The sequence below is a fragment of the Dendropsophus ebraccatus genome, chromosome 3, assembly GCF_027789765.1.
Source record: "Dendropsophus ebraccatus isolate aDenEbr1 chromosome 3, aDenEbr1.pat, whole genome shotgun sequence".
NCBI classification, from domain to species: Eukaryota; Metazoa; Chordata; class Amphibia; order Anura; family Hylidae; genus Dendropsophus; species Dendropsophus ebraccatus.
In genome coordinates, this window is record NC_091456.1 from 39,124,420 (window position 1) to 39,268,598 (window position 144,179).

Here is a 144,179-nt window from a genome sequence, read left to right on the forward strand (position 1 = left end):
AATACATACCTGATCCGTGCCGACACGCATCCACCATCTTGTGCCAAATGTCATCTTCGGCCGGCCGGCCCGAACACCTTCGATCTTCCCGAGTGCCGGCCGCGTCATCAGCTGCTCAGCCGCGATTGGCTGAGCATAACTGTGCTCGGCCAATCGCGGCTCAGCGGCTGATGACAACGGCAACAAGTACAGTATATTCCTAAACCATATGCACTGATTGGTCGTCTGGTACTGCCTATACAGTATAGTGCAGTACTACATGTCCTGTACTGCTTTTTACCTGTGCCAGGGCAGCTGCTCCTTTGGAAACAAGGTGGGGGCTGCTCCATTTTATTTTTCTGGATACTTGTGTGACCTGTACAGAACCCTGAAAAAGCTCTCCTCCACCAGAAAGTAATTTACAGCTTCCAGTAGCCGAGGGACCACTGTATATAATAACTGTACAGTGGTGCCTTGGATTACGAGCATAATTCGTTCCGGGACTGTGCTTGTAATCCAAATCCATTCTTAAACCAAAGCAAATTTTCCCATAAGAAATCATAGAAATGCAGACAATTGGTTCCACACATGTAAACATGTAACATGTAAAACAAATAAAAAAAAAACATTCAGAAACAGCAGAATATGTGATATTATAAGTTACTGTACAGTAATGGAGAGGATGGAAAACACAAGGGCGGACAGAGACTGCAGGGAGCTCTTAAACCAAAGGAATATTCTTAAACCAAGTCACAATTTTGAAAAACTGTGAGCTCTTAAACCAAAACGCTGTTAAACCAAGTTACTCTGTCCGTACTAGGGCCTGTCCTTTTTTTTTTTGCGGAACGGATTGCAGCCCAGTACACAACACGGATGTGTGTATGGGTCCATTGAAATACATTGGTCCTATTTTTCTGCGGATCCGCAATTGCGGACAGGAACAGGATGTGTGAATAGGGCCTATGTTACAATCCGTAAGCAATTGATTTCAATGAGAGGATTCGTAAAAAAAAAATCAGGGTCCGCACTGAGTCCGTACTAGGACATGTCCTTTTTATTTCAGGATTGATTTTCATCCATTTCTGCTACTGATAGTGTGAATAGCCCAATAGACATCAATGTGCACTAATTCGGATCCGTAAATACGGATCCGTAAATTACGGAACGTGTGCATAAGGCCATAATCCAAGGTATCACTGTATAATAAATCCTTTTAGGCTGTGTTCACATATTGCATCTAGAGGTTTCCACTATACTGGTACCCTCAGGGACTTCAAAAAGCTCACTACAGACCTAGATGAATTCCTTGACGACAATAATAATTTTATTTATATGGCACCAACATTTTTTGCAACACAATGCTGGGGGTACATACATTGTCAAAACAAGACATTATATTATTATTATTATTATTATTATTATTATTATTATTATTATATATGGGGGACAATGCAGGGGAACATTATTACTATATGGGGGACAGTGCAGGGCGACATTATTACTATATGGGGGACAGTGCAGGGGGACATTATTACTATATGGGGGACCATGCAGGGGGACATTATAACTATATGGGGGACATTATTACTATATGGGGACCACACAGGGGACATTATAACTAGATAGGGGACAGTGCAGGCGGACATTATTAGTTTATAGGGCACAATGCAGGGGGACATTATAACTATATGGGGGACAATGCAGGGGGAAATTATTATTATATGGGGGACATTATTAATATATGGGGGACAATGCAGGGGGACATTATAACTATATGGAGGACATTATAACTATATGGAGGGACAATGCAGGGAGACATTATTAATATATGGGGGACAATGCAGAGGGACATTATTATTATATGTGGGGCAGTGCAGGGGGACATTATTAGTATATGGGGACAATGCAGGGGGACATTATTAGTATATGGAGGTCATTGCAGGGGGACATTATTAGTATATGGGGACAATGCAGGGGGACATTATTAGTATATGGAGGTCAATGCAGGGGGACATTAAAACTACATGGGGACAATGCAGGAGTACATTATTAGTATATGGGGGACGATGCAGGAGGACATTATTAGTATATGGGGGATATTAGTAGTATATGGAGGACAATGCAGGGGGACATTATTACTATATGTGGGGCAATGCAGGGGGACATTATTACTATATGGGGGCACAGCAGGGGGACATTATTACTATATCAGGGTACAATAGGAAACCTTATTACTATATGGGGACACAGCAGGGGATCCTACATACAGGGGGCAACCCAGATACCTATTGACTTTAGTGCACCAAACAGCAACTTTGCTACAATTTGGGACCCTATGGGTGGGAAAAGGGAGGCAAGTTGCTAGAAATGTGCGGAGCCTGAGATGTTTGTCTGGCAGGTTCTGAAGGAACAAATTGTAGCTGCAAGAAGGTCTGGGCCAGATGGAGAGGAAAAGGAAAGTGTCTCCTCAGATCAAAGGAGATGTCACTGAATGATGTTTTTGTATTCAGTAGAACATTATTTGGTAGGGGTGCAACACCACTCTATGCAGTAATACACACACTGCTTCTTCCTACTAACCCGAATCCTGATAAAAGCCCCCCCTTACTTCCCCCCTTTCTTCCCCAAGGCTGAACTGACTGAGGTGTTGGAGACAAAAGACAGTGGGGCTAAAGTGCATTATTTCTACAATATGTAGTTTCTCAAATGGTAGTCACTTCTAGGGGTTTCCACTATACTTGTACCTCTGTTTGCCTATTTTTCCTGCTTCTAGAACATCATCTTCTAGAGCTTCCTGCCCAATATATTCCAAACATTGAGAGGTACCATTGTAAAAAGATAATACATGTTAATTCACATCACAATGAATTTATTGCTATGGCTCTTTTTTCCCATACGCTCTGTTTCTACATCAGCTACCCAATTCTTTTGTGTTTCTAAAAATAATTCACTGAAATGCAAAAGATGCATTGCAATTTATAGATTAGACTGGAATGTTGGAAGAGACGGTTCCACATTTATACAAAGTGTTTGCTGGGCTGATAAAAAGATAGCTTGCAACATTTCAACTGGCGATTGGGTGATGAGAAAAGTGGGCCCGATCTTTTTGGTTTCCTTGCCATTACTTTGGCATAACATCCTAAGCAACACTCATCAAGGCATTTGTGCTGTTTTGAGCAGTTTACGTCAGCTGCGCATTATTTTAATTTTTTTTCCGATCGGAGGGGGGGGGGGGGCGTGTTTTCATGTTAGATACATTATTAGCCAGATTTATAATGTGCGATTTTTTTAGTTTGTGTGCAAACTAAATACCCTAAATAAATACCCTAGCATAGTTTTTTTTGTCAAGTTTTGTTAGCTAAAAGATTGCTTTAAAAAAATTGCACAAGCAATGAGTAGGATTCATCAAGGCCTGTGCCCCTAATGGTAATCTTTGAGCAAGGTCTGAGTTTTTTTGCAGCACTGAAAAAATGGGGAAAAAATTGCACTGATAATAAATTTGCCCTCCTGTTTTTTTTTTTTCAGGTACCCTTTAAACATGATGCCTATCCTAATGTCATTGATTTCAGTTTGACAGAGACAGCATCTAAATTCTGTTCTTAACAGGACAGAAAAAAAAAGTTTTAATAGTAAATTCACCCAAAAAAACCCCAAAACAAGACAAAAAAAAAAACCCTGGATGTTCCAACAGGATGCAAAAGTGTGATGTGAGCAGGCCCTAAATAGGTCAATCTATGGCCCAAATGTGTTTCGCTGACAGTGAGCATCAATTTACATTTCTCCACCATCAGACAGGTAGAAATAAAACAAATTTATTGCGGCCTCCATTTACCCTATATCTTTCTCTGACCACGCCCTGATCTCCCTCTCCCTCTCTCTATCTCCCCCCCAACCCCGTTCCTGGCGCTGGCGCCTAAATGACACACTGTTGAGAGACCCTGGTGTGGCGGCAGAGATCCAGAAGGATCTGACAGCCTACTTCGCCACCGTCACCCCTGAATCCCCGCCCCTGGTGGTCTGGGAGGCCCATAAGTGCTACATACGTGGAACTTTCATCAAACTGGCCACACGCCACAAAAGAGAGTGCGCGGCCAAAATCAGCTCCTTAGTTTCTCAGATAGCGGCTCTGGATAGGCAGCACAAGAGAACCCTTGCCGTTGTTACGGGGGCAGAGCTCTCAGTTCTGAGGGGTAAGCTACGGGATCTCACCTTCTCGGATGCTAAGGCCTCGCTGGCCAGAAGCCGCCGCCATTACTATGAGTTTGGTAACAAGCCAGGCAAGACTTTAGCCTGAGCCTTGCGACAACAGAGGGCTCGCTCCTTCATACCCCACCTCTCCTCTGGGCAGGGCTCCCGACTATCTTTTTCCTCTGAAATTGCAGACGCTTTCCGCTGCTACTATGTCAACCTATACGGCCTACCCTCCACCACAACCCCGGGATTCCCTCCACTCCTCCATCTCCTCATACCTCCTGGACTCTGGTCTCCCCTCCTTGCCGGAAGAGAGCGCTTCCTTACTGGAGTCTCCCCTCACCGCCCAGGAGTGGGACTGGGCGATTAAATCGTCCCCATCGGGCAAAGCACTCGGCCCGGATGGCCTCACTTTACCATACTACAAAGCCTTCAGCTCCCTTCTCCGCGACCATTTTCTGTCTGCCTATAATTCCATTTCCACAGGTTACCCTTTCCCTGCGGACGCTTTACATGCCCACATCTCGGTTATCCCCAAGAAGGGCAAGGACCCAACGCAATGCCAAAACTACCGCCCCATCTCTCTCCTGAACCTGGATGAAAAATTATTTTCTAAAATATTAGCCGCCTGCTTGACTCCCCTTCTTCTACCCATCATACACCCCGATCAGGTGGGCTTTATGCCCACGCGGGAAGCACGGGATAATACGACTAGAGCCCTCAACATCCTATACCATACTTGTTCTGCGGCCCTCCCAGCTTTGTTACTTTCCACGGACGCGGAGAAGCCCTTTGATCGGGTCAGCTGGCCCTTCCTTTTTGCTACACTCAGACATCTTGGTCTGGGACCTCACATGTTGGGGTTGATTGGCTCCCTGTATTCCTGTCCGTCGGCCCAGGTCTCGGTCAACGGCCTTCTCTCCTCGTCCTTCTCCATATCCAATGGCACGCGACAGGGCTGCCCCCTCTCCCCCCTCATTTTTATTTTGACCCTGGAACCCTTCCTAAGGCGTGTGAGGAACAATGGCGACGTGTTGGGGGTGCGAGTGGGACCTGTGGAGCACAAGGTAGCGGCCTACGCAGACGATCTGCTGTTCTTTCTTACCAAGCCCTCTGTCTCCCTCCCTAATCTCCTCTCTGAGCTCTCGCAATACCAGTCCCTATCTAACTACAAAATTAATTTCCAAAAATCCGAGGCGCTCAATCTTTCTCTCCCCTCCTCAGTAGTTACCACATTGGAAGCCTCTTTTCCCTTCCGCTGGTCGCGTACCTCCTTGTCGTACTTAGGGGTCCTGCTCACACCCTCGCCCTCCGACGTTTTCAAGACAAACTTCCCACCTATGCTCAAACGCATCAAAGCCGATCTGCTTCGCTGGCATAGGGGCACCTTCACCTGGTTTGGGCGTTGTTCTATCTTCAAGATGAACATTCTACCACGCATACTGTACCTTGTTCAAGCCCTCCCAATGGCGGTGCCCCTATCCTACTTCCGGCAACTTTCCACGATCCTCACCAAATTTATATGGGCACACAAGCAGCCTCGGGTAGCTAAATTAGTGCTGCACCGCCCTAAAATGCGCTGAAGGCCTCGGACCTTCTAATCTATACCACTACTACGTGGCTGCCCACCTATCTAGGGTGATAGATTGGCATCGCCACGCTCACACTAAGCAATGGGTGAGCCTGGAGATGTCACTCTCCCCCATATCATTGCTGGCAGCCCCATGGTTGCCCGCATCCTCGCGCCTTGTTGGCTCCCACCCTACCTTGGCCCCGACGTTGAAGGTGTGCCAGAAACATCTCTCCTCCGGTTTCCTAGCCCCGCATCCCTCCCCACTGTTCCCAGTCATAGGAAACCCAGCTTTCTCCGCCGACACGGAGGGCCCGGTCTTCCGCGCTTGGTTCCGGACCGGTAACTTCAGAGCTACCCTCTTTCTCAAAGGGACGTCATAGTTATCCCTCTCGGAACTTGGGTGCCTCTCTGACCCTGCCCCTCTTGGGTTCTGGAGGGCACTGCAACTCACTCACTATCTCCGCTCTCTTCCTAACCCGGATTGCTTTGCACGCTCTCACACAATTCGAGTTTCTCTGTCTGGGGACTGGCCCCCTTCGTCACTCTCTCTCTCTCCTGTACACATTGTTGGGTTCTCCACCAGAACAACCACCCCCTCCGTTTCTCTCTGCTTGGGAGGTAGACCTAGCGCTTACTTTCACGGCGGCCCAGGTAGACCGCATATTCTCTTGCACCCACTTCTCATCCATCTCCTCGCGCATCCAGGAAGCAGGCTACAAGCTCCTTTCCCGGTGGTATAGGGTTCCTACCAGACTCCACCAGATCTTTCCGGACGTCTCGTCACTCTGCTGGAGGAATTGTGGCGGAGAAGGCTCCCTGATTCACACTTTCTGGAGTTGCCCGAAAGTGGTTCCCTTTTGGAAGGAAGTCTGGCGCATTTCGTCCACTTTCACAGACCACCAGCTCCCCTTCTCTCCCTCATTATTCCTCTTGCATATCTTGCATATTATTCCTCTTGATATCTCCCTTAAGAGCTACCGCCATTCTGTCCTCCGACACCTGATCAACGATGCGTGTGCCTGTATCCCGGCATTGTGGCAGAGACCGGACCCCCCCCCCCCCCACTATCTCCATGTGGATTCGCAGAATCGAAGACATTAAGCGCTTGGAAGATCTCTCTGCTCAGTTGCATGACCGCAACGCTCGGTTCTTTCGGACGTGGTACTACTGGGAGCAGTTCACCGAGACAGACGAATACAAGTCCATGTTGGCTCAGTAAGCCCCTTCCTCTCAGCCCCCCCCCCCTCCCTCGTCCTCTTCTCCATCCCCTCTTCGTCCTTCTTTACCCCGCTTCTTCTCTCTTGGCTTCGAAATGAGCGTGAGCTCACTCCCCTACTTGCACACTTCCCGATTATACCAGCCCACCTGGGAGCCCTGTAGTGCCTTAAGGTTTTGGCATTGCCATTGTGTTAGATTTTTCATTGCTGTCTTTTTTTTTGTTTTTTTTAGATATGTGCCTTTGATGATGTTTGAGTTGATGTTTCTTTCTTTTGTATGAAAAATTTGAAAATTGAATAAAAATGGAGAATTAAAAAAAAAATAAAAATAAAACAAATTTATCAAGAAACTTGCACCCTTTTATAAATTAGAGTGTGAATCACTCTATTGCCTCCTATACTAAGAAATCAATCCAGTCCAGTAGATCTGGGCCATTGTGATTCTTTTTAATGTTATTAGGATTTTAAAGGGAACAAATCGGTACATTTATGCTGATCTGGCTCCCAGAACAGCTGCACCTACCTCGCAGCCGGGTCTCCTATGGTGTTGGGGGTTCCATACTCCATTGACTTCATGTCCGGTAAAATACTATTGTGTGCGAGGCAGGGGGAAAGCCATGAACTAGTTATCTGTGCTGTGACTATTCATGTCTCTCTGTCCTGTCAGCGCGCTCTGCGGGGTGACTGACAGGCAAGAAGGCCCATTAGCAGCCGTTAACAGGTTCCTTGCCTGTCGATGTAGGCAAGGAGGCTAATGGGCCTCCTTGCCTGTCAGTCCTCCGCAGAGCGCGCTGACAGGACAGACAGCCGTGACTAGTCACAGCCCAGATGGTTCTCCGCTTGCCTCACGCACAGGATTAAAAAATATTTTACCGGACATGAAAATTACAGAGCCTGGAACCCCCGACACCACTGGAGACCCAGTTGCCAGGTCTGTGCAGCCGTTCTAGGAGCTCAATCAGCAAATATAAAAGGGTGTTAAAAGCAGCCGTCTTAAACTTAAATTTGAAATAATGTACTAACGGCCATCATTGTAATGACGTCCGCCAAAGTATGTTAAACAACGGCTGTGGTTTTGAGTATCAAATAGCTGTTAAAAATCGGAGTGTGAATATGACCTAAAAGTGCACACTGGAGTACTGCATAGTGGTTTGTTCAAGCCTGGAGAACAAAAATGGCTGCACATCGCACCCAAGGTTGGTATGAAAGCTTGTTCAGCTACATTAAAAACCAACATCAGAAGTCAGTATATAATTTGATTAAACCATATTGCCTCATGTACCACGTGCAGGTCTCTGATACACATGAGTCCCTACGCTAGGTTAAAAGCGCTATAAGCCTGGGAATGGAGCAATTTTAAGGAACATATATTTGTTAACAATGGTTTGAATTTTTTACAGGACATCAGATAAAAGAAAAGTTACACATGTTATATATCGTTTTAATTGTAACGACTTGAGGAACATTTATAATCAGTTTTACCCCAGGGCGAATGGCATAAAAACAAATGCCCCCCAAATAAACAAAATGCATTTTGGTTTTTTTTTTCAATTTCACCACAGTTTTATTTTATGGCCTTTTAAGCACAAGGAGGAAAGAACGAAAACGCAAAAATCAAAATTGGCTCTGTCCTTAAAGGGTTAATGTAGCTGAACAAGCTTTCGTATCAACCATGGGTGCGATGTGCAGCCATTTTTGTTCTCCAGAGTGGTTTGTTAGTGTCAGTAAATATATCCCAATCAGCACTGTGTACATAGCAATGGGGACAGTAGCCACTACTGACACATGTCCAGTTTTATATTCAAGCACCTTTCGTGACCAAAACCATGTTTCTGATAGAACAGCTGCATTTCCTTTTCTATATTATGGCAGCAAGCTCTGCACCCCCAAATTCCTGTTTAATCTTATTATAGTGATCTAAGGTATATTAGAAAAACCCAAAGGTGGTCCGATTCTTATGGTTGTAACACAGACCCTAAAATGTGCAAAGATTACAGTTTTCTGAAACCAACCATATATAAAAAGTAGCAGAACTTAGGAACAATAGTTGGATTTACTCTTACCTGCATTATTACAGTAGCAGAAAAAAGCAGAAAATACGCAATATTTGGCCATTTATACTAGCTATAGTTTGTGGGTTTTTTTCTCAAGATATATTGAGAACTATTGAACTACAATATATATATATATATATATATATATATATAGCGCATATTTATATTTAGCTTTCTTTCCCTAATAATAATAATAATAATGATTAAGGGGAAAATTTATCAAGGGCTTTGCGCCTATTTTTACGCGAACATTTGGATTTTTCACCCATTTTTGGTCTCAGTTCTATTTATGAACCAGTTTTTTTTTGTTTTTTTTTTAGATGCAACAGTTTCTTTTTTGATCTGCCTGTTTTGAGTATTCACCCCAAACCTTGCATAATCCAAGATTTGCATCCAATTTATCATTTGCGACTTTTTACTTAGACACATTTACTATGACAGTGCAACTTTTCAATAAATCACACACAATATATTGGAACTAAATAAACGCCAACCCACATTAGAATAGTCGCACACATAAGACTCCTTAGTATATGTCCCCCTAATTGTTAGGATTATATAAATAATGTTACATCCAGCCAAATCCTGCAACTCTCTGTAATGCAATGGGACGCAACATTTCCACATTCCATGCAGTTCCATTATAATAAAAATCCAGCTGTATAAAAGAGACAAATACTTTTCCTTATAGGTTGGGCAGGCAGCTCTAAACAAACAGCAAGTGATTAACACTTTGTTGCTTAACTACTCCCCCCCCCCAAAAAAAATAAAAAAAATAAATGGGTTTCACATAACACACTGAATAATAAGTCAATAATTTAGGAATCAGTCTGCTGGGGCTAAGAAGGCACAAATTACCCAGTCAGGCTTGTGCCTATTGGAAAGCTGTACGCTATTAACATAGTTAAAATGTGTGACATTGATAACAAAATTCTTTTCATCTGCATCACTTGTATGAAAGCTCAGTCTATTCCCATGTTCCTCTGCCACCACACATTGCAGTTGTTCTGTTCACTTGGTGTACGGGTTACCATAGTTACTGTTTTTTGGCACCTATTTTTTGGCCTTTGCCAAGTCATTAAATATTCATTTGATATCTATGTATGGGTATCTTAACAGCGTTCCATTTATAGAATCGGTACAAATTATCAGACGTATGCATGCACGTGTTCTGCTTGATTAGTCATCCGCAAACTATGATTGACTAGTGCAGCATATTCGCACAATAGATCTATGTGCGGGCCAAGAGCAACACTTGACATGAAGTCTGAATATTAGAATATGCGCAACATTAGCATCTTCTGATGTGTTTCTGAGATCAGATGTTACTATGTGGGGCCAATTATCAGGCTAGGTTCATACACCCACCATCTTTTTTTGGCTGTTTGGCCCCAAAATGACGGACGTCCCCAAAAAATGGCCGTCAAATAACGTCCGTTATTTTGAAATCATGGGCGTCATTTTACAATAACAGAGGTTATTTGGCCAAAAAAGACAGTGTGTGAGAGGTCCTTTTCTCACTACGGAATCCACGCGGCTGAAAATGTGGCCATCCCATAGGTTTCATTGTATGGTAAGGCGTATTCCACCATCCACCCATGTCAATTCTTCTTTGAGCGGACGGTGGAATCTGCCTGAATAGAATGGAGCCTATGGGACCGGCAGATCTTCAATAGAGATGATCAAACATTGGAAAATCTTAGGTTCTATAGAACTCGAACCTTGTAGAACATTCCGCGTTTGATTCCAGATGCCTTCCCAGTCCGAGTACCGCCTGGAATTCCGGGATTTAGCCTAGGTAATAGGCTGAATCCCAGAATTACAGGCGGTACTTGGGCTGTCTCCTCCTTCCCCACGGACCAGGAAGGCATCGGGAATCAAATGCGGAAGGTTAGACAAGGTTCGAGTTCTATACAACCTAAGATTTTCTGAGGTTCGATCATCTTCAAGCGGGAGCGCATGCGGGTTGGTCCAGCTCAAGGAGTCCACCGGAGCTTATCCTTGCGGATTTTATAGTGGAAACAGGCCCAGAGAAGCGATTGACCCTGATTTAGCCTCTTCATCCTATTACAATCTCACATATTGCTTTGCCATTAGAAAAGCTACACGTTAAACCTGGGATATGTAACATGTGTGGTCAGTGGACCCCACCAATCACTAGAACAAAGAAGATCTGAGATACAGTGTTAGATGTCAGAATCCATTGATTTCACTTTGATAGTTCTAGAGTGAGGTTAATGGGATTTTACAGTAATAGTCTCCATAATCCATGCCAGGAGAAGTGTATTTGTTCTTGAAGGCATTACTCACAGTGGTGTCACCTACAGTAATAGACAACTGCACAACGTAATATGCAGATTCATCATGGAGTGGTCCTTGCCTTAGGGCTTTTCACAGATATATTGCAACCGTATTTAATTGCCTATATTAAACTGACAAGGCACAGGGCATGAAATATGCTGGAGGACCCTACATATTGCTGACCGAACAATGATATAGTATGTAGTCAGCCATACATCATCCTGGGGTTCCAAAATGCAGGACCCTATATACACTCATACCTCTTGTTTGGTATTTGATTAACTTGGCAATAAAAGACAGAGATCATGTAAGGAATCTGAAATATTAAAGTGTTTCTGGCTCAATGTGATGTGAAGCAGACATCTTGCAATAACACAGGGACTACAGAGTATCAAAAAATGTGGGGGGAAAAAAACCTTCACACCGGAGAGGCACATTTAGATTACAGGAGCTTGATATAATAAACACAATGTGATGATGATCACACATATTGAGAGCTGGTGCTGAGCCAACCAACAGCTGTTTATATATAAAGCCAGCAGAAAACATGCCCATAAATCTATTTTAACACTATATGTAGTCATTCCTGGCCTAAAATAGCTTAGAGCGCTCATCTAGGTGCACACAGAAATATCTGAGGTTACTCCATAGAAAGATTCAAATTCAGTAATAGAATACATAGATGGATGAATCTACAGATATGTTTACCTCAAAAGATGGAATATTAAAGGTTTGATGACAAAACCAGGATAGGCCTCCTAATGCCTAGCAGAGAGAAGACTGAAGTGGTGTGTACATATTGTGGAGGAGTAACCACCCTACACAATGACAGCCTGTAGCCACGACCACATAACATCTTTTTTAGGCTGCTTCATGTACGTCATTTCGCACCAAAATAGCGGCTGTTATTTCAAAACAACGTCCGGCATTTCACAAATAATGGCTTTGTTTGAAATGACGTCCGTCCAAAAAACAGCCAAAAAAAGATGTTGTGTGATCATGGCCTGTAGCTGCGTATATATTATATAATTATTGGCTGAATTGGCTCATTATGATCGTACCTCCTTAAAGGAGCTGGCAGTGTTGTCGTTTTTGGCTGGTCTCCCTGAGATCAGTGATCTGTTTCTCTCCTTAAAGGAGAAGTCTGGCCTGTTGTGGTTGAGAATGGCAGGGCACTGCAGAAAACAATAAAAAGCACTAACTTACCTGTGCCGACGATCTGCCATCTGACCAGCCCCGGGACCCTCCGCTGGGCTCCAGAATCTCCTCTGCTGCCAACATCATGACCTGGCGCTCCAGTCGCCGACTGGCTGAGCGGGCTGTCCATCAGCTGCGTTGGGCATTTCGAGTCGTGACGTGATTACAATGCAAGAGAAAATGTCTTCCGACAGGATCCAGGACCATCTGGCACAGCAAATCGTGGGCACAGGGAGAGGTAAGTAACTGTTCCCTTTCATGTTACCCTTCTGCCCCTGCCGGATTGTACAAAAAAAACGAAAACTTCCAACTTCTCCTTTAATATTTTTGCCACATAAATTGATGATAACTCCTGACAGCTAGCTCTTTAATCCGCTGTGTTAAAGTGTTTTGGCCGTTTTTTTTATTATTATGTTAAACCAGACAATGTTAATCTGTTCTTTGTCAGAAACTTCCATGGGCAGCTTACTTTGTGCATGATATCCATCTTCATGAAAAATACTTTTAGCTATTTTAATATTAGGAAACTCCCTACCGTAAGGGGACATGATGCAATTGTACCAGTTTTCTGAAAGCTTGGGTTGAATTAAAGGAAAATCTGAAAAATTGTTTGGATGCCCCCCCCACACACACACACTAAAGTGCATTCACACTCAAATAAGTAATACAAAAGCATTGATCCATCATGTTCTGGGTCTAATTATCATCTGTTTCATGGATTCTGGTAAAGCTCAGTAATGTTAGGGGACTCCTGAATCGGAGTAACACAGCCTGTGTATATTATTAATGGCTGGATCCACACAGTCCCACGATCTTTGCACAATCATGCCAAAACACTGCTGTGTTTACTGTGATAACGTCTGCATCCTGTGATAGAGCCCTAGTACATGCCTAAACACACGACCCACTCAGGTCTCTATAAAAAGTAAGTTACAATTTCAGTAGAAGAGTTAGATGAAAATATTACTAGTTGTCACTCATTTTCCAAACAGACAGGTATAGACAAAGGTTCCCAAACACGAGTACAGTCATCTGAACCTGATAATTTTACACGGACAGGATGACCATGTGTATGGGAGTGATGTCGGGGAAAAGAAGGATTGGGCTTGCTGAATTTTACCATATCTGATCCTTTGTTCTATTATTATTATTTATTTTTAAAATTGCCCTTGATTCCAGAGCACTATACAAGCGATAGGGGTTAATAAACAGGAACATTACAAGATCAAAAACACATAAATAGGATATATGGCAGACTGGTACATGAGGAGAGAGGACCCTGCCCACGAGGGCTTACAATCTATAAGGTACGGGGAGAGAGACAGGGGGAAAGGGGCAGCCAGGTAAAGTGGGAGGCAGAATTATTGTAGGTTGTAGCCTAGTTTGAAGAGATGGGTTTTCATGTTACTTTTGAAGAACTTGATGGTGGATGAGAGCCAAATGTGTCGGGGTAGTGAGTTCCAGAGTATGGGGGAGGCTCGGGCAAAGTCTTGGAGGTGGTTGTGTGAGGTACGAACAAAGGGGAGCGCAAAAGAAGATCATTGGAGGATGGAAGGTTGAATGAGGGACGGTAGCGGGATATCAGGTTAGATATATATGGAAGGGACAGGTTGTGGATGCTTGTAGGTCATGGTCAATGGTTTGAAAAGAATATGTTGGGCAGTGGGGAGCCAGTGAAGGGATGGATAAGGCCCCATTTGGTTTGGCAGTGGTTTTTTCCTTCTCCCCATGCGGAAGACAACCTAAGCCTGCATGTCTATGAGGGAGTTGGGAGGAATAAGTGAACAAATGGCCGATAGCTTTTGAAGGTGACATTAGCTACTGGGCCCCTTGACAGCAGAAGATAACTCAGCTCTTTTCTGTTATTTTCTTTTTCAGATAGGCCTTTTATTCTGAAAATGAAGGCATAGATGTCTTTCCACTGTTAGGCTATGTTCACACACTGTAAGAGACCGGCCGTTCCGTGACCTGGCCGGTCTTTGAAAAGATCTTTAGGGCTGCAGAGTTCTGAAGCGGGCACATCCGTGCGTGCCTGCATCAGAACTTCCCACTGCACACTATGGAGCGTATGGCTGGAGCCACTCGCTCCATAGTGCACACTGACATGGTTTTCTACGGCCGCTATTAACTGAATTGCAGCCACAAAAAACTGACAAGTCAGTTTTCTACGGCTCCTCGAGAGATCCCGGCCGGAGTGTATACTATGTGCATACGCTCCAGCCAGGATTCCATAGAGGCCAGGTAACGTATATTTTTGTATTAATCATGGCCGTTGTTGCAATCGGCAACAACAGACGCACTTTTACGAAAATATACGTTGTGTGAACATGGCCTAACTCCTGAAATGCAGGCATCTTGGGTATAGCATTAAGGACAAGGCAGACATGCATATACTGTATTTAGAAATGGTTCCCAGAGATATTTAAGCGCTACATTGTATATGGTGCTAATAATTCAGAGTAATTATGGTAACCACAAACAGCTAATATATTCTTAGGGCCAGTTTACACACAATAAAATCGATGGAATCCCGCCTGCTGTCTGTTTAGATGGAACAGCTCGCGCACCTCCGCTTCTGCATGAATTGCGAAAATTTATACTCAGAAATCATATGAAACTAAATGTATTTAATTCTTCTTGTTTTGTGATACAACAAACTATTTGTCATTCCTCCTTGTCATTAAAAGGGTTTTCCAGCAAGGGAAACGTTTTTATATACTCTTAAAAATATATAGAAGACAAGGAGCTATGCTTACCTCTCTGAGCACCCCTGATGTCCTCCTTCAGGTCTCAAGATCTCCTGCTGAATGATGCCGCCTCCTTTTCAGACACAGACTTGTTTTGGCAGTGATACTGCAAAGACGAGTTCATATTGAAAGTGGAGGCAGGATCATTCAGAGGGAGATCCGGAGACCCGTAGGAGGACACCAGGGGAACGCTGAGAGGTAAGCATAGCTTCTTTATTGTTTTCTATATACTTGCAACAGTATATAAAAACTTTTCCAATGCCAGCTAACCCCTTTAAGTTACAATTAATTTGCTCAGGATGTGGTTGTAATATTGGTCACTAATAATGCCCAATAGTAAGCGAATTGCAGACATTCATTCAGAATTTTCTGGAAGTTCATGGGAATGTTAAGATGTTACATAAACAAGGCCCAAAACAAATGTCAATGAAAAAAAGATCAAACATTAACATTAAATACAAAATGAGACCCAACCTCAAAATATGAAGCAGAATATTCACTGACAGACACTCATGTTTAATAATAAAAAAAGAAATGTGCCAAAGACAAACCACAAACAATACACAGGGTAGAAAATGAATGAGTTACACAATGTTAACATTGGCATACACTTGAGAATAATACTTTAGGCCCATATAAATCAATGCCTTTCTATTCTCTGGCACAGTTGGAAATAAATGCACGATATCATGAACAAGGCCAGATTAAATTGCATTGTCATTATTTGCAAAAATAAATTGAAATTATTTGTACCTGTTTATATAAAAGAAAAACCATGCTATGAGTGATTGTACTTTTTTTTATAGTAAAGGCAGAGGGACAATCGCTACTACTCCCACCCAGACAAACAAATGGCAGAGACTGCGCCAATCTGATGCAAACAGGCTGTACCATTTTAAAGCATTGTCCGGCAGGGATTGCACCATCATGTAAGAAAAAAAAAACAGAGCATGGTTAGGAATGTACCATAATAGCAAAAATTCAAAAACAAAAAATCAAGGACAATAACTAGTTCCATATAGGTGTACCATGTCAGGCATAACCCAGCAGAGATGAATACATTCCAAGCCCCCCTGAAGTACTGCAGTAAAACCAAAGAGCAAAGATTCTCTCCTTCCTTTTCTCCAAATCTCATTGTTTCCTGTAGAGAGGATACAATCAATACATCTCTTTATAAACGCTTCTGCTGCAGGCTGCCAGGCAGAGTTTATTGATCTCTACATATCAGGTTAGACCCTTTCTATTGAGCTCAGAAAGAAAATGTAGGAGGGTGGACAAAAGGCAGCGTGGATCTAAAGAGACATATACGCATACTACATAAAATACATAGGCATAGGTTCCTCTCTACATCACATATGTGCATGCATATTTGCTATTGCATGAATAAGAATATTGATATTGTTTAGAAAAAAAAAAAGTGCAAGCTCTAAGAGGAAGAACATTGATTTCTACCAAAGGCACAATAAGGGAGATAAGAAAAGTGCCATTTTTATTAATCACCTTCCATAGAAGCTGAGATAAATCATACAGCTCAGGTCTCTAAACCTGTTCACCATAAAATGTTGACCCATACGGTATTGATTTCCTGGCTCTAATAACTGTACTCCAGTCTGAGACCATTCAGGCCGTTACTAGGTGCCATTGTCCAGTTTCCTCTATTAATCCAGTTATACATTTGTATAGCAGTCTATTGGAGGCGAGTATATATAGCTTTTGATTCATTAGGTCATCCCTTTTATTCTCCTTGGCTTTAAAAGGCTGGCATATTTAAAACTGGAAACACGACTTGATATGTCTCTATGGCTTTTTCTAGCAAGTACCGTTCAGATATAAATCCTGTTAATGAAATATATTCTATTGCTGTATTTATACCGCCAAAAATACTCATCTTAAGTATTCCGAGCAGGGAGCAGCTACAGATAAGAGATATGTATTAATAGCCATGTAGTAAAGCCACCATACCAGGCTATATATAGAGGACGCACACAGTTGTCATGCTATATTAGGTTCATTAGTAATAATTGCAGTAACCGTTGGTATTATGGGTGTAAAAATACATCCATGTCTGATAATAAAATAATACTGACATTTATAAATGAAATACAGCTACATATTTTGTTAATTATTAAGGTAAAAAAAAATTGTAATGATCTGGTTAAACATTTTAAGCGTAGGTTCACACACAACAGATCTGCAGCGGATTTTATGCTCTGAATTTGCAGTGAAATCCACTGCAGATCCTTAAAGTGGTACTCCGGGTTGGGGTTATTTTTAGGGTACGGCCGGGGTAGGGGTGGAAATAGAGGCAGCCGGTCACTTACCTCCCCAGTTCCTGCGTAGGGTCCCGGATCGCGCCGCCCCTTTCTCCCGTCCGGGGAGGTAAGTGACCGGTGGCCTCTATTTCCAGCCCTTCTCCGGCCGTAGCCTAGAAATAACCCCTGCCTGGAGTACCCCTTTAACTGTCATTTTCAATCAGATTCCATACTCACAGCGTCCTGCTCAGCCATTCAGTGCGCTGCTGCGGGACAGCACACTGATTGCCTGAGTGCTGGGAGCCCCCGAAACAAGCCAGAGCTTGGACCTGGTAATGTATGTATCGAGTTAAGGGGGCTGACTTTTATATACGTGCAGCGGGATTACAATCCCACTGCGAATATGTAATCTCATTGAAAAAGACAGTTTAAATTTGCAGCGGATTTCGCAGCGAATTTGCAGCGTGAAATATGCTGCGGGCCCGTTGTGTGTGAACTCACCCTAAATGGGATACGGGGAACAAAAGACATCTGAAGCCTTCTGCTCCTCACCGGCCTTCACTTCTTGATTTTCCAAGTCTTGGAATTAAGCCTTCCGAGACGTGGAGGGGCAGAGATAAGTAGAGATGTTCACGTGCAACGTCACTGTTCAGCTATTGGTCATTGTATGCAGGTGCTTTTTGCCTGCGCATAGTGAGCGTGACTTAGCCCCGTCCCCATGTCTCGGAAGGGGGGGGTGTTTGAACGTTTGAGCCATCTTCTGCTCTGGACAAACCCTTTAATACTGGGCGCATACTTGTGGTCCTGTTCATTACACTTCTTTACTGCTGCTATAAGACCAGAACTAATTTTCAGTGCTTCTTCTCCTTCAGGCAAAAAGGATGAAAAGGCTACCGTCTTACAAAGTCCAGGTTTGAGTAAAATCCTATCTGGGATAATGTTCTAACCAGCTTTTTGGTTTCTTGTGGAAACAAATGATTTCTTAAAGCACCGTTTTCTGCTGAGGTCGTAGAAATGCTGAACGTGTTCTCCAGCGTTTATGGCACTGGAAAGGTAATGTATAGTTTTATCTGCTTATAAAGGGAAGGTGCCATTACACAGAAGTGGATGGAAACACTACTTCAATGGTCATATCCTGAAAAGAAGGTAAATGGAGAACAGTAAATGACAGATACTGACTATAGATTGAAAAAAAAAAACACAACATATCTATTATATCGAATTTTACCTTTGGCTTCTCTCTTTCTGTAATAGGTGAGATTGATTTTAGGCACACCGGACCACCTAAATGAAACAGGAGAGTATCTCAACAAAACGCTACATTCGGCTTCTAACTATTTAGAAGGTCCAATAAATCTATTTTGAAATCCATTAGTCCTGATATTGTGTTTGCCAAGACTATACAATATATGTAAATCTGGCTTGTTACTATGTAATTTCCAGTTAAAGTGTAGGAGAATTTGACAAGCACAATGACTGGAAAGCGCTTCAACAGTTTGAATTTAATTTAATGTTACTCTTCCGAAAGTGTCAGGACTATACCTTCCAATATAAAGTATTGCATCTAACTCATGATAAGAGATGAGCAAACTTACAGTAAGTTCGGGTTCACGCCTATAGCTGTATGCATATTTCCCAGGCAGCTCTAGGGCTACATCCATCTTCTCCAGCCACTTGCATTCAAATACCAAGCATTTGGGTTTGCACAAACCCAAACTTACTATATGTACAAGCCTGGAGGACAGAAATGGCTGCACATCGCACCCATGGTCCATACGAAAGCTTGTTCAGCTACATTAAGAACCAACATGAGAAGTTAGTATATAATTTGATCAAACCATATTGCCTCATATACCACGAGTAAGTCTCTGATACACGAGTCCCTACGCTAAACGACACCCCGCTGGTCAACGAACACCAACCCCGTCAAGCAAAGACAAGCAGGGAAAGGGGTTGGTGCTTAATGTAGCTGAACAAGCTTTCGTATACACCATGGGTGCGATGTGCAGCCATTTTTATTCTCCAGGCTTGTGCATTTTATGTATTCTGTCCCCTTTCTTTGTGGTTACCACTCCTCCCTTGTAAGACCCATGTGATCCAAATTAGCAGGAAGCACCTGTGTACATATTAGGAGGGGAGGGGTAGATCAGTCCCGTACGCTTCATCGTGCACAGGACCAGGCGGCGGGTTGAGACTGGCTCAGATAAAGCAAGCTGCTTGCCAGAAGGTGCAGCTGCTTAGGAGAAGATGAACGAGCGCTCACCCCGCTGGGACCGGGCAGCGGGTAAGAGCTTGTGCACGGGACGGAGCGGCCGGCTTACATCACGGGCTGCAAGTCAAAAGATGCATGAGCGCTCACCCCACCGGGACGGGGCGCAGGTGAGCACTCGTGCACAGAACCAGGCGGCCGGCTTACATTAGGGGCGGCAAGTTGGGGAGCGGTGCAGGAGCACTCACCCCGCTGGGACTTGGCTGAGGGTGAGCGCTCCTGCACAGGACCGGGTAAGGGGTAGACAGGCAGCTAGTTGGGGTGAGCGTCAGATAAGGAGCGCTCACCCTGCTGGTGGATAAACTTGGGACGTGACGTCACGTTTTTTTTTGAGGAAATAAGTCTGTCTGATCTACTGAATTGAGGGAAATAGCAGTATATGTGCATTTCCCATAATTAGTGTATATTAGAGATTTGTTTAACTTTCTATATGTAATAACATATTTAAAAATACATTTTGCCCAGAGTACCCCCTCACATGCTAATAACCCAAAAATGGTGCTGAGGGTGAAGGAAAGAAAATTATCCACATCATCCACTATAGGGCCATATCAGCAGGTTAGCGTCTTCTATCCTGGTGATAATTTCCCTCTAAGCTTCAGGTTTCAAAACTCAGAAAGGAAACTGCAGACTGAGGATTGCTAATTTTCCAGTTGTGGATAATAAATGATAAAATATGGTCTATATAAACAACTAAATGGGCATAAAAAAGTAACAGATTTTTTTTTTTTTTTTTACCTGTGAATGCTTCACCTATCTCTTCGCTGATTTTTTCTGGAAGAGAAACCCCTCCAGGTGATCTCAGCCTCCGAGGGCTTGGTCCTGATGTGAGTGCAAGGCCGAGGGATGCAGGAGGGGGAGAACTATGCTCACAAGAAGAGAAAGGCACCGAAGCACGAGTACGAGAACCTAAAAAAGGTAAACGGTTTAATGTCTTTGCATTTTTCATCCCTCCTTTTTATTTACCTTTTCCTACACCCACCTCTTGCTGTCAGAAGAGCACTCACGGTCCTTTCACTTATTGCACTGAATCCAGCCTTTATGTCCAGGAAAGAACGATGGCTCGAGCCAATTGTGGATGTGTCCTGGACTCGATGCTCTAGATGAAAAAAAAAATAAAAATCAGTATATTTTTTTTTTACACAAAAAACTGACAATACCCATAGTCAACAAACCTTAAAGGCTTATACCCATCTGAGAGACTTATGGCATATCCAGAACATCAATTTTAATTTAAAGTTTATTAGGGAGATTTATCAAACATGGTGTAAAGTGAAACTGTCTCAGTTGCCCCTAGCAACCAATCAGATTCCACCTTTCATTTTCCAAAGAGTCTGTGAGGAATGAAAGGTGGAATCTGATTGGTTGCTAGGGGCAACTGAGACAGTTTCACTTTACACCATGTTTGATAAATCTCCCCCTATGTTCCTTCACCAGGTAATACATTCTGGTAAAAATGGGACATCCTTATCTGGGGTTGCTCTCCATTTTGGCAACAAAATAAAAGCACCATTCATGCCACCCATATTCTGTTAATGGTGAGGGGCAATAATCGTAGTGGCTGTAATTCCCCATCCCTGCAATGTTCACATTTGGGTAAATAAATACACTATCCACCAGTAGAGGGCAGTGTAACAGCATGTTCTAACAGCATGAAGAAAGAGTAAAGAAATTAGCTATGAGCTGCCATTACAGATGTTAGTCACTGATTTTATGGCTATTCACAGCAATATGTCATACATTACCATTCACCATAAATCAGGTACTCATAGCCTGAAGATATATAACCAGCCAAGTACAAGTAAAACAGCTGATGACTACACTTAAAAGGCTTTTTGAAAAACCATTACATTAGATCACAATAAGCACAGCTGCATATATACACAACTTTTGATCACAAATAGATCTGTATACTTGGATTTGCAAAGCAATGGTAATTCTCCATTGTATGTAATAAAAAGATGTCAGGTAAGAGAAGTGTTTGTTGGAGCTTTAACAAGCAGTTTTGTCAAACCTCTTACTATCCCTATCTGAGGCCATAGAATAGAGGGAGAGACTATGGACTATACATATACATATACAAATACATATTTTTTTACACTGCAGACTTTGGGAGAGTCTCAATGTGGGTGTGAAGGGGACAGGACAATGTGGGTGTGAAGGGGACAGGACAATGTGGGTGTGAAGGGCTTAGGGCCCTATTACATGGGATGATTATTGTGCGAAAAGTCATTATATTGTTTAAATTTAAACGATAATTGTCCTCGGTAACGATCGAAAAATCGTGTGTGTTGATTTAGATCTGACCCTAAAATCATCGCTAATCGTTCACTGTAGTTCCACACTTTTCACTAATCGTTCAGTGTAATCGCACATCGTTCCTTCTTTTGCTGGGATCAGATGGAGTAAACGATCATAACTAACAACTATTGTTCTGTGTTATATGGTGAACGATTTCAGGTTAACGATAAACAATCTCGTTTGCGATCGTTTACTGTTAATCATTAAAAATCGCTTTCTGCTGCTGGGTTCACACTGCGTTTTTGTAGTCCGGTTAATATATCCGTTTTTAAATGGTTACTTTAAACCTACACAAAAAAAACGGTCAACCATGTTTTTGTGTGCGCCAAAAAAAAGGAAAAAGAAAAACATCAGTTTTGATCCTTTTTTTTTTTAAATGAAAGGTAATGGAAAAACAGATCCAAGCGGAATTGCACATGATTGCATCTGTTTTTCAGCTGTTTTTTTTTTCTTCATAAAATTTATACGTTAAATGGACTGCAAAAGTGCAGTGTGAACCCAGCCTTATAGGAGTACTGTCGGGATCAAAAGTTTTTACATATAAATATTGAAGGCAGATGAATACAGGTTTTTTTCCACTTGCCACTCTGAGCACATCAAAGCAGGATATTAAATCTCTGGACAAACCCTTTAAATACGCATTAGATAAATAGTGGCCAATCCTGTTCAATCCAGTGAGATCCACAAACAATCTAATATGTATGGTGGCAGCTTTTCCACAAGCCTGATCCCTTCTTCTTTTAGAAGATGAGAGGTGAATGGTAGCAGCTTTTTCTCACTCTCCCTATTGAAACAAACGTGCAAGTTTATAGGGAACAATTAATAAAATTACAGTTTAATCTGAAAACCTTTAGATCCCCAAAAAATAAAGGAAGGAACAATTAGCAGCGGAGCGGTGCGCTTTGTCCAATTTGTCGTCAATACATGAAGGAATGCAGCCAAATATTGGGAGGGCGAGAGGTTACCTCGTATATGAGGACGCCGCTTAATTGATGTTATTTTGATAATGTATTCTGCTGATTGTAGGGTTCCTGAAACGCTCATTGGGGTGATTCTGGGAGTGCTGGTCCATAGACTTCTGTATGCAAGTATCCAGATTATACAGTACAGACCAAAAGTTTGGACACACCTTCTCATTCAAAGAGTTTTCTGTATTTTGATGACTATGAAAATTGTAGATTGTGGCCTCATGCTATTCCATCTGGTTCGCTTTTAGTTGGACCATCATTTATTTTTTAACAGGACAATGACCCCAAACACACCTCCAGGCTATGTAAGGGCCATCGGACCAAGAAGGAGAGTGATGGGGTGCTACGCCAGATGACCTGGCCTCCATAGTCACCAGACCTAAACCCAATCGAGACGGTTTGGTGTGAGCTGGACCGCAGAGTGAAGGCAAAAGGGCCAACAAGTGCTAAGCATCTCTGGGAACTCCTTCAAGACTATTGGAAGACCATTTCAGGTGACTACTTCTTGAAGCTCATCAAGAGAATGCCAAGAGTGTGCAAAGCAGGAATTAAAGCAAAAGGTGGTTACTTTGAAGAACCTAGAAAATTGTTTCGCACTTTTTGTTAAGTATACTGTATAATTCCACATGTGTTAATTCATAGTTTTGATGCCTTCGGTGTGAATCTACAATTTTCATAGCCAGTAAAATACTGAAAACTCTTTGAATGAGAAGGTGTGTCCAAACTTTTGGTCTGTACTGTATGCATTCAGCTGTGGCAATTTGTTATACTTGTCATGACATTTACTATCTTAAAAGGATAAGTCGGGCAAAAATTTTTATTAAAAGTATTGTATTGCCCCCTAAAAGTTATACAAATCACCAATATACACTTATTACAGGAAATGCTTAAAAGGGGCTTTTTTCCCTGCACTTAGTACTGAATCAAGGCTTTACTTCCTGGATAACATGGTGATGTCACGACCCGACTCCAAGAGCTGTGTGGGCTGTGGCTGCTGGAGAGGATGATGGCACAGGGATGCTCAGTGTCCCCCTGTCATCATCCTCTCCAGAAGCCACAGCTCGCACAGCTCTGGGAGTCGGGTCGTGACATCACCATGTTATCCAGGAAGTGACATCACCATGTTATCCAGGAAGTGAAGCCTTGATGCAGCAGTAAGTGCAGGGAAAAAAAGCACTTTATAAGCATTTCCCATAATAAGTGTATATTGGTGATTTGTAAAACTTTTGGGGGGCAATACAAAATTTTCACTGGACTTCTCCTTTAAGGTTATTTTGGGGATACTTCACATTGCCTGTGACCTCAGTGTAATGTTATGCACGGTGCACATTTACTTTTGTTCACATTGGGTCTGTGTGCAATATTTATCTAAATCTGTTCTGTCAATTGACTTTCATGGTACCCGACTCTGCTGATCATTATTCCTTCCTCCATTTTTTGATGATCAAAAGGTTGTTTTCAGAATATACTGTCTGTAATGTTATGGGAAATGATTAATAAAAAGTTTGATCATACGTATTTTGCTATACGAATTTGGCTTCATTATATTATAATATAATATTATTTACATGTGCACCTATGGTTTAATGCATTCAAAATATATAAATATATAGGGAAGTAAAGGGGGACATCTGAGATTATGTTCACATCATGTGAGTTTTCCATTAGAGGCCCGGTATGAACTGTCCACTCTCCTCCCACACTAAATCTTTCCACACCCTTCTAATATAACTACCTATCAGTTCCCACTTTGCAGAGCAGCAGAAAGTACTATGACCAAGCAGCTACCACATGAGTGCATATTTAGGCTATGTTCACACTACGTATCTTTCCGGTCGTAGTGCGAACCGCGAATATACACAGGTAGTTTTGAGGTTGATGCGTTCGCTTGAAAGTATACGATATACGGCCGCACAATGCACACTACGTATGAACTTACCACCGGATTGTATACGGCGCTGTGAAAAATGAACACGACCATTGTTTGAGGACGGAAATGTTCGAACTCACGGCTGTGGATTTCCATGCGGTCCTGTACGAAGTACTTATTTCAGCCAAATTGAACTTGATTTTTCGATCCAAAAGGTTCTGTGAGTTTTATTGGGCTGGGCGAAGCTTTCCAAGTAAATGACCTGTTTCAGATGCCTTCGAAAAAAGCTAGGGAAGCATAACTGTACTACGGGTGTATGTTCGCGGTTCGTACGCATCCGGCCGCATGTCTATTTTTCCGACGCCCGTAGTTTCAGCCGTACATGTACGGCGGCGTACGAACTGCGACCGGAATCGTACGCAGTGTGAACATAGCCTTATATTGCATATCCACAAATCTCTGGGCTTCTAGTTCTGTTCCTCTGCTTTCTGTATCTCCCCTCTTTGCTCGGTAGAGAACTTAGCTAAAACTTGTGCGTAATACCCACATACTGTAAGATTGGGCAGCGCTGTTTAAGATACCAGGTACACAATCTTACCTGTGTAAAGCATAGTGGTATGCTGACCTACAGAACTGTGATAACTGTGCCATGTGTTGAGCTGCATGATATATATCAACCGCAGTTTATAGAAGGAGTTAACAATTATTTATGGTCTTCTCTCCTTCCTTAGAAATGCGCTGGGTGGACATATGCAGATATACAAAGAACATATCATTGTAATAAAATTTATTGAGAAGTTTAGGGTCTTCCCCCTACACCTAGCAGCGTATTATTCTATAGAGGCGCCAGTGCACAATCCTTTCTGGTGGCTTTGCATCCAGTCTGTTACAGGGTCGGCACAAACTGCAGAGGACATATTATATATATATATATAATATTAAATGGAGGGAGTTGTTTGAAATGACTGTATTGCCTAGATTTGTTTTTACTGATTAGAGACAGATACAGGAACATGTTCTTTTTTTATCTAATCTATTTCTTTTTTTCTCATTGTAATTTTTTAGATTTAATTTGTAGTACAATATTATGGGGGCTAAGCTGTTTTAAAGGACCTCTAGAACCCATTCATTGTATGGGACACATTTGAGAGCATGCTCTGTGGGCTCGTTTCACAGTAGATGGGGGCAGAGTTGTGAACAACAGCTATTGTATGTACCTCTGTTATCTATATACTAGTGTCACCTGTCACTGTACTCCTGTTTGTGATGATAAGGAGGGCACTGCTGGGAAATCACCTGTAGAGAACTGGAAGTCTCAGCTTACATTAAAGCCTAGTGGACAAAATGAAAACTGCAAGATTTAAAAATTATTTTATAATATGGATGGCAAAATGGACAACATAAAAAAAAATCACCCCCAAAAAATCTTTGGTTATTATGGTTAATGTAAAAACTTGATTTTAACTATAGTATATTTTCTAATAAAATATTCTCATTAAGCCTGTAAGTTATAAGGTAGTGCCTCTATGGAGTAGACCTTTTTTCACCCTAAAGATTGTATTGAGATTTGGGAAATTTGGAGGCTATGTCAACAACTAAAGACCCTATTACAAGGGGTGATACTGAGCAGCAAACGAGACCATCAGCTCTCTTTTGCTCCACGTTCCCTGCTATTTCAAGTCTCGGCAGCAAGCAGGTGAGGTGAGGTGCGCTGCCCGGGTGATCGCTAGATCGTCCGGGCAGCCCATAGAGGATAGCAGCCGTCTGCCGCCACCGCTCCTATTCCGCGGAGCGACGCCAGGAGATCGCTGCTATTCTAGTCGTTTGTCTTTCAACATGTTGAAAGACAAACGACAGCAACGATCAGCTGACATCGTTCATGTCGTCTGATCGTTGCCTTCTATTACACAAGACGATAATTTGCCGTAGTGACCAATATCGGCCCAATACGTCCCATAATCGTTTTGTGTAATAAGGCCCTAACTCTTTGACATGTTTTCTTATCCATTTCTGAAGATTTTTTGCAGACTGGTAGGGCACTCTATCCTGCTGAAATAGGCCACTGCCATTAGGGAACAGAGTTTCAATGAAGAGGTGTACATGGTCTGCACCAATATGTAGGAAGGTGGTATCTGTATTAGTACCAGAACCTAAGACATTGCTACAGAACCCCAAAACTCCTGCGTGCTCCTCTCCAGCGTAAATCCAGCGTAGGGCATGAGGGCAAGGATTTAGCTAAGACAAGTGTTCATGTATGCAGTTCTTGATAAATTGATAAACCAGATTGTCATTTCTACCAATTAAAGCCAGTTTTTGTGTCAGATAGTGTAAATGAATGTGGTTCAACACTTAATCTAAAGTTACCTTTGCTTAGTCCTCCTTGATCCCATAACAGTTTTGTGATCTCATTCGTCCAGGTCTCTTTCACATTCGAAGTCTCTGCTTGTAGAAGTAATGTCTCACGGGACTTTTGGCGCCGGAACCAAAGCTCAATTCGGGTGTTTTCTTCTGCAGCATTCTCTGTGAGGCCCATGTCAGCTGTCTAAATGAGAAGACGCATATACAGTTTACAGCCGTTTATTTATATATATATATATATATATATATATATATATATATATATATATATATATATATATTTATATATATATATTTTTTTTAATTAATATTTATTATTAAATTAAAATTTAATACCTGAAATTGTGTAGTCTATATAATTTCTTATTCTTAGTATCATTTAAAGGGAAACAATCAGCCCAATTGGGCTGATATGGTTCCCAGGAGCCCTGTATAAAGCTCCTGTAGCAGCCGCGGCACATACCGGCCGCGGCTGCAGCAGAAGCTTTATACCGGAGAAAAAAAGTTTTATTTTCCAGGCGCGTGACAGACACGGACGGGGAAGTAGTCATCTGGGCGGCTCCCCGTCCGTGTCTAGTCACAGCGCTCTGCCTGTCAGCGCACTCCACAGAATGATTGACAGGCAGATAGGCTAGTATGGGACCTCTTTGTCTGTCAATCATTCTGCTGAGCGCGCTGACAGGCAGAGCGCTGTGACTAAATACGGTCGGAGAGCCGCCCAGATGACTACTTCCCCGCCCGTGTCTGTCACGCGCCTGGAGAATAAAACTCTTTTTTCCTCCGGAATAAAGCTCCTGCTGCAGCCGTGGCCGGTATGTGCCGCAGCTGCTACAGGAGCTTGGTACAGCGCTCCTGGGAACCATATCAGCCCAATTGGGCTGATTGGTTCCCTTTAAACCAATTTTAAGCTCAGAGGTTTCCATAGTGCCTTGCAATCTTTTGTTGTGTACTTAAACTGGTCTTTGATATGGGCGCCCAGATTATATTAATAAGATGCCAGCACATCGAACCAGTTAAGCTCTATGGAAGCATCTGTAGGACATCCCACCCTGGCAGATTAATACAAAGGGAAAATATGAACATCTCCTCCTCTACTCTCCCTTCAACACATTGGTGCCCCCCTTAGCCCCTTGGCATTATTAAAGATGGCAATCTTTGCTTCATGCGCAGATGCTCAACCATAGAAACCTATGTTATGAACCTACTAATGCCCTGTTCTTGTGCTAATGCCACTTTCAAAGGTATTGATAGATGGAGCAAAGGAAGCTTATTTGTGGTGTCTTTATTGGTGTCTTTGTGCTCTCTTTGCAGTTTGTCTCCTCCTCCTAGTGAATTTTAAATAATCTTTGGAATAAAAAATAAAGAAAAGTATTTCCTAATATATGGTGTTCATACATTTTTCCTGGGCATCTTTTCCCTTCTTGGGAGAGGATTTCAGTAATATATAGGTGTGTCCTCCCTAAAAATCTTTTTATGTCCACATTTTGAGATGTGGGCTACTAATATTTGTCTGTGGAGACTGCAGAGGTGTTTTCTGCATCTGTTTGCAATGGGTGTGGCTGAAAGTTTGGAATAACTTGGAATTTATCTATTTTTGGTCATATAACATGTATATAAATATATACAGTATATAAAATACTCTGTGTATATTTAGTGCAACATTTGGTTGGGATCCACATCCTGTTATAAATCTTCAAAATGTCCTTGTTTACTGATCAATAAGGGTTCTGTAATGGACCAGAGTCTTTTCTGTGTTGTAATGGTTTTACTGCAGCAATACCTAATATACTGTGCAAAAAATTTTTCAACCCTTTCCATGCACAGTGGGTTATCAAAGCCTGCAGAGATGACAATGCCAGTGCCATCACAATCCTGTATTGGGCAGAGGACATGTGACAGGTCATAAATTACATTATTAATGTAAACACAGAATAACACTATTTAGTCATTTACTTTATTTCCCCTGATTTCAGATTTCTTACCTTAAAAGCTTGCTTGAATCCATACGTCTCCAGACCTCCCTCTGCAGTCTTTAGTTTACTGAGAAGCAGTAGTTTCTGGAATAAGAACACATGTCGCAAGGACTTCTTCCTTCCAGATAACACAGTAAATACATCCTTCAGCAGAAGACGACCATGTTCCTTTTCATCCACCTTGGTATGAAGACAACAAGAAAAAAAATTATATCAGTAATCAAGGTTTCTTGTATAATCTAGAACACACAAAACTGTACTGTATATACGTGTGTGTGTGTGTGTGTCAACATAAAAAGCGGGAATAAGTTTCCACAAGATTAGCCAAAATGAATAATACTATACCTTTGGAAAGGGGAGTCTACATTAGGGGAAAAAGTTTGAAAATATATGGGGGAGGTGGATAGATACCCTGGGATTTCCCAGTGAGATACTTACAGATTTAGGCTAGGTTCACACTATGTAAAAACAACGGCCGTATTTCCATTGTGAAATACGGCCGTGGTTTTTACATAGTGTGAACCTAACCTTATGCTGGAAACCTCTGCAGGTTTGGTTGAATACTCTAAGGGCTTATTCCCATGTCCCGTATTTTACAGACGCTACAGACGTGGAATCCCTGTAGTGGAGTGTTCCCCACCTGGCATGATGTATCCATATTATGCCGGGAGCAGGGAAACAGTTTGAATCTCTGCAGCATTGTAATAACATTGATATAGCATTCTGGGTGGGGAAGCACTCCACTACACGGCTTCCCCGTCCGTAGTGTATATAAAATATGGGATGTGGGAATAAGCCCTTAGGTAGTCAATTATGGTGATATATGGATGTTTAATTGAGTGACTAAGATAGGGAACATGGAGGATAAGGTGCCAGGATAATATAAGACAGTGTTAGGGCCCTATTACACGGAACGATAATCGCCGAATTGGCCTGATTCGGCCGATTATCGCTCCGTGTAATAAATGCAACGATCAGCCGATGACAACGATCATCGGCTGATCGTTGATATAGGTTAGAACCTATATTTGTCGGGCGCCGTTTACAGGTATTATCGGACCCTGCTCGGCCCGTGTAATACCACCCTTAGGGTAATTAATATACATTATATCAAATGGATTTGTCAACTGTTAGCTTAATATAATCTGTGATGTCATGTAATGTGAGGAAAGCAATAATACACAATATTTGTTTGTCTAAATGGTACTAATTTATGTGAATTTGTTTCTGTACTGTCAGTGATGTAACGGTCATGAAAACTGTGTAAAAACTTTTTTTTAAGATAAAAAAAATACTTTAATTAAAATGATCTGTTTTAAAAAAATGAGTTCCAACAAGGAATCATAAAGGAAGCCACTTGGCACCTAAGATGGGGAAGGAAGTATTTTTAGAACTGATGGGTTCTATATGGGCAGGGCGGCATGGACAACCTGTCAAATGAAAAAGATCAAATATATCCATATTAAAATGACAATGATAGAACCTCAGAAATGTTATAATTAACCACAGAGGGATTGGTAAATTTTGTCTGTTAGCATGTCCTATTCCTGTGGGAAGTTAAAATATCTGACTATAAGCTGAAGTCCCCAGCTGCTATCCTGGTATAGGGAAATGTCATGTTATGAGCCCTGTCTATACCCTGTATGAACCCTGTATAGGTTTAGTTGTGTATCTTTGTATATTTCCAAACTTAACAGCATATTCTAGATGAGGCCACACCAAAGATTTATAATGCAGTATTATTATGTTCCTGTCCTATGAGTCCATGCCTTGCTGACTGAATGTCCTAGGTTCTTACATCAAATCCACGAATGGCTTCAGCTGCTAGCAAATTTTTTCCATGAAGTACCAAGGAACCAACAAGTTCTCGCGCAGAATTTAGAGACTGTCTTTCTTGTTCAGCATCATGATCGCACTCTTGCATCATGTCCCCAAGAAAGCGCTGATACTGGTCCAATTGCTCCAATGGTCTCTGCAGAATTCCCCGTGACTCCTCCTCTTCCTTCTGGTCCCTTTTCTTGCCCTGATTAAAAAAAATGTTGTGAGATATATTTATTCTTTCATAGAATCCAAAAGTGACATAAGAATTCAGTGGGAAACAAATTGTTCACATTTAATGCACTTATATCCACAAACAAAACACCCATGATTGATTTTAATGTGAAATCTGTATAGATCTCATTTTTTTCTGTATGGATTTAAATTATGCAGTGCAAAAAAATTACATGACACTTATTGATGTGCAGAGTTAGGGCACTTTTGAAGTCTTTCTCCAGCACAAAAAGAGCTTGCTTTTTGGCGCCACCTATTGGGAAGTAGCATACCCAATTTCCAACTCCTTTAACTCCTTAAAGGGAATGTATCACCTGGATTTTTCTTTTACTGATTACAGTCAGATAATAAAAGTCATTCTTTTCTTTTAATCTGTTTATATTTTCTGACTACATTTTTTTGTTCCACTTTTTGTGGGCTGCCATCTTGCCTAAGCAGGTTTTAACAGCATTTAGTATTTTGGTGTGGGAAAAAACGGAGTAGCCAGAGGAAACCCAGGGCCGGCCTTTGGGGTGTGCGAGCTGTGCGTTTGCACAGGGCGCATCAATACTGGCCAGCTAGGGGGCGCTCTGGCAGATAGTCAGCTGCACACCTAACTGGTCTGGCAGACAGACGTTCTGTCTATCTGCCAGAGCGCCTCCCTAGCTGGCCGCCTGCCCTCCTTGCATAGGGGTTGGTTTGGGCGCTCCAGAAGACAGACGGCTAGGGACCTGGCAAATTAATCTTCCGGGTAGGTCCCGGTAAGCTCCGCCCCCTGCCGACAAGCCCCGCCCCCGGCACACACCGCGGGATGCTGACTCTTTCCTTGCCCCAATGCAGCCTGCTGTGTGCCCAGATCCCATCAGTGTGGTGGCCTGTGACCTCTGCCCAGCCACGTGCCTCCTCCTCAGCAATTTGTGCAGCCTCCAGGATCCTGTCCCCCTGCTGTAAGTCTGGTGATTCTTCTCCCTCCAATCTACCTCTTTATCCTCCTTCCCATCTACCTCTTTCCCTCCTATCTATCTATCTACTATCTATCTCCTATCTATCTATCTATCTATCTATCTCCTATCTATCTATCTATCTATCTATCTATCTATCTTCTTTCTTTCTTTCTCTCTCTCTCTCTCTCTGCAGAGTCTGTATACACTGTGGCAATCTACTTCATGTACACAGTTCTGACCCTGGTGCTTAGTATACATGTAGTGCCACAGTATATACAGACACTGGCATCTCTCCTCACCTTGCTTTCTAGGAGTTTTTTTTTTTAAATAAAAATGTAAAAAGAATTGTCCATAATGTTGTTTAAAATTTTCACCATCATACCCCAACAGCGGAAACAGTACATAACTACTACCCCCAGCATACGTCAATCGCTAAACAGTGCATAACTATTGCCCCAGCATACGTCAATAGCTTAAGAGTGAACTACTGCCCCAGCATACCCCAACATCTAAACAGTGCATAACTACTGCCCCCAGCATACATTAACAGCTAAACAGTGCATAACTACTACCCCCAGCATACCCCAACAGCTAAACAGTGCATAACTACTACCCCCAGCATACCCCAACAGCTAAACAGTGCATAACTACTGCCCCCAGCATACATTAACAGCTAAACAGTGCATAACTACTACCCCCAGCATACCCCAACAGCTAAACAGTGCATAACTACTACCCCCAGCATACCCCAACATCTAAACAGTGCATAACTACTGCCCCCAGCATACATTAACAGCTAAACAGTGCATAACTACTACCCCCAGCATACCCCAACAGCTAAACAGTGCATAACTACTACCCCCAGCATACCCCAACAGCTAAACAGTGCATAACTACTACCCCCAGCATACCCCAACAGCTAAACAGTGTATAACTACTACCCCCAGCATACCCCCAACAGCTACACAGTGCATGACTACTGCCCCCAGCATACCTCAACAGCTAAACAGTGTATAACTACTACCCCCAGCATACCCCCAACAGCTACACAGTGCATAACTACTGCACCCTGCACGGTAAGCAGTGTAATTGCCAAATAGGTCAAGTCCAAATTTGCTGTTTTTTAGTGAAGTCACATCCCAGAAAAAATTTCAAAAAGTGATGAAAAGGTCACATATATAACAGTTGGGGGAGGGTTGATGATAGATAGATAATAGATAGATAGATCGTACTTCCATTGGGGGTCGGGTGGTTTGGGGGGGCTGGGGTTTAGGGGTGGAGCTTGTTGTAGTAGGATTTAGTATATCGTATCTAAATACTACAGCCTCCCGTCTTGTTTGTGGTTTTATTGTGGGGGGTTGTCTGGAGGGGTGGGAGGCTGTAAGATTTAGTCTGTCACCATGAGGGGGTATCAACAGGGGTGGGGGGCGCCAAAAGAAAGTTTCGCACGGGGCGCCATCTACCCTAAGGCCGGCCCTGAGGAAACCCACGGCAGTATGGTGGCTCAGTGGTTAGCACTGTAGCCTTGCAGCACTGGGGTTGTATGTTCTCTTTGTGTTTACATGGGTTTCCTCCGGGTACTCTGGTTCCCTCCCACACCAAAAACATACAGATAGGTGAATTTGGATTGTGAGCCCTAATGGGGACAGGGAGCAAAAATTGGCCAAACTATGTGAACTGCTGCGGAATCTGTGTGCGCTATACAAATAAAAGCATTATTATTATTATTATTATTATTATTAATAATTCTATTTTACAGCAAAACCCATGGACATAGACAAACAACAATGGACAGGACTTGTCCCCTTAAGAAGAATGTGAAATATTACTGATGAAATATTACTGAGTGTACTCTGATCTTTGAAGAGGTTATTCCACGGGAAGCTGCTATTGTCTTATACTGATAGAAAATAGAATATTAGAAAAAAACATCACCAAAAATTCTTAAAAAATATGTTTAACATAAAAATATTTTTTAAACAATAGGTAATTTTCTGATTACACATTCCCTTTAAATGGATTGTCCAGACTTAGAAGAACATGGCCATTTTGTTCTAGCAGAGGCTTTGGGCTCCACTGACAACTGGACCACTGCATCACCAAAGATGCGCAGCAGTCCCATTTAAATGCTGCTGTATCTAAATGGTTAAATAGACTACCTGGGTGGTTGTTCAGTGGTAGCAGCCAGGATTCTCTGTGTATAGAGCGGGCTTGAGTCCCGAGCACACTCCATACCCCCTCACTTTCAAAACAGCCCTGCAGTGTTACATAGGTTATTTTCAGAATCAGTGCTGGGGGCTTTATAGCACTGTATGTAACGATGCAGGACTGTTTTGGTGGTGATTTGTTCCCTTTAATAGCATCTTCACGAACATATATGTGATTATATGTTAAGGGGTTAATAATAATATTAATGTTTATTTATATAGCACTAATAAATTGTGCAGCACTTTACAATTCTGGGAGTACATAACCAGACAATTAAGAGAGAATGAGACACTAATTACAGAAACAAGAGGCAAGAGGACGCTGCTAGCTAAAGGTTACAATCTCCTTTGAGAGCCCTGATACAGGAGGCTGTCTCTGGATTTGCCAGCTATTGATGTGCAGGCACACTCCTTCCACTAGGTGGCACCAGAGGGCAAGTTCTCTTCCTTCTAGAGAAGGGCTACTTTCCATAATCTTTTTGACAGACACAATAGGCAGATAGAAGACATAGTTTAATGAAGGAAGAATATAACTATCTTTGTTTTAGTTCTTTATGGTAGATATCGTAAAAATGTTTTATTTGAACTACTGAAGGCTCAAGATTCCTGTGGCTGCGGCTGAATATACAGACTATTTTCTGCTCCACTCTGGCATTATCTAAGACAGGCCCTTTCTCCTTGAGAGTATCCCAGACACATGACCTTTGCTGCTTGCAGTCTTTAAAAGACAACCCCAGAGCAGCATAATACGCACAAAGCCCATGAGGCTAAAAGGTAAGAGGCCATCCCTTAGGCCAGAGGCCACAATTATTGTTGCTATAGCACACAAGGCGCCATTCTTTTTGTTCTCTCCTTCCGCATTAGAAGAATAGCATGAACTACCTGTGGGGGACAGGAGAAAAAAGAAACAGGAAGGATTGTGGGTCTACTGGAACCTGCGAAGGACACAATTGTTGAAGTATGTGGTTGATTTCCTGCCAGTATCTATGATTGACATAACAGGACCAGATACTGGGATACTGTGCAATGTCATGGCCACCATGACCAGACTGACTTCCGAGGCCTACAACCTACGTCATCATCCATACAAATAGGATACTGTGCAGTGCTCCCTCTTTGTTTCTGCATTAAAAAGGTTATCTGGGATTAGAAAAACATGGTCACTTTCTTCCAGAAGACTTCAATGGAACAGAGTTGCAAACCGCTCCCAAACTGGAGTGTCCTGCTGTTTCTGCAAGAAATCAGCCATGTTTTTCTAAGCTTGGAAAATCCCTTTAAGAAACCCTCCAACAATAACATGAATTTCCAAGTTGAATTGATGGACTGTGCTGTCATTTGTTGTTATGGGCATATGCAGATGTCATAAATCTCCCACCTAATCCTGACTGTAAGGGCCCTATTACACGGGATGATTATTGTGCGAAAAAACGTTAGATCGTTCGAATTTAAACAATAATTGTTTTGTGTAATTGCAGGCAACGATTGAAAAATCGTTCATATGTCGTTGATTTAGAGCTGAACCTAAAATTATCGTTAATCGTTTGCTGTAATTCCGCATTCGTTCGCTCAAGTTCCGCATTTTTTCACTAATCGTTCAGTGTAATTGCACATTGTTCATTGTTTTGCTGGGATCAGAAGGAATAAAGGATCATATTAACGATCGCAATAATGATCGTAGTAATGATCGTAACTAACAGCCATCTTTCTGTGTAATATGGTGAACTATTTCAGGTTAAAGATAAACAATCTCATTTGTGATCGTTTATCGTAAGCCGTTAAAAAACGCTCCGTGTACTAGGACCCTAAGTCTCCTGATCACTCACCTTTAAACTCCCACTGGGGGATGGAAGGAACAGCTCAACCTTCTGTCGGTTTTTCACATACAGAGAATATAAACGTAACTGATCTGCCTAAAAAGTAAATGAACAAACACAGCATGAGTGATATGATCGCTACTGATGAATGGATTCATGTGTTACAATGTCGCACTGATCAGATGTAAGAATGCATCAAATAAAGATGGATTGTGTGACTCAGAACAGCTGCCAGCAGGAAAACAGACAAGGGTCAACAGGGTTTGGACTCACATGCTGCAGGAAGCAGTAAGAGACAGTCAGGGGATGAGATACACAATTTTGGAGATCCCTCAGGAAATGAGTGTGGAAATTAAGAAGCTGCTCCAAGCTCCCTCTCAATGCAAGGCCAGCCGGACACGACCCTCGAACTTCCAGAGAGCGGCGCAAAGACTGCACGTAACTTCGCTCAGAACACAGGAGATCTAACAGCAAGCGCTGAGGAGACCTATAAAATATAATAAAACATGATGTAAAATGATGCAGAGGGTTAATGGTCAAACCAATAACAGGGCACACCATGGCAATATAGAAGAGAGAATAGGAAGAAATATTATGTAGGTTAGTTACACGGTAACACAATGCTATTGGGGGAAATTGTGCAGACTAATGAATAATACATAATCAAATGATGCAGAAAAAAGCAGAAAACTTTCTATTAATGTGACTGAAAAGCTAGACTTAAACTAGAGTTTATCTCTCATTTTCAATTCACATTCAAAACTGCTGACACTGCTGTTAGGTTATGTTACCATTACGTACTAACAACGGCCATTCTTTAGTTATTGGACGTAGTTTAACGCTAAACCGCGGCCGTGGTTGTAAAATTACAGGCCAGAATTAAAAGGAGAAGTCCGGTAGGTTATAAAATCCGGCAAGCAGCAGGGGGAAAATTGACTACAAGTACTAAGTTACCTCTCCCCGTGCCCGCGATAAGCAGCGGGACCAGCACTGGGAACCCCGCTCAAAGGCATTTTCCACCTTGTTGTGATGAGTGACTCAATGAGTGACAGGAGTACCGCCCCAGTCACTGACTGGCTGAGCAGCCAGTCCATCAGTCAGGTCGTGACGTCTCAGCTCCGGAGATCGCAGGCACATTGAGAGGTAAGTTAGTACTTGCAATCAAATTACCTCCTGCCGCTGCCGGATTTTATAATCCTCCAGACTTCTCCTAATAATCATGAGCATTAATTCCAGCCTTGCTTTAACAATGGCGGTTGTTTGTGCTCATCTGTTCCCAGTGGAAACACAGGCTACAAAATCTGTAGACACATGGAACCTTTCGTATATTCAGCTGCGCCTCCATAATACATGAAAGTGCTTTTATTCTCTCGTGCAGAGTCAGAGGCTTTCCCAAACTCCTAAAGGTCAGCAAGCTGGATTGCCTCTTCTATCTCCATCCCTGCTTGACTGACATCTGGAAGCCGCATGGCAAGCAAAGGCCGATAAGGGAGAGGGGAGTAAGGAAGTGTTACAGAACCCAGAAGATTAGGAACTTGGGAAAGCCTCTTTGACTCTTTGCATTGGAGAATAGAAGCATCGGTTTTCCCGATTGGTGCGGGTCTGAACACTTAGGGGCCTATTCCACGGAGCGATAATCGGCCGACTTGGCCCGATTCGGACGATTTTCGCTCGGTGGAATAGAGAAAGCGATCAGCTGATGATCGTGTCATCGGCTGATCGTTTATTTGGGCCCAAACCTAAAATCATCAGTCACCCACCGAGCATCGCTGCATGAAATAGCGATGCGCGACGGGCGACCGACGATTCAAGCAGCATACATTACCTAGCAGGGCTTCTCCTCCGCTCCTTCTTCATCCCGGTCCCAAGCGCAGCAGCAGCTTCGGTTCCACCTGACTGAGCTGTCAGACCACTGAGCCAATCACAGGCCGGGATAGCTGCGGCAGTGATTGAGCTGTCAGACTGCTCAGCCAGTCAGGCCGCTCCGGAGTTGATGCTGCGAGCGTGACCGGGATGAAGATGGAGCGGAGGAGAAGCCCTGCTAGGTAATGATGTCCTTGCAGCCCTCGCTAAACGATCATCGGGCCGTGAAATAGGCCCAGTAAACCAGCGCCAATTTAGCAAATCGGCGCTCGTTTACATTATTGATCGACCCATGGAATAGGGCCCTTAAAGAGACATGGCAAAAGTTTTGATCGATCTAGGTCTATGTCACCTGCTGTGATGGGTGAACCCAGTATTAAAATCTACAGTTATAGCCACCTATATTGTTTGTATCTGAACATAGCTACAGTTCATACTTCTATAAACCGACATTTATAAATATAGCAGCTTATTTCCACAGTGGAAACACAATGTCTGAATTTTTCATTATGGAACAAAAACATGCACATCTTCCAGCCATGGCTGACTGCCAAAGTACAGCTTACAGTGCAGGCTAGAATTTTCTGTGTATTTTCTCAATGTATGATAAAAGGAAATGGCTGCTAGGATGACATTATCTGGCGTCCCACTTCAAGAACTACACTATAAAGAGAAACACTGCAAAAAGGGGTTCCAATTCGAAACTCAGGCTGGGATCACACCGAGTTTTGCAGTCCGTACTTTAAACGTACACAAAAATGTTGTCAACAACGTTTTTGTGCATGCTAAAAAAGTAAAAAAAAAAACGCATTCGTTTTGATGCATTTGTTTTTGTATAATGGAAGACAATGAGAAAAACGGACCCAAACAGATTCCTCATAATTCTGTATATAGTTTTCGGAATGCACCCCAATATGTCACATTTCTAGTATCCCCTTCTACAACACACTATATTTGGACATAGCGCTTACTTTGCCTATAAGGTAACATACTGCCATTGACCTCCATAAAAAACCATGATATATACGTTCTCTGCACACTCGTTTTGCAAAGGCTTCCTGACAACATTTTTCGTGCAGATGAGGTAAACCTACACCAACCAAAATGCTTAAAGTGGTACATTTGGTTATAAAAGTCTATAGGCATATCAGCGCATACACCGTGCATAGAGCCCATCCATGTGTAATGATGGTTTGCAGATTCTAGGTGGTTACTAAGGGTCAGTTTACAAAGTTTTGGAATCCAGTATACAAGTTCGACTACAAAAAGAAAAACATGTACTGCTTACTGTACCTACAAACTATAGCTGGTAAAATGTACTGGAAAAGTGCATAATTTTGACAACATTTTGCCTCTTTTACATCTGTATATGTTGGTTTTGAAGAATGAAATAGCACAGCATACCATGTTTTTTCCCCCCCTTTATGCATACATAAAAAATTAAAGTTTCACCGTTTCCTCTGACTCTACCTACAAAATGTTGTTTTGAATTACAAAACTTTAAAGAGAACCTGTCAGATCCTTGGTGCCCCACAAACTGACTCCAGGACCTCACAGGTGAGGAGAACAAGCGTACATCTGTATACAACGCAAGCACTGCTCAGTTGTTTTTCGGGTCTTTGTGGCATCACATACAGCATTGAAGAATGACATCTGAATGCTGTTCTCTCCACCTGTCAGGTCTTGGGGCCAGTGTGTGGGACACCAGGGACCTGACAGGTTCTTATTAATTACAAGGAAAAAGCTTATATTAAACCTAATACCTAACATCTAATGTACTGATTCAATCCATTCATACGATGCACAGCTGTGTGTGAATATCCGTCTGCCAAGGCCATCCATTATATAACACCCTGTTATCTCTTTTGCTGTTCAGACTACGTGCATTAGATTGTAATATTCCTTGGCATTATCTAATTCATCGTGTTGTAAGAACTGCCGTCACATCCACTACCACTGTTTAACTAATATACAAGGTAAAAGGCTGTTTATTACTAAACTGCATGAATGAAAAGCACATTATACAATCTGAAATGTGCAACAGTGTAATAAACCTGTGCTGTCTTTTATCCAATGCTGCCTTCACAGTTTTCTAGAAGGATATCAAGTTTTTGTTGTTTTTTTTATACCAAAACCAGGCGTACATCCTAAATAGATTAAACTTTCATTATGTGGGCTAAATGCAGAAAATTATAAGTGACCAGAAACCAGGAAGCAGCTAAGCTCTACATGAATTCCTAGGGCCTTATTACATGGGTAAATTATCCACCCAGTCAGGAAGAATTGGAGAGATTTCACCCTGTGTAATAAAGACAATGATCAGCCCAGGAGACGATCATTGTCTGATCATTGTCTTTCAAATCATTGTCAGTTGACGTGCATTGCTTTATGTAATAGTAATCCTGGACGATGGCTGATGAAAGGGTAAAGGAAATAATAAACTTGTTGCTGCTCCCTGTAGTGAGAGGCCGCTTAGCCAATCATTGGCCGCGCTGTCCGTTCTTGGTCATTGATTGGCTGAGTGTCAGAGGTCCCATGGGGTTTGTTCCCAGTGGGGTTGCAGGGCCGTTCTGTTTCCCCCCCTCCCCTGTTGGCGTTTGCTTGGCGGTCGCTGATCGGTACAGTGTTGTTTTTAGTGCAGAATACCTGCATGTGGTACATAAGGCAATATGGTTTGATTAAATTATATACCAACATTCTGGAGTTGGTGTTTAAATGTAGCCGAGAGGCATTAGAGTCAGCCATAGGTGTGAGGTGCAGCCACTTCTCTTTCTCACTCTAGGTTTGCATTTCCTTTATATTTAACTTTGCACCAAATTAATGGATAATGCCGGCAGAAATACTCTGAGTACATTAGACTAGTGTTTGCTAAACTGGCAACCTGGTCTCCAGTGTTTATTTTCACTAATATGCAGGGCCGTTTAAATACATTGGTGGGCCCGGGGCACAGCCCTCAAGAGTGCCCCCCCCCCCTCTCTTCCCTTTCGGCGCACCCCCTCCACCCCAGCATTATCAGAATTGGAGCTCCACACACAGTATAATGTACTGAAAGTGCCCCCACACTGTATTAAGAGCCCCAATACATACAGCAGTTACATTAGAACACTATTTCCACCATACAGTAATTACATATTACATGAAAACTGCACTGAACAAAACAGAAAGATATCCCCAATGATACCATTACATAATACCGCTACATCATGACTCCTATCACTACAAGCCTATTACAGAGTGCAGTTACATCCAGTGACTCACAGGGGGCGTCTTCTCAGAATCAGGCTCCAACACATACAGTATTTAGATCCCTTGTACCCCTATATAGTAGTTACACCCCTGTATGCCCCTATATAGTAGTTACACCCCTCTGTACCCCTATATAGTAATTACACCCCTCTATGCCCCTATATAGTAGTTACACCCCTCTGTACCCCTATATAGTAATTACACCCCTCTGTACCCCTATATAGTAGTTACACCCCTCTGTGCCCCTATATAGTAGTTACACCCCTCTGTGCACCCATAGTTTTAAGGTGTCCCTGTGGTATAAAGACCCCCATGTGCTCCCCCAGTTATATACAGCCCTCCTGTGCGCTCCCCCAGTAGTATATAGAATCCCTGTGCACTCTCCCCAGTAGTATATAGCCCATCTGTACTCTCTCCCCCTGTAGTGTATAGTACCCCCTGTGCTCTCCCCCAATAGTATATAGCCCCCTGTGCGCTCCCTCAATAGTATATAGCCGACACCAGAGGGAGAGTGCGGCCTCTTGTGACCGCAGGAAGTGCGGCAACAAGAGTGACTGACAGGGAGGGAGCCAATGTCTCTCTCTCTGTCAGTGCTGCTGCTGAAGGTAGCTATGAGCGCTTGTTACGAGCGCCCATAGCTACAACGTACAGCGCAGCAGCGGGCGGGCGGGGGGCCTGCATGGGGCACCATGGATGGGTAAGTAGGTTACCCATCCATGGCGCTCACCCCTGACAGGCTGGTGGCCGAAGCTCTGTGCGACCGCACTGGTTGCACATAGCAACGGCCAGCCTGCTCGGGGGGGCCCTTTAACCAGTGGGCCCGGTGCACTTGCCCGGTGGGCCCGGTGGTTAAAACGGCCCTGCTAATATGGCTTGCAAAAATGTAATTTTCATAAAGCTTGGTGGATAAGGAATTCTACTGAAATATAAACGCTTATCTCCAGAACCAGACCTCACCTTGCCACTAGTAAGTATCCCGGCATCCAATCTGTCACTGCTAAATAATTTTAGTATCAGATTTCTGTTAAAAGGCAGAAATAGCCATTAAAGTGGAGCTGTAATCAGAGTAAGTGGAATGGGAGGAACAACAGACGGCATTAGAGAGGTCTCCCAGAATGGATATTTATCAATTAACCATGATAGATAATAAACAACTGATTGCTAGGACTTACCACCTATCACTAGAATGGAGGTCCTGAGCTAATTCATTCTCCTCATTGCAGAAGGAGAAGTTTTTATGGGGTTTCTGTACTACTGAGGTACCACACATGAGAAACAGGGGGCTTGGGACTCTATTTCTAGTAATTGGTGGAGGTCCCAGGAGATAGATCCTTTATCATCAATTTGTGGATAAGTGATAAATATCTATTGTGGTGGTGGTGTGTGTGTGTGGGGGGGGGGGGGGGGTAACCCTCTTCCAAGGTTTTTCCTGGGACTTTTCCCTTGTTGGCCTATCTTCAGGATAGGCTATTGATATCTGATTGATGGTAGTCTGACAGGCAGCACCCCAGCTGTTCTGCTGTTTGTATTCCAGAGCCACAGCGCTGGCAAAGTGAAAAGAGCTGCAAGCACACAGCTCTGTATATTTGTGTAGTGGGTTTGCGCAGTTACTGCAGCTCAGATCCTATTTGCTTCAAAGGAATTAATCGCAACAGGGAGAGCATTAAAGCTTTCATGTTGTAAATAGTTTTCTATATTTTTCTTGTTGACTATGAATATGCGAAAGAGCCTGTGGAGCCTCATTTAAGAGTCTAGAAACACAGGACTAGCCAGATATCCCTCGGGGAAGGACCCAGCCAAGGCAAGGCTCCTGTAGGGAAACCGCCATATTAAGTAGCCCTATAAGTCAGTGTAATGACAAGGGAAAAAAAGGCAAGGTTAGGCTAGGTGGGAGCAATGCCTAGTAAAGCCATAAGAGAAACAGATCACTGATCTCAGGAAGACCAGCCAAAACGATAACCAGCCAGAATCCTGCTCCACACTGATGAGGGGCAACACCCCGAAACAGCTGTCTGTGAATGGATGCCTGGCCATGGTTTTTCCTCCTTGTCGTTACATTGACTTATAGGGCCACTTAATATGGTGGTTTTGGTGGTTTCCTTACAGAAGCCACCCCTTGGCCGGGTCCTTCCCGGAGGGATATCTGGCTAGTCCTGTGTTCGAGACTCTTAAGGCTCCACAGGCTCTTCTTTTGCATATTCATGTTTCCCAGGGAGCAATGCACATAGGATTTCACTGCATTGAGCGATTTAACTGGCAGCTGGCGGTGTTATCACTTTGGCTTGTCTCCTGAGATCAGCGATCTGTTTCTCTTGTTGACTATGACAGATAATCTCTCATTTTAGTTTTTAAATGACAGAAATTCTTAATATGAGAAAGTCCTCATGGAAGGGTTCCAGCCTATCCTTTCTACAGATAAGTAAAATGAACTTTTTTGTGTATGTGTGTGTGTGTGTGGTGGGGGGGGGGGTGTTGAAAAGTACAATCCATTTAACAACCATGTAGTAGTTCTAAAAATCTTCATGTCAACATATTTTTCTCTCAGCACTTAGCCAATCGCCTCCCTGCCACCAGATGAGCAAGCTGCAAAGTGTTAATAAAACATGACTCACTAGCCACAGGAAGCGGTTCCAGGTAGCCAGAGGAGTTCCAAACCACAAAGCAGGAAACACAAGAAGTCAGAGAAATGCCAAATGGTTATGTAACCCCTAACCAACCCGAATAAAGGAATCTACTTTTTAACTAATAAGGTAAACAATAGGATCACAGACCTCAGAGGGGTCATGGTTCCATGTAAGCCACTTTAGCTACAGATTTATCATGAGCCAGATTTATCATCTGTGATTTTTTTGTTTTTGTGCAAAAAAGTTGCGCAGCAGTACTCCACTCCTACCCTGGCGTAGTGTTTTAGCCAAGCTGTGTTAGCCAAAAAGGGCACAAAAATTGTGCAAGATTTATCAAGGCCTAAGTGGCAAATGATAAATTTTGTGTATGGTCTGGAGATTTTTGCGTAGCATGTGAAAAGCGCACTAGTGCAAAAAAATTTCACCCATTTTTTTTATATTTATATATATAAAATGGGTGAATTTTTTTTGCACTAGTGCGCTTTGTACATGCTGCGCAAAAATATATATACACACACACACGCACACACACCAGCCAGACCAAAGTGGTGCTGGGTGGCCTATACAACTAGCTGTCAGCAATGGGAGGAAAGGAGAAGTAGTATTTTTATAGCGCCAGAAGATTCCGCAGCACTTTACAATTCTGAAGGTACATACATAGGCAAAAATCAGACATTGCAGAGATATACATATCAAGCCATACATGGGGATTGAGGGCCCTGCTCTACTATGGTCCGGCCATCTTTAAAGGGAACCAATCAGCCCAATTGGGCTGATATGGTTCCCAGAAGCGCTCCAACGACCACTCGTTAACGATAATCGCTTCGTAGAATTGGTGTAAACGAGTGAACGACAAAGGCAAAATTGTTATACTGTCGTTCAAAATTGTTTTTCCGCATGTCAAAAAAAAAGTCGTTGGTCTTTGAAAGATAATTCGCTAATCAGTTCGTAAAATTAGAAATCTTTCAGTCGTTCGTAAAAAGGTTTAAAAAAAGTAGGTGTGTCGTATGGTCATGATCACCCTGGCGAACGTTTTAAACGACCATGTTATGACCGCAAAATAATCATTACACTACATATATCGTTCACGTTATATGTTATCGTTCGCTAAAAAAAAAATCGTTTAGTGATTGTTAACGAGCGGTCGTTGGAGCGAGTTTATAAACGATAATCGTTCCGTGGAATAGGGCCTTAAGGAAGGGACGGATTTTAGAGATGTTTTTTAAATGGAGGTGACAATAGTCTGTGTATGGGTTATGGTTGCACCACAGACAGAAATGGAGATGTCAGGTGGGGGGGCGGTTAGCAGAGGGAGGGAATACAAGAAGCTCAGTCTTAGCAAGATTGAGTTTTAGGAATAGGGAGGACATTACATTAGAGATGGCAGACAGACAGTAACTGGTGTTCTGTAGAAGTGCGGGGGTGATATCACGGGAGGAGGTATACAGCTGGGTAGAGATGGTCTGAGATGGAGATGGTACTGAAAACCAAACTTTCTGATAATTTGTCTAATGGGTAAGGTGTAAAGTGAGAAAAAGAGGGGACCCAGGACTGATCTTTGAAGAACCCCGACTCGTCGTTCGAATCTAAGCGATAATAGTTCGGTTGAATAGCAGTTAACGATTAATGACCGAACGAGAAAACGTTGATCGTTTAATACGACCTGGACCTATTTTTATTGTTGCTCGTTCGCAAATCGTTTCTCATTGAATAAGACGTCGTTCGCAGCGACGAACGCAATAGCGACGACAAGACGACCGCAAGAACGATCATAAGTAACGATTATCGTTCCATGTAAATGGGTGAACAATTTCAGGTCTTTTGCAATAGCGGTCGTTTGGATCGTTTATCGTTAACCAATATGCGAATGATAATCATCCCGTGGAACAGGGCCCTTAGGGGAAGAGAGGATGAGGTGAAGCCAGCAAATGATACACTGAAGGAGCAGTCAGCGAGGTAGAAGGAAAACCAGCAGAAAGCAGAGTCCTTGAGGCCGATCGAGCGGAGCACAGTGAGGAGGAGCTGGTGGTCTACAGTGTGTAAAGTTGCAGAGATCCAGGAGAATTAGGAGAGAGTGGTCACGTTTAGATTTGGTGGTGTGGAGATCATTAGAGACTTTAATTAGGGCAGTTTCTGTAGAATGGAGAGGATGGAAACCAGACAGAAGGGGGTCAAGAAGAGAGTATTCAGTGAGACAGTGGGTTAGGCAGGAACAGACCAGGCGTTCCAAGTGCTGTACAGAATGTAAGTACTGAAAAAATATTTAACTTGACAAGCCCTACAAATCCCCCATGTTCCTGCATTGTTAATAACCCGCTGCCCTTGGTTAGGCATGCTTAGGACAACCACAATCTCTAGGAAGTGCTTGCAGTTGATCTCATAACAATAAAAAGGTCACAGTTCACAGGGGAAACCAGGAAGTGATTAGATCCATTGGTTAGAAAAACAATAAAGGAATGTAAGTTACTTTACTAAAAATAGCACATTTCTTCTTTTTTACATATATATGTATGTGGTACACGTATGATTTTACCACACTTGCTTCATGCTCCAACCCCTTTAATATTTTCCTCTTCTTTTATGCAATTTTTTCTCTTGTTGGGATTTAAACTCAACATAAATATAACATCTTGTTTTAGGAGATTGGGCATGTGTCTTTCATATCTGCTGTCTTCTTACCTCTTTCATATTTGCTAAAGTTCTTCAGACAAATAATTCAACCATTATTTATCACAAATATAAGACAAATGTAACCATATAATCTAATAGAGAGCTTTCTCACCTCTTTCCTTCTGGTCTGGGAACTCCTCCCCAGGGTGCATCTGGACCCCTTCCGTCACCTCTACTTAGAACATGACCACGTGGAGGGCTGCAGGTACGGTCAGCCAGCTCTCGACTACTGACTTCTAGACCCCGGATTCTAACACCGACCTCTAGTCTGCGACTATCTGCGTCTATACCCGATATGTCTAATTTTCGTATCTGCAGAAAACAGTAAAAGGTAGTTATTAGTAGATATTCTCTTATAATTTACCGGTTGTTTAGATATGTTTGGTAGTGCTGTTTCTTTGGCACAAACACATTGAATAGAGCAGATGCAGTTGGCTTCATTCATTGTGGAATGGTGGTACCAGGTTACTGGTTAACCATCAATGTCTGATCAGCTTCCTGACGATCAATAATTAATGGCCTATTCTATGGGTAGGTCTTCATTGTTAAATGCCCCAAGAAAAAAACCTTTCAGGGGGTTATCTGGGGAGAACGGGTCTTACCGGTTCTGCTCCCAGACCTCCACTTTCTTCCTCTGGTGGGGGTTGGTGCATGTCACGAGCACGTGAGAATATCACCAGTGCAGTAACATTGGGCAGCTATTAGACATCGCGTGTGGGTGTGGGTTTGCCCACACAAGATGCTCGTGACATGCACCCACTTCCATTCAATCTCAGAAGGTATAAGCAGTGAAAGGAAGCGAGTGCTGGGGAGCAGAACAGGTAAGATCTTTTTTTCTGCTCCCTGGACAACCACTGTCATTTTTGGCAGAAATCAATAGTACAGGCGATTTTAAGAAACTTTGTAATTGGGTGTATTAGCCGAAAAATTTATTTAAAGCTACATCACAGGGCTCTCTCCTCTGATGTCACCACTGACCTATCTGACCTCTGAATAGCTCCCCCATTGTGTAATCCTTTGTTCTCTGCTGCCAACATTTCTCCTCCGTCTCTCCTCCCCCCTCCCCTCCCCATAGCACAGACAGGATCCATCTGATTGAGATTTCCTGATTCTGAGCAGTGGATGACAGAAAGGAGAGGAAGGGGGAACCTGGGAAAAGTCTTTGTAAATGCAGATAATGGCATATTTGCCTAATAAACCCTATTACAAAGTTTCTTAACATTTTTTTGGCAGAAATCAATAGTCCAGGCGATTTTAACGACAGTGACTGTTTAAGTGATGTAATTTCTTTTTGAAAAGAGGAAATTTTGATTGAATAAATCTTATTTCACAATAGGTGTAACATGTATATTTAAATGCAGAGAAAAGGGTGAATGGCTAAGAAACCGAGTCACTGGAATAACATTCAGAGTGCCAAAAAAGAACACAGAGAGTGTACACCTGTGTGCCTTACAATAATGCTACCTTTCACTAAAACAAATATGCTTCATGCCATTTATTCTGTAGCTAACTTACATCTCGGGTCTCCCCACGGATGTCTATTCCATGTCCTTGTGCTTCAGCTAGGCTCTGAGAATCCTAAAAGCATATGAAATGTTTACAGGACCCAAAAACAACAGAAAAAGATTAATCAAGTTAAGCACTATTAAAGTCAGTGGTTTATACTGGGATTAATCATTAGGTTAAACACATAAAGGCTATGCTCACACACTGTCAAAATGGCGTCCGTTTTTATTGGAAGGACACTATTTTCCATCAAATAACAATCGTTTGTTTACAGTACTGTCTGTTATTTGTCGTTAAATGATGGCCGTTCAATAAAAGCGTCCATCTAGTTCAGGGGTGGGGAACCTCCGGCCCGCGGGCCGCATCTGGCCCCTGAGACCTCCCGACATCCCGGCCCGCAGCTCCCCTGTGATGCGCGCCGCTCTGGAGGAGGAAGAAGCCGGCATACACAGCATCCTCCGGTGTCTGTGACAGCTGCCGGATAAAGGAGGATGCGGTCTGTGCCGGCTTCTTCCCCAGCAGAGCGGCGCGTGTCTTCAGTCTCCTGCGGGCCGCGCGATGACGTCACTTCAGCGCGCACCGCCTGCAGGAGAAGACCGGTACAGAGGACCTGGGACAGAAGAAGACATGGGCAGCGTGGGAACGGAGGAAAGGTGAGAGGGATGTTTATTTTTTTTTTATTTGGGGGTTAACTAGGCCACCAGGGACAAGACTGATGGGGGTGATAACTAGGCTGCCAGGGACAAGACTGATGGGGGTGATAACTAGGCTACCAGGGAAATGCCTGATGGGGGTGATAACTAGGCTGCCAGGGACAAGACTGATGGGGGTGATAACTAGGCCGCCAGGGACATGCCTGATGGGGGTGATAACTAGGCTACCAGGAACATGCCTGATGGGGGTGATAACTAGGCTACCAGGAACATGCCTGATGGGGGTGATAACTAGGCTACCAGGAACATGCCTGATGGGGGTGATAACTAGGCTACCAGGGACATGCCTGATGGGGGTGATAACTAGGCTACCAGGGACATGCCTGATGGGGGTGATAACTAGGCCACCAGGGACATGACTGATGGGGGTGATAACTAGGCTACCAGGAACATGCCTGATGGGGGTGATAACTAGGCTACCAGAGACATGCCTGATGGGGGGGATAACTAGACTACCAGAGACATGCCTGATGGGGGGGATAACTAGGCTACCAGGGACATGCCTGATGGGAGTTAACTAGGCTACCAGAGGCATCACTGGGGGGGGTTAACTAGGCTACCAGGGACATGACTTGGGGGTTAACTAGACTACAAGGGGCATCACTGGGGGTTAACTAAAATAGCAGGGGCACTGGGGGAACAATACTTTGCCTTGCCCCATGTGCTGCAAACCCCCGCTACTAACTGCCGCGCACAGTATGCGGCCCTCGAATGATTTTATTAATGCCCGACCGGCCCTCGACATGGAAAAGGTTCCCCACCCCTGATCTAGTTGATGGTGTGTGAACATAGCTTAAGGCTGGGTTCTCACAAGGTATTTTGATAGTATTATGTCATTTCAACCCAAACCAGGCATGGAGCAGACACAGAAAAATCATAATGGCACGATTTGTACCCACTCCTGATTTTGGCTAATAACCAAAATATGGACCAAATTCATACCTAAATACTGTGTATCTGTAACACATTCTACATTACTGAACTTAGAAGGCTATTCATTCTGCTGTCTGACTCCACAGCGTCAGTATAGTAACGCAAAGATTTAAACAGTTTTGGAGCTCCCAGCATCATAACGAATGCTGAAGCCAGAAGCTCCAAAATGCAGTCCGCAGAATACGGTCCATGCATAGAAAGCATTTGTCGGACGTGTGAATGGCCCCTTAAAGTTTTAAAAAAAAGCTTTGGTCATTATTAGTAATGAGTAGTGATATGATGATTTTCCTCCTCCTTCAATACTGAAGTAGCCTTCTAAGACTTTTGAACTGTCATTACAAAGCCGGCACTACTGAATGTACTATGCTCTTCTGTAAGTTTTCGAAAGTACTGCCATTTGCCTTATACTGTACCGTATGGATACCTCAAGATTTCTGTGTTGAAACTCAGGTGGTGGAAATTTTTCCTCCAGCTCTTGAAGCTTCTGGTTTGACAGCTTGACCAGACGGTGTAGAGCCTCATCAACCCTCTCATACAAGTCAAAGGTGACAAGGTCATAAAGCCTGCAGATCACAAATAAATAAACACTCCTAAACTTCATGTCTCTCAATATTTCTGGTTAATATTGTAAATGTCTGAATCCTCCTGGTTGACCATGAATACAAGCTCTGGCATTACCTCAAATAAGGTGACTTCTGTAGTCTTGCTACAAGAGTGCCTCCATCTCGTTGCAGTCTTTGAAGTTTCTCATCTGTCAGTGTTTTCTTCATTGCATCTCGATGATGACAAATCAACCACTGAATATCCTACCATACAAATCCCAAACACTCACACGAGGGAAATGTAACATAAATTATTCATAACAAACATAGATTTGCTTGTTCTCCCTACTGCATGCATGGCTTTGCACAGTTATAGCATAAGGCAATGTTCACACTACATTTAACAGTGTCCGTTGCATAGCAATGGACGCTGTTAAACTGCCGGCCCCCAGGCTGCATTCAGCACGCTCCTGCAGCCGATACAGAGCAGGAATGTTCTTTTTTTTTTACAATTGACCTGCGGGCACTGTCGGGAATTGAGAAGCACTGGGTTAAATGAATCTAACCTGCTGATATGTCCCTTTTGTGCATGGGGCACTGAGGATGGAGCCAAGTTTTTTACCTTCATCCTCGGCGCAGTTCAGTGTATTTAGTAGTTATATCCACAGGCTAATCGGACGTTTTGGAGCAATGGTGAGGGGCTGCAGCGGTGCTCTGAGGGCCGTAGTCCCGCTCCCAGTGCTCCAAAGCACCCGATTAGCCTGTGGATATAACTACACAGAAACAGCGCAGAGGATGAAGTTAAGAAAGTTTTTTTCGTTCTCAGCGGCACATAAACAAAAGTGATAAATCAGCAGGTTAGACAAATCTAGTAATACCAGGATGAGGCTAAGTTACCACCCATTTTTAATTGGCTGTTTTGTGAAAAAGTGCCCCCAAAACTGCTACAAAAATGGACCAAATTCCATTTGGTCTGTTCTTCAGGGTTTGCGGTGGTGGGTTGTTTCACTTTTTGAGCTGTAAAATAGATGGCTCAAGAATGCCCCAATATAATGTAAAAAAAGATTAAAAATAATCATTGTGAAAATAATCCACAGTATAGGTTTTTTTTTTATACAGTATAAGGCCGGGTTCACACTATGTATGACTGATGTCAGTAAACTTAATCACGGCTGGTACTACAGTACTGGCCGGGTGAACTTCATTTCTTTTGAATTGAAATGCTGCCACATACGGGTGTGCCCATGTTTAAATTCACCATAGCTGACAATGTAAAGCGCAGTCAGAACCGCACTGTCAGTTTTGTGCGGCTGCTATTCACTGAATAAGTCTTTTTTTGTATACACTCCGGCCGGGATTCTATTGAAATCAATGCAGTGTACTTTTTCATTTAAGAAAGGCAGATGTTGCAATCTGCAACAGCGGTCGTTATTAAATGAAAACATATGTTATGTGAACTAAGGCGTATAAAAGCTTTTAATTATGAAAAAATCCAAGATTTTTTTTTAAGCAGGATTAGGGCCAACTCTTGCATAAAGAATAAACTAAATAAAATAATTAGACTGACTAACCTCCGTACTGTCAGCTTCTACTTCCTGTGTGACCTTCTCCAGTGAGTCAAGCACATCACAGCACAAAGAGTGGAGGCGCCACAAAGACTACAAAAGGTAAAAAAAAAAAAAAAAAAAAAAGATGAAGGATGCGAGCTTATAGAATACTGGTATCATGAGTCATTGACACTGGTCTGTAAACTCTATTTGTCTGACAATCTCTATATTGAGGGGACTTTCCAACTGTGGACATAAGCTGCATATCCACTAGTTATTCTGACTGGTGGATTTGATAACGTAGCAGCAGTCCTACTCATGCCAGGGTGATGTTAGGGATTTTGAACCATGAATAATACCCAAAGCCTCTGCAGTCTACTGAATGTTTCAGTATCTTTCCGGGGAAAAAAAAAACCACAACAACGTTTAAGGGGTTACAAAGTGCTCCAAGAAATCACATGGTCTCCCCTTCCTCCTGTATAAATAGTAGGAGAGGAATGAGATAGAAGTGCTATCTTGTATTAAACTGTTGCTTATCTTTGGGGTCTTATTTTCCAAGAAACACTGTATTCTCCTACACTGTATCCCCATTCTATAAGGTAGTCAGCTGCTATACTGTATGTCCCACTGTTGTCAGGCTTCTATACTGTAAGTTCCCCTATAATTAGCCCTCCATACTGTATACGTCCTTTCCCCTCTGTAATTGTTTCCCCATACTCTATACATTCCCCTTTGCAGTAAGGCCCCCATAATGTATACCTCCCCCTCTGTAGTTCTTCCCCCACACTGTATACAACCCCCCTCTGTAGGTAGTCCCCATACTGTATACCTCCCTTCCCCACTCTGTAATTGTCCCCCCATACTGTTTGCGTTCCCCCTTTGCAGTAACTCCCCCCATACTGTAAACCTCTCTTCCCCCTCTTTAGTTTTGTTCCCATTCTGTATACATCCCCCTTCTGCAGGTTGTCTCTATAGTTTAAACCTCCCAATCTGTAGTTGTTCCCCCATACCGTATACATTCCCCCCTCTGTAGGTAGTCTCCATACGGTATACCTCCCTCCCTTCCCCCTCTGAAGTTCTTCCCCCACACTGTGTGCATCCCCCCTCTGTAGGTAATCCACATACTGTATATCTCCCTACCAGTCTGTAGTTATCCCCCATACGCTATACATTCCCCCTCTGCATTAAGCCACCACCCAATACTGAATACCTCCCTCCTCCATCTGTATTTGTTCCTCCATACTGTATACATTCCCCCTCTGAAGGTAGTCCCCATATTTTATACCTCCCTTCCCCCTCTGCCCCCCCCCCCCATATTTAATGTCCCCTACTGTCTATCTTCTAATAACTCCTGCCTCCCCTGCAGCTTGTTTTGAGCAGGTGGGGGGCGGAGCATAACAAATCTTGCACTGATTGGTTCATGCTCAGCCACCCAGTGTCAGGGATCTGGTCAGCTGACTGTAACTAGGGTTTATTTTTTAAATAGGGCTTACATTTCAAGCCTACTCCAAAAAGCCTGCAAAATTAAGCTTATTTTAGGGTCAGGGCTTATTTTCAGAGAAACGCGATAGAATTCTGCACGGAAATTCAGTTGTGTGAACTGACAGACGAAAATTCCATTTTGCTTTATGAAAAGGAGCAATGTTGCATTTATACAGGCAAACTTCTGCACTTTTTGCAGCGGAAATCCGCGAGAATTGCTCGGTGTGCCCATACCCCTAGATGGCTGTTAGGTCAAGAAGACACATGGTACCTTTCATATATCTGTCTGTGCTTCTATAACATAGAAAAATGCAGGAGGATGAACACACTGTGACTTCTCTATATTTCTTTTACCAACTTCTACTACGCATTGTATTTTCTTACTCCAGAGCTGTACAACTTCATATATATATTATATATATATAATGTTTTCCATGCGGCTCTTTGTGTGCCATGAATGGTGGACATTATAATAACTAGAGCACATCTGGAGCTGAGGTCAGAAAAATGATAATTAGAAATGGAGCCTACAGAGGGGTAAACTGCTGAGAAGCTGAATTATTCAGGTCTTAAAACGGTTACAAACAGTGGCCCATAAACATGACGGCTCAATTACCCTCTCAAGAATAGAGGAGGATGCTATAAAGCATTCAATATTATGTTCAATCACATGGAACATTACATCTCAACCAGCTTTTACGTTTCTCTCATTTCCAGTATTTTTGTATAATTTATATAATTGTTATGGCCCATGTATTCAAGAGTTAGAATGCAATCTTCAATCATTCCATATACTGCACATCCAAAATAAAAAAAAAATAAAAATTTTAAATTTCAAATAAAAACATTTGGAAGAAAGTACTCCTGTTAGTGAAACTATAAGAATAAATCTATGTTCCCTTTTAAAAGACATACACAGCATTTTCATTTAGACATCAGGGAGACAGAAATACGCCATTGTGCCAGATGTGACTGTCTGGTTGGGTTTTGTCTCTGCATCCTCTTACACACATCTGGTTTTCACTAAGACTTTCATAAATCAGGATTTACCCAGGATGGCGTGTGCTTTACCGTCATGTGAAGTATGTTTAATATCTGTGCTGGTAATGACAGTTTCATATACAGCCATTGTAGATTGTTGATGATGCATGGGTCATAATGAGCGTAAAACACACACAAGGCTTTTCATCTCACCCGCTGGCTTCTCACACACTCATTGTGTACATATGGTCTTTCTCCCCCAAGACTCTCTGGCAGCTCTTCTGCTTCAACGTACTTTGTCAGCTCTGACGTTTCTACAACCTAAAGGACACAAAGAGGAGAACTGGGTTAAAACCAACACACAAAAGATAGAGAAACAATTCATTTCTATCCCAAGAGTTTACTATAAAGAGTATTTCATTTTGGAAATACTGCTCTGAATTATTTCTTCTGTCTCTAATGTCTGAGTCAAACCAAATATCAATGTATAAATTGAACTGCAGATTTTCCATTCTAGGGGAACGTTTTCTTATTTACACTTAAGCTAAAACTGCACGATCCAAGAAAATGTTCTGGGCTATGGAAACACTGATGAAGAGTCATAGTTGTGTGTTTGTCAAATAAAGTTTCATCAATGCCAGTCTTTGTGCTGGGATATAAAAGACGACTTTTCATAACTTTGAAGCATATACACACACACCTTTGAACATCAACTGACACTTCATAAAAATAATTCTGTAATCTACATGAAAGATTGAGTGAAGGTCCTTTTATACAGGCAGATCAACAATACAGAATATCAGTCACACTCATTTACTTTTATTTTCATTCCCCAATTATTAGGAGGGGTTTGGGTCAATTTACATAGAAAGATTCTGTATAAATGGACCCTTTGAATCAATGATCATTCTGGAAGTTGTTCAATCAAACTGCTTACTAGACAAACACTGTCTGCAGCAAAGCCCCTATTTTCAAAGTAAGATCTCTGCAGGATAGGGTATAAGTGTTTGATCGCAGGGGGTCTGACCACTGGGACCCCCTGTGATCTTGGGAATGGAGCTTCTCATTGTTCATTCATTACTCATATTGGGAGTTCAGTTCTCAAGATTTCGGAGAGTACCAGCAGTCAGACCCCCTCTGATGAAACACTTATCCTGTTAAAAGCTTCTATGGTGGTAAATTCCCTTTAACAATCTTATTTTACAGGAGTGCAATACTAAAGGCCCTATTAAATGCAGAGATTATTTGCCAAATAAGTCAGCTATCTCCCCGTATAATGGAGCCAGTGATTAACAGCAGATCGAGCTTGTCGGCTGATCGCTGTCTTTCAACAGGTTAAAAAAAAAAAAAAAAAAAAAAAAGGATCTTCTGTCGGTCACATATCTCTCCATTGTTTTTTAAATGTATCATTTTTTTTTACACAGTAAAAAAATGTTATAATTGCATATGATAAAATTAAATTAGAATAAATAAAATACATCATAAATATGAGACCAGCTTGCGAGAGTGTGCAGACTACACACTGGGGGTATCACAAGGCACAAGTGCTTTATTTGCCCCTGGTCCAGCCATTGTACATAGAAGGAGCTGGAAATGCCAGTTTCACGCAAATGTCTTATTACCGGAAAAAAGTATAAAGTGTATAGAACTGTCGAAGAAATAGTAGAAAGTGAGGAGACAACAGAAGGGGAAACAAGTTTAGGGAATGTTATAAGCAAGGCTGAAGAGATGAGTCTTCAGGGCATGCTTATTGAGTATTGGGTATGAGTCTGAGTGTAGAGTGTTCAAAAGAACTGGCGCAGCACGAGAGAAGTCTTGGAGGCGGGAGTGAGAGGTTCTGATTATGGGGGATGTTCTTGTGACATCATTAGCAAATAAGGCTAGCCCCGGACGCACAGTTATTGAATGGTCTAATAGACCATAGACCTTTAATTATTGAACTGTATATGATGAAGTGATGTTCTTACCTGTGCATCGGGAAGACCACTTCTTACTGGATCAGGGCGGTCCGTATCACATACTAGTAAAGTGCACTTTATACATGCATGAATGTCCTATGAAATGAAATACATCATATCTTAATGTGATACAAGACGGCAATGACATGATAAAGAATTACGTGCTCACATTATATTAACTAAAACATTTAGCCCTCATATAAGTTTCTAACTCCCAAATGCCTGTTGACAATTGGTACCTCACACTTATTCTGGTTTTTACGGGCATAGATAGAAACTCATTTTACCTTTGTTTCATGAAGCAGTTGAAGGAAACTCTGAGAATCAGAAGTGCAGTCTCGCAGATCCACAATGAGAGTCATACCTAAATCACGTAGATCAGACCTGAAATGGAATTGGAAGGTCTAGAGACATATCCAACATTGCTTGTAAACCTCTTGTTATTGCCTGTAAAGTCTTAAAGTGACATTAGGGGTCATTCACACATTCCGAGATTGTGGTCCATACGTGAAAGATGTGTCATGGAATCATGGAAGTCCCATCATCATGATTCATTATGATGCCAGAAGCTCTGAATCTATTTAAATCTTTGCACTACATTACTGACAGTACCGAAGATTTAAACTGATTTCCACAAAACTGAGTTTCGTGAGAGGAACGTGTCAATGCCCCTTAGGCTGTGCTCCCACATATTGATGAATTCACAAACAACCTCAACTGGTTAATTCATGGGGACGTGGTTTCGGAGCACATATGCTAATTACTTGGCAGGAACGAATTGTTAGGCTACGTTCACACAACGTCAGCTCCGTTTAAAATTACATCCGACATTTTGAATTTAAAATGATGGAGGTCTTTTTACTGTTAGGCCGCCCCTTAGTGCTGTTGGTACATTATTCTAATTTAGGTGGACTAATTGGCCTTTCGGTGTATCTTTAATTGAAAAGCCACTGAATTTCACCATAAAAACGGTGAAAGGACAGTGAAAAAAGAAAAACCGTGTGAACAACTAAAAAATTGCCGTCCGCTGTTTGCAATAGACGTCCAAAAATAATTGACATTATCATTATTTTGACGTCCGCACAGACAACGTCTGATATTTCATACACTGTGTGCACTGGAAGACTGACATTCCACTGACTTCAATGCATTGAGGCGGACTCCTTTTCTCTTTTTTTGATGTTGTGTGAACCTAGCCTTAAAGTGTCACTGTCGTTTAATTTTTTTTTTGCAGAAATCAATAGTACAAGCGATTTCAAGAAACGTTGTAATTGGGTTTATTAGCCGAAAAATGCATTTTTTTATCATGAAAAAGTAGTTTGAATCTCTCCCCCTTGTCTTCATGGTTCTCTTATGGAGAGGGGAGGGGTGGAGGGAGATGAGGCACCAAAACAGGACAACAAAGAGTTAAAGGGGTAGTGCGGCGCTAAACAATAATTCACAAAATAAAACACACTACAAAGTTATACAACTTTGTAATGTAAGTTAAGTATGTGAATGGCCCCCTTCCCGTGTTTCCCCCCACCCACGCTAGACCCGGAAGTGTGGTGCATTATACTCACCGCGTTTCGTGTCAACCCCTGTCCGCCATCTTGGGACAATGACGTAGTCTTCGGGAGGCCGGCCGAACCGCTTCATCCGTCCCTCATGCCGGCCCCCCTCTGCCGCCTCATCAGCAGCTCAGCCGCGATTGGCTGAGCAGTTATGACGCAGCAGAGGGAGGCCGGCATAAGGGACGTTGTATAACTTTGTAATGTGTGTTATTTTGTGAATAATTGCTTAGCGCCGCACTACCCCTTTAATTTACAGCTACATCATCGGTCTATCTCCTCTGAAGTCAGCACTGACCTCTCTAACTTCTGAATACTGGCTTCCACACAAGTCCCGCTGTGTAATCCTTTGTTCTCTGCTGCCACTAATCTCCCTACTCCCCCCTCCTCTCTCCATAGGTTAGACAGGTCTCGACTGATGTAAAAGAGTCGAGATTTCCTGATAATGAGCAGTTAATGAGAGAGAGGAGGGAGGGGGGGGGGGCCTGAGAAAAGTCTTTTTGAATGCAGATAATGGCATATTTGCCTAATAAACCCGATTAAAAAGTTTCTTAAAATTGCCCGTACTATTACTATGTACTAAAAAATACAACAGTGACACTTTAAGCTAAATGTTACTGCAAGAATTGGCTTGAAGTATGGTTGTTTATCTGCCCCTTAAAGGTATGAATCCTATTGCACACACTGTGTACAATCTTTACCTGAGAAGGGAGAACAAGTACAATATTGCATCCTGAATGTGTTTCTGAGAGTATTCCGCTGCAGCTTTAGATGGACATACAATCAACAGCGCTCTCTTCTCTCTATCCAATGCACCTACACAGATATACAAAGGTAATTAGAGACAGCTGGCAAAGACTCAGAAAACCCAGGCCTCATGTATAGAAAGCAGTGCAGACAATAATAGACCGGTTGCCCATAGCGATCAATCAGCCCTTATTCTAGCTTCTTGTTCCACAAAAACAGAATAAAACATAGGACGAAACTTTGTTACAACTATTCTTGATGGGCAGCAGAATTTATTGGTTTCTTCTGAAAGATGAGGTTTGCATTAACATCAATGTATGAAAGAATAAATATTATCTGGGCTTTTAATACTGTTTACCGTACAAGTAATCCTTTTGTTGGATGCTGATTCCTCAGTTAACCTGTTAATTATGACTATATTAGTATACCGTATTACTTATAGAAGGTTTCTGACAGTGCTTTAATATCTATGCTACTGTCTGATCTTGCTAGGTCAGAAATTACAAACTCAGAAACAACAGCTGTTAAAGTCCAACCGCTATGACCACTACTAACAGCTGGAATAAAGTATCCGAATCAGTAAGGCGCTGTGCTTGGCTTTTTCAAGACTAAAGGCCTTATTACACTATGCCTTCACCATGCGTTAACTTTTGTGTAATAGCTCCTGTTAAAAGGCAACGATCAGCTGACATGCAGGATGTTGGCTGATCCTTGTCTTTCAGCATGTTGAAAGATTTTTGAACGATAAGGGTATGTGCACTACGGAACTATGGCAACAGAAAACAGGTTCATTCTTTGGACGGACAACGGAATCCGCCCGTGCATGCATAGAATGGAGTCTATGACACAGGCGGTGACGCGCGTGCCCACCACAGTCCGCGAGCGGGTGCGGGCTGCGGAATGCGCACCGGGTTTTGCAGCTCCCCGCGTACGGCTGTGACCCATTCATTGTCGGCACATGTAATAGCGCTGGCAGTGAGCGGGGAACAAGGAGAGAACGAGAGCCGATCTGACAGGTCGTCGCTCGTTTGTTCCTCACCAACAGCCCATGGTATAGGGGCTTAAGTAGATACTCAGAACAAACTGGGACAAACATATAGCAATCCTAAGATAAAAATGAAGGAAATACTATAGCAGACTAGATGGACCCTTTTCTCTCGACAATTCTCTATGTTTCTACATCCTTGCACCCAAGTACACTTCACTAAGGCTACGTTCACATCAGCGTTTTTCTTTTTTTCTAACAGATCCGTCTATATTAATTAAACGGATGAGCATAAACTGATAAGCAGACTGATGCAAACTGATCGCAAAATGTTCATCTTTTTTTAATGGTCCGTTTGTATTTTGGCTTAAAAAAACTGACTTTTGTACATCCGTTTGCATCAGTCAGCATCCGTTTTTCTATCCATTTTTTTTTCTTCTTTGGTTTCTTGCTGCTTCTGCGCATGCTCAGTGCAAAAAAGGATGAATAAAAACGGATGTGAACGGAAATACCTTCCGTTTTAGATCCGTCCTCATTGACTACAATGTAAAAAAAAAAAAAATGGAAGTGCACTTTCCGTTTGTGATCGTTTTTTTGAATCGGAAAGAAAAATACTGCAAACAATTTTTTCCTCCGTTCAAAAAAACGGATCTTGAACGGATTGCATGCAAACGTAGCACAATTAGGGCAAACGGAGCACACTAATATATCATGGGAATCTATGGGGATTTTAACACATCCGACAGTTTCCGTTTTGCTTACTCCAAAACAGAAAAAGTAGACGGAATGGTGCTGGATGGTCAAACGCTGATGTGAACGTAGCCTTAATTGTGCTGTAAAGTTGGAGTGATCACTTTTTAGGCATCATTAAAAGGTCCATGGAACGGTTCTGCTCTGCGATTTACGGGTTCTTATACATTCCTGTGTGAACATACCCTTATACATCCTGCTGCAGATCAACATTGTCAGTAAGAAAAACGTTAATAACAGCATTGGCTGAACATATTCCGGTATGTGTGTGTGTGGGCTGATGCAAGAACCATGAATATGTATTCTTGTACAATTACTATATATAGCTAATAATTATCTGTTCAAAGAACATGTATTTTAAGATGTTCGATCAACTTAGTCATATTCATTTAACCCCTTAGCGTCCCATGACGTACCTGGTACGTCATGGTGCCGCGGGGGGTGTTCAGAGCGGGGTCCCGCCGGGACCCCGCTCTGAACGGCACCGATCCCGGCTGCAATCTGCAGCCGGGCAGTGCCTCTATTAGCCGGCGCGGGTCCCGTTGCCGAGCCGGCTAATTAAGCACTTCAATGCAGCTGTCAAACCTGACAGCTGCATTGAAGTGCTTTGTACTGCACGTCCCTGGTGTCTAGTGGCACGGAACTCCCCCCCCCCCCCGCGATCGCATCCGTTCTTCTGGCCGGCCCGGGTCTCAGCGTCGGAATGACGCTGATCCCGGCTCGGCAATAGATTGCTATGGCCTATAGCAATCTATCACCGATTACAATGATCTTTGCTGTGTATATACACAGCATTGATCTCTATGAGAGATCAGTGCTGTCTATATACAAGTCCCCCAGGGGGACTTCTAGTTTATGTAAAAAAAAAAAGTAAAAATGTGTTTTAATTAATAAAAAATCCCCTCCCCTAATAAAAGTCCAAATCACCCCCCTTTTCCCATTTTATAAATTTAAATTAATAAATAAACAAATAAATAAACATATTTGGTATCGCCGCGCACGTAATCGCCCGAAATATTAATCACATTCCTGATGTCGCACGGTAAACGGCGTCAGCGCAAAAAAATTCCAAAGTGCAAAATTGCGCATTTTTGGTCGCATCAAATCCAGAAAAAATGTAATAAAAAGCGATCAAAAAGTCGTATTTGTACCAATAGAAAGAACGCATCATGGCGCAAAAAATGACACCTGACACAGCCCCATAGACCAAAGCATAAAAGCGTTATAAGTATGGGAATGGAGCGATTTTAAGGAACATATATTTGTTAACAATGGTTTGAATTTTTTACAGGCCATCACATAATATAAAGTTATACATGTTACATATCGTTGTAATCGTAACGACTTCAGGAACATGCATAACAAGTCAGTTTTACCATAGGGCGAACGGCGTAAATGCAAAACTCCCCGAAATCAAAACAAATTCGTTTTTTTTTTCAATTTGACATTGCAAATGATTTTTTTCCGGTTTCGCAGCATATTTTATGGAAAAATAATGCCTGTCATTGCAAAGTACAATTGGTGTCGCAAAAAATAAGGGCACATGTGGGTCTCTAGGTGAAAAAATGCAAGCGCTATGGCCTTTTAAACATAAAATGGAAAAAGCAAAAGCGCAAAAACGAAAATTGGCTTTGACCTTAAGGGGTTAATATATGGGCTAATATCAGGCAATGTTCATATCTTCTTTATGTATATCTACATAAAGAAGTAAACTATGATTTAAAGTGTATACCCTATATCAATAATGTTCAGATTCTTTTTTTTCTCAGCACAATTTACAAGGTTGTTGATATATATATCACCACTCAAAATATTGTTAGAGGGGTTATCCAAGCTTATGCCCCTATTCCACAGGTCGTTTGCTCCTCGTTCCCCGCTCGCTGCCGCCGCTATTCAACGCGGCGGCAGCGAGCGGGTGAGTGCGGGAGGGGCAGCGGGGAGCTGCGGGGGGGCTGCCCGGAGGATCGCTGATCGTCCGGGCAGCCCATAGGATACAGCAGCGTCTGCCGCCGATGCTCCTATTCAACGGAGCGACGGCAGCAGATCGCTGCTATATCAGTCGCTTGTTTTTCAACATGTTAAACAAGCGACTGCAACGATCAGCCGACATGAACGATGTCGGCTGATCGTTGCACTCTATTCCACCGGACAATTATCGTCCGTATCGTCCGATATCGGCCGAATACGAACGATAATCGTTCCGTGGAATAGGGCCTTTAGAAAAACACGTCTACTTTTCTTCCAGACTCTTGTCCCCTGTTTGGGAGTGTTTTTTCACCTTATTCCATTGAAGTGAATAGAACTGTAATAGAATACATATCACACATAACCTTAGGACACAGGTGGTGTCGTTTTGGCAATAAAAGATAACCCCTTTAATATTTCCGAGAAGAAGCAGATAATATTATTATTATTATTATTATTATTATTATTATTAAAAATAATAATTTTATTTGTATAGTGCCAACTGATTCCTTAGCACTTTACATAGTTTGTTAATTATGGTCCCTGTCCCCATTCATGGTTTTATTCGCTTTTCAATGTTTACCATTCTTACCAGGCGAGCAGCAGACTCCAGATTCCAGTAGGTCCCAGTTGACGTCTCGATGGAGATGGCTGAAATCTAAAATAGGAGATGACTGCAGCAAAGGCTTCTGTGTAAGAGATGCATCTAGCTCGGTTTCTGGCGAGGCAGCTGGTTCTTCAGGTTCAATGCCGCATGGAGAATTATTTTCTGCTACAATAACAAAGAAGTCAACAGTGTAAAATAGTAAAAGTGTCTTGTCAGTCATTATTGTAATTTGTTTGATCTGTGTCTGCTTCATTGCTAATTTTGGCTAAAAATGTGGAGCAAAATACATGTGGACTCATAACACAAAAAATATTTTACAACTGCTCATTACAAAACTGGGTCTGTGGCTGCAAACTGTAATTCAGCACTAAATGACTGTGGGTCTTGTTTTATTACCAAGTTCATTTGGCCTTGATCCCATTTTACACTCTCTTTGTTTCGACTGGTGGGCCAGAATCTGCCTGAGGAAAAACTGTCTGCTATTAAAGACAGTACCATAACTGGTAAACTAATTGTGTCTCTGAAATGACATGTCTCTCAGATACGTTACCTAATAGCATGTGTGATATAAAGTGCACCTGTATGATAGCGGCAAGTCTAGTCACCATTTTTGCGGACTCTTTGTTAACAAGAACATTTTAAAGGAGAAGTGCAAAGAAATGTAAAAAAAAAAGGGTATAAGGCAGGGGGTGCAGGATAATAATAAAGTAAACTTACATATCCCTGAGCCTTCGTAGCGCCGCTCCCAGGTTCCTCTGGCGGCCGCCAGATGTCATTTTTGGATGGAATCTGGGTATGTCACATACCTGGCTCTTCCACTGCAACATTATGGCCCGGCTGAGTGGTTGCCCACTCAGCCAGTCAGTGACTAGGGCAGTGTCCCGCCCCAGTCATTGATTGGCTGAGCAGGCAATCACATGGGTATGTAACGTACCCAGGTTCCAGCAAAAAAATTACATCCGACGACCGTCAGAGGAACCTGGGAGTGGAGCTACAGGGGCACGGGGACAGGTAAGATTACTTTATCATTTTCATGCACCCCCTTGCCTTCCTCCCTTTTTTGAATTTCTAGTGACTTCTCCTCTAGGCTATGTACACACAATGTACACTGTATGAAAAGAACAAATGTTTTTTTTCATAGTGAAATGTGTTGCATTTAAGTCAAAGCAAACAATGGGCATTGTTCAAATTGATTTCAATGCAATTTTCAATGCAACAACGGCTGTTTGACACTCAAAATACTCATTGGTTATTTTAGAGTGCCTAACAACGGATGTTGTCCGTATGTTTTGTAAACACGGCCTTAGCCTAAGTTCACAGAACGTCTCTTTTTGGCTGTTCGACGGCCGTCTTTTTGAATGTCCGTAATTTTTAGGCTAAGTAACGTCCGTTATTTTATCATTGCAAAATAACGGACGATATTCGGCCTCAAAATGACAGATGTCAAATGGCCAAAAAACATTGGGGGACATTTATGAAGTCTGGCGTTTTTTATGCCGGGCTTACAAATGTCCCTGCAGCTCCGGAGCTTTATGTAGAGGCTTATAGCACGGAGCAAGTCCATGCGAAAATTTTGAAACCTACGCCAGCTCAGAGCTGGCGTAGGTTTCAGTGTAATTTTTTCACGGAAAAAATGATAAATGCAGCGCACACAGAGGCTGCTCCCCCTCTGCATGCAGCCGCACCCCCCGTAATGCCCCCTCTCCTCCCCACTGGCGAAGGCATTTACGCTGTTTCATACATTTCCCCCATTGTGTGAAGATTTATGCGTTTCCCACCCTGTTGGTTTTATATGCAATGTAAAGTAAAATAAAGGAATTAGAGGGCCTTTTCACACCAAGTATAAATAGAGAAGCTATGACAGCACTATAGGTTGTCATTAGTTTTAGTGATAATTGGTGTATGCCAACAATGAGACATAACCAGCCCTGAATTAGCACTGAAAGATGTTCCATCGACAAACCAAGTGTATGCCAGCATTGGAAGTGAAATTAGAAGAGTTAGATACTAAGGATATACAGAAAAATGCAGCCACATTAAAATGTACCCAGAAATATAGAGCTGTCCTTCAACTGTTCAACTTTTAATATTCTATTCAGTTTTTAGTTATATCTAATTCTCCAAAATGGTTGATAACCAATAATGCGGACATTACAGTTTCCAACGCAGCTGTTACCTAACTTTTTTCTTTTTTAGCTTTTCCAATGCAAAGTTCCCTATTAAAGAAAGGGATGTAAGGGAAGCCGAATTTCATCTCAGGATAATGAGAAAGCCGGGACAAAACTGGTAATATTTTTAGAAATAAAGTGAGAGTGCTGTCTCTCCTCACTTGCTCAAGACAGACTAGAGGGTTACGGAGCCAGACTGTCCCTGGTGCAGACATGGCGATAAGATGCAATTTTTTGTGCTTGTGCAAATTGCCATTGAGATTGTACAATTGCCATTGAGAGACGCTGCAAAGGGTGGGAGGAGGCGTGACTTCCAGACGTGACATTTATCACAATGTATGTCTGCGTGCAGGCATAAATTGTGGTGAAACTCTGTGTCAGCTCAAAGTGGATAGGTTTTAGTAATGGCGTATGGGCAGCCCTGATGTGCCCGTTCTGGATTTATGTAGAGGTCTGTGCCTCTACATAAATCCATCGTGCCTGTGCACTGGCAGGGGATTAGATAACACCAGCAGTAAGGCGCCAGTCTTAATAAATCGGTCAAGAATTTACAAGTCAGTCTTCAATGAGCATAGCGCTAGCACTTCTCCTTTGTCTTAGAAATAGGTGGGGTTCTCAATACTCTGTCCCCTAACCTTTAAAACTTCAGACATGTCTCTATTGCATGACAAACAATTTCTGGAGGTATAGTTATACTTCAATTACAAAAAATTTTTTTTTCAAGAGTAACTTCGTCATTGGAAACTGTATGTTAACACTGCCAATTAACAGTAAGGCCCTATTACACGAATGATAATCGCTCTGTGTAATAGAGACAAAGATCAGCCGATGAAACGATTATTGGATGATCATTTCTTTAGGCTAAGGGCCCTATTCCACCGGACGATTATCATTCAGATTATCGTTAAATCGTTCGAATCTAAACGATAATCCTTCGTTTGAATAGCAGTTAACGACTAATGACCGAACGAGAAATCGTTGATCGTTTAATAAGACCTGGGCCTATTTTTATTGTTGCTCGTTCGCAAATCGTTCGTATTGAATAAGAAGTCGTTCGCAGTAGTGACGAACGCAATAGCAATGACAAGACGACCACAAGAACGATCATAAGTAATGGGCGAACAATTTTAGGTCTTTCGTAATAGCGGTCGTTTGGATCGTTTATTGTTAACGATTATGCGAACGATAATCGTCTGGTGGAATAGGGACCTTAGACTTAAAATAATCTGATGATTCAACAAACAGTTTACATCATCTGTCCACGTAACCGGTCTTCTCCTGCGCTCTGCGGCTTCAGAGCAGCCTATATGAGCTGACAGGCCGCTCGGCCAATCACTGACCATAGTGGTCCTGACCAGTGATTGGCTGAGCGGCCTGTCAACTCAGACAGGTCACTCTGAAGGTGCAAAGGGCAGGATCGGGAAGGAGGCAGAGGGCAAGAGAAGACAGGGATGTGGACAGGTGATGTAAACTGTTTAGGCAAAGGCTGCAAGGACATCGCTAATGTTGTCTGTGCAGCCCTTGCTAAAAAACACAATACGAATGGTATTGATCGGGCCGTCATGGGCCCGTGTAATAGGACCCTAATACACATTGATTTCATTTATGACATGGCATTTAAAGTCTAGGCCAGTATACTGTACCTAATTCAGTAGACAACCGTTGTTCATTTGTTTCCTGACCAATTCTGGTGATGTCCACTTCATCTTTGGAGGTTGTACAAGGTTTATTTTCGTCTTCCTTTTCACTAGATTTGGTCTGCTCAACCTTATGAGTGCATTTCCTTGCCTCTGTTTTCACAGCCCCTTTACCCCTCTTATTCCTCTTTTTTCTTCGCCCTCTTCCAGTCTTATGAGATGATTCGGTGATCTGATCCCATATAGGTTGCTTTTCTTTTTCTTGGAGTTCTTTTGCTTCAATAATGTCCAAAACATCTCCTTCAACATGAGACATTTCTTGACCATCTGCCCAGGTTCTGCCTGTTCTGGTCACCGAGGAGCCCTTTAAAGGACACACTTCGCTATCTATTGGTTGTTTACTTTTACTTGGTTCTTTACTTTCTTTAAGTGCTTGTTTTGAGCTGTCCAGTTGGAAGTCATTTTGACATTCATCTATATGGGTAATGTTTTCACCCGTTTCCTCTTTAGATGATTCTAAGCTCTCTCCAGAGGACGTGTTTTGGCCGTCTGTAGTAGTGTCACAACTGGAGAGCACATTCTCTGTATCTTTGTCGACATTAACATTTAAAGAACATACTTTTACTGAATTTGATAAATTGTCAACTTCCTGTGAACTACTTTTGTTTACAGTTGTCTCGACTTCCCAAGATACTTCCAACTGTTCCACTTCACAGTCCTTGGCATTTCTTACCTGAATTTCAGAAGATCCCCATAACTGTCTCTCCGAAAATAAATCTCTTTCATGTCTCTGAAGAAGATCCAAACCTTTCCTCCATTCGGCCAAAACATCACTTTCAGCAGAGTATTTTGATGCATCAACATCCCAGTAACTATTAAACTCAGTTGAAGGTTTAGTTTGCTCTCCTACATCTCCGGTGCAACAGTCTTCCCATACCTCTTCAGACCTCCCCTTTAAAGTGCTCAAAGAACCTACCTTTCCAGGCTTCCTTTGGTGGAGCCATGCTTCTGGAGCTTTCTTTTTACCTTTCCTGCTTGGAGCAGTCTTTGCTCTTGATAGCCATGTATCCTTGGGACTTTCATCTCTGCTAACTAACCCAGTATGGGGAGGACTTAGTTCTACATACTCCCCTTCTACAGAGTCGGTGGCAGAGCCAGAGAGAGCATCCAGCATTAGCGGTGAAACATCGCCAACTCTCCAGTTTTGAATTTGTTCATGATTATTTGACAGTGGCAAATGAGTATTGACTTTGGGATCAACCACCTCTCCAATGGTGATTCCTCCATCACCAGGACTTCGGAACTCCAGAGGTGGCATTAAGGGACCTGGAGGGCATCTCCTCCCAACAATAAAGCCATCCTTATGGATAAACCGAGGATAAATCACTTCTGACCATGGTAGTCTTAGGACTTTTTCCTCTACAGCTGCTAAACAGTTCTCAAGGCGGACTGAGCTACGGTCTTTATTAATGCTGTTCAGCCATTCGGCAGAAAAAATAAATGAATGGGAGGATTCAGGTACCACAATCTCTTGTACACCGCTGCCATCCTGAGAAAGGCACTTTAGCACAAGCCTGGGGGAGCATTCCAAGTATGGTACCACTTGTAAGTAAAAATCTCCAGGCTTTAAAAAGTGCCATGGAAGAGAGGAGAGTTGGATAAGGATCCTCTCACCAAGGCAGAGTGGCCAGCCCTCGTGAAAAAAGAGAAATCCACTGTACTGAGACTAAAATATAAAGGAGAAGACATAAACATATTAGTAATTACATTTAATATAATACTGTTTATTATTTACTATGTAACATATTCAAGAAACTCAAAGGGATGTATTATTGCATTATGATGGTCAGTGGCGTAACTACCATAGTGGCAGACCACGCCAATGTTGTGCTTTGTGCTAGGGGGCCTACAGGCCCCTGGCCCTCTAACTGTAAGCATTTGTGATGGACACTCACAGTTAAAAGCTGAGGCCATTGGCTTCCTGCTCTGCCAGTCTCTCTTGTGGCAGTAGACAGCACTGCACCGCCAACCCCAACCCCCCGTCACCTGGACGGCAAAGTGCACCCCCATTCATTCTCCCAGCTCCCCAAAGCACAAATGACATCACTGGGACATCAGGGAACTGGAAGAACCATGGAACGTCAAGGAACTGCACCGGGCCAGGTGAGTATGAAGGGAAGGGACGTACAGGATTGATGGGCCCCTGTACAGTTTTTTGCTATGAATCCTAGTTATGCTCCTAGTGATGGTGTTGTATCTGTTATTAACATCTGCAGAATTACCAGATATTGTAACTTTAGGCTATGGGAGCTTCACTGTTTGCTGCATATCTGTGCCAAAACTTTGGTGGCAAAGCAACTGGATGTAAGTGAATTGGTTGAGTTTATGTATGAGCCAAAAAGTAAAAAGTACAAGATATACTTAAACATAATACTGCCGTTTAGAATTAGGGTCACAACACACTTACACAGGCCTGGTGCTGCACATTCTGCAGGATTCTCTTGGCTGGTATGAGAAATTCCAAAGTATATCTCAAAGGGTCCTCACGATATGTCCTCTCTAGCACAGAAAAGACCTGGGTCAGGAGTGTGGGTGCTGTCACCTCAAAGGGAGGGTAAAGGGATGATAATGTACTCTGTAGGCAATCCTCCACAGACTGAGGGGTCTAAAAAACAATACAAAAAAGGTTTGTTTTTCATATCACCATGCACACATAGTTATAAAGAACATAAAGGATAAAGTAAAGTAACAAAAAATAGCTGGAAACTTCTCCCAGGACTGGATCCATCTTTTTCCGGCACTGGGGGAGAAGCGACAGGGAGCAACGCCGACTCCAAAGCCCCAGAGCCTGACTAGCAGAATCCCGACAGAAACAAAGCGATTTGCTTTGTTTCTACTGTAGATTCACTCATCTCTAATATGAGGCACATACCCAAAACCTTTTATGATCAATATTCTTTGAGTTCCTGTTATTTTTCTATTTATGTGCATACAAAGCATCACAAGTTTGCTAAATAATCAGAGACTGATCTACAGCTATACTACAGCTGCACACACCTTGTTTAAGCAGCCAAAGTATATGAATATAGAGCAGTCTTTGATTATAGTTAATTAACAAATATTTAAAATATAATATACAGTGTTTAGGCTACATTCAGACCTGATTTATAGATTTCAGGTCTTCATATAGTGAGACATTTCTAAGGCTTATTTATACAGAACTATTGAAGTATTGTAACGATTCATACAACTCTGAATGGTGAAAATAATCACTTTCCCCATAAACCATGATACTAATGCTTACACACGGTATAAGCTGACCATAAAATTTACACAAAAATTATTTTAAAATATTGCTTCTCTTACAAATAGTTATCACTAAACAAAGTAACATGATGTTTTGGCCACTTTTGGGTCATATTTATTAAAATCGAGTTTGTTCTGGCGTTCTAGAGGTTTTTGGGCAAGATTTGTTGGAAATTTTTTTCCGCTTCAAATGATCATTGTATTTAAATGACATTTTGCCAATAATATCCCGTGTTTTTTTCTTGCTTATCTAAGAGTAGGCAAAATGGCCCTGATCCTACAGGAAAGTCTATGAACGTATGTGTCTGAAATACCAGTGATATTAAATGTGCTACAACAATACTGCTGCTGTTCTACAACAAAGACTCCCTTTACGGGTAGATGACAAATAAATTAAACCATACGTCAATTGTCACTGCTTTAATTGTACTTGAACCAAGATTTTACACTTTTTTCATGGTCTCTTAATTTATTTCAATGGGTTCATTTTACACTATTTTGTAAAGCATAGTAAATGTAAATCTAGCATTTTATCCCCCCCCCCCCCCCACGCTAAAGGACAAAAATGACTTACGTCTGAATATTGAATTATCTCTAACCATTTCTTAGGGCACATGTGTATTTTCACAATCAAATCAACATTTTAGAATTCTAGACAGCACTAAGTTGCTTCATTTGTGGGGTGTTTTAAACTTTTTCCAAAAATTTCGCTGATTCAAAAAAATATAATAATAATAAAAAAGGAACCATTCTCTGTTCTTCAAGGAAAAGTGGCTGCATATACACGCTCCAAAGAAATAAAATAGAAGGTGCCTGATATTCAGCACTAGGGATGGTATGAACCCGAACGCTCGGCATCAGATTCCCGCTGTCTGCCCGCTCCGTGCAGCGGGCGGATCCAGCGGGAGGACCGCCTGGAAAACTGTGATACAGCCTATGGCTATGGCTGTATCACAGTTTTCCAGGCGGTCCTCCCGCTGGATCCGCCCGCTGCACGGAGCGGGCAGACAGCGGGAATCATTACCGAGAGTTCATACGAACCCGAACCGAACTTGGTTCGGACCATCCCTATTCAGCACCAAACTATGTGATAACTGCTGCCAAAAAAAAACCAAATCCTGTCTGGGGCTAGCTGTAGTTATTTTTCACTACATACAAGTACGAGTTTTGCAAAATCCATTTCACTTACACTATACAGTGCCTTGATGAGTACCTATTTTACCAAATGTGCTGTCGGTAAAAATTCTAATGTTCTCCAAAAGGCTGCTGTCACACGACGCAAGAACTGTAGTGGCACTTTCCAAAAAATATAAATGAAAAAAATGATAAAGAAAGTATACTTACTGATCCCTGTGCCCCTGCTGCGCTGCTCTCGGGTCTCCCTGGCAGCCGCCCGATGTCATTTGCAGCCAGCATCCAAGTAAGTCACATATCCGGCTCCTGCTGCTAAAACCTCAAGGCCCTGCTAATGGATTGGCCAAATATCCAGTCAGTGACTGCAGTGGTGTCCCGCCCCAGTCACTGATTGGCTGAGCGGGCAATCCATAAGTGGGGCCGTAAGGTTTCAGCAGCAGGAGCCGGATGCTGGCTGCAAATGACATCGGGCGGCTGCCAGGTAGACCCGAGAGCAGCCATCCATATTTTTAAAGAATTTCTGGACGATTGATCCGTAAAGATTACGGATCTTCAAAAATATTGGATGGTCTTATAGACTTCTATAGAACAATCTGCGCCGTAGTTACAGTCCGTACTAGAGGTTGTCAGTAATTTTTGCAGATTACTGATCCGTAAATATACGGACAGTGTGAGCAGCTCAATCAAAATCAATGGGCCCTAAATGTGTCCGTAATTGTGGATCTGCAATTACGGACAAAACTACAGAACATTCGAATGTAGCCTAAGAGTATGTTCACACTGGGGAAAACAGGCAGAAATTCTGAGCGGAACCTTCGCAGACTCCACTCGGAATCCCGCCTGCCTCAGTGTCGCAATGTGATGTATAGCGCGCTTCTGCTCCACGTTCAAAAAATTAACATGTCCACGATGAGGTTTCAGCTCAGAATTTCCTGCTTTCCTCAGTGTGCCACCATGCCCAGGCTGAAGCACTGGAGGCGGCCGACCCACCCTTAGTGGGAAGAAACCCCAGCCCCTCCATGACGTGACTGCATTAGAATCAATGCAACCCTATCATAGAGGGGCTTGGGTTTACTCCCACTAAGGGTGGGTCGGCCCCCCTCCAGTGCTTCAGCCTGGGCCTGGTGGTACAGTCACTTTAAGGCTCTGTTCATACACTGTACAAATAACGTCTGTTCCGCCGTAAGTGGCCATTGTTTAATGCTGCCTATGTCCGGAATTAATGATCATGATGAAGCGTAGGTTATGAACATAGCTTAAAGGTGAACGTTGCTTTTTTCCAATTCTTCCATGACTTTAAATTGGAAACTAAATTCCAAGCTAGAAATCCAGGGAGTGGATTAGCCCTGTTAATTAGGACTAATTGGTGTTTAAGGGTACAAACACACACAGCAGATACGCAGCAGATTTGATGCTGTGTTCAGTTATTTAGATCTAATCTGCTGCGTATCGCAGCAGTAAATACGCAGCGTATATGCCGTGTGTGTTTGTACCCTAAGGCTATGTTCACATAATAATACCAAAATACGACAGCAATTTGGGTTTTTTCATTATTTCAGAATTGGGGCAGAGAAGTAAGTAATATTATATGCTTCTGCAACATTTTTCTTTACCTGATGCCATAATACCACTTTAGGGTGCATTCACAAGTACAGGATCTGCAGCAGATCCTTTATGTGTGAACGCACTCTTAAACCTACCACAGTCTTCTCACAGATTCCATATGAATCCAGGAAAAAACCCTGTTGTATGCTTCCAAGAAGCCATGTGTAAACCTAGGCCTATTCTGAGGATTGCGTATTAAGCTGCATAAGCAGAGTTGTGAAACAATGAGGTCTTGTGATTGAGTTTAGTTTATGCAGAAATCTCAGTATTTTGTGTAACTGGATCTTGCACTACAGCAAACTTGTGTGTGAGGCAACGGTATCTGGACTCTGTATATTTAGATAAGTTGTATAAGGATCATACTCAGCCTGCTGTTACATTGGTGTCTCAATCTCCCCCTGCCGCCCCAGCTGTTTCCTGTTATATCTATGCCAAAAAATATCTTGCCTTTGTCCAAGTTTCAGCAAACTACTGAACGGAACTGAAGTGAACTTAAAAAACAAAAATGCTGAAAGCCAAAATAGACAAGAAACAGACGCGGATCTCTCACCGATCTTCGCTTTCAGCATTGTGAGTAAAGTCCCCACTAGACATTACATAAGGTTACATTTCAGTCAATGAACAAAATGCAATGTTATATTTATCACACAGTTCATATTCCACATTGTACCATGTCCTTATTTTCTTTAGGCCAAGTTTACACATGGCTGCATTATACAGAAAATTTACCATGCAATAGAATTTTCCAGGAAAACACCACATTTTCTAGTCAGTGTGTAATCTTATGCTGGTCTCACACATGGCAGGGTTTTTTTTTTGCCAAAACCAGAAGTGGATCCAACAGGAAAGAGAAGTACAAGTCCTCCCTTTTCCATCCCATTTGGATTCACTTCTGGCTTGGCACAAAAACTGCAGTGGAAGTTTTACAAACAACGGGCATGTGTGAAACGGGCCTTAGGCTGCGTTCACACAATGTATATTTCAGTCAGTATATGTATATTTCAGTCAGTATATTTCAGTCAGTATTGTGGTCCTCATATTGCATCCAAAACCAGGAGTGGATTAAAAACACAGAAAGGATCTGTTCACACAATGTTGAAATTGAGTGGATGGCCGCCATATAATGGCAAATATTTGCTGTTATTTTAGAACAACGGCTGTTATATTGAAATAATGGCCGTTATTTACTGTTATATGGCGGCCATCCACTCAATTTCACCATTGTGTGAACAGAGCCTTTCTGTGTTTTTAATCCACTCCTGGTTTTGGTTGCAATATGAGGACCACAATACTGACTGAAATATACGTAGTGTGAACCCAGCCTAAGGGTACAAACACACTGTACATCCCTGCTGCGATTCTGTCTGCCATTGACTACACAGGGCCGGGATCCGCAGCGAGTTTTGCTGCAAATTCGCAGTGTGTTTGTACCCTAAAGCTATGTTACTACTACATATAAACAACAGCTGTTTTTTGGCACTATTAAACAAATCATTGCATTATGATAATAACGGCCACTGTTTTAATTTAAAACAACAGCCGTTCTTTTCATAAAAAGTACAGTGTGTGACCGTAGCCAAAGGGAGGACTTGAAGTTTTCTCTAAAAAAGGCAATAAAAAGACAAATACTGCAACCAGATGTTAGCTGAGAGTCGATAGGAAAACATGAAACACAATACCCAAAGACGTTTTTCGGTTGGCGTTATTTAAGAGCATTTCGGCACTTTTTTTTTTGTTGCAGTATTGCAAAACCGTAGCATTTATCACAGAAATGATGGTGTTTTTGCCCCACAGACTTCTATAGGGGAAAAAAAACACCAACACCATGTCTATACACACTGGCTTCTCTGGCTTTTTTTCCCCACAACTGTTTAAAGCGGTTGTCCAGCGAAAATCTTTTTCTTTCAAATCAACTGGTGTCATAAAGTTATATAGATTTGTATTTACTTCTATTAAAAAATATCCAGTCTTGCCATACTTATCAGCTGCTGTATGTCCTACAGGAAATGTTGTTTTATTTTCAGTCTGACAGTGCTCTCTGCTGCCACCTCTGGCCGAGACAGGAACTTTGCAGAGCAGAAGAGGTTTTCTATGGGGATTCATAGAAAACCGAGACAGAGTTCCTGTCTTGGCCAGAGATGTCAGCAGAGAGTACTGAGTCAGACTGAAAATAAATCAACATTTCCTGCAGGACATACAGCAGCTGATAAGTGTGAGAAGACTTCAGATTTTTTAATAGAATTAAATTACAAATCTATATAAATTTATGATATCATTTGATTTTAAAGAAAAACATTATCGCTGGACAACCCCTTTAAGGGTGGGTTCACACATAATGGAAAATGGAATTGCAGTGTGAAATTCGCTGCAATTCTGTTATGTGTGAACCCACCCTAATAGAAATCCTGGAATGACAAATAAAAACACCTATACTAATTTACACTAAAATAAGAAAACAGAAGAAAATTTTTTTAAAAAAGCAGCCAAATGTTAGCTAAGAGTCAATGGGGAAATATGAAACGTTTGCAAACAAGTTTGGTATTTTTCAGCTGTTTCGCAGCTATGAAAAAATCGCAGCAGGCTACGTATTTTGCATTTCTGGAGTTTTTCTTCCCACAGACAAAAAACACCAGAAACAATTGCCATGCCTATATGCATACTGGTTTTTTTTTCACGCGTTTTTCCCCCCCAATTCGTTAATAGAAATCATAGGGTCATATGATGTTTAAAAAAAACAAAAAAACTTATATGACTACAACACCGGATATAAAAATGTAAAAATGGCAGGAAAACTGCCGGAAAAAAAATTAAGAAAAAAGTTCTCAGCCCCCCCACCTCCCCAAAAAACAACAACACACAATTCAAAGTTTGTGTCTGAGGGAATAATACAACCTCTTTGCTGAGTTCGTCAGGCTGGAAACACAAACATCTGTTTTTTGGAAAACTGCCACTGCGGTTTTTGTGCCAAAACCAGAAGTGGAATCAAATGGGATGGAAAATATAAAGAGAGGACTTCTCCTTCTGGATCCTCTTCTGGTTTTGGCACAAAAACTGCAGTGGTAGTTTTCCAAAAATAACTGCTATGTGTTCCATAATGTGCACATTCCCTAGATGACGAATTGAAGAGGAACGTTTTCTGCTTTAATAGGAGCAGAAGTGCAAGGAGCGGAATAGGAGCGGAGTGCAAGTGGAATTCAAGCCCCATTGACTTTTATAGGATCTCTCTAGGAAAATCAGCCCAAAGAATTGTCATGTCAATTCTTTGGGTGGAAAGCGTATCCAAATTCCGCCATGTGAACAACAGAGCAGAAATCCCATTGAACACAATGGGATATTTCTCTGCTCATATTTTCCAGGAGGAATTTCAAGCAGAATCCGCGTGCAGCCATGCAGATTGCTCAGTCACATACACATACCCTGGTTGCCAAATGTCCCAACACTACTTCAATGACAAACCACCTTTAGGGTGCCTTCACACCTACCGGATCCGCAGCAGATCTCACTTCTGCGGATTCGCAGCGAGATGAGCTGCGGATCCAGTACCATTGATGCCTATGTTAGCACATCCCGCTGTGAGTATGTGCTTTAACCTCCTGGCGCCCACAGCCCTGCCACTCGCATCAGCCCCGCCAGCGGCATCCTCTATCCCCGCCCCCATCATCCCCGACGCCCGCATCCTTCATCCCGGCACCGCCGTCCACATCCTCCCTGCCGCCCGCATGCTCCATCATCCCTGCCGCCCGCCGCCGAGAGCATACATTACCTGCTCGGCAGCGCGGCTTCAGTGAGGCTCCCGGCTCCGGTCCCGCTCAACGCACGGCAACTCTGATTGGCTGAGTGGGACCGGGAGCCTCACTGCAGCCGCGCCGAGGAGCAGGTAATGTATGGAGATGGAGGATGCGGGCGGCAGTGCTGATGGGAGGGGGGGCGGGATGAAGGATGCGGGCGGCGGGGAGGATGTGGGCAGCGGTGCCGGGATGGAGGATGCGGGCGGCGGGGATGATGTGGTCGGGGATAGAGGATGCCGCTGGCGGGGCTGTGGGCGCCAGGGGGTTAAAGCACATACTCACAGCGGGATGAGATCCGGTGCGGATCCGGTAGGTGTGAAGGCACCCTTACAGAAACCACCGCATCGGTTTAAGTCAACAGGGAAAACAACATTACACAATCCCCGTGGATGACACATGCCTGATCTTACAAAAGAATAAATGCATATTTAGCCTTAGAATGTTGCATCTCCGCAAAATCGGCTGCAGAGTAGGTACACATGAAGGTGTCCTGAGGGTCTGTTCAGACATGATAGCTAAAGTGTGGTTCTACCCTGGCTCAATTTTTACGGTTAATTACTGCAGTTTTAGTAACCGTCACTTGTGTGATCTCAGATCGCTGCAAACTGCGGTACAATTGTGCAGTTTTATGCAAATTGCAAGAAATGCACCTCAACTGCCATATCTACATAGACGCTTTGTAGCTACTTAATTTCAGGTAGGTTCATTTTCCTTCTCATTTTTCATCCCCAACAGCAGCAACAGATCCATAAGGAGGGAACATAACAACATTTTCCCCAACATTTCGTATGCTGGAACTTCTGGGATCCATTCCCGTTTACTGCATTATCTGAAGCTGTATTCACCCATTCTGTAGTTTTGCCCGTAAATTGCATATTCATAGTTCTATCCGTAATTGCAGATCCGAAATTTACGGACAAATTTAGGGCCCGCTTGATTTCAATTAAGCTGTTCACACTGTCTATATATTTAGGGATCTGCAATCTGCAAAAATTGCATTTGACAAGCACTAGTACGGACCGTAATTGCAGCACAACTTGTCCCACAGAAGTGTATAGGAGCTTCCATAATTTTTGCGGATATGTATTTTGTACGGATGAAACGCATGAAATGGGCTGATCCGCAAAAAGTACTGATTATGGACGCAATACAGATGCATTCCGAGCAATTATTTTGGGGATTGTGGATGAAGATTGCGGATGATCGCAGACATCATATACAGTCCAGAAAAACTACTGAATGCATGAATGCATCCTTAGGCCTTATTCAAAAGTCCTGAAAAGTTGTCAGTGATTGCGAACCTGCATCGCACATTAATTTAGTGTCCACTGATTTCTATGGCGCTATTTCACACATTCCACTTTTCACAGATCCGTAATTCGTTCCATAAAATAGGACATATCCTTGTGCAGAATGTGACTGTGGTACAGATTAGCCAATAGAAGTTATGACAAACAGAATACGTGACGTCCGTGAAAATCGGAGATCAGATATGGGCAAGCTAGTTACATTTTCAACAGTTTAACTTTATTATCTAGAACTAGGGCTGGGCGATTAATCTAATTAGTTTGATTAATTTGCCCAGAATTTTAGAACTGATTTGATTTCTTTGCGTGCGGGGGGGGGGGGGGGGGGGCGGCGCGGTACAGTGTCGGGTGGCTGGCCAAGCAGTCCGGAGAGGGGCAGTGTGCGGGCAGTCCCAAAAGATGCGGCGCAGGAGCTGCTGGCCTGCCCCCACCCTTACATACAGCGTCCCACTCCCCGGTCTCTGGAGGAGGCAGCATGGACAGCAGGGTGATCACTGCGGGTCCCGGAGCTGTACAGCAGGATCGGATCGGACTGTACAGCTCCAGTAAGCACCCTATCCTGCAGTCCCTGCTGCCTCCTCTGTGTGTGGCCGAGGTGAAAGGAGGAGGGCTATGTGCACTCCTGCCCCAGTAACCCGTAGTCTGCCCCAGTCCCCATCTGTCACCTCCAGTCCCCTGTCACCCCCAGTCACCCTCAATCACCCCCAGCTGCCCCAGTCCCCCTCAGTCACCGGGGGAGCACTGTTACAGTGGGAAGCAATACAGTTGTTGTCTCAAACGTCATTAAAATATTATCTGACGCTGCAAGAAAAATATTCAATTTATATAGCAAAAAAAAAAATAAAAAAATTAAAAAAAAATCGAGATTTAAATCGAGAATCGTCCCAAAATTTTTAAAAATAGAGATTTTATTTTTTTGCCATATCGCCATGCCCGAACTAGAACTGTAAAATTTTAGCAGATGCACGAAATATGCAATTACAGACCATTTTCCACTAATCACGGAGGAAAAATAGCAGACCTAAATGCAGACCTATAAAATAACTGAAGAGGTGATTGAGGCCATAGGCTATGTTTACACAGTATTTTTCAACCAAAACCAGGACTGGATTAAAAACACAGAAAGGCTATGTTCACACAATGTTGAAATTTAGTGGATGGCCGCCATTTAACGGCAAATTATTGCCATTATTTCAAAACAACGGCAATTATTTGCCATTAAATGAAGGCCAAGGGAATGTTCCAGAAATAACCACAAAGTAGAGCTGCGGGAAAGACCTGTCAGCAGAACAGAACACAGCAAGTCTGCATTCTGTACAACTAACACACAAGTCATCAGCACATACAGGATATTTTATGGCAGACTACTGGGGGGGCTACCTGGACTAATCCGAGTATTGTGGCTATGTTCACACAACTTTTGCATCGCACTTGTCTGCAGGTCAGGTGTGGTTTGCAATTAAGCTCCATTTACTTTAATGGAATTGAGGTTCAAAAGACAAACTGGAGACAAGCGTGGTGCAAAAGTGGCCATGTTTTTGTAGTGCTGGATAACTCTTTTAAGCCAAAAGAAAGCCAGTTGTTTGATAATTATGGACAATAGTAATGATCATGATCATTATTGACGGCCGCCATTGAAAAATATTTTTAAAACAACGGCCGTTATTTTGCCTAAATAGACGTTGTGGGAACTTAGCCTAAGGACTTATTCCCACTTTTGTAAAACACGGTAGGCACGGACACTCTGTAGTGGAATATTTCCCTGCCTGGCACCATGTATCAATATGATGCTTGGATCAGGGAAAGTGTTTGAATCTTCGAAACACTGTAATGAAGCAGTCGCATGAAGATTCAAAACTCTTTCCCTGCTCCCAGCATCATATTGATACATGATGCCTGGTGGGAAAAGAATCCACTACAGTTCATCTGTGCTGTCCGTGTTTCACAGAACGTGGGAATAAGCCCTTAAAGGGGTTATCCAGCACTACAAAAACATGGCCACTTTCCCCCTACTGTTGTCTCCAGTTTGGGTGGGGTTTTGAAACTCAGTTCCATTAAAGTAAATGGAGCTTAATTGCAAACCGCACCTGAACTGGAGACAAGAGAGGGGGGAAAGTGGCCATGTTTTTGTAGCGCTGAATAACCCCTTTAATGGGCCAGAGAGTGAAGAGAGAAATGCTCAGCTGCATTCTTTTCTCCCACTGAACGCTGATTTGGAGAAGTTATTGTGCGTTTACAAGGAACGATTATCAGTCGAATTTTCGCAATTTGAGGTATAATCGGCTCGTGTAAACACAGCGAGTGATCAAGCGACAAGCAACATGTTCTCAAATCGTCGTTTGGTCGTTCGCTAAAAATTCCCAGATCGCTTCGTGTAAACAGTCTTCCAAAGATTCACCCTATGTGTAAGATGGGCTTCAGCAATCTTAAAAACGATCGCAATAACAATTTTTCTAATGATTTATCTCTGTCTAAACACTGGTCCTTATAAAAACCGAATAGTTGCTTCAAAATCGTTAAACGATCAATTGGGCGAATTATCGCTTCATGTAAACGGACCATTAATTTTGCTTATTTCTGTGTCCAAATCAGCGTGCCTTCACATATAATTTCATCTTCTATTTACTCCAGTGATAAGGTCTACACAATCCACTGTTTTTGAAAATCCACTGTGGATTAGCAAAAAATAAAAATAAAAAATATCAAGGAATCTCTTGTTTCCTCTCAATGTAAAAGCCGCATTTTACGGATATCGAGGCAAAACTTGTATCCGAGGGAAGCCTGTAGGCTGTAATTCCCCACAGCCGTGTTTTATTATTGGAAAGGCTGGGTTTACATGGTGCGTTCTTTTGCATTTTCACATGGTGCGTTCTTTTGCATTTTCAGGCTATGTTCACGCCACATTTTTTGGCCATTTTGCTGCTTTTTTTTGTTATTTACATAAAATGGTCATATTTTGGCACCAAACACCAAAATGACGGTTGTAAAGAAAAAAAAAAGAGAGAGAATGGCTGCGAAATAGCAAAAGTAGCAAGTCGTTGTAGGAACATAGCCTTAGGGCCCCTGGACGATTATCGTTTGCATAATCGTTAACGATTAACGATCTCAAATGACCGCTATTGCGAAAGACCTGAAAACGTTCACTCATTTCCATGGAACGATAATCGTTACTTATGATCGTAATTGCGATCGTTTTTCTTCGCTATTTATTCGCTATTGCGTTCGTATCTATTGCAAACGACCGAACGATGTCTTATTCAATGCGAATGATTTGCGAACGTTTTGCGAACGAGCAACGAAAAAATAGGTCCAGGTCTTATAAAGCGATCAACGATTTCTCGTTTGGTCGTTAATCGTTAACTACATTTCAACCGAACGATTATAGTTTAGATTGGAACGATTTAACCTGAACGATAATCGTCCGGTGGAATAGGGCCCTTAGGTTATGTTCACATAAGGCCCTATTACATGAAGCGAATATCAGCCAATAATTGTTTCCTGTATCACGCTCTGATCATCTCCAGTCTCTTCAGAGGGCAGTATATATAGGTATAGTCATATAGGTACGGTGCAAGTAGGTAAAATGCCAATAACTGGCCTTATCATAGAAGACAACAATCGACCGACACGCACAATGTCAGCTGATCGTTGTCATTCACAGGCTGAAACTCCAACGATCAGCCTGGTAGGCTAGGTTCACACTGCGTTTTTGCAAAAAGCAGATTAAAAACTGATCCATTTTTTTTTTTAGGGACACAAAAGTAGTTTCAGCTACGTTTTTGTGTCAGTCAAAAAAAACTGATCAGTTTCGATCCGTTTTTTTTTTTACAATGGAAGTCAATGGAAAAACGGATCAAAACAGATCCACACAAATGCATCCGTTTTTGCCTTAACGATCTGCTGCCATCGCTTCGTGTAACAGGAGCGAGGGCAGCAGACCGCCACTGTCCCCCGGCTCTTACCCCCTCCTCCTCGCTGTTGTCATGTGTAATAGCACCGTCAGCGGGAGGAGGAACAAGGAGCAAGCGAGTGCTGACCTGACAGGTCGGCACTCTCTTGCTCTCCACATTGCCCCGTATGTATTTCTGTAAGTCTTTTGGTCAGTATTTTTTCAACCAAAATCAAAAGTGGAACTGGCAGGGTAAAATTATACTGGAAAGAATTGCACAGTTTCTGTTCTGTGTTTTTTTTTTTTTAACCCACTCCTAGTTTCGGTTAAAAAAATACTAACCAAAAGTCTGACGGAAATACTATATGTGAACATAGCCCATTTGTATTCTGAAGGTCAGGGAAAGATACACATTGCGTCATGCATGCCTCTATACCCATGTGTTTTAACCAGGTGAAGCACATTTTGTAATGTTTAACCTGTAAAAAACAGTCCATCAGTAATCCTATTCCTGACCGCCAAAATGTGATAAAAAATAAGGGAAAAACCCAATGTACCGTGTGACACGACTGAGAGGGTAACTGAATGTTAATACAGTCTTTAAACCAGGGATAGGGAACCTTCGGCCCTCCAGCTGTTGCAAAACTACAAGCTTTGGCTTCCCAGGCATGATGGGGATTGTAGTTTTGCAACAGCTGGAGGGCCGAAGGTTCCCCATCCCTGCTTTAAGCTGTGGTCACACAGTGCAGTTTTGATGCAGATGTACATGTGTTGGTAGGGATGAAAGCTGCTTTGCATCCTACCGTAAGGGTACAAACACACACACCAAATATGCAGCAAATCTGCAACAGATTTGATGCTGTGTCCAGTTATTTAGATCTAGTCTGCTGCGTATTTGCTGCATATCGCAGCAGTAAATACGCTGCGTATACGGTGTGTGTGTTTGTACCCTAATGGTGCGTTCACACCTACAGGATCTGCAGCTGATTTTCTGCAGAATATTTCATTTAAAGGGGTAGTGCGGTAAACAATTATTCACAGAATAACACACATTACAAAGTTATACAACTTTGTAATATATGTTATATATGTGAATGGCCCCCTTCCCCGTGTCCCCCCAACATCCACCCATGTACCCGGAAGTGTGGTGCGCTATACATACCTGTCACGTGCCGACTCGTCTCCGATCTTCAGTCTGCGATGTCGTCTTCGGACGGCCTGGCCGAATCCCTCCGAGCGTCCTGAGTGCCGGCCGCCCTCTTCAGCGTCATCAGATGCTCAGCCGCGATTGGCTGAGCACAGTTATGCTCAGCCAATCGCAGCTGAGCAGCCGATGACGCGGCAGAGGGGGGCCGGCACTCAGGACACTCGGAGGGATTCGGCCGAAGACGACATCACTGACTGAAGATCGGAGATGAGTCGGCACGTGACAGGTATGTATAGCGCACCACACTTCCGGGTACACGGGTGGGGGTGGGGGGACACGGGGAAGGGGGCCATTCACAGACATAACATACATTACAAAGTTGTATAACTTTGTAATGTGTGTTAGGGTATAAACACACACACCGTATACGCAGCGTATTTACTGCTGCGATATGCAACAAATACGCAGCAGATTAGATCTAAATAACTGAACACAGCATCAAATCTGCACCATCAAATCTGCTGCGTTTGCGGTGTGTGTGTGTTTGTACCCTCAAGGAAACAAAATCGCCATAACAACTGCATGAAAACCGCCTGGTGTGAACACTGTGTCTCCAGCCCCTAGCGTGTCTACACATGGGAAAGCTGTGTCAGAGCCAGCGTTTTCTCCCCATGTCTGTGTGTGTCCTTTCTCAGCCATAACACCAGCTGCAAACCATTAAATGTGTGAGCTCATTTCTTCCTGCAGCGAGAGACACAGAGGAGTAATGTGAGGGAGACGGAGCCCAGGACGGAGGAGGAGGAGGAAGAAGCGGAGTCCGGGAAACCGAGCGCTGCGGAGGAGATAGGAAGCCCCAGTAGTTGTATCTATGAGGAGTGAGACAGATGGCGCAGACCTCAGTGTCACCGCCGACTGACCTACAGTGACTGCCCTCACCTCACACCGACAGACGGACAGGCACGAGTCCCCATAGGAACTACACCGAGTTCAGACCCAAAATTGAAAACAGATTTAGCAGGAGATGAAGCGAGACAGAAACAAAGAAATAGAAAGGAGAGGAGGAAAGAGACAGAGAGTGGCCGGCAGGGCAGGCGGGAGGGAGGCAGTGGCCGGCAGGGCAGGCGGGAGGGAGGGAGACAGTGGCCGGCAGGGAGGGAGACAGTGGCCGGCAGGGCAGTGCCACCCTCACCATGTCTTGCTGCGGATGTGCAGTCACATATCTATGCGGGTGCCGGGTCCTGCGGTGCTCGCTCTCGCTCGGTGACAGTCTCAGGCAGCGCTCTCGCTGGAGTCTCCTCGTAGCATCTCGTCCTGGCTTCCCCTCTCTCTCTGCTCACACTGGGGGACCTGTGAGGGGGTGAGCCTGAGCCCGGCGCCCCCCTCTCCTCGCCTCACCGCCCCTCGGGCTCTGTGATTTGTTCTCCCGGCTTTTATAATACCTTGCACTCTTACTGCTGTCTCTCAGCTCAAATACAGCCAAATGCCAACTTGTTCCCACACATTACAGTTGAGCTGTCTCTTTCCCCCTTCAGGCACTATAGCTGGGCAGTCTCTTTCGAGTTTTACTGTCTCCTCACACATAAGAGCTGGGCTGTCTCCCCCTCCCCTCAGGCACTATAGCTGGGCAGTCTCTTTCTCTTTAGTTTTACTGTCTCCTCACACATTGAGCTGGGCTGTCTCTTTCTCCTTACAAATTATAACTGGGCTGACTTTTGCCTCACACATTATACCTGGGCTGTCTCTTTCTCACACTATATAGCTTGGCTGTCTCTCATTAAAAATTTTAGCTTGGCTGTCTCTTCCTCATTACGCTGTATAGCTGGGATGTCTCCCATTACACATTTTAGCTGGGTTGTCATTTTCCCCTCACACTATATAGCTGGAATGTCTCTCCTCACGCTGTATAGCTGGGCTGTCTCGCTCTCACACCATATGGCTGGACTGTCTCTCACCTCACACTATATAGCTGGGCTGTCTCATTCTCTTCACACTATATAGCTGGGCTGTCTCATTCTCTTCACACTATATAGCTGGGCTGTCTCTCATGGCACATTTTAGCAGGGCTGTCTCTTTCTCCTCACACTCTATAGCTGGGCTGTCTCTTTCTCCTCACACATTATTTCTGGATTGTCTCTAACATTAGAGCTACTCATATATAGTACAGTGACCACCCAAAATTAAATTGAAAAGTGGTGCTCCATGGACTGATGTATGGGTCCATTTACACAGAAAGATTATCTGCCAAAGATTTGAAGCCAAAGCCAGGAATGGATTTGAAAAGAGGAGAAGTCTCAAGCTTTCCTTTATGACCTGATCTCTGTTTATAGTCTGTTTCTGGCTTTGGCTTCAATCTGTCAAATAATCTTTCTGTGTAAATGGACCCTATGGCGTCTTGATTATCCTTCACACAATATCTGGTCTACATTTTCTTCTGGTCTTCTGAAGGAGGTGATCTGCTGGAGAGATGTCACCGTTTGGCTTCGTTCAGGCACGAAGTGTAGTGGGTATAGTGTACACAGTTTAATTTGGCGTTTTATACCCTAAATTTTATTTTTAAATGCCAAGTGTGCATTCAGTCTCCTGGTCCTTTTTCTTCCCACACATTATACTATTGCAGCACTGTTTTTGTCTAACAGTTTTAGGCTATGTTCACACAGTAAAATAAGCAAAATACGACAGTAAAATAGGTGTAAAAGAAGGCCTTATATTGTGACTCATGTCAGCTATGACAGCCCACTCAGCCAATCACTGACTGAGATGGGTCAGTGGATCACCAAGGACTGCCGATGTACCCTTCCCATGGAGCGCCATAGACTTTCCAAGGAGAAAAGTCTACGGAGCCCCCGGTTTTCACAGAGCCTGCCGCAATGGGCTTGGATGGGCTTCGTTGCAGGAAACTCCCAGGTCGCTACCCTTCAGAGAAGATCCCGGGTGACCACCGACAGATGGAAGTGAAAAAGTACAGGTGCCCGTAACTAGATGCTGATCTTCTGCGTTCACACTTCAAAATATGGAAAGGTGCTGTTCAGACTGGAGCTGAGCTTTAGAAATGGAGCAACAGCTAGAAGGTCGCAAGGAAGTGGCAAATAGCCAGGGAACACAGACATGGTTTGCTGACTGGAACATACCAACTACTGAGCTCAGAGATGTGGAGGTTGTGGCTATATATACCCTCAGGTGAACAGCCTGGAATTCTCCAGAACCTGTGGACTGAGCTATAAATACAGGTGAACAGGTGCATACCTGCCACTAGAGGGAGCCCAGTCCTCCAAAAGGCCAGCTCAGAACAGAAGAAATTGCTGGAAGACAACAATAAGTAAAAGCAGGAAAGTGAACAGATGACCACAGGACCGAGGGACCTGCAGCAGATAGGGGATAACATTCAGCAAAAACTGGATGGCTTGCTTGTGAGAGGAATAGGAGCCAGTTATAGAGGATGGATAGAGACAGATCAGACGCCCTGCTGGATGGTGGGGCAGCTGCATCAGACTTGTCTTTGCCAAAACCAGCGGGCAGGCATGAAAGAGAAGGCCGTGGCATTGAGAGTGTCCTACTGGGGCCAGGTGAAAATACACTCCCAAGCCAGAACACCAATGTTCAAGGGCACTCCCACTAACCTTGAGGGGGAGTATGTTTGCCCTAAACAGACAAGCCCAACAAGAAAAGGATTTGGAGCACTTTGATCAATGTGTAACTAACTCCTAATGTTAGCAATTTATAGCGATCAGTGATAAGTATATGGATGTGCTACCATGTCAGTTTTTTTTCTCCAGGGAATTATTTGATATATTTTTGCCTTGGTCTAGCACTCATCCCCCACCCAGGTGTGGTGTGGTTCCGCTGGCGGCCGTAGCGGTGCGGTGTGGGTGGGTTGTGTGGCCCAGAGCCTAGGGTGGCTATGTCCAGCAGCATTGGGGCTGCTTGGCGACTGGGTCGCTCCCCCTTCTGGCATTGTTGCGATGGTGGTCGCCACGTTGGGCTGCACCATTTTTTAGTTAGACGCACGTATCAGGAACCTTGACGTGGGTTGTGGGCTTATGCACTTTGATCAAAATGTAACTGACTCCTGATGTTAGCAATATATAGTGCTGAGAAGCAGAGTGATCAATGGTAAGTATATGGATGTGCTTCCATATCTGTTTTTTCTTCAGAGAATTATTTTAAGAATTTGGAGCCACTTTAGGTATGGGTCCCCTGTCTGGTGGTCCGTCAACTGAACCCTCAACTACTGGTCTACGAAGTTAGAACATAAACCCATGAGAGACTAACAAAAAAACTTGCATCGAAACAGGATGCACCTGAGCACCTTCTGCATTGACGAACCACTGCCACCCTTTTCCCCATGGGAAGAAGAGGTGGAACTATATGGGCAAACTGGTGGATGGTGCCAAATCCTGCCAACACCCTCCTTGATGAATGTGCAGTGTCCCAGAACATGCAGACTACTACTCCTATTATGGCCATTTCTCTTGCTGTGTCAATGCCTGTTCTGGTAAGGGTTTGCACTGCAACTGCTGCTGGTTTTCCCCTAGTATTCTCTGGTAATGTGCATTCTCATGTGTATTCTCATGTATTCCTGTGTATTATTGCATTGTACAGTGGTATGCAAGGCTGTTGATCACGTGACCTGTAACCATGGTTCCTCCAATGGCCGACTAGCTCTGGCCAGGAGCAACCATGTGACCTCCCACTTCCTCCTAACAAGTGAGTCTTCCCCCTGCTTCCAAGCAAGGAGGATGTGTGTCGTCCCTCTCCTGCCTCAGAGGAGTTGGGCTTCTTCTTTGCAGCTCCCACTTCACCACTAGAAGTGTGGATCAGGTGCTCTGCTATATTCAAGTCTTCGGCTGTATCTGCCTGCTCAAGTGTCCGGAGTCTTCTCTCTTATCTGGGTGTCATTCCGTTATCTCTCATCATCGCTACAAGGATTCACAGCAAGTATTATTCTCAAGCTAATCCACCCAGCAACGCTATTTCTCTCATACTCCTACTCCCATCGTCCGGCACGTATTCTCACAGCCTATGCAGCACCACTCCTGCTTTATTTGTCAAAGCCTGCTATATACCCGGTTGCATCCGGACAGAATTGTTGCTACTAGTTACCTCATCTATAATAAAACCGCTGTTACTGAACCCTGGCATTGGTGTCCACTAACTGGTGCCCTGACTAGGTGCAGCGAAGAATCGCATGCCCATCATCACCCGCAGATTCCACAGACCGGCCCTACAGCTGTGCCGCCCTCAGGCCTATACCGTGACAAGTATACACCCCTGCAGCTGCCCCGGTCATTGCCCGCTCATAACACCAGCACTGCGGAAGTGGCCCCCAGGGGCCAGGGCATCGCAAATGCAGAACCTTGGGAGTGAGAGCTACAATCTGTGTTGTCAAGGTTCCATGCTCGCATAGCCCAGGGTGTCTTGCATGGCCAGTGTCTAAGTACAGGGACTGTACTTGTGAAAGTAGGGCTGAAGAATGGTGCCAGTGGGCGTGTCCAGCAGAAGTGAGGTGCTGGGTGGTGCTCCAGTAGAAAGAGACACCGGAAGTAAGGGGGCAGAGACAGATGGGAAACAGAGCTGGAAGCAGCAGGAGTGTGCGGAGGATACACAGAGTGGGAGACCACAAAGTATCTCTGCCAAACCATCTGCTTGTTCTGAAGCTGCATAGTAACTATTATACTTGTCTCCATGGTAGGAGAGTGAGGAAATCTCATTGCTGTGTCCTAGGTAAGCGGCCACACATTGAGAAGTTTTCTGCTGGGCATTGTGTCCACGGGCCCAGGAATTGGGAACTTTTGTCACTAATCTTAAAGTGTACCTGTTTTAATTTTTTATTTTTTTTTTGCAGAAATCAATAGTACAGGCTATTTTAACCCTTTCCCGCACGAGGACGTAACTGTACGTCCTCGCGCGGGTGCGGGCGTTCAGAGCGGGGCCGCGCTTACAGTAATCAGATGCAGCTGTCAAACATGACAGCTGCATCCGATTACCGGACACAGCATTTCCCTGGTGTCTAGTGGCGGAGATCGCTCCTCCGGGACGTTGTTTTGGAGGAGCGATCTCCCTGTCTGATGCCGGCCGGGGACTCCAAGATGGCGCCGTCCCCGGCTCGGCACTCGTTTGTATTCGGCTGCAGCAGCCGAAAGCAAGCGAGTGCCGATCTCATTGATCTTTGCTATATATCTATACAGCAAAGATATATACTAGAAGTCCCCCGGGGGGCTTCTAGTATTTGTGTAAAAAAAAAAAAAAAAAAAAAAAGCGGTCATTAGTAAAAAGCCCCCTCCCCTAATAAAAGTCTAAATCACCCCCCTTTTCCCAGGTTATAAATAAAAGTAAACAAATAAATAAACATGTTTGCTATTGCCGCGTGCGTAATCGCCCGAACTATTAATTAATCACATTCCTGATCTCGCACGGTGAACGGCGTCAGCGCAAAAAAATCCCAAAGTGCAAAATTGCGCATTTTTGGTCGCATCAAATCCAGAAAAAATGTAATAAAAAGCGATCAAAAAGTCATATATGCGCAATCAAGGTATCGATAGAAAGTAAACATCATGCGCAAAAAATGACACCTCATACAGCCCCATAGACCAAAGGACAAAAGTGCTATAAGCCTGGGAATGGAGCGGTTTTAAGGAACGTATATTTGTTAACAATGGTTTGAATTTTTTACAGGCCATTAGATACAGGAAAAGTTATACATGTTATATATCGTTTTAATCGTAACGACTTGAGGAACATGCATAATAAGTCAGTTTTACCCCAGGGCGAATGGCGTAAAAACACATTCCCCCCAAATAAAAAAAAAATGCGTTTTTTTTTTTCAATTTCACCACACTTTGAAATTTTTTTTGGTTTCGTAGTATACTTTATGCAAAAATTCAGCGTGTCATTGCAAAGTACAATTAGTGACGCAAAAAATAAGGGGTCATGTGGGTCTGTAGGTGTAAAAATGCAAGTGCTATGGCCTTTTAAGCACAAGGAGGAAAAAACGAAAACGCAAAAACGAAAATTAGCCTAGTCCCCAAGGGGTTAGGAAACTTTGTAATTGGGTTTATTAGTCGGAAAATGCATTTTTATCACGAGAAAGCAGTTTGAAGCTCTCTCCCCCCCTATCTTTATTGTTCTATATGGAGAGGGGAGGGGTGGAGGGAGATGAGGCATCAAAACAGAACAACAAAGGGTTAATTTAAAGCTACATCACTGGGTTATCTCCTCTTAAGTCAGCACTGACCTCTCTGACCTCCGAATAGAGGCTTTCACAAAGCTCCCACTGTGCAATCCTTTGTTCTCTGCTGCTGACTAATCCCCCCCCCCTTCATAGAACAGACAGGGGCATGTCTGATGCAACAAGACGTAATTTCCTGATGATGATCAGTGAATTGGGGGGGGGGGGACCTGGGAAAAGTCATTTTGAATGCAGATAATGGCATATTTGCCTATCAGACCCAATAACAAAGTTTCATAAAATCGTCTGGACTATTGATTTCTGCAAAAAATAAATAATACGGCAGTGACACTTTATAGGGTTTGTTTACCAAAACTGTTTTATTTCAAATCAATTGGTGCCAGAGATTTAAGATTTGTAATTTAATTCTATTAAATAATACGTATTTCATTACTTATCAGCAGCTGGATATCCTGCCAGAAGTGGTGTATTCTCTCCAGTTTGACACAGTGCTCTCTGCTGCCATCTCTGTCCTTGTCAGGAACTGTCCAGAGCAGTAGCAAATGCCCATAGAAATCCTCTCCTGCTCTCCAGACTGGAAAGAATACCACTTCCTGCAGGACATACAGCAGCTGATAGGTACTTGAAGACAAGATTTTTTAATAGTAGTAAATTACATATCTCTGGCCCTTTCTAGCACCAGTTGATTTGAAAGTCAATTTTTTTGAAGGGGTGAACAACCCCTTTAAAGTGACACTGTCATACCCTTTTAGCATTCTGACTTCTCTACACAGGTGTAATGGGTAAATTTATCAGTTTTCATACCGTATTTTACATCAAATGTAATCGTGCTTGTTCATCTGCAGATTGTGCTAAGTGGGTAACTGCTTCACGGCAACTGCGCCACTTACCCACATAGGCCCCACCCCCTAACACCTATTGGAATGGGCAGATGTAGAGGGGGTGGGGCCTAGATCTTTAGGCCACCCTGTTCCAATGGTTGACGAGGGGGCAGGGCCTAAGTTTCAATGACGTCACAGAGGGCCGGGACCTACGGTGACACTGTGGGCGGGGCTAAGTGGTGCAGTTACACTAAGCACAATCTGCAGATGATAAAAGATCACTTTTTACTTGAACAAGCACCATGAGATATGATGTAAAATAACGTATGGAAACTGGTGAATTTACCCTTTGCTCCTATGTAGAGGAGTCAGAATGCAAAACGGGGGTGACAGTGTCACTTTAAGCTGGGAATAGATATTGATGTCCTATTCTTTTGGATTTTGCAAATAGTCTACTTACCTTGGAAAATCCCAAATGCAAACAGGGAAGTGCGCCTCTCTACAAATCTGGTGTATCTGAGGCTGCCCTGTGTCGGTTTCAGAAATTTATGTCAGCTGGTGTTGATTTGTGTCAGGTCTGATGGTCGCTAAGGGTCACATGGTTGAATGTAGAAACCATTCTCTAAAACTTTTGTTGTTGTTGTTTTGGGGTTTTTTTTTACCAGAGAAATTAAAGTTGAGCTGTGAAGAAAATGTTACTGTAAGAAAGCTTGTTTTATGGCTTTGGATGCAATTCCCATTATTGGGATTTTAGGCTTTGTTCACATGTGATCAGTAACTGTGCGCTGTGTATCCTGTGTCACTAAACAGATTCATAAGAGGTGAAAACCATCCCCAATGGAAAGTTTGGGGGTATTATGTCCAGCTCACCTATCATGGCTTTACGGTCTGTTTTTGGTATTAAATATAAAACAATACAGTGGTGTGAATAAAGACGTAAAGAAGTGTGGCATTATTATACAGTAAGGGTACTATTACACGGAACGATAATCGGCCGAATTGGCCCGATTCGGCCGATTATCGCTCCATGTAATAAAAACAGCGATCAGCCGATGACAACGATCATCGGCTGATCGTTGATATAGGTTCTGACCTATTTTTGTCGGGTGCAGACTGCGCACCGCTATGTGTAATAGCGGTGCGTGGCTGGCGACTGACGATATACATTACCTATCCACGTTCCAGGGCTGCTGCTGCCGTCTTCTTCTACCCGGGTCCTGCGCTGTAGCTTCAGAGTGGCCTGTCATCTAACAGGCCGCCCGGCCAATCACAGGCCGCAGCGGTCCCGGCCTGTGATTGGCTGATCGGCCTGTCAGCTGACAAGCCACTCTGAAGTTAGAGCGCGCAGGACCCGTGGAAAAGAAGACGGCAGTAGCAGCCCTGGAATGTGGATAGGTAAAGTTTATAGTTAAGCAAGGGCTGCAAGGACATCGGTAACAATGTCCCTGCAGCCCTTGTTTAACTATTATCGGGCCGTGTAATAGGCCCAGTAAACGAGCCCCCATCGGCCCTTGTAATACCACCCTAAGATGCAAAGGGGAAAGTGTGGGACATTAAGAGGAGAACTATTAAAAGGGTTGTCCAATCACTACTAATTTGTAAACATGCTGCTGGGGCTGCGGGTAACAAGACAAACCTGTATACTTACTCGTCCCACTCTGCCACCGCACATCAGTGGAAGCTTTGTTTTGATTGTCAGCACTAATCTTTGTTGTGGTGTGTGTGTGTGTGTGTGTGTACTACTAGTGTATGAGGTACAGTGACACTGTTATAGCTACACGGCGACTGTGACTGCAAGGCTACATTCACATTTTGTTTAGGACCATATTATGTCTGCAAAAAATAGTGCATCCATAATCCAAATTTTTTTCAGACGTTACGAATGTTTCTGTAAAAATTACGGATGCTCCTATAGACTTCTATGAGACGATCCGTCACACAATTACGGTCTGTACCAGGGTTTGTCTGTAATATTTGTGTCAATGTGTATAATGTGAACAGCCCAATCGAAATTATTGGGCCCTAAACGTGTCCATAATTGCAGATCTACAATTATGAACAAACTTACAGAACGCGTGAATGTAGCTTAAAGGCCCTATTACGGCCCGCTACAGCCGATAATAGTCTGGTGTAATAGAAGACACCGATGAACCGACATGAAAGATGTTGGCTGATCGTTGTCTGTCGTTTGTCTTTAAACATTTCAACAAGACAAACAACTAAGGTTAGGTTCACACTACGGAATCTGTGTGGAGAAGTTCTGGTGGATTCTGTGGCTCGTAGCCGTTCATAGTCGTACGCATATCCGCCCGTGCCATAGACACCATTCTATAGCAGATACCACATTCCTCCGAAAGAACACGGAATCGTCCCACCCATAGAATGATGTCTATGGCACAGGCGGATATGCGCGGGTATGGGTAAGAGCAACTGAATCCGCCGGAACTTCTCTTTGCGGATTCTGTAGTGTGCACTTACCCTAACATAGCAACGATCTTCTGCCGTCGCTCTGTGGAATAAAGCGCAGACCACTATCTTCTGTGGGCTGCCCGGACAATCTAGGGATCACCCAGGCAGCCCCCTCGCGACCCCCCTGCACTCACCCGCTTGCTGCTGATGGACCAGCAGCGAGCGGGGAACGAGAAGCAAGCAATCGCTGTCAGCACTCATTTGCTCTTCTCCATCGCCCCGTGTAATAGGGCCTTAATGCAGGGTCATGTGGCAGAAGATTGTGCTCCCTGAATCCTTTTGAATCTCAGCTGATATATGTGAATTGAGACCAGGGGCGTAACTAGAAATGGCTGGGCCCCATAGCAAACCTTTGATTGGGGCCCCCCTACCCCAAATCCACCCCCACCCCTGACCGACCACTACGCCATCAACACACCCAGATCTACACAGGTTCTGTACTCCATATAAATTACAGTGTAGTTACATCAGGTGACTCACAGAAGACGTCTTCTCTGATCGGAGTTCTTCCCTTTTCATCATCTTCTCCATCCGTCCTAGGCCGTTATGAGAACTTCTCCGAGCCACGAATCCACAGAATCTGCCAGACAGACATATTAGGCTCCTCACACTGACACCATCCTCATCTGTATACAAACTGCACATCTGTAATGGCCCCTTTGTACCCTCTTTCAGTGAGTAGCCCTGACTCCTTGTATAGGAACATATATATATATATATCCCTTATAGTATATGCCCCCCTCTGTGTAGACAGCTTATAGATTGCCCCTTGTCCAGTGCTCCGTATAGATGGCCCCATGTGCATCACCTATATCAGGGGTAGGGAACCTCGACTCTCCAGCTGTTGCAAAACTACAACTCCCATCATGCCTGGACAGCTAAAGCTGTAGTTTTGCAACAGCTGGAGAGCCGAGATTACTTCTGTGTAGTCCTCTTAGAGATGACCCTGTATGTTGTCCACTCCCCCATATAGCCCCCTTATGTTGTCCAGCCCCCATAAAGCCCCCTTATGATGTCCAGCCCCCCCCCCGTATAGCTTCCAGTGTTGTCCATCCCCATCCCACATAGCCCCCAGTATTGTGCATCCCCAGCCCCCACATAGCCCCCAGTATTGTGCATCCCCATCCCCCATATAGCCCCTAGTATTGTGCATCCCCCCACATAGCCCCCAGTATTGTGCATCCCCATCCCCCATATAGCCCCTAGTATTGTGCATCCCCCCACATAGCCCCCAGTATTGTGCATCCCCATCCCCCATATAGCCCCCAGTATTGTGCATCCCCAGCCCCCACATAGCCCCCAGTATTGTGCATCCCCATCCCCCATATAGCCCCTAGTATTGTGCATCCCCATCCCCCATATAGCCCCTAGTATTGTGCATCCCCCCACATAGCCCCCAGTATTGTGCATCCCCAGCCCCCACATAGCCCCCAGTATTGTGCATCCCCAGCCCCCACATAGCCCCCAGTATTGTGCAACCCCAGCCCCCACATAGCCCCCAGTATTGTGCATCCCCAGCCCCCACATAGCCCCCAGTATTGTGCATCCCCAGCCCCCACATAGCCCCCAGTATTGTCCATTCCCAGCCCCCATATAGCCCCCAGTATTGTGCATCCCCAGCCCCCACATAGCCCCCAGTATTGTGCATCCCCTTCCCCACATAGCCCCCAGTGTTGTGCATCCTCAGCCCCCATATAGCCCCCAGTATTGTGCATCCCCAGCCCTTATATAGCCCCCAGTATTGTGCATCCCCTTCCCCACATAGCCCCCAGTATTGTGCATCCCCTTCCCCACATAGCCCCCAGTATTGAGCATCCCCTTCCCCACATAGCCCGCAGTGTTGTGCATCCTCAGCCCCCATATAGCCCCCAGTATTGTCCATTCCCAGCCCCCATATAGCCCCCAGTGTTGTGCATCCTCAGCCCCCATATAGCCCCCAGTATTGTGCATCCTCAGCCCCCATATAGCCCCCAGTGTTGTGCATCCTCAGCCCCCATATAGCCCCCAGTATTGTGCATCCCCAGCCCCCATATAGCCCCCAGTATTGTGCATCCTCAGCCCCCATATAGCCCCCAGTGTTCCCCTCTTATAAAAATAAACAAAATACAACTCACCTAACCACACGCTCCCCCGTCGGTCGCCGGTCTCCTCTTCTCTCTTCCTCCGACCAATAAGCCGCTCCTTGCTGAAGTCCCAGGCAGCGCCATCACTGAGCTCAGGCTGCGCCCCGGTGGCTGGGACTTCCTCACAGGGAACGCAAACCGGAAGTCCCAGCCGCCGCGGCGCTCAATGATGGCGCTGCCCGGGACTTCGGCAGGGAGCTGCTCATCGGGCGGAAACTCTTGTGATCGCAAGCAAAACGCTGCTTGCGGTCACAAGAGTGATTGACAGCGCGGGAAGCCTATGGTTTCTCGCGCTGTCAATCACTAAACTTAACACCCGGGAGGCCCGCTCGGCCCCCGGGTGCTTCAGACAGTCAGCTCTGGGGGGCCCAGGCCACGGGCCCCCTGGTGCCAGGGGCCCCGTAGCGGCCGCTACGGCTGCTACGGCGGTAGGTCCGCCCCTGATTGAGACTCATTACAACCTGCAAATTATTTAAACAAGAAATCCAGTGGGGATGAAGTCATCATTAGAGACAAGCACATTAGAATACCGGTGTCTGACAAAGTTGGAAGCAGCCCTGGGGAGTCTGGGAAACCATGGATACAACCTTAGTATCAATCAGGACTCCCTAGGGCTGCAGCCACCAGTATTTAAATGCAGAGCTATCAGTCTCTTATGCTGGGTTTACACGGGACGATAATTGGCCCGATCGCACGATTAACAATGTCGGAGTAACGATTTTTTTTTTCATAACGATCAGCGTTTAAACGGTAAGATATATCGTACGGAAAAATCGTTTTGCAATCGTTTTAAGATCGCGCGCCCGCAGCCCCCCGCCCGCAGCCCGGCCCCACGGGCAACCACAGCCCCCCTGCGCCGCCCCGATCGGCACCCCAGCCGCTCCGATCGACCCTCCCCCCCCGCCGCCGCTCCGATCGCCCCCGGTCACGAGCATACCATACCTGCTCCGCGTAGCAGGTGTTCGAAATCCCTGGCTCCCCTCTTCAGTGCATTGATTGGCTGAAGAGGGGAGCCGGGAATTTTAAACGGCTCCTCTTCAGCCAATCAGTGCTGAAGAGGAGCACTGATTGGCTAAAGAGAAGCCGTTTGAAATTCCCGGCTCCCCTCTTCAGCCTATCAATGCACTGAAGAGGGGAGCCGGGGATTTCGAAAACCTGTTACGCGGAGCAGGTATGGTATGCTCGTGGCCGGGTCGGCAGGGGCGATCGGAGCGGCGGGGGTGGCGATCAGGGCGGCGCGGGGGGCTGCGGTTGACCGTGGGGCCGAGTGGCCGGTGGCCGGACTTTCGCGTGACGACTGTTTACACGGAATGATCGGCAAATTGTTTGCGAACGACGATTTAAGAACAAGTTAAAAGATCAAAATGAACAATTTCTCGCTCGTCGTTCGATCGTTCGCTGCGTTAACACATACGATTATCGTTCGAATTCGATCATTATCGTGCAAATTCGCACGATAATCGTTCCGTGTAAACCCAGCATAAGGGTCCATTTACACAGAAAGATTATCTGCCAAAGATTTGAAGCCAAAGCCAGAAACAGACTATAAACAGAGATCAGGTCATAAAGGGAAGACTGAGATTTCTCCTCTATTTAAATCCATTCCTGGTTTTGACTTAAAATCTTTGGCAGAAAATCTGTCAGATAGTCTTTCTGTGTAAATGGACCCTTACATGGTCAAGTCGCTCTCATGTCTAGTTATCATGTTTGACAGGTTGCAGTTTGCAGCGCAACCACATTTACTGAGATTAGCTGAGATGTAGCACAATTTAGGGAGCGGCACACAGCAATCTTTAATTTTCATGCCACTTTTAATTTTGTCGTGGTCTACACTTAGTCTAAAACAGGCCCTGTCCCTGGGACACAATAGCTGTACTCTTTCTTCTCACACGTTATACCTGTCCCGCCTCTCTCGCCACTGTAGCTGTGCTGCCTTATTCTTCTCACACGTTACTTGCTGTCATGCTCCTCACACATAATCACTGTTTAGTCTTATTTACACTTTATAGTTTTCTGACCCTCTACTCCCACACCATTACAAGGTCGTGTTTCCACATTTGTGTTTTTGCTTCGTTTCTTTGATTATATAATCAGAAGCTGAATTGTCTGGGCTCTGTAATGTGATCAGGATTACTAGGTGCTTGAGAATGTTTATAATAAAGAAAGCCTAGTTCTAAATCATGTTTTGCCAGCTGCTGTTTATCAATCAAGATCAATCTAAAAAAAAAATGCATGCATCTTTTTTTTTTTTTTTTTTAATGCACTTTCTCTGCAGTTCTCAAGTGTGGAAAAACAGACTCAGGCAATTGAGCATCCCAATCAATGGATTGGCTAAGCAGAACCACATATGTTGCGTTTACACGAAGCAGTAATTCGCCCAATTGATCTTTTAATGATTTTGAAGCAACCATTTGGTTTTTATAACTATCAGTGTTTAGACGAATAAATTGTTAGAAAAATCGTTAGAAAATTTGTAAGAAAAAACGTTATTGTCATCCTTTTTAAGATCGCTTAAGCCCATCTTTCACATAGGGTGAATCTTTGAAAGACTGTTCACACGGAGCGATCTGCGAATTTCTAGCGAAAAATGATTTGAGAACATGTTGAACGATCAGAATGAACGATTTCTCACTCATTGCTTGATCGTTTGCTGTGTTTACACGAGCCGATTATCGCTCAAATGCGATCGTTATTCCGTGTAAATGCAGCAATAACCACAGCTATCTAAGGTAAATAGGTTGGTTCCATTTAAAGTTGTTTTTTTTCTTGTTTTTTTTTTTACATTTTACAGCTATGCTGTCTCTTCCCCCGCATACACTATATGGGAAAAGTATTGGGACACACCTCTCAGTGAATGAATACAGATGCTTCATTTAATGGCATTGCCACAATTTTATAATATCAAGCACCTACCAATGCAGTCTGTCGTTTGCTATGTTCACCCATTGTATAACACGGTGTTATACTGCCGGGCGGGTTTCAGCTCATTCCTGCAGCTGGTACTGCTGTATGGGCTGCAGGAACATTATTTTAGTTAAAACAACAATGTTGGAACACAGCAACTGACATTGCATCCGACCGACATCCATTCTTTAAAAAAAAAAAACACACACACACACACACACACACACACAAAAACAAACGAACGTGTGAACATAACATGCAATTTCAACTCTCTTGAGTGGATTTTCAAGTTTAGGAATCACAGCAACTGAGACATGATGTGGCAGACCACTTAAAGAGGACCTGTCACCCCCCGCGCCGGGGTGACAGGCTCTCGACCCCCAGCTAGATCCCCTTATAGTTACCGCATGTCGCCGAGTCCCGCTGCCGGAGCCAGTCCCAGGACGGAGATATCCCGGTGACAAGTCGGCGCACGCGCTGTGGAGATGGGTCCGGCGACCATAGAGAATGAATGGAGCCGGACTCATTTCTGCTGCGCGCGCATGGCTCTATTCATTCTCTATGGACGCCGGACCTAACTCCGCAGCGCGCGCGCTGACTTCTCACCGGGATATCTCTGTTCTGGAACCGGCTCCGGCAGCAGGACTCGACGACATGCAGTAACTATAAGGGGATCTAGCTGGGGGTCGGGCGCCTGTCACCCCGACGCGGGGGGTGACAGGTCTGCTTTAAACATAGAAGATTGTCGGCAGTCTAGATTGTCTAGTCTGCCCTTTTTAGTATTTCCTTTCTTGTTATCTTAGGATAGATATATGTTTATTACAGGAATATTTATTGCAGATTTACCAACCACATTTGTTGGAAGTTTGTTCCAAGTATCTACTACTCTTTCAGTAAAGTAATATTTTCTCACGTTGCTTCTGATCTTTCCCCTAACTAACCTCTCACTGTGTACAGTGAGAGGTCCAGGTTTGCTGAGTGCTGATATTTTGTTTTGCTGTAGGTGTAATGTGTAGGAACACCAATACTTCTGCCATATAGTGTATTGTAGTTGTGCTGTTTCCTACTTATTATAGCCAAGTATTTCCTCCCTAAACTTACTTCAAGTGCTCTGTCTCTTCTTACACGTTGTAACTGTGTCTCTCTCTCCTCATACATTATAGCTATGCCGTCTCTCTGGATCATTTCTTGCTGACCTTTTCTGTCATCACGTTCTTCACCCCTCCTTTATTTCTTTTCCCACTTCTCCATTTCTCGCCTTCACCTATTATTATTTCCTCCTTCTTTTCTCTATCCCGCCGAGTCCTTTCTCTATTGTAACTGTAGTTACTTCAATAAACTTTCTCCATGTGTGCCCTTTTCTTGCCCCACCCTGTCTTGTCTTTGATTTATTTTCCTGGCTCTTTCCTTTATTGTCCTGCTTCTATGTGTTTTAATTAAAGTGGGTTTCTTGGTCTGTTCCTGGTAAGCATTCGTGTCAAAGACAAATTTTCAGGGAAATGCTTGAGATTTTCTCAAAGTTGAAAGTAACAATCCTTCCTTTGTTTCCATGCCTGAGGTCACTCGGGTAGTCAGCAGTAAGGCACTAATCGTGGATATCACTTGTTTACCGTGTGTTGAGTGATATTGATTTCTTTTTGCACTTCAGGATATTTTCACTTCTTCTTTATAATCCAAATCCAGCTAAATGTGTACATGTTTAGCAGCTATCTGATGCTATTACTATTACTCTTCACCCTGCCCATCTTCAGGCTCTACAGACACTCACTCTAAAACCCCAAGGGACCCATCACAACCCGGCAGGTGACCGACCATTTTGGGGAGTATAGCCAGCCACAACACAAAGCAGGTACTACCACCATACCTGTGTGCTGGAACAGCACAGCCGTCACGACACTTATATCGCTGACCATTTATATGAAAATGCTGCAGCTAAAACTAAAACTAAAATAGGTCTTTGTTGTCAGTGCTATAGTAATATAACACAATAGACCAGTGTTTACCTTTGCTCTAAAGTCAAGTACCCCCTACTAAATTTTAACCCCTTCAGGCCCGGGATAATTTTCATTTTTGAGTTTTCTTTTTTTCCTCCTTGTGTTTAAAAGGCCATAGCATGTGCATTTTTTCATCTACAGACCCACACGAGCCCTTATTTTTTGCGCCACTAATTGTACTTTGCAATGGCAGACTTAATTCTTCCATAAAGTATGCTGCGGAATCAGAAAAAAATTATTTGTGCAGTGAAATTTGAAAAAAAAAAAAAAAAAAAAAGGAATTTGTTCTCATTTTTGGGGGATTTCGTGTGTACGCCATTCGTTTCATAGTAAAACAGACATGTTATATATGTTCCTCATGTCAGTACGATTACAATGATATGTAATTTTTATCACTTTTCGTTTATCTGACAGCTTTTTAACCCTTTCCCGCACAAGGACGTAACTGTACGTCCTCGCGCGGGTGCGTTGTCCCGGAGGAGCGATCTCCGTAACTGAAGCCGGCCGGGGACCGCTCCAAGATGGCGCCGTCCCCGGCTCGGCACTCTTTTACTTGTGGCTGCAGCAGCCGGAAGTAAACGAGTGCCTATCTCATGGATCTCTGCAGCATATCTATGCTGCAGAGATATCTATGAGAGATCAAAGTGTATATACTAGAAGTCCCCCAGGGGGGCTTCTAGTATATGTGTATAAAAAAAAAAAAAAAAAAAAGTGTTGTTATTAGTAAAAAGCCCCCTCCCCTAATAAAAGTCTGAATCACCCCCCTTTTCCCAGGTTTTAAATAAAAGTAAACAAATAAATAAACATGTTTGCTATCGCCGCGTGCGTAATCGCCCGAACTATTAATTAATCACATTCCTGATCTCGCACAGTAAACGGCGTCAGCGCAAAAAATCCCAAAGTGCAAAATTGCGCATTTTTGGTCGCATCAAATCCAGAAAAAATGTAATAAAAAGCGATCAAAAAGTAGTATATGCGCAATCAAGGTACCGATAGAAAGTAAACATCATGGCGCAAAAAATGACACCTGACACAGCCCCATAGACCAAAGGATAAAAGCGCTATAAGCCTGGGAATAGAGCGATTTTAAGGAACATATATTTGTTAACAATGGTTTGAATTTTTTACAGGCCATCAGATACAATATAAGTTATACATGTTACATATTTTTTTAATCGTAACGACTTGAGGAACATGCATAACAAGTCAGTTTTATCCCAGGGCGAATGGCGTAAAAACAAATTCCCCCCAAATAAAAGAAATGCGTTTTTTTCTTCAATTTCACCACACTTTGAATTTTTTTCTGGTTTCGTAGTATACTTTATGCAAAAATTCAGCCTGTCATCACAAAGTACAATTAGTGACGCAAAAAGTAAGGGCTCATGTGGGTCTGTAGGTGTAAAAATGCAAGTGCTATGGCCTTTTAAGCACAAGGAGGAAAAAAAGAAAAATTTGCCTGGTCCCGAAGGGGTTAAAAAAAAACAAAGTGTTTAAAATTGCTCTATTCCCAGCTTTATAGCGCTTTTATCCTTTGGTCTATGAGGCTATGTGAGGTGTCAATTTTCTTTCAATTGTACTTTCTATCGGTACCTTACTTGCATGTATGCGACTTTTTGATCACTTTTTCTTACAATTTTTATGTATTCGATGTGACAAAAAATGCACAATTTAGCACTTTGGCGGGTTTTTGCACTTATGCTGTTTATCGTGCAAGACCAGGAATGTGATAATTTAATGGTTTGGGCGATTATGCACGTGGCAATACTAAATATGTTTGTTTATTTTATTTTTTTTTATTGATTGAAACTTTTATTAGGGGAGAGGTTTTTATATTAATCAAAACACTTTTTTACAGTATACATTAACTTTTAGTCCTGGGGGACTTTCAGTATTATTTAATACAGCAATGAGCGCTCAGATATCCTGGGATACACAGGACTTCCTGTTTTCTGAATTTTTCCTTTTTTTTTTTAGAAAAAAAGTCAGAAAACAGGAAGTGCCATATTTTCCATGATAACTAAAATATAAATAATGAATGTAAATTGCAAACTTGCTTTATATCACATCTACTGTTTATTGAGATTTCGAAAGTTATAAAGAGAGTTCAAGGTTCAAAAGTAAACTAAAAACATAAAAATTAGAATTTTATCCCTAAGACATTAAATTATGGTTTAAAATTGAATGTTAAATATTTCTACAAGTGTCTCAGCTTTTGAAGATTACTTTCCAATCCTCTGGTTCTATATAACCAGTGTTGGGGCAGACTACATTACATCCACCTCAGGGGAACAAATTAAATAGTTTTGCTCTTCAGGACAGAGCACTTTGCTATCATAATGGCAAGGAAAAGGCAATTAACAAAAGAAGACAGACAATTATACCCATTCATCCTAGGTCCGTCCTAGAATGAAATTGCCGAAAAGCCAAGGTGGCAGTCGGAACAGTTTCCTATACCATCAAAAGGCATTTTATAAACTGGAGGAAACTCTGACAGCAAGAGGTCTGGCAGAACAAAGGCTACTACAGAATTAGATGACAAGCTTTTGAGAGTCAACAATTTGGGTTATTGGCGCCTCATGGCAAAAAAAATGTGGGCACTGCTTAAAGGGGTATTCTCACTTCAACTATTATAGTTAAACATGTAGGGCCCGCAAACTTTAATTTAACATTTTCCTCTTGTTGGTAGTTTGTTGTCTAGGTTACCGAACATCACTCTGCTCTACAAGCAGTGGTCTGGCTGGTCTGTGTATATATAGCTATCATTTTAATGATGAGTGAGTGTGTGTGTGAGTGTGTCTATATACACTCACCGGCCACTTTATTAGGTACCCCTGTCCAACTGCACGTTACCACTTAATTTCTAATCATTCAATCACATGGCGGCAACTCAGTGCATTTAGGCATGTAGACATGGTTAAGACAATCTCCTGCAGTTCAAACCGAGCATCAGTATGGGGAAGAAAGGTGATTTGAGTGCCTTTGAACGTGGCATGGTTGTTGGTGCCAGAAGGGCTGGTCTGAGTATTTCAAAAACTGCTGATCTACTGGGATTTTCATGCACAACCATCTCTAGGGTTTACAGAGAATGGTCCGAAAAAGAAAAAACATCCAGTGAGCGGAAGTTCTGTGGGCGGAAATGCCTTGTTGATGCCAGAGGTCAGAGGCAGTGGCGTAGCTACCAGGGTCGCAGCGGTCGCCGCTGCGACCCGGTCGCTACGAGGGGGGGCCCCCGGCTGATGAGCGGCTGCCGGGGGTGTCCCGTCCTATCCCCGGCAGCGCGGCACATCAGTGAGCTGCTTGGGGCCCTGACTTCCGGCACAGGAAGCGCACGTCAGAGACGCTTCCTGTGTCAGAAGTCCCAGCCCCGGCGTACAGGGAGCTCACTGATGCGCCGCGCTGCCGGGGATAGGATGGGACACCCCCGGCAGCCGCGCATCAGCCGGGGACAGCGCCTGAAGAAGAAGAGGATCGCCGGGGGAGCGGGTTGTCAGGTGAGTTTGTGTGTTTGTTTTTTTTTAAATACTGCTTAGCATAGAGGAGGAAGGGGGGGGGGGGCCTCTATAATGGGGGGAAGAGAAGGGGGGGCATCTATAATGGGGGAAAGAGAACAGGGGGCATCTATAATGGGGGGAGAGGGGGGGCATCTATAATGGGGGAGAGGGGGGCATCTATAATGGGGGAAAGAGAACAGGGGGGCATCTATAATGGGGGGAGAGGGGGGCATCTATAATGGGGGAGAGGGGGCATCTATAAGGGGGGGAAGAGAAGAGGGGGCATCTATAATGGGGGAGAGGGGGGCATCTATAATGGGGGGAAGAGAAGGGGGGGCATCTATAATGGGGGGAAGAGAAGGGGGGGCATCTATAATGGGGAAAGAGAACAGGGGGGCATCTATAATGGGGGGAGAGAAGTGGGGGGCATCTATAATGGGGGAAGAGAAGGGGGGCATCTATAATGGGGGAAAGAGAACAGGGGGGCATCTATAATGGGGGGAGAGGGGGGGCATCTATAATGGGGGAGAGGGGGGCATCTATAAGGGGGAAAGAGAACAGGGGGGCATCTATAATGGGGGGAGAGGGGGGCATCTATAAGGGGGGGAGAAAAGGGGCCATCTTCAAGGGGGGGAGAGGGGGCCATCTATAATGGGGGGAGAGGGGGGGGGCATCTATAATGGGGGAGAGGGGGGCATCTATAAGGGGGAAAGAGAACGGGGGGCATCTATAATGGGGGGAGAGGGGGGCATCTATAAGGGGGGGAGAAAAGGGGCCATCTTCAAGGGGGGGAGAGGGGGCCATCTATAATGGGGGAGAGGGGGGCATCTATAATGGGGGGAGAGGGGGGCATCTATAATGGGGGAGAGGGGCCATCTTCAAGGGGGGGGGAGAGGGGGCCATCTATAAGGGGAGGGGGTATCTATAAGGGGGGGAGAAGAGGGGGCCATCTTCAAGGGGGGGGGAGTGGGGGCCATCTATAAGGGGAGGGGGGCATCTCTAATGGGGGTAGAGGGGGTCATCTATAAGGGGAGGGGGTCATCTATAAGGAGAGGGGGAGAGGGGGGCATCTATAAGGGAAGGGGGGTGCAACATGCAGTGGGGGCCATCTATATATACTATACCTACTAAATGAGGGTGTAAAGGGGACAGTACAGATGTGCAGTGTGTATAGAGATGAGGGTGGTGTCAGTGTGAGGAGACTAATATGTCTGTCTGGCAGATTCTGTGGATTCGTGGCTCGGAGAAATTCTCATAACGGCCCATGGCAGATGGAGAAGAAGATGAAAAGGAAAGAACTCCGATCAGAGAAGACGTCCCCTGTGAGTCACCTGATATATCTGCGCTGTAATGTATATGGTGTACAGAACCTGTGTACAGCTGCTTTCACCTCTATATGACTGTATGAGGTGATAGTGATCTGTGTACAGTGGATCTTATTCAGTAGCGGCAGTGGTGTTAGTCAGTATGTGGTGGTAATATTTGTTACTTGTTATCTGGTACTGTTTTATTGGAATTAGTATACTGGTTTTGGTCAGTAACAATATGGTGGTGATAGTTGTGGTGTGGCGTTAATATTTGCCCCTTGTATACTTGTATTATTGGTAATATTGGTCTCAGTATACAGTAACAGTATGGCGGTAATATATATGGTGATAATATTTTCACTTCCTATATGCTGGTGTTATTGGTAATATCTGTCTTGGAGTGTATGTATATATATATATATATATATATATATATATATATATATATATATTTACATACACACATACACCTACCAGTAGCATCACTTGGTCGTGAAAGGGGGGGGGGCCCAAGTTGACCTCTCGCACCAGGGCCCAGGAGACATTAGCTACGCCCCTGGTCAGAGGAGAATGGGCAGACTGGTTCGAGCTGATAGAAAGGCAACAGTGACTCAAATAGCCAACCGTTACAACCAAGGTAGGCAGAAGAGCATCTCTGAATGCACAGTACGTCGCACTTTGAGGCAGATGGGCTACAGCAGCAGAAGACCACACCGGGTGCCACTCCTTTCAGCTAAGAACAGGAAACTGAGGCTACAATTTGCTCAAGCTCATCGAAATTGGACAGTAGAAGATTGGAAAAACGTTGCCTGGTCTGATGAGTCTCAATTTCTGCTGCGACATTCGGATGGTAGGGTCAGAATTTGGCGTCAACAACATGAAAGCATGGATCCATCCTGCCTTGTATCAACGGTTCAGGCTGGTGGTGGTGGTGTCATGGTGTGGGGAATATTTTCTTGGCACTCTTTGGGCCCCTTGGTACCAATTGAGCATCGTTGCAACGCCACAGCCTACCTGAGTATTGTTGCTGACCATGTCCATCCCACAATGACCACAATGTACCCAACATCTGATGGCTACTTTCAGCAGGATAATGCGCCATGTCATAAAGCTAGAATCATCTCAGACTGGTTTCTTGAACATGACAATGAGGTCACTATACTCAAATGGCCTCCACAGTCACCAGATCTCAATCCAATAGAGCATCTTTGGGATGTGGTGGAACGGGAGATTCGCATCATGGATGTGCAGCCGACAAATCTGCGGCAACTGTGTGATGCCATCATGTCAATATGGACCAAAATATCTGAGGAAGCTTCCAGCACCTTGTTGTATCTATGCCACGAAGAATTGAGGCAGTTCTGAAGGCAAAAGGGGGTCCAACCCGTTACTAGCATGGTGTACCTAATAAAGTGGCCGGTGAGTGTGTGTGTATATATATATATATATATATATATATATATATATATATATATATAGGGCCGGTTTTAGGCCAGGTTTGGCCCTGGGCAAAATTTAAAAGTGGGGGCCCCGGATATTGTACCACAATTAGTCACAGTTGAATCAAAAGGTGGCGGGGCCATTGCTGGGTCCACAAGTCCCCTACCCACACACACAAAATCATTCTATGCATCGGGACCAAACAACACTGCTTTAAGGATGTAATCAAACTGGACATAATTGCAAAATAATTCTAAACGCGGCGGAGAGGCAGAAGCAGGAGCACAGGCTTTGATAAATATCGTGCAATACTGGAGTACTGCTGAGCAATATTTTTTGCGCAGAATAAGAAAATCACACATGATAAACCTGACATTTGAAAAAAGAGCAGCTGGCGTAACCTGCTCGAATATAGGCTGTGTGCAAAAACACCATTTCCCCAGATTAATGGTGAAAGAAGAATGATACATATGCCCCTATATCTCTAAACATCTACATTATATATATATATATATATATATATATATATATATATATATATATATATATATATATATACATATATATATATAACTTTTCTAGCCAGACCACTTGTAGTGGTAGTGAAAATATGTGGCTATTGAAAGTCTATAATGTGGAATCCATTTTGGACTGGCTATTTGAAGTATATTATGGTCTCCATTTTGTATCTACTCCATTTTATACTTCAAGCTACATTCTTCACCCTTATATGAACTCTTAACAAAAGATTTATCCTTTTCCGCTGTATGAACTCAGTTATCCAACTTATAATTGCACAGCTTGTATATCCTTGGTATTTAGCATTTAGTTACTTGTTGATTTATGATCACATAAATTTATATTTCCTTTATTCAGTTTATTTGACATAAGTTCTATGTTTTTGATGATTTGCTGGAGCTTGATATTATTCAGTTTGAAGATTGTTTGGACTATCTTTTCTGAGACTTGGAAGTTGGTTACTCTGTAGGAATGGACAAGACCGACGTGACACATCTGTATATTCCAAGTGTATACAACAATATAAGCCATTTTTCCACTGGATATAAAAAGGCAGGGAGTCCCGAAAGAAACAGAAGCCTCTGTACCCATGAATGAAGACATTTGTCAGTGTTGTTTCGTGGCCATGAATGAAGACCTTCATTGTGGTGTTGTTTTGTACCCGGTATATGAAGACATTCACTACGGTGTTGACCTCCCAGAAGTTCTCCTTCTCTCTCTCTGGTTTGGCTTCCATGGCTGACATTTCCTTGGTAGATGAAGTGTGAAGCTTCTGGTGATGATGGAAGGTCCAGGGCCGTTTCTAGTGGCGGGCGGCGCCCGCCCCATCAGCTGCCCAGATCGCCGCCACCCCGCCCGGCGTGCGCCCCCCCGGGCCGGTCCCTCCAGGTAGCCGAATCTAGTACAGTGAGCTTCTGGCACAGGCAGACTGTCACACACCTGCCCGGAAGCTCACTGCTGTAGCCCCACAGCGCCCGGACTTCTCTCTTCTTTTTGGCAGTGGACATGTGATGTGATCACATGACCGCCGCTGAGGAGAGAAGTCCGGGCGCTGCGGGGCTACAGCAGTGAGCTTCCGGGCAGGTGTGTGACAGTCTGCCTGTGCCGGAAGCTCACTGTACTTACAAGATCAGCTGCTAGAGTGAGACGCTGCCGCAGGATCCAGGAGAGGTGAGTGTATTTTTTTTCTCATAACTGCTAGAATGTGGGGGCTACAATGGGGCCAATAGTATGGAAGGCTACACGGGGGGGGGAGGCTACATGGGGGGAGGGCTATACTATGGGGGGCTATTTGGATGGGGGGGCTACTCGGGGGAGAGCTATACTATGGGGGGCTACTCGGGGTGAGAGCTATACTATGGGGGGCTATTTGGGGGGAGAGCTATACTATGGGGGGCTACTCGGGGAGAACTATACTATGGGGGGCTACTCAGGGGGAGGGCTTTACTATGGGGGCTACTTGGGGGGAGGGATATACTTTGGGGGGCTAGGCTATACTTTGGGGGTCTACCCGAGGGGAGGGCATTACTATGGGGGGCTACACAGTGGGTCTATACCATGGGGGGCTACACGGGGGGAAGGCTATCCTGTATGGGGCTATTACTATCTGTACTGCACAGGGGGATTAGTACTATAAGGGGGAACACTGGGGGGATTATTACTATAAGAGGGAGCACAGGGGGGATTATTACTATGGGGGGGCACTGGGGAATTATTACTATTGGGGGCAAAGAGGGGATTATTTCTATGAAGGGCGCAGGGGGGATTATAACTATAGGGGAAAGCACAGGGGGGATTATTACTATGGGGATAGAGCACAGGGGGATTATTACTATTGGGGGAGCACAGGGGGGATTATTACTATTGGGGGAGCACAGGGGGGATTATTACTATGGGGGAAAGCACAGGGGGGATTATTACTATGGGGGGAAGCACAGGGGGATTATTACTATATGGGGGCACAGCAGGGGATCCTACATACAGGGGGCAACCCACATACCTACTGACTTCACTGCACATGACACAAAAAAGTGGAAGTTGTTGTAAATGTGCGGAGCCTAAGATGTTTGTCTGGCAGGTTCAGAAGAGACGGATTGTAGCTTGAAGAAATCATCATGGAGGTCTGGGCCAGAAGGAAAGGAAAAGAGAAGTGACGCCTCAGATCCAAGAAGACGTCACCTGTAAGTCACAGAATTACTTTTTTTTTTTTTTTTGGGGGGGGGGGGCGCTTTTAGCAAGATTCGCCCTGTAGTCCAAATTACCTAGAAACGGCCCTGGGAAGGTCTAACCTTTTTCTATCTAGTTTTATATTTTTCTGTACGCAATGTCACTCTATTTCTTATAAACAATTTATTTTACTAATATCATACCATTTTCAAATAACGTATCTGTTAGTATACTATTTTAAATAAAATTGTGTTGTAACCTTCTTTAAAGACGTATCCGAGACTGTTTGATAAAACGTGGCAGAACACCACTGCATTTAGAGCAGAGTGGTGGCTGTTAACCTAGCTGGTAACAATGAGAGGGAAGGAATGGGCATATCGGGAGAAGGAGGCAATTTTGTAAATGAATAGAAATGCAAAAATATGTATCTTGAAGTGCCCTACAAATTTATGTTAGCTGAGAAGAAAATACTTCTTTAATGAAACGAAATAAACCCATTTCCAATTAAACAGAGCAAAGAAAAGTTTTATCAGGGTGCCCTTACACACTTTTTTTTTTGTGGTATTTTCCTGCCACCCAAAAATGACATAAAAACTGCCAAACTTCTTTTTTGCCAAATCTGTTTTGTCTGGCATTTGTCACTTTATGTGCCAATAACATTTTATAAAGTTTTTAGACGTTTTTGTGTGCACCAAGATGGCTGAACTTCCTTTTCCATCACATGACGTATACAGATATATAAATTTCCAGCTGGGTGTTACTATTTTATAGGTGTGTCCCTACACTGTCGGAAACTATCCAATCAAAGATGACAGTGGCACACAGTGTAGCCAAACACGCCCAACTGGTAACACCCAGATGGCTGTGCAGTTACGCATTTCATGTAAGAATAACAGATGAACTGCAGAACACAGAGCTTCAAGAAAAGATCGGAAATAAGAATTTACTAAAATAGTCGTGTCAGGAGACATAAAGTGAAAATACATTTCTTGTTCATTGGTATTCAAACAAGGATATTATATCATGCTGAGGCTTTTTTTTCTTTTTTACAAAATCCTTCAAAAGTCATTTTGATTTATGGTCTGAATTACCTGTCTCGTTTATTCAACGTATAATAGAATTCCTGACAACATTATAAACAAAACCTAGCCATAAAATCAGTTGATGTAAACCAGTAATTTCCTGTTCTCAAAATGCCAGAAATCCAACCCTTGTATGTATTCTGTAGGGATCAGTCTTAGAAACAGTCATGAGAATTTCAGAGAACTGACTGTGTCTTGTACAGTCGGACAAATTAGTGATGTGTTCATTTACTGTAGATTCCTACTTCTAACATAATAATCGGTTATACAGTTCTTTTTAGGTGACAGAACCAGTGGTCTGACTGAACCATAAACACTGTACACAAGAAGGATTCATGTTAGTCAGATACATCGGATCATGGGGAAGACTGTGTAGGCCCTTGTGTTATTAATGTCAAGGGCTCCATTTAGATGTATATTTTCCTTGTGCTAGTGTTGATGTCCTCTGGGAACCTCCCAGGTCTCTGGTGCCCCATTCACTTACTTCATTACCTGACTGATGAGAAGGCATTCTTATGTAGTTCTCCTATCTTTTACGTGATGTTTTGAATACCCAAAAAAGAACTTGCACTGTATGCTAATGTCTACCATCTAGTCAGGGGGAATAGACAATGCAGCTTCCAACCTTGCTCACGACACCCTCCTGCATCCTAGACTAAGGGCCGTATTACACGGCCGATATCGCTCCATGTAAGACAATGATCAGCCGATGAAACGATCATCAGCTGATCTTTGGTTTAGGTTTGGACCTAAAATTGTCGGGCGCCGACCGCGCACCGCTACGTTTAAAAGCAATGGGCGGCTGACGATTGCCCAAACACTTGATACCTTTCCTCTCCCCGCTCCCGTTCTTCTCTCCTGTGCTCCGCAGCTTACCGGTTCTGACCGTGGCCTGTGATTGGCTGAGTGGCCTGTCAGTTGACAGGCCGCTCAGACGCTACAGCCAACAGGAAGCTAAAGTCGACTGGGAAGCAGTGGAGAACAGGAGAGAAGATTGGGAGCTGGGAGATGTTTGGGCTAGGGCTGCATGGACATCGCTAACGATTATCGGGTCGTCTAATAGGTCCAGTAATCTAGCAGATCGGCGCTCTTTTACTAAAATGATCAGGCTGTAGTCGGCCTGTGTAATAGGACCCTAACTTGAACACCTTGCACGTTGGCTTCACTTCCTGAATAAAATGGTGATGCCTGACTTCCTCCTCACCGTAAACAATTACCAAAACCTGCATAGATATTTTATATATGAGGTCCTTGAATCAAATAACCAAATCTACATATTAATTCATTATGTAGGTTAATTGTGTCTTACAGGAGGGGGGATTTCAGCGAGCATCAGGCAGATGTTCATCTATTCATGATTTAAAGCTACACACAAACACACACCCAACACACAGTCCCAAAAGTGCCAGATGTGACACCCCTAGTCCTGCACACATTGGATTCCATCCATGTCGTGGCCATAAACATTTTCTGGCCACTTCAAAGGAGCTTTTATGACCTTTGCGAATTTAACTTTTGGTATGGTCGGGGCATAGACATATTTCTTCTTTTTCCTTACAAGTGGGGCACCAGGGTCTGACAGGTTCACTTGAGCTCCGAGGAAATCCATAGATTCTGTATTTAGAGAGTAGAGATGAGTGAAACTAGGGATGGTCTGAACCTGCCAAGGTTTGGGTTCTTTTGAACCCGAACGCTCGGCATCAGATTCCCGCTGTCTGCCCGCTCCGTAAAGCAGGCGGATACAGAGGGAGGAACGCCTGGAAAACGCCCAGTGGAATCAAACGCACAGCGGGAATCATGACCGAGGGTTCGGGTTCGTACGAACCCGAACCGAACTCGGTTCGGACCATCCCTAAGTGAAACATTTCAGCACAAAATGGATTGGACACAAAGGGTAAAATTATCAAAGGCTTTGTGCCTATTTTTAGGTGAATAATTGGATTTTTTCACCCATTTTTGGTTCTATTTATGAACCAGTATTTGACAGGTGAATATTATTTAGATGCGACTCTTTATTAATCTACCTGTTTTGAGTATTCACCCAAATGTTCCAATAATCCGGGATTAGCGCCAATTTATCTTTTGCAGCATTTTAAAAAGTCGCACAAACAGGTGTAGGCATACGTCTGGTCAATACCAGGTGAATATGCTTCTGCAATTTTTGCGACTTAGATACTTAGATTTACTTAGATACATTCACTATGGAAGTGATGCATTTTAATAAATCAGTCACAAGATATACACCAATCCTCATTTGAAAAGTCACACACATTAAACTCCTTAGTAAATGGCCCCCAAAATTCTCAAAACATTAGCCACACATAATAATAATATTTGAAAAGTTCTACTAATATAGTTCATCAGAGGATTTACCCCCCCTGCTTTAAAAATATTTCTAAATTGCCCCCCCCCCTTATGTATAGTTGCTATGCCATGTACAAGCTGTGCTGATGACAGAGAGTACACTAAGTGCGGCATTGAATAAAGCTATTTAGAAGTAGACAGAGGACATGGGCAAAATTTGCTGTAGCAAAGGAGGGTGGAGGGTATGAGGAACAGCCAAGCCCACAGTGCTAGTATGGCTCTGTCTTCCTCTGTTACAGCAGGCTGTGCCCATGCTTTCTGTCTACTTCTTAATAGTTTTATCTGATGCTGTACCTGTAATATCTGATTTAGCTATTTAGAGAAAACACACAGGGCACAACAAGCACACAGAAACATACAACTATTTGCTGTGTGACTGCAGCTAAAGCATTCCAACAGCATTTTTAGTTAGCAGTAGAGATGAGCGAGTAGTGAAATATTCGACTTTCGAGAATTTTATTCGAATAGTCACCAAGATTCGACTATTTGAACAAATATTCAATCCCATTATAGTCTATGGGGAAAAAAATTCTCGGCACTTGGAAATCCAAATTCAAGAGGGTCTCAACCCGAAATAGTACTGTACTCTGCCGGAATTTGAGAGAAGAATACTTGAGAGATACTTGAAAGAGAGAGAGGTTACTTGTGCCTGTGTTTATACTGTGTTGTCTGACCACCTTCTGCCCTACAGTGTTGAGGTACTTGTCCTACTAGGGTGACACAAGCCCTAGTGGTGGTTACCTGGCCTAAGCTATGTGTCCGAGGTTTCCACACACTTCTCTCTATAAACAATAGGAGAAAACTGTCCATCATTGCAGGGAGGTTACAGATTAGGTATAGGAGGGCTCCTTGCTGACTACAACTGTGTAAATGTTGCAAGTAGAAATGAGCAAAGCAAATCTGACAAATTCTGATTCACAGTGCATCAGCCATTAAATTAGTCTTGTAGTGATTCGCCAGATTCACTTCGTAATTTCACTAAACATGGTGACAGCACATGTTATCTTACAGTACCGTCACTTGGCGGGAGCAAGGGATTATCCATAATCCCTTGCGCCTGTCCAATTATCTGCAAACCCCACTGTGATGTCATTAACCCCCCCTCACCCTCTATATAAGGGGATTGGCTTCCTGGAGGCGGCCAGTCTGCTGTGTATAGTAGCGAGAAGGTTGCAGCAGGCAGTGCAGGGAGAGAAATACTGAGAGATATGGAGAAAGAAGAGGAGGGTGGATTGTGGGTGGTTTTCTATAGGAGCAGTGAAGCTATTGTCCAGTATACCAACTAACTGGGTGACTGTTGTTCATTATACCAAATCACTGGGTGCTGGGTGTGTGTTATAGGAAGTCACTGGGTGCTGGGTGTGCATTATAGGAAGTCACAATGACCACAGTGTCCATCTTAATATCTCACTGGGTGCTCATTTAGCAATGTCCTCTGCTGTCCTGGGAGAAAATTTATAGTGGGCCGCTGATCCACAAACGTCCACTACTGTCCATGGTGGAAATTGAATGATTGACAGGCTGATTTGCATTTTTTAAAATTCACATTTTCCAGTTTCTACTCTGTAATAGTCCCACTATTGTAGCTACTATAGTTTGCCTATTTAAAAAAAAAATCGTTTGTATGCAATTCGTACAAATATTTGAGAACTTTGCAAAACAAATTTCTAAGTGATTCGCTTATCTATAGTTGCAAGTAAAAAAACCTCTAAACTTTCAAAGGCCACAAGACAGGCATATATAACTGATGGAAGGCATAAAAAACCATGTCTGTCATTACCTTATGCTGCCCTCAGAGAAGACTCCTGCTGTTTTCTAAATCAGTCATATTTTATGAGCGCCATCTCATGAACTGTGATTATACTGTAGTGATCGTTCATAATTTATGTTCATTTACATTAATTCCATATGTTCTTTTGAAACTGGGATTTTCATTTTGATGCAAAATAGTGTCTGGCTATTAAAGGGTATTTTTGATGATTTGTCTTCAAAGGCAATGTATTGACTAAGTGTGCGGAGAAAAGTGGCTTCCTGCGTCACTTTAACTGCTAAATGAACTTCTTTGTGTGTGAGAATGGGGTAATTGTACTAGCCCTAACGGGTGTGGGTGAACAGGCGGAGCCTCCATCCCACACACCCCCATTAACCACTTCACTCCTGGGCACACATTTCTCATACACATTTGTATATGTGTGTGCTGTGTGCCAATTTGTAGCTTTAAAAGTCACTGTACACTAAACTCATTGGTTCTCCTGGGGAGATCAGTCACTGCCCAAATACACTAAAAGATCATACTCTTTTTCAGGAAAATGTACAATATTACCATGTACAGGTAAATACACTTATTGTGTGTAGGAAAATATACAATATTGACGTGCAAAGAGACAAATAGAATTGCTGCATAGGGAGAAATTCTGCATTGAATGTGCAGGGAAAAATACAGTACAGTACTGATGCCCGGGAACAAAATTACCCAGGTCAAGCATATAAATCACGAATCACTGACACGCAAAGAATTAGGTTGTTTATTTTTTCAACTAACTAAAGCTTCTCAGTTATTTACAGACATACAGGAGGAAAGGATAAAAAAATAAAGTCATAGTAAACCATTTAAAACTGTAGTTGTTTATAGTCAAGCTTATTTTTTTGCAGAAAACCTAAAACTTTATAGCTGCAAAAACAAACAAAAAACAGTATACTGATATATAAAACTTTAATGGAGGGCTGATGGATTCATTATAGAGGCCGTTCACACTATGGAATGTTTGCAGAATTTCAAGAGGAGTTCCGCTTGTCCCATAGAATTGATAGGACGTCTCACATGCACTCCACGGCGTGGACTTCACTTGAAATTCAGCGAAAATGCCATATTGTGAATGTTTAAAATATCTTTGAAATTATTGTATTATTGTTGCATAACCTTATTATAGTTACAATTCAGCTGTTGAAAAATAAGTGCTAACCTGTGCCTTCAGCAGAGATCTGACTAGAGTGTGTGTTGGGGCCCAAAAAAGAGAGACCTGGGCCAGGAGTCTGCTAGTAACATGGATATTGAAGGTCAATTCAGTCACGTGCAAACCTTATGTCTGCTGGAAGGGCTGTTTTGGGGCCTATATGAATCAAGAAGTTGGGGGGGAAATTTGGGGGTATAGATAAGGAAAAAAACAGGGGGAAGAGAAGAGGTGCAGGTTAATTCAAAAGCTGTTATCTAAGTGATTATAAGGACTTGCTATTGTTGCCATTATAATTTGGTTCATGTGGTTTTCTTATATGATATGATTGGGGAGGCATACTATGTTTCTGGTATCCAGATTGGACAGCAGCATTATTGTTTCACAGGGAATTCAGCTTTTTTTTTTTTTTTTTTGTATCCGATTTGTTAACATGGATGCTGAATAGAGATGAGCAAACCTTGAGAATGCTCGAGTTAATCCGAACCCGAAGGTTCGGTATTTGATTAGCGGTGGCTGCTGAAGTTGGATAAAGCTCTAAGGTTGTCTGGAAAACATGGATACAGCCAATGACTATATCCATGATTTCCACATAGCCTTAGGGCTTTATCCAACTTCAGCAGCCACCACTAATTAAATGCCGAAAGTTCGGGTTCGGATGAACTCCAGCATGCTCGAGGTTTGCTTATCTCTGATGCTGAATTTTCACACAGGAATTTGCATCTGAATTTCTGCAAGTTGTTTTATAAAATTTAGAGAAGCAATTAGAGAGCATAGGCAGCTTTAATCCACCCTTCGAGGAATGCGTAGGTCTGTCCATTGGGTATGGCTCTAACTAAAGGAGAAGTCCAGCGATTTATAAAATCGGGCAGGATTGAAATTGATTACAAGTACTAACTTAACTCTCCCCGTGTCCACAGTGAGCAGTGGGATCGGCTGCAGGACTCCCGCTGGGCTCTGTGATCTCCAGCACCGACACGTCATGACCCAACTGATGGACTGGCCGCTTAGCCATGGACTGGCTATCAGCCAGGACGGGCCCTCCGGTGGAGGTCCCGAGGCCACTTCCACTGCTCACCGTGGGGACGGGGAGAGGTAATTTCTTTCTTTAATCAATTTCCCCCTTGCCGACTGCCAGATTTTATAAATTGCTGGACTTCTCCTTCTAGGTACAAAAACAAAGGGCGGATCCGCAGTGGATTTCTCACTGCAAATTCGCAGCAAAAACCGCTGACTGATTAAGTGAGCATCCAGCTGGAAACCCCTGAAGCAAGCCAGAGCGTGGAGCAGGTACAGTATGCTCTGGTCGGTAGCGAGTTAATAGGCCGGTTTCCTTACATATGCCTCTTACTAAGGCCTCCCACCATTTTGTGTGTTTGACGTGGGAAATGAGGGATACTTGGCAGTATGGGCTTCCTATTGGCTATTGTGCATCACAATATTGGACAATTTCTTTTTATTGAAATGAGGGTAGACGCTACTCAACTGACTGCGGCCATCTAGGAGCACAATTTCAGGAACAGGAAGGTCAGCAGTAGTGTGTTTGCTACAAAAGTTATTGCTGTCCATCAATTGAGTTAGGGTGCCTTCACACCTACCGTATCGCAGTAGAAAATCCGCTGCGGATCCGCAGCAGATCCGCAGCAGATTTAACTAAATAAATGAATACAGCATTAAATACGCACTGTCAAATCCGCTGCGGATCCGCAGCAGATTTGTAAGTGCGTATTTAATGCTGTGTTCATTCATCTAGTTAAATCTGCTGCTGTGAAGGCACCCTTAAAGTGTAACTGTCGTTATAACTTTCAAAATCTAAATCAACAGTAGATGTGACATAAAGCAAGTTTGCTATTTACATTCATTTTTTTTTTAGTTATCATGGAAAACACGGTACTTCCTGTTTTCTGACCATTTTTTTCTAAAAAAAAATCAGGCAACAGTCAGAAAACAGGAAGTCCTGTGTACCCCAGGCCATCTGAGCGCTCACAGAGAGAAGGCAGTCATGTGATTGATGGACATATTGAGCCGTGACTCTCTGTACTGGCCAGAATTCCTGGATTTAGTCTGTTTTTTTCAACCAGCACAAGTCAGAAAATCTGCCTTCAGGAGACTGGGCCTGGATTTCTGGTAGGTTCTGCTTTGTTTTACAGCATGATAACAACAATAATGACTGTATATTGCAAACTTGCTTTATTTCACATCTAGTGTTGATTTAGATTTTGAAAGTTGTAACGACAGTGACACTTTAAGTAAAAATGACACAGAGCAAAAGGAATGGTGGTAGGGTGCATTCACATTACAGAATTTCGGCGGATAACTTGCAGTGGATTCCGCCGCCCGTCCCCGCATGCTCCCGCTTTGCTCTCCGCCCGTCCCATAGTCTTCATTCTATGGTCGGGCAGATTCGGCCATCCGCCCAAAGAATTGATATGTCCATTATTTGGGCGGACAGCGGAATCCACCTGACCATAGAATGGAGTCTGTAAGGCAAGCAGAGAACCAAACAGGAGCTTGCGGGTCAAGAGGCGGAATCTGTGGCAAGTTATCTGCAAGAATTCAGTAATGTGAATGCAGCGGTGCATTGATGATTGGCTTTAGGGTCTTGTCCTGGCAATGTGGACTGGAGTAATGCTGAACTCTCCATCCGCTCTATTCACTTTATTGTATTGTACTTTGTTGATGTGTTGCAATATATTCTTAGCAGAGTTAGGTGGAAGACCTTTGACTAGAACTTCCTCTCTATCATACAAAGGGAGGATTTTTTAAAAGAATTTCGATGTCCTTCTCTAACAGTGAACACAGTTCCTCAGGCCTGCAGTCTTTTAGACAGTCTTATTTGTTTTGTCACTTTATGAATTGTATCTTTGTATTTAAAATAATTCTGGCAGACCATCCACATCTGGGAAGGTTTACCACCAAGTCTTCTTCATTTGCAGATAATAGCTTTTACTGTGGTTTGTAAGTGTTCCAGGGCTTTAGACATTGGGTTATAAGCATTTCCACTCTGAAATACTTCAACTGCATATCACTTGTGGATCCCAGACAAGAAGTTCATACGCAGAACCATACTACTGTATGTGCAATAAAGTGCTTCTGCAAGAAGGCTAAAATCCTTCAACAGCAATGTGAACAGTAGCATATTATAGCTATAGGGTTTGTAGGGTCAGTGTTCCTCTTCCAACACTGGAGCCAGTAACAGCAATCTCTGCAAGCTAAGTGCTTTTATATTGTATTGTGAGCGAGTTTTGGAGCGTGCGAGTTTTAGATCTGAAGTGTGTTTTTGTCTCAAGTGTGGGACTTTAATATTCTGGGACTTTAGATTCAGGGAGTTTTAGAGGAAAACAAATTGTTTACTTGCTTTTGAATACATTGTTTGCTTTTGTTGCTTTTGTTTTGTTTAGTTATACATAATATCCCCATAAAAATGAGCACCATGTTTGACAATGCGGCCCAATGTACATGTTGTGCGATGTATGCAATCCTTGATCAACCGATCGAGGGTGCATACCATTGTGGGAGATGTGTGCATGTTGCTGGTTTGGGAGCCCAGATCCTGGATCTAAATGAGCAGCTGCAATGATTGAGATGCATTAGCAAACTGGAAAGGGGTCTGGTGCTCACTGAGCAAGCGCTCCAAGGGGTAGATGGGGGAGATAGTGATATCATGGAGGTACAGGAGGAAGAGGCAAGTAGTTGGGTCACAGTTAGAAAACGGGGTAGAGGGAAGAGTGTGAGGGAGGCCAGTCTTGATCTGGCACACCCCAACAAGTTTGCCAAATTGGCGGATGAGGGGGATGTTGATTCAGGGGTGGCATTGCTGCAGCAGGACACTGCCTCTGAAAGCGAGGGGGGTGTCTGCTCCAGTAAGGTGGGAAACAGGAGTTCAGGGCAGGCCAGGCAGGTACTGGTAGTGAGGGACTCAATTATTAGGGGGACAGACAGGGCAATCTGTTACAAAGACGGGATCGTCGAACGGTGTGTTGCCTTCCTGGCGCTCGAGTTCGTCACATCGCGGATCGGGCTGACAGATTACTGGGAGGGGCTGGCGATGACTTAGCAGTCATGGTGCACATTGGCACCAATGATAAAGTTAGAGGTAGGTGGCGGGTCCTTAAAAACGATTTCAGGGACTTAGGCAGGAAGCTTAAAACTAGGACCTCCAAGGTGATATTCTCCGAAATATTACCTGTACCACGAGCCACACCTGAGAGACAGCGGGAGATTAGGGAGGTAAATAAGTGGCTCAAGAGCTGGTGTAGGATAGAGGGGTTTGGGTTCATGGAGAACTGTGCCGACTTCTCGGTCGGTTACAGGCTCTATGGTAGGGACGGGCTGCATCTCAATGGGGAGGGTGCAGCCGTGCTGGGGGAGAAGATGGCTAAGAGGTTGGAGGAGTGTTTAAACTAGGGACCGGGGGGGAGGGCAACTACAATATAGTAAGTGAAGACAGAGTAGATGGAGAGCTGGGCCTAGATTATGGAACTGGGGGTGGAGCGGCGGGAGGGGTTAGAACAGTCACTAGTGACAAGAGGAAAGGGAATATGGACAAACATATTAAATGTATGTATACTAATGCTCAAAGCCTCACTAATAAAGCTGAGGAATTAGAACTCATAATGGTTGAAGAGAAATATGATATAGTGGGGATAAGCGAGACATGGCTGGATGAGAGTTATGACTGGGCTGTTAATATCCAGGGTTATAGTCTATTCAGAAATGACCGTAAAAATAAGAAAGGGGGAGGGGTCTGTCTATATGTTAAATCCTGCCTTAAGCCCATTCTGCGGGAGGATATAAGTGATGATAATGTAGAATCTCTTTGGGTAGAAATAAGAGGAGGGACGAAGAATAATAAAATTCTTTTAGGAGTGAGTTATAAACCTCCAAGTATAGTGGAAGAGTCAGAAAATCTTCTTATAAGACAAAGAGATGCGGCAGCGAAGCAGGGGGAAGTCATTATTATGGGGGACTTTAACTACCCAAATATCAACTGGAAAGCAGAAACCTGCAGCTCCAGGAAGGGAAATAGTAAAAGATAATTACCTTTCCCAACTAGTACAGGAACCAACAAGAGGGGGGGCCCTTCTGGACCTGATCTTAACCAATAGGCCAGACAGAATATCAAAAATAGAGGTGGGGGGGGGGTCACCTAGGTAATAGTGACCATAATATAGTAAGTTTTCAATTATCCTTCAATAAAATAATTAGCAGAGGGGCTACAAAAACATTAAATTTCAGGAAGGCTAATTTCCAAAAACTAAGAGAGGACCTTGGGAACATAGACTGGGACAATGCCTTCAGAAATAAAAGTACACAAGAGAAATGGGACATATTTAAGAGCATCCTGGGTAAATCGTGTGAACGACACATACCATATGGGAATAAACGTAGTAGAAATAAGAGAAATCCAATGTGGTTAACTTCAGCTGTAAGGGGTGCAATAAATGATAAGAAACAAGCATTCAGACTACTAAAATAAGAAGGTAGTGGGGAAGCATTGAGCAACTATAGACAGAAGAATAGAATGTGTAAAAAGCAAATAAAAGAAGCAAAAATAGCAACAGAAAGAAGGATAGCCACAGAAAGTAAAACAAATCCCAAAATGTTCTTCACTTATATAAACAACAAAAGACTTAAAACTGAAAATGTTGGTCCCCTCAAAAATAATCTGGGTGTAATGGTGGAGGGGGAAGAGGAAAAGGCCAATCTACTAAATACATTCTTCTCTACTGTATTCACAGAGGAGAATCCCATAACAGACGACATGACTGGGGATAATATAAATCCTCCCATAAATCTCACCTGCCTAACACAACAAGAAGTGGGGAGACGCCTTAAAAACATTAAAATCCATAAGTCACCGGGCCCAGAAGGTATCCATCCTAGAGTTTTGCAAGAATTAAATACTGTGTTAGACAGACCGTTTTCCTAATATTTAAAGATTCTATTACGACAGGGATTGTTCCACAGGACTGGCGCATAGCTAATGTGGTACCAATATTCAAGAAGGGGTCAAAGAGCGATCCTGGAAACTACAGGCCCGTAAGTCTAACATCTATAGTAGGTAAAGTATTTGAGGGGTTTGTAAGAGATAATATACTGGAGTATCTTAATGAAAACAATCTTGTGACGCAGCATCAGCATGGATATATGAGGGATCGATCCTGTCAGACTAATCTGATCGGCTTCTATGAAGAGGTAAGTTATAGACTGGACCTGGGGGAGGCTGTGGATGTTGTGTATCTGGACTTTTCAAAGGCATTTGATACTGTGCCGCATGAAAGGTTGGTCTACAAAATGAGGATGCTGGGACTCAGGGAAAACGTATGCAAATGGGTAAGTAACTGGTTGTGTGATAGAAAACAGAGGGTGGTCATTGATGGAACATATTCAGATTGGGTTTTAGTTACTAGTGGGGTACCACAGGGGTCAGTGTTGGGTCCACTTCTTTTTAATATTTTTATTAATGATCTTTATGAGGGGCTACAGAGCAGAATCTCCATTTTTGCAGATGATACTAAACTGGGTAAAGTAATCACCACAGAGGATGATAATATCATATTACAGAGGGATTTGGAGAAGCTAGAGGCTTGGGCGGTGAAATGGCAAATGAAGTTTAATGTGGATAAATGTAAGGTTATGCACTTGGGCCATAGAAATAATAAATACAGTTATGTGCTAAATAATAAAACACTGGGTAAAACTACTTCCGAAAAGGACCTGGGGGTATTGGTGGACAGTAAACTCAACTTTAGTGATCAGTGCCAGGCAGTAGCTGCCAAGGCTAATAAAATAATGGGATGCATCAAAAGAGGTATAGATGCTAAAGATGAGAACATAGTTTTGCCTCTTTATAAATCACTGGTCAGACCACATATGGAATACTGTGTACAGTTTTGGGCACCGGTATATAAGAAGGACACAGCTGAACTAGAGCGGGTGCCAAGGAGGGCAACAAAGGTCATTAAGGGAATGGGTGGGTTACAGTACCAGGACACGTTATCATGCTTGGGGTTATTCGCGCTAGAAAAAAGACGTCTTAGGGGCGATCTGATCACAATGTACAAATATATGAATGGACAGTACAGAGATCTTTGTAGTGGTCTTTTTACTCCTAGGTCTGTAACCATGACAAGGGGGCATCCTCTACGTCTAGAGGAAAGAAGATTTTATCATCCGCATCGACGCGGGTTCTTTACTGTATGAACGGTAAGACTGTGGAACTCTCTGCCACATGATGTTGTCATGGCCGATTCATTAAATAAGTTCAAGGAAGGCCTGGATGCTTTTCTTGAACAATATAATATTACAAGTTATGGGCATTAGATTTCCGGTGATACGTTGATGCAGGGATTGTTCTGGTTGCCATTGGATTCGGGGAGGGGAGTTTTCTCCCTGTGGTGGGGTGGTTGTCGTCTCCCTAGTGGGGGTTTTTGCCTTCCCTGGATCAACACAGTAGGGTTTTTCCTAGGTTGAACCTGATGGACTCTTGTCTTCTTTCAACCTTATTTACTATGTTACTATGTTATAGCATAAGTTGGTACTGAAATAGCCAAAGGGTTATGACTGTACCTGTTGGGACCTTGGTGCAGTCCTCGGTTTGTAAGGTATGACTGAGACTGCACTTTTGGCCATTAATTTGTGCGTATCCTGTGTTTATTTGCTCCAGTGTGAACACCGCTCTTTTCTTCTGCTTTGCTAATTGATTTATCTGACACACCCGTCTCTCTTGCGTAGGGTTCTTTTACACAGAAAGATTGTCTGACAGATTATCTGCCAAAAATTTGAAGCCTATAAGTCTGATAATCTTTCTGTGTAAATGGACCCTATGTTCCTCTAGTCACTTCACGGTTAGGGTGCGTTTACACAGAGAGATTTATCTGACAGATTTTTAAAACCAAAGCCAGGAACAAACTATAAACAGAGAACAGGTTATAAAGATAAGACTGAGATCTCTCCTCTTCTCAAATCCATTGCTGCCTTTGGCTTCAAAAATTTGACAGATAAATCTTTCTGTGTAAACAAACCATTAGCTGTTTTGCTTGGGTGATTGACACCTGGGTTTTCCATTCACCCTTGCTGTTTCTGTTTCTGTGTGCGTTTGTGTTGGACATTCTGGACTGGGTCTCTGACATCCTATAAAGCTTATCAGTGCCCTAATATGCATGCTAACTATTGAGGCTAGTTCCCCCTAGCAAGCACAGCTCCCTGCATTACCTCTTTTGTTTTCCCTTGGCTTTATCTTTCTGTACTTCCCTGGTTATCTGGCTTCCCTGACCTCTGAACCTATTCTTACCTCTTGCATTGTCTCCCGGTCACCCGGCAGTGACAGCCTGATCAGCCAATCACTGACTGAGATTGGACAGTGGCGCAGCCAGTTTTTGGCTGAGTGGGCTGTCACTGATAAGAATAGTCTGTCTTACAAGTAGCGACGGTATCATTGAGCGGGTGACCCAGAGACAATGCAGGAGGACACCAGGGGAGCATGGTGAGGTAAGAATAGCTTCTTTATTATTTTCTATATAATTTCAGCACTATAACACTAAAAGTTCTCTCATGTCCCTTGAACAAGGGCCAAATTGTGATGGCTAGACAAAACATCACAAAAATTGTAGGTCTTTTTTGGGTGTTCCTGATATGCACTGGTGGGTATGTGCCAAAAGTGTCACCCCATGGTCATGTGTGCCTAAGGCACATGAGGAAAAAAGACTTGCTAGTCTGATATAATTTTTTTGCAGTCCTGTTAATAGGTGTTTCAGTCCACTAGGGGCAGTATTACCTCATCATAAATATTTCTATAGAGATTGAGAAAGGGGTGTAACTAAAAGTTTGCATTAAAGCTGAATTTTAGCTAGTCTGGCATAAGCAGTGAACCTAAAGAGGTGACAGAGACCTCTGGGCCCCCTTATTTATGGGCCTGGATGCAGTTGCAACCCGTATAACTAAGCCATCGGGGCCATGTAAAAGGGCTGTTAGAGTTACCCACACTGTCAAACCTCCGATCTGCTATGGTAGAACTGTTATTGCAGACTGCCACACTCAGGCCGTACTAGCTGATCAATAATGGGAGGCTAGGTTGACATTGCGTTTTTGCAGTCCGTTTAACGTTTCCTTTGACTTCCATTATAAAAATAATAATAAATATAAATAAATATCTGTAAATGCAGCATTGCATTCCTCTGTGTAATATATTTAATCCTATATGATATGTAGGCTACATAATCATAGTCTAGGTATCATATAGCATGATTATATAGCAAACACAAAGGGGGAAATTTATCAAACTGGTGTAAAGTAGAATTATCTTAGTTGCCCCTAGCAACCAATCAGATTTCACCTTTCATTTTTCAAAGAGTTTGTGAGGAATGAAAAGTGGAATCTGATTGGTTGCTAGGGGCAACTAAGACAATTCTACTTTACACCAGTTTGATAAATCTCCCCCATTGTTTCTTTGCCAAATCCAAATAAAATTTATATGAGCTTTATTTGTAATTCGATTTAAATAGATGCATACAGTCCATAGATTTGGTCCACAAAATGGCACTAACATATTTCAATTGAATAACTTCTTTTACTCATAGCATCAGTAACCTGCTTGAAACACATCAGTGTCAGTGAGATGGGCTAGGGGAGACTTTCTGAACAGCCCAGGGCCTATGGTACCCTTAGGCCTTATGCACACGTCCATAGTTTTGTCTGCAGTTGCGTACAGCACTAAGAAACCATACATTTCAATGGCCTCATAGGCTGTATCCATGTTTTCACAGACTCTAGAGGGCTGCATCCAACTTCTTCAGCCAATGGGATTCAAACGCCGAACAATCGGACTCGAACATGCTCTTATTGTGCTCCTCTCTACTATCTATCTATGCAGAGGTCTGTGAATTGCGAAGCACTGCGGATGCACAACCAGTAGTCCTGAAAAAACAAGCCCTCATTTTGACACTGGAAATTAAAAAATAAAAGTTATGGCTCTCCGAGGGAGAGGAGGAAAAAATGAAAATGCAAAAATAAAAATTTTCTTGGCTACAAAAGGGCTACTGAAGACTATTTGGACCATTTTGCATTTTAGAAGTAAAGGAACAATAAAAAAAAAAAAAAATAGGTCAAAGGTGTTCTTTGTCTTTAAAGCTCAGGATCTAATTATTTTCGATATGTAAAAAACACCAATAATCCTATAGTAGCTTAGGAAAAAAACTTTTGTTTAGCCTGAAATGGTTGGTACGTGTTACATTCCAGTGCACAGCAGTATGGATAAAAGAGATTTTAGCTTTAGTTTCACAGTAATAGTTTTAGGTTAATTGGTCCTCAGAATGTAAGGAATGCTTGGTACCTGATGTAATATTGTCCCAGTGTATGAAGGAGTGTTTGCTCTGAGATGGTGCCGCAGTAGGGATCTGCTACCAAGACCTTTTAGTGAAGTAGATGATCACGTTAACCGTTATATGATCCATGTTATCATTAAGCTTGTCTGAAATAGTAACAATGTCTCTGGTGTCACCATGTGGCTGCACTGTGGAACTGAAAAACGGATGTTCAAATTTAATGCATGAAAGGATTCTCGCACTTTGACCTGAAGAGACACTCTTAATGCTGAAAACACAGTAATCTTTAACCCCTTCAAGACAGAGACCTTTGATGCACAAAAGTCCGGGTCAAATAAATGCTATGTTCCTCCCCGCCTTCTAAGAGCCATAGCGCTTTTATTTTTCCCCCTACAGGGCTGGTTGGGGTGTAATTTTGTTGCACCATGATCTCTAGTTTTTATTAATATCATATTGGTGTAACAGAAAAATTTTGATTGCTTTTTATTAATTTTTTTGTGATATGTAATTTAATAAAATCAGCAATCCTGGTGCGTTTTTTTTTCTTTCCGTTTACGCCATTCATCGAGCGGGAACGATAATTATATATTTGCATGCTATGATATGTAATATGTTTATTTATTTACATTTTTATTTTTATAATGGGTAAGGGGGTCTTTTAAACTTTTATTGGGGGTGGTTATAAAGGTTTTTTAAATATTTGTATAAAACTTTTTTTTTTTAGACTTTTTTTTTTTTTTACACTTCTATCACTGTAAAAGATGCAATCATTATATTGCATATACTGATCTATGCTATGCCATAGCAGTGTTATCGGCAATCTATGTATAGAGCCTGCCTGAGAGCAGACTCTATACATAGATCGACGATCCAACAGGACGGAGATAAGGAGCTTATCCCCGCCTGTCGGCACATGCGATCGGGACCCCCGCAGTCACTGTCACTGAGCACCTTAAATGCCGTGATCGCTGTAGATCACAGCATTTAAGGGATTAATGAGAGTCAGCTGCGGGACTCAGTGATGTGAGCGGGATCACTCTCTCTGCAGCGCTCCCGCTCACATTATTAACCCTGTCAGTCAGGAACGTATATGTACATTCCTACTGCACGGGGTATGTGCAGTAGGAACGTATATATACAGATTGCTGACGTGAAGGGGTTTAAATAGTTAAAAATCAGAATCTTTCATTTTCCTTTCTACTCATACTTCCCCCTTTGGAAACCTGCAAGCAGATGCTGCATGCTGATGCACAGTCTATTTAGCCGCCTTATCATTTAGAACAAGCCATTTGCTGATGTGCACAAAATGTTCTGATGTCTGTTAGCACTGGTACAGTGTGTGATGTTCTACTACATATAACATCTTTATGACACCAGAGTCACAGAGCATGGAGAGCATGATACAAAGGCCCGAAAATCTCTCCCCGGGAATCATTGCTGTCAGGGTCATTGCTTTAAAGGAGTAACCCAGCAAAAATCTTTCTTTCAGAAAGTTATATAGATTTGTAATTTACTTCTATTTAAAAATCTCAAGTCTTCCCATACTTATCAGCTGCTGTATGTCCCGCAGGAAAAGTTGTTCTCTTTTCAGTCTGACACAGTGCGCTCTGCTGCCACCTGTGTCTGAGACAGGAACTGCACAGAGCAGTTTTCCATGGGGATTTGCCACTGCTTTGGATAGTTCCTGTCTTAGAGGTGGCAGCAGAGAGCACTGCGCCACACTGAAAAGAAAACAACATTTCCTGCAGGACATACAGCATACACAGCATACATAGAATGCATACATACATAGTATGAGCAGATGATGGGGAAATAGTACCAGGGCTATACCCATTACCACCGCCGCCGAGCCTGCCACTGCAATTCACCTGATCCGTGAGCAGCATTCCGGAGCTCCGGATCACTATTCCTGCCACGGCCTACTTCCGCCCTTAGACGGGGGCCTTAATTACAGCAGCTGACCCACCCGGACCCCCTGTGCCGCCGCTGATGCCTGCCCCTGCTGTCACTCAATGCATACCTCCGCAGGCCGCAGCTTCAGCGTGCCAGGCGGGTCCGCTGCTGTAATTGAGGCCCGGTCACAGGGAGAAAGTAGGTCTGAGACCGGGGCCTCAATTACAGCAGCGGACCCGCCCGGAGCTCGTAATGCTGCTCCAGGATCAGGTGATACTATGAGCAGATGATAGGGGAGTAGTACAGAGCATATGTGGCGGCAGCAGGGGGGCCGGATTGGAGATGGGGATGGCCCTGGTACTACTCCCCCATCATCTGCTCATACTATGAGCAGATGATCGGGGAGTAGTACAGTGCAGTATATTTGTGTGCAGCAGGGGCGCACTATATATAGAAGTCAATGGTACTCGATGAATTCTATATATAGTGCCCCCCCTGCTGGACACTCCATAGGAATTACAACTGATTTGTGACCATGAATTTTTAGAGAATTTTAACACTCCATGATCTACTAAATTAAGGGAATCAGCCCTATATGTGCATTTCCCATAATTAATGCACATTAGGAATTTGTGTAACTTTCCATAAGTAATAACATATTAAAAAATACTTTTGGCCGAAGTTCTCCTTTAAGAATACACTTAGATAAGTAGGCAGAGGTGTAATGGGGGGTACAGATGTTGCTGTCTTGCTTGCCACACTTGGACCCTCCTCCCCTATTTTTTGCTGTGATTTTGCAAAAATCATGGCAAAATTGCACAGAGCGCATTCACCTAGAGCTGCAGGACCTTCCTGGTGATGTCACCAAAGGGCCTGCAACTTTAGTTACTGCACCACAGAACAGTTTGTAAAAGTGTGCAGAATGGGCAGTCTGTGAGGAAGGGGGAGCAGTAGTCTGTGTGAGAGTGTCAGTTTATTCAAGAGTTGGAGCCATAAGCAGCAATATATGTAAAAGATGGTGAACCATGGCAGGCAGTCTGTGTGAAAATGAGGGATCATGAGCGACAGACTATGTAAATGTTGAGGCACCATAAGGAGGAATAGTGAACTAATTTCCCACTTTTCTATGGGGCTTATCATTTTATAGTTATTTGCCCAGTTGTGATCTTTATCCATATCCTCAGGCACTATTAAATCTGCGACATGGCGGCTGCTACAGGGCCCACAGCATCAGGGAGCCCGGCAGGGCCGAACTCCTAGTTTAGAAGTTCTCTGAGCCCAGCCACTCGGTATACACCTGCCTGTCATCCTAGTCACAGGCCATATACAGTAAGCTGGATAACCACCAGCTTACTACATAGAGACAGCCATTATGACAAGCAGGAAGGTGTAGAGACACAGGGCCCACTGTGCATGTGTGTATCTACTGTATGTAGTGTGCCTATTTGTGTGTGTAGCTGGGGAGGTAGCTGTAGAACTGATGGCCATAGATGTCTGGGGAGCATCAGAAGTCATCAGAAGACCTCATCATATGGAGAGATGAAAAAGAAAGCGAAAAGAGAACGACTCTGATCAGAGAAGACATCACCAGTCAGCCAGCAGGTGGTGACAGTAATGCAGACATAGGGGGAGATTTATCAAACATGGTGTAAAGTGAAACTGGCTCAGTTGCCCCTAGCAACCAATCAGATTCCACCTTTCATTCCTCACAGACTCTTTGGAAAATGAAAGGTGGAATCTGATTGGTTGCTAGGGGCAACTGAGCAAGTTTTATTTTACACCATGTTGGATAAATCTCCCCCATCGTTTACAGTCTATGTTATTTCATAAAATATTTACTATAGAATTTAGATTACCGAGAAGTGATGGGTCTACATTGTGTCACAATATGGACGCTATGTTTGATTATGGCTGCGTGAACCAGACCTCAGGCCTTCCCCAGTCTGGATTGCTTGGGCCCTGATTGTGTTGTGGTAATCTGTCTTGCCTGGTAATGAAATAGACCGAGAAGAGGCAGCACTCCAATATATGGTGAAAAACGGAAGATAATTTATTCACCCATCAATGTGCAACGTTTCGATCTCCCAATGAGATCTTTTTCAAGCTTGAAAAAGATCTCATTGGGAGATCGAAACGTTGCACATTGATGGGTGAATAAATTATCTACCGTTTTTCACCATATATTGGAGTGCTGCCTCTTCTCGGTCTATTTCATTACCAAGGTGGTCCTGGAGTCCGTCCACTGAGGTTGAAGCACCCACCTGAGCCACAGTGCCACACAGTGCCGTCCAGCCCTATATCTTTACTTGTCTTGCCTGGTATATGTTTTGCCAAGGATGAGCAATAGGAGACACTGTTCCTTCTTCTTCTTACCTTTTCTTTCACAATTTCTTACAAGGTTCATTAGGTTTCCCGTTCTGTAAAATCAAGCTTTGTAGTACACAGTGTAGGGATCTGGAATAGTTCATAAATCTTGTCTGATTCAACAAATTGACTCAATGGAAAGTAATTCTGCAGCAAAAGGGGCTCCGGAATCATGCTCCCTCCCACGACTGTAGCTACATAGATGCAGAGTTGGAGGAAACTTGTATTTCTTTATGTTTTCTTTATGTTTCTTAAAATGCATCCCCACCCTGTAGACACATCGCCCTCTTCTGGATATTTCTGATACTTTCATGGAACAGCCAGTCTAGTACTTCAGAAACAAGCAGCTATACCGCAGCAGAATCTTTCTGCGGGTGGAAGCAGAGTCTGTGATTACGGATAGAAGTCCTTACATGCAGCATAGATGAGATGTGCTGTATATTTTGTACATAATAATAAAATGGGATTTCAGACACTTCTGTTGAAGATCTTAAATGGGACTTTCTACAACAAATGGTGCATACTAGGAATAAGGTACTGTCCATCATCACAAACAGAAGATTTGGCATTTATAGATTTGCTATAAGGAACCTTAAATGGATTATCTCCCAAAAAACATTTATTACATATCCGGGGGATAGATGATATGCGCCACCATATCATTGGCAGCACATCTCTATATACACAGGGGAATATGCTGCTCACTGACTTGTAGGACTACACAAAATATGCTGGGAAACAAGCATTGGCTTCTACATGGAGCAGTAATCGACTGCCTCATCCTATAATCACCCTATAAAAAAAGGCCTTAAAGGGCAACTCCAGCACAAATTTTTTTCTTTCAAATTAACTGGTGTCAGAAAGTGCCAGATATTTGTAATTTACTTCTATTAAAAAAAATTCAAGTCTTCCAGTACTTATCACACAAGTTGTTTTTAAAGGAAATGTTTTCACTGGAGTTGCCCTTTATACCTTCTAGTCTGATTTGACACAGTCAGGCTATTTTCACACTACGTAAGTTCTGCAGAAATCATGGCCGTTGTTACAACAGCCGTGACTCCGGCAGTGCTTAAATTGTGCTGCAGGCTGAGGGAATCCCTAGCGGCGCTGTGAATAGCAGCAGCAGAAAACCCTGTCAGTGCACACAGTGGAGCGAACGGCTCCGGACGCTCGCTTCTTTGTGTGCTGTGGGGAGTTCTGATGCAGGATGTGCCCGCATCAGAACTTTGCGGCGCTAAAGATTATCCGGCAGGTACTGCAGTTCTGGCCGGGATGATCTTTTCTGAGACCGGTTTTATACTGCATGTGAACATAGCCTCATAGTGCATGAGTGCACTTCTGTGGTGGACAAAAGTTTAGGTTGTCTACTAACTACAGACTGAATGATAAGGGTAGATTCACACATTTAGTATTTGATGGAGATTCAAGCATGGATTCCATACTTAAAGGGCCTTTTACACAGGCCGATTATTAGCAGGCTGTGTTGCTTGAAACGTTCCTGCGGGCAAAAATCTGCCGGTGTAAAATTGTGATGCAGACCAGCTGAGGACGGGGAAAACACCCGATTTTCAGCTGATCAGGTCTGTAGAGCAGGGTTTTAAATTTATTGTTGCCTGCCACACATCTTCCTGTGTAAACGAGCAGCAGTGTATACTTACATTGGTGCTGCTTGTGATCCAGCATCCAGGTCTCCTATCCTCCAGCCACTGCTGTATCTTCAGGCCCCACCTCCTCCACAATGATTGACAACTAGAGGAGGCGGGGTCCGAAGATACAGCCGGTGGCACAGGAGATCTGGATGCCAGATCACAAACAGCACGGATAGTAAGTATACACTGCTGCTTGTGATCTTTAAACTGACAGCATAGATATTTACATATGTGTTCTGTCAGTTTCCCAGGCTGCACAAGGATACAAGGATTGTTTGTGCAGCCCAGGCCCCTCAATTTGTCACGCTGTGTAATCGCTGATTGGTGCCAGTTTGCAGCCCCTGAGGCAATGAAATCTCTTGGTCTAAAAGGACCTTTAGTCCTCTTCATGTAACTGACATTCAGGATATGATTTAAGTGAAGGGTATATTTCAGAACTCAAATATAGCAGGAAAACAGTCAGTGCAGAATCATGACTGCTCTGTGAGGTTTTCAAATCTGCTGCATGCTTATTATCTGCAGGGCTTCAGCCACGGAATCAGACACGGATTTCTAACACAGATTTTTTGCTGACTTTCCCTATGGCAGATCCTGTCTGTGTGAACATGCCCTACGGATAGTTGTTTTTAGAATATTTATGCTAGGATAAACAAGCAATAGAAATGTATTTAAAAAAAATCAGCCTGTTTATTTTTTTTTTTGTCTCTGTTTTTCTGCTTGTTTTTGTCTAGACTTGCTAGCCTGTCTCTGTTTCTCCACTTGTTTTTGTCTTTCTCGTTGTCTTCTTCGTTCTTTTTCCCTATCCATGGCTCTCTCTCTTTCTTTTTGTCTTTCATGCTCGCGCTTTTTTTCACGCTCCCTTGTCTTTTGCCGCTCCTTTTCACGTTCTCGATTGTTCTGTGCCCTGTATGCTGCACCTGCAACAGCTGCAGGCAGGATCACATCTCCATCCACCTTGACCACTTCTTTATCCTCCTCACTTGGCTCTTTTTCAGGATTTTCTTTGTACTAGTAAAACAATATCAAACAATTGGTGTCAGAAATAGAAAGCAAATACTAAAACTATTCGATGAACCGTATTTTCTGGCATATAAGATGACTTTTTAACCCTGGAAAATCTTCTTAGAAGTCGGGGGTCGGGGGTCGCCCCATAGGGTGGGATGCTCATCTCCACCATATGGGGCGACCACTATAAAAAAAATAAACATTTAACTCACCTGGGGCCCGTTCCCGGCCTCTGCACTCCTCCCGTACCGTTCCCGGTGCAGGCAGTGTGACGTACATTACCTGCGCTGGAGATAGCCGAACCTCTCCCGTGCAGCCGAGTGTCTCATCGGAGAGGCTCGGAGACGCTCGACTGCCGGAAGAGCTTCGGGAGAATGAGAGAGGCTTCGGGAACTTCCAACGCCTCTCTTATTCTCCCGAAGCTCTCCCAGCAGCTGAGTGTCTCCGAGCCTCTCCGATGAGACGCTCGTCTGCCCGGGAGAGGTTCAGCAATCTCCGTCTTCGGCGCAGGTAGTGTATATCACACATGTGTATCAGAAGACCTGCACGTGGTACATGAGGCAATATGGTTTGGCCAAATTATATACAAACTTCTGATGTTGGTTTTAAATGTAGCTGAATAAGCTTTCGTGTCGGCCATGGGTGTGATGTGCAGCCATTTCTGTCTTTTTGGCCGGGAACGGTACGAGATGCGTGCAGAGGCCGGGAACGGGCCCCAGGTTAAATGTTTTTTGCTTTTTTTAAAATTTAGCTGCAGTTAAAGGGAACCAATCACGAAAAAAACGTCCATAAAGCTAAGGAAATGTGCTGGTACATCAGCCAGCACGCTTCCTAAACATCCCCCTGTACCCCCCGTGATCCCCTCTATTAGTCAGTATTCGTACTTTGATTAAGTCCCACGCTGTATGTAAATCTCCGCCAAGTAGTCACAGTGGGCGGATTTAGTCATTGTCCTGGGGGGCAGGAGGCGCTGTAATCACGCCCACAGGGGCATGCGCAGTACGGAGGGAGACACAACCGGCGTACTGCGCATGTGCGGCGTCCTGAAGACGTCAGCACGCCGCCGACGTGGAACGCAGGCCCCGGCTGACGTAAGTGGAACACACGACTTTCAATCACGCCCCTGTGGGCGTGATTACAATGCCTCCTGCTGCCCAGGACAATGACTAAATCCGCCCACCATGACTACTTGGCGGAGATTTACATACAGTGCGGGACTTAATCAAAGTACGAATACTGACTAATAGAGGGGATCACGGGGGGTACAGGGGGATGTTTAGGAAGGATGCTGGCTGATGTACCAGCACGTTTCCTTAGCTTTATGGACGTTTTTTTCGTGATTGGTTCCCTTTAACCCCTGCCTGACCGCAGGTAGGGGGTTAACATTTTCCAGCGTATAAGGCAAACCCCTGACAATCTTCTTAAAGGTTAAAGGTCGTCTTTTACGGCCAGTCGCTTATACACTGGAAAATACTGTATATTTCCCTTTTCAATGTTTATATTTTACAGTGATTGCAAGGCCTTTCTGTCATTGTCAGTTGTTGACTAGAAATGGGCGCAACAGGAACATGCTAGAGTCCAATCCTTTGACATATGATTACCAGCGGCTGAAGAAGTTGGATGCAGCCCTAGGGAGTCCAGGGGAAACATGGATACAGCCTTTGGTGACCTGACAGTTTTTACTGCCATCAGGCTTTATGAGAAACAGTACAAATTTCAAGTCTTCCAGCACTTAGCAGCTGCTGTATGTCCTGCAGGAAGTGGTGTATTATTTCCAGTCTGACATAGTACTCTCTGCTGCCACCTCTGTCCAAAGCAGGAAAGGTTTTCTTTTGGGATTTGCTACTGCTTTGGACAGTTCCTGACACGGACAGAGGTGGCAGCAGAGAGCACTGTGTCAGACTGGAAATAATACACCACTTCCTGCAGGACATTCAGCAGCCGAAAGTACTGGAAGACTTGAGATTTTAAAATAGAAGTAAATTACAAATCTATATAGGTTTCTGACGTCAGTTGATTTTTAAAAATTCGCAAATGATAAATTGGGCACTAATCCCGGATAATGCAAACCTTTGGATGAATACTCAAAACTTGCAGATTAAAAACAAAGTTGCATCTAAAGAATATTCGCTCGTCGAATTCTGGTTCATAAATAGAACTTAGAGCACAAATGGGTGAAATATCCAATTATTCACCTAAAAATAGGCGCAAATAAATAAATTTCCTCCTCTGTATTTCCCTGGAAATGCAAATCTAGTTCCTGTTAATGTTAATGGGAGTTGCATAAATTGTGTAACCTCGTGAGCTACACTGTGTATGTAACTCCAGGGGTTGTGTGAACAGTATAACTCACAGGGCTTCACTGTTTACTCATCTCCCATTAACGTCAAAGGGAGTTATGCAAATGATGGCTTCCCTGCCACCTTAAGCCACTACAAACAGGGTGAAAGGGACTGAGATTGTGAGATGGGAATATAAACCATGAAGTTTTGCATCCTCTATTAGCTTAAAATTAGTCCACCATAACTTACCTGCATCTTCCACCTGGCTCCACAAAATTGAAGCTGCGACAGTGTACAAAATATGTAACATTTTTTTTTACATATAACTTGAACTCCCGTACCTTTTGTATACGTAAAGGGGTTCTTCTAGAAACAACATGACTCTAGTCCTCAGTTTGAGTGTGGGTTTTGATGCTCAGTTTGCTTAGTTCCACTGAAGTGAATAGAACTGAATTGCAATACCACATACAACCTGAGGACAGGGGTGGTGATATTTTGGCAAGAAAATAGCTGTTTTTTTTCTAATCCTGGATAACCCTTTATAAGAAGCAGCCTGTTTTTATTGTTATTTCGACCCTGGAAACAAGTTTGTCCATGAACTTACCCAGTCTGATCTTGTTCCCGCAGTACAGCGTTATTTCCATGTTCCATGTTTAGGTCCTGACGATGCCCATGTGACCTCTCATCTGGCTGTCCTGAGCCTACAGAGGCTGGAAATCACAGAGCTATACGCATTTTTATGAAAGCTCTCAAAGAGATGAATAAAAGACTGACTTTTGGCTTTTCGGATGCCTTATAGACTTGGGACAGTAAGAGGAGAAGCCACATGGACACCAACAGGACTTGGAACAGTACTGGAACAGAACACAAATAATGCCAAAGGGCTGATTCACACATTCCGTGCACAATCTGTAATTATGGACGATGTGTTACAGAACAAATTTCAGAACTCCTTGCATCATCAGTACAGTAGCACAGAGATTTAAAGCGAATGTACCATCAGGTACATTGGCTTTAATTTGACCCACGGATAGACCGGCTGGTTCCCGTGTACGGCGCTGTTCTATCCAAGGGTATCGGCCCAGGGCGAAAGCACTGGAGGCGGGCTAGCTAGATGGAAGTGTGATGCCACTCCTTGGGGTGGATGGCCGACATACAGCCAGACCTTAAGGGTTTTGTCACGTGACGCCAATGCCTGGTGGGCACAGAGGTGTGGTGGCACGCCTGTTTTTTGAGCATAAGGCCAGTTGTACCCTTCTCCCCTGTGGTCGGTGTCCTGTCGGGTTGCTGCAGGGTCCCTTGGGATTATGTCCCAGGTGGCCAGAGTGGTGCAGTAACCCTCCCGAATAGTGGTAGGACCCGCCACCCACAGAAAGGGGAAATGTCCCAAGGTTGCAGTGTACGTGCTGTGCAGGTGGTAGCCAGTAATCACAGACTCAGTTGCTAAAGTTGACTTGGCTTACTAGTTGTTAATGTGCAGCAAATAATGCAACAGATCTTGAAGTACACTTGGTATAGTTCCAATAAATACACGTACATAGAACCACCAGATCTGTATGCGAAGTGCTGAGTAGCATGTAGTAGAGTTGATAAAGTTGTACTGAAGTAGTAGAGAGGAGAGTGCCAGTCTCAACCCAAGTAGTAATGTGCTCTGCCAAGAGGTTGGAGTGCATAGAAGAATACTTGTAGAAGAAGAAACAACCTGTGCCTGTGTTTTGACCTTTCCTATAGTCTTCACACCACCTTATGCCCACTAGATTTGGCAGAACCGTACTAACGGTCGACACAGGCTCCAGACCCTCTTACCTGGGATGAGCGGAATAGTTAGGATTTCCAAAGTACACCCGCACTGCGAGATTCATCGACTTTACGTTACTTTGCTCCACCCGGATCAGTACTTAGCTCTTTGGCTCTTTTGTGGATACTGTCCTGCACTGTAGTAACTCCTAGTCCTAGGCGTGGGTTGAGGTGATCTGTAGGCTAGTCCTCTCCAGAAGGGCTTAACAGTGCATCACACAGCTTGTGTGGTGCTTAGAGAAAGAAGTTTGTAAGAGAGCTCTGTTCTGCATCCTACCCCTGTGTAGTGCTGACTACCTGCTTGTAGAGGGGACCTGGCAGAGGACCAGGGCCCAGGTAGAACCACGGTGGAGAGCTATCCTAGTAGTTTGTAAGCTCTTGCGAGTAGGGACCTCACTCATCATGTATAGTTTGATAACTATACGTATATCTCTGCTATGTCTCTTTTTGTCTAAGTATGCCCCCTCACCCCCAGAATTGTAAAGTGGTTTTGAATCTGTTTGTGCTCTATAAATAAAAATGATTATTATTCTCATGAAAGATGATGCCCTGAGTTCCCGAAGTCTGTTCTGTAGCAAATTATTTGTAAGTACGGAACGTGTAAATGGACCCTTACTGTAGAAAGAGGTCAGCCTAGGTGAGTATGAGGGCTGGAATAAAAAAAAAAGAAGACTGCTTCTTTAATTTAATGCAGATTATCATATAACTAGATGCCCATGCAAAAAAGTGCTAGTCAGTAGGGTTGCTACACACAGCAGTTACCACAGCCTTGTCCCAGGTGAATGGGGTAATACTACCTTCAAAGGGGGCTGGGCCAATCCTCTAGGCAGGAAAGAATTCCATCATCCCTCACGTCATACAGTGTAGGGTGATTGGGTTTCCAGTCACATGTGAGCAGGCTGCTGCTACATGGCACATCATTGACATAAATGCTAATATGAAAACTGAAAAATACAACTGTTGAACCTTCAAAAACTTTAAAGAATTTGCAAAACTGACGACTAAAGACGCAGAATTACTCACCTCATCCTCTGAATCAGTCTCTGGGCGCAGACAGCTGCAGCTACTCATCCTCAACTTCTAGGACTTGGAGAGCTTTCAACCAGAAGAATGTTGCAGCGGCGCACGGTCTCTGCTGTGCAGGGGAATGTGACTGTACACCTCCGCCACAATGAATGGGTGTGACAGATATATTAATCCTGCTGATGTCAACTTGGCACCAATTAAGGAACACTCCACGTAAGACGATGGGCCAGTCCTAGGGATAGAGATGAGACAGAAACTTTTAGAATTTACTCACACCCATATTTGTTTTAACATGCATCTCTACCTGCAATCTCGAGGTGAACTCTATAAGCAGGTATATGTACAACATGCATAGATGTTTGTATTATTGTAAGTTATTGACACAAACATGGCGATACTGGCTACCTGGGTGTGCAGGGTGCTTCAGCCAACCCCATTCACCTCAATGGGGATGCACGGCTGATTGTTCCTGTATAGAGATGAGCGAACCGGGTTCGGTTTCGAGTCGATCCGAACCCGAACGTTCGGTATTTGATTAGCGGGGGCTGCAGAACTTGGATAAAGCTCTAAGGTTGTTTGGAAAACATGGATACAGCCAATGACTATATCCATGTTTTCCAGATAGCCTTAGGGCTTTATCCAAGTTCAGCAGCCACCGCTACTCAAATGCCGAAAGTTCGGGTTCGGATCGACTCGAGCATGCTCGAGGTTCGCTCATCTCTATTCCTGTATTATTGATAAGGAGTGGAAGATTAAGCAGCAAGATAGCTCTGGCTGCAGTATATCTCTCTCAGAGCAAAGGGGTCAGCAGTGATTTTCAATCACACCCCACCCCAACCTCTGCAAGCACCATCTGTCGATGGACTTTTGGGGGAGCCCTATACACCTTATACCTTGATGGCTGAAACCGCTGTGGGTGGTGAGTACAGCCGAAAAAACTATGAGGTGTTTGGGGACTATTAGAGACTTAGATAGACAATGGAGATTGAGACTTAGGGCCACATGTATCATCCTGCGCACGGATGATTTTCGGCGGAAAGTGCCGATTTGCGTATTTTTTTATACGCAAATGGCCGATCTGCCAATAAAATATTCGCAAATCGGCACTTTCCGCCAAATACGCCAGGGGGCGGAAAGGGGGCGTGTAGTGGGCGGAACGGAGACCGCGGACTCAGAGTCCGCGCGATTTACCATCCGTTCCGCCCAAATATACGCCGAAAACCTACTCCAGTCCTCAGCTGGCGTAGGTTTTCGGCGGTGCGCACCGGCGCGCACGGGATTTATCTAGAGGCAGTCCGCCTCTACATAAATCTCCGTAGCGTCGGAGCTGTGGGGGCATTTTTAAGTCCGGCGTAAAAAACGCCGGACTTAATAAATGCCCCCCTTAGAGTTCCAGGGATCATGAGAATGGCGGACCTGAGTCCCCTGTTTGAATAGAGTGGTGGTTACATATGCACATTGCCACTCCATTTATGTATGGTGCTTGGCTATATCCATTAGTCCAACAGACAGTGAATAGAGTGTCAAGGCGCATGTATAATCGCTGTTCCATTCTGAGAGGAAGCCATCATTTCATCTGGTGCCTGTGATGAAAAATTTGTTGCGTGCACAATGTGATAATAAACAGCGATATAACTGCAACATAAATTTCAAAATAGTGTAAGAATTATTCATATCTAAAATTTCAGGTTGCACAATATTCACCCATTTAAAACCAGGTCCATTCCATACATTTCATTAAAAGAGAAGTCCCATGAAATTTTAAAAAAATGGCACGTGGGTGTGGGCACATAATAAACAAAGTATACTTATGTGTCCCTGTGCCTCTGTTGTGCTGCTCCCGGGTCTTGCTGACAGCCACCAGCTGTCATTTTCGTAACATTGCATACCCGGATACTCCAGCTGCAATGTCACTGCCCAAACTGATCGATTTGCCTGCATAACCACTCAGTGACCGGGATGGTGTCCCGCCCCAGTCACTGATTGGCTGAGCGGGCAATTGACATTGCAGCTAGAGGAGCTGGTGGCTGTCAACGAGACCTGGAAGCAATGCTACGGGGCACGAGGATAAGTAAGTATACTTTGTTTATTATGTTCCGGCACCCCCTCCCTTCGTGAGAACTTTAATTCTTGTTGTACAACTGACGTACATGATTTTGCAAAATTCTATACAAAAAAAATTACATGAAAATAAATAGTTAAATAAGCCTTTCTGTGATATCGACATCTATAGTTTTGTCTTAGGACTTACCTGATTTTTTTCAAATGTCTCCTGACAATGGATGATTTGTCCTGAAAGGAAATGGGTTAAAGATTATGAGTGGAACATACAAGGTTAAGTGCAAAGAAGTGAGCGTTGTCTTGTAGGACAAGGACAATAGGGAGACAACAAAAATAGTTGAGAATAGTGGAGAATATATAGAAGCAAGAGAAGGAATAGAACAAGCCCACCACAGGTTGTCAGACAACGACCTGCACCGGTGTCTATCACACAGCCCACACATTAAAAAGGTTTGAAAGGAAATGATTTTGGAAATGATCAGCGTTTTGTAGACTCACGGTTCAGGAGCTGCAGGTAGGATGTCCAGTATGTAAGTGAAGAGTTCTAGTCCTATATCCTGTACTCTTCATTTCCTCACTTCCTTGCATCACAATAACAGGCTGCTCTCCAAGTTTCCAGTCATGTCAGGACTGGAGAGATGTCCCTCTGTCTCTATGGGTGTGTGTAGTTTAGAAATGACAGAGAGACTGTAGCTTGTAAAGAGACATAATAAAACAGTGCACATTATATAAGTTGCTGTTTCCATAGCGCTGTGTAAATTCTGAGCTCTTGGACCTAAGTCAAGTTCTTTTTTTTTTTTTTTTTGAAGATGTGACACTCCCAGTACTATGAATTCCCCCCTCCAGCCTATTTCGTTGTGTCCTTACAGAAACTACTTACTTTCTATTAAACAATCATAAAACAATATATTATTTGTTGTCCAAATCAAAGGACTCTTCTGAAGAAACTTTAAAAAGTCCAGACTTAGATTATATAGTAGCTAAACAAACGTTACTCTGTATTCTGCTCAATGGTCAGTAGAATTGGTCCCAGCATTACTTATGTTTTATTCAAACTCTATAATCACTGTAGCTATCAGCACATATAGACCTATACTAAACAATAGTGACAGAATCACAGATTGAGGTCCACTGAGAACTACCGCCTCCAGTGCCCTGATCGCCACTGTTCAGCCTGACCCTTCTAACAAATATCTGTAGAGTGGGCCGATAGTCCGATCCAAGTGCACCAAAATGCCTAAATAGTAGAGATGAGTGAATAACTCGGATATTCATTTCGCAAATCACATACAAACATAATTCTTTATTAAAACAGGCAAACTATAGTAGCTACAATTGTGGAACTATGACATAGTAGCATTTTTTCAACAGCTGTTGCTGTGACAGTGTCAAAATTGGGAAATGTCTTTTCTTTTTTAAAAGTCAATTAACCTGTCCATCATTCAATTTCTGCCATGGACAGTAGTGGACGTTGGTGGATGAGCGGCGTAATATCAATTTTCTCCCAGGACAGCAGTGGCCATTGGTAAATGAGCACCCAGCGAGGTATAAAGGTGGACACTGTGTTCACTGTGACTTCCTATAATTAACACCCAGCACCCCGTGACTTGGTATAATGAATAACAGTCACCCAGTTACTTGGTATACTGGACAATGGCTTCACTGCTTCCACAGAAAAACACCCACAATTCACCCTCCTCTTTGTCCCTATCTCTCTTTATTTCTCTCCCACTATACACAGCCGACTGGCCGCCTCCAGGAAGCCAATCACCTTATATAGAGGGGGAGGTGCTGACATAACAGTGGGGTTTGCAGCTGATTGGACAGGCACAAGGGATTATGGGTAATCCCTTGCTCCCGCCAAAAGACAGTTTTCTAAGCTAACATGTGCCGCACTCTCCATTGTGTGAATTGACATGTCTGTGCGGCTGCTATTCAATGAATAGCGGCTGCAGAAAACTGACATGTCAGTTTTTCATGCGGCCGGATGGAATCCTAGCAGGAGCGTATACTATGTTTATACGCTCTGGCCGAGATTCCATTCATTCCAATATAACATGTTTTGTATAAATCACAGCCATGATGTATATAAAACATACGTTGTGTGAACATAGCCTAAAAGCACATTTATGCTAATATTGTGTTTTCTATCTATGTTAGTCAGTTCTTCTCTTGATTTCTTTATGTTTCGTAGTCACCTAATCTTCATAAAAAAGCAGGATTGGTCCTCCTATTATTATATATAGATTGGGATGAGCCTTTATTACATTTATGGAACACACTGTACTATAGGTTTGTAACCTGGATTGTTTCATAACTGCTTGTGCACGTTGTGTAATTTCCAACCTATATTCTTCTAATTAATAATGTGCAGGGCAACATTGGGGAATATACAGTTTGAGCTGCTGCTGTGTCCTATTATTTAATTGCAATTGCCACTCATGGGAGCGATTCTGAGAAGTGCGTTCTGAAATTCTTATTTCCTAGTACATAAGCATTACATTTTTAATAAACGTCTTCTTATGCTTCCGTTTATTTGTGTTATTGTCATAATACACTGTCTGTCTGGTGGTAGCCGGGACTTCAGTGTCCGAGCGGTGTAATTACAGTGAGGCAACAAGGTAGCTGTACAATTCATATAAATAGAACTAAAAAGAAATGATGCAGCTGTCGGGATTAGAGAATAGATCTACAGGGACTTTCAGTTGTCTGAATTGCTTCTTATTAAACAGGTGTTGTTAATTAATTCCTTTAGAAGCAGTGAGGCAAGATTCTACATATAGGCCCAGATTTACGAAGATTGCTGTGGAATATGGTGGTGTTATCCAAATAAATATTAATATTATTGGCTATTAACATATTCTTCTCTGAAATCTGCAGCATGTGCTTTTCTGAGCCAAAGCCTGACGTAGGAAATAGGAAATATAGAGGAAGGATTTGTAGTTTTTCCTTGTTGCTGAATCATTTCTGGCTTTAGCTTAAAAAAACACTTTTTCTGCTGCAGATTTAGGCAGATTTAAGTTCACACAACGTAAATTTTCAATAAATAACGACCTATTTATTGAAAATTAAAATAACATTGTGTCCTATGGAATCCCAGCTGGAGTGTATACAGTGGATTCCATACGGCCACACAAAACTGACAGTGCAGATAATGTAAAGTGCAGCTCTGGCCGCACTTTACATTGTCCGCTACAGTGATTTGGAATGCGGCACACCCGAATGTACCTGCATTCCCGATCAAAAGAAGTGAAGTTCATCCAGTTGGTACCGCAGTCACAGAACGGCCGATGTCTTACTAAGTGTGAACCCACCCTTAGGGTGCCGTCACACGTACCAGATCCGCAACGGATTTCACATTGCAAGTTTGCAGCAAAATCCGCTGCGGATCCATGTAGTGTGAAGGTCTATGGGTTACATATGAAAATTCAGCTGCGGATATGTAAACCGGCCCCTTTAACCCCCGCTGCCTGTAGCCCCGGCCCGGAGCATACATCACCTGCTCCAGGCTCCTGCTTGCTTTGGGGCCTCCCAGCATCTCCCGACGGTCAGCCAATCAGTGCGCTGCCCCGCCGCAGCGCACTGATTGGCTGACCGCCGGGAGATGCCGGGAGGCTTCAAAGCAAGCAGGAGCCTGGAACAGGTGATGCATGCTCCAGGGCTGCCTCCGGTCCGGAGCATACATTACCTGCTCAGTGCCGCGGCTGTGTTTGAGGCTCCTGGCTCCCCTCGCTTCCCTTCAGCCAATCAGTGCATGGCATGGCGTCGAGTAGGTAATGTATGCTTCAGGCCGGGGCTGCGGTTGGCCGGGGGTTAAAGGGGCCGGGTCACATATCTGCAGTGGAATGGATTTTTCTGCCAACTTGCAGCGTGAAATCCACAGTGGATGCGGTACGTGTGAAGGCAGTGTAATACAGTGTAATACAGCTACATTTTTGCACCTGCTGCGAGAATATAGCCACTACCTCCTTAACTAATCGTCTGCCGGGCCTTTAAACAAGATAATACATTACCTGTCCGTGCTCTGCCTGCTTCTCCGACCTTCATTCCCTAATGTTCCGCTA

At 43.4% G+C, this 144,179-nt stretch overlaps 1 protein-coding gene and 1 long non-coding RNA gene across 2 annotated transcripts; both read right to left on the reverse strand.

Annotated features, from left to right (window-relative positions):
* Window positions 1-15,754: 15,754 nt before the first annotated feature.
* Window positions 15,755-84,387, reverse strand: ARHGEF40 (Rho guanine nucleotide exchange factor 40). Its single transcript, XM_069961525.1, has 22 exons — window positions 84,086-84,387; window positions 69,188-69,385; window positions 66,727-68,446; window positions 62,901-63,080; window positions 58,563-58,677; window positions 56,599-56,695; window positions 56,321-56,407; window positions 54,567-54,674; window positions 51,915-52,001; window positions 50,480-50,607; window positions 50,226-50,364; window positions 48,165-48,227; window positions 46,762-46,961; window positions 36,520-36,733; window positions 36,256-36,342; window positions 31,049-31,273; window positions 29,260-29,430; window positions 27,284-27,461; window positions 20,763-20,879; window positions 20,519-20,689; window positions 18,740-18,795; window positions 15,755-18,646 (listed from the first exon to the last, which is right to left on the reverse strand). Exons 1-22 carry the CDS (start codon window positions 84,086-84,088, stop codon window positions 18,605-18,607), a joined length of 4,386 nt encoding a protein of 1,461 aa, XP_069817626.1. The 5' UTR covers window positions 84,089-84,387; the 3' UTR covers window positions 15,755-18,604.
* Window positions 84,388-132,607: 48,220 nt separating this feature from the next.
* On the reverse strand, window positions 132,608-140,817 carry LOC138787039 (uncharacterized). Its single transcript, XR_011362286.1, has 4 exons — window positions 140,614-140,817; window positions 140,306-140,346; window positions 138,052-138,286; window positions 132,608-132,952 (listed from the first exon to the last, which is right to left on the reverse strand). It is a non-coding gene; the product is annotated as an uncharacterized lncRNA (long non-coding RNA).
* Window positions 140,818-144,179: the final 3,362 nt, after the last annotated feature.

Bases quoted from the DNA above. Each gene is read 5' to 3' on its own strand.
- ARHGEF40 (XM_069961525.1), bottom strand. The intron at 50,608-51,914 runs GTTAGTCAGTCT...TTTGTATGGTAG, and splicing joins TAGAAGCTGACAGTACGGAG to GATATTCAGTGGTTGATTTG. The intron at 50,365-50,479 runs GTAATGCCAGAG...TGTGATCTGCAG, and splicing joins CAGAAGTCACCTTATTTGAG to GCTTTATGACCTTGTCACCT.